The sequence below is a fragment of the Empidonax traillii genome, unplaced genomic scaffold (assembly GCF_003031625.1).
Source record: "Empidonax traillii isolate 1590-97213 ecotype Southwest subspecies unplaced genomic scaffold, ASM303162v1 scaffold6:size4315531, whole genome shotgun sequence".
NCBI classification, from domain to species: Eukaryota; Metazoa; Chordata; class Aves; order Passeriformes; family Tyrannidae; genus Empidonax; species Empidonax traillii.
Genome location: NW_020955199.1, coordinates 2,328,483 through 2,472,661, shown reverse-complemented (window position 1 = coordinate 2,472,661; position 144,179 = coordinate 2,328,483). Strand labels below are relative to the sequence as shown.

Sequence of the window (144,179 nt, the reverse complement as noted above, 5' to 3'; positions counted from 1 at the left end):
GAATCAGAGTCAACTTAGCGGTTGGAGTGTTGTGAAAGGGGACATACCACAAGCTGACATCAACACTGCCAGGAGAAGCAGGCAGTCTTCATGGTGAAGGTGTTCTGACTCTGCCTCCACAGACAGAAGTCAGCAACATCTGATATTATTCCTCAGATACTTATCAGCATGATATAAAATTGAAAACACGTGGAAACATCAAGTACATGAAGTAATAGACATGCATCTAAATATTAGTTAACGTGTGCCTTTGTATCAGAATTGAATAGCTTCTTGGCATAAAATGATATATAAATACACCTGTGTCTATTTGATTTCCTATTACTTTTGGAGGAAGATGTGAAAAGTATACTATTTTGTATTGTACTAGATATGACTGTTGTTAAAGCACTGGTTGCCAAACATAATTCTTCTTTTCAGTTATTGAGCACCTTTGCTCCTATTTCAGAAGTAAAACAAAGGCAAACTACCTAAACTTGGTGTTATCCAATAACAAAAGAAAACACAAAACCCCACCAGTCTTTAATAAATGAGCAGTTGTTCATGAATTAGTTTGAGAACTAAGTTGGACTGAGCAGTCAGCCGCAGAGAGGCAGCCTTGTGACTGCAATCACAAGATGGGGGATCAGAGAACCAGGATGGGGCTGGCAGGCATCCCACCAGTCTCGTGGCAGCCAGACTGCCTGTGCTGCTGCCCTGGCAGCCCAGCACTGTGAGGAGCTGATCCCAGTGGGAGCTCACCCTTCCCTGAGAAAGCAAGATGGCAGAAATGCAGGTGTTCTTTGAAATGTAGGATCAAATGTGTCTCTGAGCATTGGTATCAAAAATTGTTATTTAATTCTTTTTCCAACAAAGCAAAAACACAGGGAGTTCTGCTGTTTTTTTAATAAAGTGAAGTGATATTTCTGGAAAAGTCAGGCTAAACTTTTCTTCATCTAGAAAATGAAAGCTAATTAGAACAAGAAAGAGCTCTTAGTTTACATGGATTATAATATACAGTTAGAGTAATTGTGAGAAAAGGGTGGTTGGTGCCTGTGGAACAGGAGGTTTAAGAAGAGAAAAGATTACATAATCATTAACTTCTGTAGGACTGCGAAGGTTAAAGTATCTATTTTCCAGAAATATCCAAGGCCCAAAGAAGGGTTATAGAGAGAATAAAATGAACACAGAGGATCTGGACACAGTTACCCAGAATCCCTGAAGTTCTGAAGAGTCAATCCCTACTATTCAGGCTTCATGTCATCATGAACAATGCTCACAAATCCCCCCACAAATTCATTGCTACTGAAAACATCTTCAGTTTTTGTTCCTAGCTTTCTGCAAATACAGACATGGTTTCAGAAAACAGAAAAGTAAAAACCTCAAACCAATCATGTGTCCTGATTTTAATACTATGTGGAGATAGTATTTCCCACTGATGTCTGCCCTGAGGAGGTTGATCTCACCTGATGCAATGATTTGCATCATGGTTTTGCAGGATTCCGTTCATCAGCAGCCGAGCAACCTGGTTTCTGGTAGCAGCTTTTGTAGTTCTGACCACTGCAATCAGTGAATTGAGTTTGATGAGCCAGTTTGCAGAGGGTGTTGGCTGAGACAGCCATGTACTCCCACGTCAATAAACAGAGTTTGTCCTAAGAATTCTTGTCAGCAGCAGAGCAGATTACCTGGTGAATATTTTACTACTTTTGAAGAGATACCTCCATGAAGGAGATAATACACCTGCTCAATTACCCGATCAGCTCTGCTCCAGCTGAATGTGCAAGGCCAGCCTAATCCCAGCCAAGAGCATGACCGTTCATGATGTCTCATCTGTCTCATTGATTCAGCATGACACTCCAATGCACTGTTGGCACATGCCTGGGAAAAAAGGAGGTCAGCTTCTCTACACGCCCAGCTGCTGTGGCACTGGCCAACTCATCACGTGCTGTGAGGAACATAACGCTGAGACATTGTACCAGGTGATGCACCATCTGGGTTTGGCCCTTTTGATTGCCAGGTTTCCTGTTTTTTTCCCGCATGGACAATTTTCTCCCTTTTAACGACGCAGCGTGATTTATTGTTCCAGCACAGGAAGAGAAAAAGGATACTGCATGAAATGAAAAGAAAGCAGGGAGGATAATTGAAAAGGGGCCATACAGGTAAATGTAGATGTGAAATTTAAACTTGGTAAAAGAACAAGAAGAGGGATGTTTACCTTTTAGCTCTGTTGAAGCTACACTGGGAGAAAACAAAGTGAAAGGGGAACGCTTGCCTTCTCTCAGATATACACACACAGCTGCTAATCAGCTGCAAGGCCTCTGGCAGGTGGCCTCAGTGCTTTTGGTCTTCTTCCTCTCCCACTCTTCAGCCCTGTGTTAGTTTAGATTAAAAACCCAGTGGGGAGGGAGTTTCTTTTGCACTTGGTTTGCAAAATGCCTAAAAAAGGGGACTATAAAGTTTGTTGAATGTCTGGAAATACTGCAACTGAAATAACACTTCATAACTATTCCTGATGGGCATCCTGTGACCACAAGTTTGCTTCTAAAATGCTCTATTATACTGTGAGAGAAATTTGATCAAATCTCGTAACAGCACTGAATCAGAAAACACAGGCCGCCTTCAATTCTTCCTGTGACTAGCACGCAACAAATAGCAAAAAGACAGCAGGATTTATTCTTAACCTTTCAGAATTGGAATTTCAATATAAACAGAGAGAGAAGTTCGTTTCAACTACAGGAGAGTATTATCACAAATCTGCAAAAGTCAATGCAATTTCACAACATAGCAGATATTTTCAGAATGTATTTCCTGATCCAAAAGAAAGGCCTGCTGTCAGCTAGTGCTTCATGCTTGAATAAGGAAAGCAATACTGCTAAACATGGCTGAGCAGAAGGAATTTTAAGACGGCTATTGAGAAGAACTTGCATTCACAATTCTTGCATTGCTGTGCTATTGCGGCAAAAGATTGTGCTCTATGTTTAGTCATACACATATCTAACAAAACTGGATACTTGCAGACCCAGCAATGAACTGCTGGGAGAGCTTTGTGGGCAGCCCTACATACGTTTTTCTTTGGTCATAAATTGACATATTACAGAGATACGTTTCAAGATACACTTTCTTTGTAAGTGGGAAAACCCACCTTGGCAGCTCTGGAGGCACCTCATTTGACCTTTGTATTCTAAGCAGAAGCAATAGTGTTCCAAGATGTGCTACAGCCCCAAGGAGTTCTCAATATCCCATTTCAGCATAAACTTCTCAGACAAGTTGGTTTGAGTGTCTAACAGTCCAGAATTTATTTTAAACAGTTGTATGTCATGGCATGCATGCTGTGCAGTAAACTTTCACTTGTAATTTAAAAAAAAAAAAAATCAACTTACTTATTAGACTATTTCCATTTTGGTTCCTGAGACTGCAATTTTCCCTAATAGAGGCATAAAGTAGTAGCTGTAACAGCTTTAGAGGGCCCTCGGTGGAACTCCAGGAGAGCACAGCTGAACCATTATCACCCAGGGGAAACACACAAAGAACTTCGAAAGACAAAGTTAATTCCAGATGAATGTTCAAAGTGTTACTAAGCATATGAACAACTCTTACCAGTCTGGAAAATCACCTCTCCCTTGCTCAGATCTCAGGCCAACCACAAGCTTTACCTGGAGGCCCTCACAAAGCCATCCTTACCCAGAGTAGCCTTCTGAAGATGGGTGGGGAGGGGAATAGCTCACCCTCTGACCTTGTTCTATCTTTGACGACTTCTTCCCAAACCAGGGCTACAGAAGGTACCAGGTATCAGAGCTGCAGCACCACACCCAGTAACTCACATTGTTACTTTTACAATACATTTCCCAGCAACACTTTATTGAGAAAGGCAACGGGTTTCACTCAGAAGTAGATTTTGGATCTCCTGGAGGTGATGAGAACTGTTAGTGACCAAAACAATGAAAAAGCATTGTAAGAAAGAACCCAGTAAGTGTTTTACAAATGCCCATATTCGTGGTTTCTTTGCTCCTTTGTGCCCAAAGGTTGGCAATAGCTCTACTGCAAATAACAGGCATGATGGAAACAAAACCTGTTGCAGAAATCCTATTTTAAAGCACTAGGAAACATATCTTCATGCAAATCAGCTTGGAAAAAAAATAAAGCAATCAAGTTCTCTGGGAACACAAGTAAAGGTGGCTTCTTCTGAGGATCCTAATCTATCTAAACTAATCAATCCATGGATCAGGTCTCCACCATGTGGTCTACTCTCCTCCTCTCCAACGTGAAGTTTCGGACTCGGCTCCCTGTCTGTTTTCAGATGAGCCTTACTGAGTATCATCTAGGTTCAGTTTTGTGAATTGTGAATGAAATTTTGTGTCTGTGTTCTTCCAGATGCTTTAGGTGCCCCTGTGCTTATCTGAAATTTTAGTACTGATTCAATAAAGCTGTGTTTAGAGAATGAGAGAAAAACAGCCCCATCAGTGATTTAAACAATTATTTCTTCAAAACAGTATTTTAGCTAAGTCAGCATTTCCTGTTATGAACTTTCAACAAAAAGACTAAAGGGTATTGGATAGACTGCAATTAAAAATAGCCTTTCAGTCTGTCATATACTTTGATAAAGTCCAGAAGGAGCTAGGCAGCAGAAGCATCAGTTTACACTATGACAGTCAGCAGGGTATGCTCAATTCCTTGATTAATAGCCAGAAACTGCAGTCAATCTCTAATATGTAAAAACTGGTTAATTGGCATTAAGCTTAAGAGATACATGACAGGATTTTTAATCTGATCAAGGAGATTAATTAAAGAGAAAACACTGCATAACTGATGTTCAGAAGCTAGTTTTTGTATTGTTTTTTTGAAGTGGGTATTCCCATTTTTGAGTGCTGTTATGCAGATCACCAGTTAATCATTCACCACAGTAAATCTTCACTGATACAAATTATCACATTTGCCTTCCTTGTAAGGTTTTCACAGTGTGAAATGACAAATATTTTGTCACCATAGTCCTTTGAATTATTTTGAAAATTACTTTGCTGCATGGATTGTGCAGCAGAATAATAAATTTATTTGTTCCACTCTTAATGTATGGAAATCGATTTAACATTAGCAAAGATGAAAACGAATGAACATTAAAAAAACTACCAGAATTCCATTCTACTTAGCAGTCACAGATAGGACGAGAAATTGACTGTTTTTAAGGGAAAAGAGTTTCCTACATAATAGTTAAATTCATGTCTCACCATAGTTCAAAGAACTTCATGTGTGAGTTAAATAATTTAATTTCAGGGCTTTCCTTGCCTCAAGAGCAGTCTTTAAAAACTCGCAGTCTTTAAAAACTCACAGTCTTTAAAAACTGTGAATACATTCAACAGTCAGATCATAAAAGCTGCTAAGAGACCTTTGGGACAAAAACAGTCTAAGAAGCATCAGCACATGGAAACAAAATGCAAAACTTTTTTTCTTCCCACATTTAAATAAAACTGCTCATTTGCACAGTTAAACTGCTAGAAAACAATGACTGCAGAGCTTTATCACTGTACAGAACTGCCATCTGCCATGCATGAAACATAGTGCTCAGCTCCCATATTTAGATAGGCATTAAGACCCCATTAACAACAAGTAGCTGTAATTTACACAGGTCCTAAACAGGGCAGTAGAGATAGGATTTTTTCTGATAACACATGTGCACTAGTATCTTTAAAAATAATACATCTTGTAATAAATACAACTTCAGGTATTTGTAGGAATATAAAAACTGAAGAATACCTTGAAAAAAAATACTGGAACAGTAATCAAAAGCTTTAATTACCCATAGCTTTTCGGGAAGAACTCAGAAGCTCTCTATGTCCACACAGTAACATGCATTTGCTGTATTTTCAGAAAGGAACAACTTTAAAAGAGAGATGACACTTTCCCTTATAAGACATATGGGACTATGGAATAATTTGCTACTTTATAACAGTACACGTGAAGTAAATTGAACAGCTTTACAGAAGATAGGACCATTGCAATGAAATCACAAAACCAAACTTAAGGTCGTTCTTCAAATGTAACAGGTTTTAAATTTCTACCAGTGTGCTTAACTACAACTTATACAGAATTTTATTGTTTACAGTGTCAAGTAAGGCAATTCAGGGTGAAGCTGTTATTTAAGACAACTGTGTAAATATTAAGCGATCTACATGACCTGACTTACCCTGTTCCTTTCTTGATTATTCCACTCCAGAGAGGATAGTCAGCCAGAATAGTCAGCAAGTTTTAATCCATGCAAACAAATGCATTATCAGATTTTTTTTTTTCTAAAAGAGGCTGATGCCTCTTTTGTGAGCTACATGCCCATTCATGTGCATGTGCTTTGGAAAGTTGTTTCCTTTTCATTTCCCATCTATTTATAAAAATATCTTGTTTTCCCAGCAGCTTTTTTTAACCTTGGCTTTTGTAACCAAACACCTTTCCTGCTGCCCACTTTTTTCAGGACCTCAAGTCCAAGCTCCGGGAACAGTATATACTGTTCTATACTGGTCTCACCCTTGTTTCATTTAACGTAAAAACAGGTCTGTCCATCTCCCATTCTGGGGCAGCAAGAATAGGGTTTATTCAGTCACTTCTCTGGCAGCATTTTCTGCCATTTTTTCTCCTGCCTCCCATCTTGAACATACAGACCATCGCTGTTTTCTTCTGAATATCAGCCTTTATAGGACCACCTGTAGAGCTCCACATTATTTCCTCCGTAGCTTCCCCAAGCAGTGTGGATGCTCCTCATAACAGGCTTAGCAAGTCAGCTTAATAGCTACATTCTAACCAGTATTTCTGCTCTGTGGCTTGTTAAATAGCCACCAGGCTGAGTGAGGCTCTTCTTAAAAAACAAAACCAAACTTGTAGGGAAACTCAGGTTGAAATAATTCATCTATAAGCAGCATACGAACAACTCACAATTATAATTGCTATGGATAACTCATCTTGTTTTTCTCTTTAAAAAGAAGTTTATTAAATGCAACCTTAAGACTTATAATACCGACAATAAGGAAATTCATCTTCCACAACTTGTGCTCTAAATGTTCCCTTGTCTGCATGGCTATCAGATTCTGAAGAGATACTGTACATAAAAACCTACTGGCCCATAAACTTAAAACTGGTGCTAGTTACACTGCAGAACCTGCCTCCTTTGCCTACAGCCCAAAAGCAAGAGGGGATGCCTGCACCCAAAACCCAAGGTATGTCTTTCTCACTCTGCTGTTTTTGGTATTACCAGTTCACCATCCTTTGCTGAAACCACTGGTACCCAAAACATACGTAGCAGTAGTATATAACAGCTGGTACTTACGTTTCAGCAGCAGAGATAACCTGCAGAGGAGAAAAGGAGGTACAGGGTATAGCATAAGATACTTCAGGTAAGTCAGCCAGCATATATACAGGTATTAAATAGAGGGGCCCGACTTGACTTTCCTCAGGGACATAGACGAGATGTGGGGGAGAAACTTTCTCCAGCTGAAGCTGGTAGAGGTGGGAAGACAGTAGTGTTCCGTATCCTTTAAGAAACAAGCTCTTTGAACACTCTAGGCGTGCTTTGTGTGCTCCTGCTCTATCCTATAATGCTCAAAAGGATACAGCCACTCAAACTATAGCAGTGAGGTACTCTGAGGTGCCATTAAGAAAACACTGACAGAATGAAAAGCTAAGTGAAGATCAGATGCTGCATGCAGAAGATGACAAGACTAAAGATCTTTGTTATGAAACACAAAGGACCAGAGAGACACTATTTTTCCACTTCCCATTTTAACTAACCTGTAAGTAATAAATACAACACTCATTTTTATAGCAGCTATGAGCCATTCCCAGTTAGTATTGCATTTTAGTGATGGATGAAGAAAGGCACACATACAGGTTTCAGCTCAGAATACGATCTAGGATGCCTATTCCCAAGTGGAAAAACGACAGACTAAAAAGCCAAGTCATCTGTACACAGCGGAATTTATGTATTTATTTAAAAAGTAAAACTTTGGGCACATTGCAATTTGAAAAAAAAAAAAAAAGGAAAAATACAAAGAATCTGTTTGATTAAGCAGTCAAAAGCCAGCAATATTACAAGCTGTTTACATACCAACATTTACATTAATTTAAATCAAGTGGCATGTCACAAACGTGTAAAATATACTTCAAAAGGTTAAAAAATCAAGTTAAGTTTTGAAAGACACAAGTCTACCACATGTGTGAACATGGGTTTGGTCATTCAATTTAAATCCCCTCTTGTACTGAAATGTTCAGTCTTCAAATTATACAAGTGGATAGCTAGCAGCTGTTGCTATTCCACAGTGGTTCTTCCTGTCCTTGGCCATGTAGATATATCCTTTGTCACCCCACTTCTCACCCCAGCTGAAAACAGAAGCAAAGGGTTACATATTGGTTACATATTCAGAAGATACTTATTTACTGTTCCAGTGTTTAAGCTGAAAACTGCTGCCTTCCACATTTGTGGAGAAAAATCAAGATAGTTGCAGCCAAAACCTAGTGTTTTCCAGCAATTAAATGCGTGTTACAGTAGAGGCACCTCAAGCTCACAGAAATTAAGGACACAGCCATCCTCTCACTAGGTAGTCATATTGATGCGCAAATTTTGCTTACAGGTACTTGAAGCTCAGACACTGCTCCCAGCCAACTTTAATGGAAGTCAGACTGCAAGTAGCATTTGAGGGTGTGCCCCAGTAATACTGAGAAAATGAGACAACCTCATGTGATGTGCCCTTTGGCATTACTTTATTGTTTTCCTCAGCTTAGGAGGTAATCAAGTTCAGGTGTTATCCTATTATTTCAGACAAGTAAAAAGCATTTGGCTTTAAAAAAAAAAAAATCTATTACACCCCCACACAATGGTTTCCTCCTGCTCCCCTCTGCCCTGCTCCTTTAATATCTACAAGTTGCACAGGTTGTTTCAGTATTGAGCCCCCTTAAGTTAACTGAAAAAGCAAAAGACTCAATTTGCTGCTCTGGGCTTACTTTATTAGGCTGCCATCAGCATGAGTTGGATTTGAGCTTTGTTATAGGATACAATCTGAAAACAGCCTCCAGATTTCCCACACACAGATTTTAACCATTTTAAAGGGGGAAGGCAGAGAGACTATAAGGGACGAACTACCTTCCCCTTCTCTCCTGAGTACATGACAGACAGATCTTACCTGTTCTTAACAATCCAGTATTTCTTCCCATCTACATCTTCCCCCTCAAAGCCATAACCTACAACCAGAACACCATGGTCCAAGTCTTCACTGCTGCAATCTGGTTCATAGTAGATACCTGTGAAGGCATAAGTTCACATGCGAACAAGCTCATCAACAGAAAACCCTTTGCCCTCACCAGAAGCTTTGTATATATCCAATTAAATGTTGCACAGCCTCTTGAAAGTTAGAGTAAGGAGTCATAAGCATATCACGGCAGAAACTGAGGGACAAGTACAGAAGTATGTAAGAGAAATGCAAGTTATTAAATCCTCACCTGACTGATAGAACTGGAATGAAGTATGGCCTGCATCAATAGCAACAGACACTGGACCCACAGCTGCAACTGCTTTCATGAGAGCTCTTTCGTGTCCTTGAGGGATGTCAACAAAGCCAGTGTCATTAGCAGCATTGTATTCTGCCTTGTAGCGACAGTCTTCATCATCCTAAATAGAAAAAGCTGTAGGTATTACCAGTTCTCCACTTAACACACAGGTGAGCACAGAACTACCAGGCATTCTGAGACTTTCCTGCCTTGAAACCACGGGACTGAAAAGGATCCAATTGCTTCAGCAGCGCTTTCAAAGGAAAACAGAGGGGGAATATAGAAGCTGCTTCTGAGTTTCTCAGAAGTACAGAAAAATAAAGGACAGCGAAGCCCCCCCACCTCCAAAAAAAGAGCTTTACTGGGTTGCAAAGAACCATAATATTCTGGAACTCTGCCCTCTTTGGTGGGCAGAACATATCTTTCCAGGGAGGAAAGAAGCCCAGAATGCACTAATGGCCAATGGAAGAGGGCCAAGTATTCATTAGTTACAAAGCAATCCCATTACTGTTTGTTGAGCAAGCACTAAAATTGACAATTTTATGCTATCAGAGGTTGAAATACTGTACAGAATGATTCAAATGCTAGTAATTTGTATTACGTGACCTTACATATCAAAAACACATTTGTGTATTTTGTGCTTCTTCACGTTGCCTTTTTTTTTTTTTTTGGTTGGTTTTACAGTAAGCCTGAACTGCTGGTGCAAAATGCACTTACCTCAGGAGAGAGGCGAGGCCTAGTTTGGAAGTCAGGTCATGTGAAACTGAAACCGACTCAAGTAAGCACATCCCTCCCTTACCTTGTAGAGTACTAAAATTGTTTCTCCAACTAGAGGAACAGAGTACAGCTCAGTTGCTTACTTTTTGTACTCAGCAATTTAGGAATTTTCTATAATGAACTAGGATCTCTAGAATAGCCAAGATTAGGAAAAGTTGAGATTTCAGGACACAGATAAACAGGAAACCCAATCCAAAGGCTTCTGTGTTGTTCACAACAAATGGCATTGCTATTGCCCATTCAGACAGCATAAAAGAAGCTGCAAGAATATATCCTCTATTGTGAACATAACTCCTAAGCGGCAAAACCCCCAAACCATGGGCTTTCAAGTGATACCCTGATTTACTCCTGCTCTTCCCTCCTCTTATATCAGTTTAACATTTGATGGATCACTAGAGGTATTTTAAAAGTCTGTCCATGACCTTCATTTATGTGCACTTAGTCCAGAACTTAAAGCATTACCAACAACTGTTACAAAAAAAATGACACTAGCAACAAGAATTAGGTGATCTATAGGTATCAACTCTGGGAATATAGGTCAACTATGGGGAAAAAAAATTCTTTCCCTACAACTAAGTAGCACCACTGACAAGGGCTGGGTTCCTGGTTTGGTGTGGCAACCAAGATAAGGCATGATGTCTGACAGGAGGGCAACAATGAGGGGGAGGAATAAAAATATTTGCTCTAGTTTTTCTAACTGGTCTGGCTAGATTTTGACCACAAAGACCAGCACAGTATGTGATTCCTACTGGGGCTAGCAGTTGTGCTAAGTTATCTTAGCAAAGATGCAACAGGAAGAACAGACTTACTGATCACTATAAAAACATTTTCCTTTTTAGGTATGAGTTTTACAACACAGTTTCTCCACGCGAAAGACATGATACTTGTAATACAAGTTCAGCTATTACACTTACCTTTGCAGTGTATGGGTACGATTCCTCAGAATCAATGCCCCCATTATCCTGCACATACTGGAAAGCCTGGTCCATGAGACCACCATTGCAGCCTTGATTTCCTTCAGGGCGAGAACAGTCCACCAGATTCTGCTCACTCAGTGAAACAAGTTTGCCAGTTTTTCTGAAGTGCTGCCCTTCAAGAGCTCCTGTTGTGCTGAAAGCCCAGCAAGAGCCACACTGACCCTGATGTATAAAGTGAAATCAAAAGTTGCAAACCCAGACAAACTAGGCAATTACATTTCTCTTATCACTTATCTAAGCAAGAAAGACAAAAAAAAAGAAAGATAAATTTGCTTGCACACTCCTAACATGTACAAGTGAAGATACTGCTGAGTTGCGAGACATTTAGTACAGAAGTCCTAAGAAGTCCTAAAGAGGTACAGCAGTTTCAACAAAGTGGTACTTAATCTAGTAAGCTTGTACTAGGCTTCATTAAACAGGTAGACAGTGTTTTTCCTCTATAGAAGCGGATAGAAGCATTCAGGAAACTCGACCTGTAATTGTTTAGAAATCCACCAACAGATAGTACCTGGTCTTTAACTGGAGTTACATATCCCTTCTCTCGCCAGTCTACTGAGCGTGGCACTTCAAGGAAGTTGGGCTCAAGAAACTGGGATCCTCTGTACCTTTTTTCTGACTTCTTGTGTACATAACCATTCATCAGCTGTCTGAACTCCTCAGTTGTCTGAAAAACAATTCAATATATGCATTCACCATCTATTACACATCACTATTTAGAACAATTACATTTCATGCCTCTATACATACCATGTCACCAAACTGATTCATTCCCAACTTGTAGCTGTGTTTTCCTAATGTGTGATCCAGGTTATGGAGTTCAATCATTTTCAGATTCTTCTCCCACACCGCTCTCCTCCAGCTTTCCTCTCTCTGAGGGGCAAAAAGCCATCATATTTCAGAAAGGCAGTTTAAACAAAGCCCACTTCTATGACAACGAGCTTTGTTAAGGCTCCCATACTCAGGCAAATGTAGACTACTCGAATGGGAAGTCTGAACGCTATTTAAGAGGTGGCCTTTTTGCCGCACTCGTAACAAAAACAAGGAGTACAGCGCAGCTGAGTCGATGCACAAGCGCAGGGAAGGGACCTGGGAAGAGGGGGACTGTCCTTCCCACGCGCAGCCCACAGCCGGCGCCGCAACAAAGCAGACATGACTCAGCTGGCGAGCCCAGCTGCGTGTGCTCGGCAATGGCCCAGACGAGACAAGCCCCGGGGCTCACCTCATGGTAGTCCTTGTTGTGCCACGACTTCCACAGCTGCCAGTGCCCGTCCAGATCGGGGTCCAGTCTCGGCGCACCGAGAGCCAGGCCCAAACAGAGGCTGAGCGCGGTCACGAACGGGTTCATGCTGGCAGATCTGCTGGGGACGGAGGAAGGTCGGTCAGGTAGAGCTCCCTGAGCTCCGCAGCCCGGAGCACGGACGGGGTGCCGGACCCGCGGCCGCACCGCGCCCCCGCCACCCGATCGGCGGGGCCGAGCACCAGCGCCCCGCGCCGCGGCTGTAAACAAGCTCGGGCGGCGGGGCCGCGATGCGGGGCGGGGAGCCGGCAGCCTCCCGGGGAGGCGGCTGGAATGGCGGCCTCTTCCAGGCAGGACAAGGCCCCCACCGCGAGACAAGGACACAGCCAAGGCCAGCCTCCTACGCGCCCCTCCCCCGCCTCGCAGCCCCCTCTCACCTCGTTCAACAACGTCCACTACTCTACCGACTGCCCGACCCGACGACGCCCGGTGTCCGCGGCCCCTCTTATCCCCACCGCGGCCGTGCCCGCCCCGCCGCGCCCATTGGCGGCCAGGCCGGGCCGCACCTCCCACCGGGCCCGGGGCGGGGGCTGCCGGGGCTCCCCCCACAGCGCCCCGGAGAGCGGACCATGCGTGGCCGCCCCGGTGGCATCCCGCACCGCCGGAGCCGCTACTTTGGGCAGTGCTTGTCTAAGTATTTATTCCGAGCGCTGTCGGACCGGAGATAGTGGCAGCACGCTAAGCCTGCTGAAATTTAACCCTGGGGAACTTAAAGCGGGCAGCTGGCAGTGCAAAGGAAAAACAAAGTCTGGAGGCAAAGAGACACGAATGGCGGATGCTGGCAGCCCCAGCCCTGTCCCCAGGCTCCCGGTAATGGCTTCTGCTGGGGGAAGGCTGGCGAGGCGGGTCCCGTGCTGCTCTGGCTGAGCCTGGCCCTTGGTTCCTCTGGCACCCGAGCCCCCTCCTCCTCCCTGGCAGAGCTGCTGCCTCTGCAGCTGTGCCGCAGGCCTCGGGCAGCGCGGCTGGCAGGGCCATTCGCTGAGGATGGCATCCCGGAGGTTTGAGGGCACGGTCCCAGTGGCTTGGCGGTGACACTGTAACAGAAACATTTCCAGGAAAGTCCTTTTTATTCCCCCGTGATTTAATATCTGAAAACTGCCTTTATTATTATTATTATTTTATTATTATTATATTTTTTTTTTCCTCTGCCTCTGGATCCAAGCTCCGTAAGAAGTATTTTGCCATATGGCTAATGTTTGTGTGCATAGCGTCCACTAATGCCTGCTGGAATACACTATGACACCAAGAGTTGCAGCACTGGTGAGATATTAAAAGGGTTACACATGGACTTGTGGTAGCAATACACTGCATTGCAGTAAGCAGTAGTGGACAAGTTTTGATGTTTAACAGTCTCTAGTTGTAGAATAACAGTAAGAGCTATGCAAGGTTCATCCTTCAGCTCATGTAAAGCCAGCATTGCTGATGGCTTTAGCTTACAAACTTGAGGGCATGTATTTAGAGTAAGAAACAGGGTCTGTAGGCTGTTGCACAACAGCAAAAAAACATATCATATGATAGGAGCTTCTGCCTTTTCTGATGTCTCAATACACACAGTTGTGTTCCTAAAACAAGCAATACATTTCCTTAGCCAGATTACCTCAGTAGCAGTGTTTGGGCCAAGGAAGCCCCACAAAGTCTCCCTTTTGTTAGTATCTTTCCACCATGAAATTTTTTTACTGCATAATCAATACACATTTAAATACCCCAGGAGAGTTAGATGAACTTCATGTAGTTTGATTAACTCATAATTATGTGGTTTTTTTTTTTTTTTTTTTTTTTTATGGGAGCCCCTGGTGGTCTAGAGGGTAAAGGCGCTGCACTGTCACCGCAGAGGCCCTGGTTCGATTCCCGGTCAGGGCCCCTCCCCGGGCAGATGGAGCTCGTTAACCCTGTAAGGCAATCCATCTACGTCCTGAGGACCTCGCTGCCACCGTCCAAGCTCGCTTGGCCCCAGCGGATGAACCTCAGGATTAAAGGGTGGGCTCAGTTCCGCGCACACTGTGTCTCACCTAAAAAATCCAATGCGCAGGCTGGAAGGTGGAAAGACCTTCCCCAGTTCTTCGTTCGTGAAGACTGGCCATTAATTATGTTTTTTTTTAGGGGTTGTTTTTTTGTGTGGTTGTTTTTTGTTTTGGTTTGGGTTTTTTTTTGAGATGTGTGGCATTTGAAAAGTTTTTACTTAGCTTTTTGCTGACATTTTCTGTTCTCTAAGATTTCTCAGTACTATTTAGGTTAGCTTTGTTTCTGCAACTGTATCTAGCATCAAGTGAGCATTGAGAGGCTACAGGTACATTATCAATGAACTAAGGACAAGGACTTCTAAAAGGACAAGATGTTTAGCTGGCATGACAGGAGGTAAGGTCTAAGTTGCAGAGGGTCTTGCACCATAAGTCACATGTCTGCTGCTCTGTAATGCATCCTAAGATGCACCAAGACAAACTGATGTTCTTCTGGATGGTATGAGGTCCTCTCCGTGGGGAAGTTATCATACAGTCAGCTAGCATGTGATACCACTGTGCTACCTCTCCTAGTGAATACTTTTAGTGCATGTGCACACACACATACACATGCACACACAAGTCCATTTTCACTCTGAAGGTATGTTCACTCTACAAATTTATTTAACAGCTGTACCTAGGGAAATCTTAGTTGAAAATTTGTTGAAATCCTTGAAGGCGACAGGAATACTTTCACCTTCAGCAAGTTTACTTAGGCATGCACTGAGTCATAACTGTTGTGTGGATATATCAGTTCCCCAGGTATTTTCTTAAGGAAGCCTGGGAGGCCAGGTGCAGAACCATGTAAGCATATGCAAGGGAAATCTGCACAGCAACAGCCATGCTCAGAACTTGGTCATCACAAGAGTGCCACTTAGAAACCTACGATAAGAAACTGGCTTAGGACTACCTCCAATTCCTGGATGCACATTTCCTCTAGGAGAATTGTATTATATTGTTATCAACATACAGGCTGCCAGTCATGTTGCAGCAGCTGTTCATTATTTCAGCCAAGGTAAAAATGCTGTTATTACACAGCTATTAGACATCTCCCTGTCACTGTCCCTACTGCTCCTGCCTGTGCACCATGATGTATTCACAAGCCAAACTGCAATTCCAGGGTGATGGTGGTCCGCTGAAGTGCACAGAAGAGGGTCCATTGGCAGCAGTTACAGGTAACTGGGCAGATGCTTCTAGAAATAATCTTCTATCAAACTGTGCAACCTTGTGACAACATGCTGCAGTCACACCAATTGTAGCAGCCTTTGCTGTATAGAAGACATTTCTGTGGGGACTGAGCAATGCACACCTCCCAGGTTAGCAGAGAGAAGAGGTGAAATCAAGAGCTTCTTTAGTTCCTTTGCTTAAAAGCTCAGCTGAAGCCATGGCATCCAGTCCAGAGGAGACCTAGCGAAACCGTGCGATTCACAGTAGTCAGTCTGCAGTAATCTAAGGATCAAAACTTTGAAGCAAGAAGACACTTGCCCATTACTTTAGATCTCTTCCTTTTGGAGGGTAACTTTCCAAGTTGCTTTGAAAACAGCACTCTATATATGCAAACCTCTAGCTGTTTTGCCAAAGGCATACCACTCTTCTAAAACATAGGAACACCACCTTTTTATAACTGATCGTTGCAGCAGCTGAAAGTTTGCCAATTTCCCCGTAGCTATCAGGCCTTTCAAGTTACTAGATAACAGAGGACATGCATTTCTAAACAGTCCCAAGAACTTAGTGTGTTGCCTCTGCAGTTGGAGTTAATTTAGCTTGATCTCCAAGGACACATCACGTCAGTATGAGATGTACCACCGCACGTTGCAGGTGTGCAGCACAATCCTCCCCCTTTGGAACTGCTGTACTTATTAGAATCCAGGATTTTGAAATTTGTTTTGTATGTTTAAATCCTTGCCCTTCTTTGTTGTCCTGGTACAAATGCACAGAGGAGAGGGCCAGTCTGCATATGCCAGAAAATGACCCAGAAATCAGAGCAGTTAAGCTCCTTTGCAATGGCAGTTGACTTGCAAAGCTAGAGGAGGCTGGCAATATGTGAAAAACATCTGAGCAATGTAAACAGAATAAGCTGTGTTACACTCAGCTGTGACAAGTCTGTGTGCACAAGCAGCTGCCACGGACCAGCAATCTCAAGGTAACTCGTGAGCCATGATCCTTAATGAAGTAAAAACAAGGGGTTTGTTTGTATGCCATCTTATCTAAAAAGCAAAGGAAAGACATTTTGTTTAGTCAAACTTGGATTTTTGTATTCTCAAATCTTCGTTCGCGAAGCCTAGCCATGAAGACAAAATTCAGGATTTTTATTGATGGAATTAAAATATTGAACTGGCTTACTTAAAACAAGAGATAACAAGAAATTAGCTCAGTTAGTTAGAACATGGTGCTAATAACCCCATACAGGAACCCCATATGACATGGGCCATTTACCTAAGAGTTGGACTCGATGATCCTTGCAGGTCCCTTCCAGCTCTGAATATTCTGTGAAACAATTGATCTCTGAAAAAGCTATGACTGTGAACATGTTTTTTATACCAGATTAAAGTCCTCTGCCTTAAATCTGGTTTCTGTCATTTAACCTCACTACAGTATAGCTTAAGAATGGACTTCTACAGCAGAATCATCTCAGTCAAGATGCATCTTAAAGTGTTGTCTAGTCCCAAATGCAAATTGCTCTATTTCACAGCAAGCTTTGACTGTGCAACTTCCATTTCCATAAGAAATGCTCCTCATTTTAGTACTTAGTGGCATGTTCAGAAAAGTATTAGGAACTGCAGATATGTTTTTACCTAAATTGATTTGAACGTGTCTTATAAAAAGGCTATGAGTTTCTCTTCTTCCTTGCAGCTCCATGAAAATAAGCAGCCTACCTCCACAACTTAGGTATTTCTCATCAGAGGTCTAATATGGCTTTGGAGTTTATAATGTCCCTCTGGCATTAACCAGGTTCGTTCATAAGTACCTACTTAAGAATCTTTGTTTTGGATTCTCCCGAATGAAATATCAGATTCAAGCCGTGCTTCAGCTGGAGCAGCCGTAATGAAGTTACTTCCATCATTATTAGGTTAGAAAAGGAAGCAGCATTTGTTTGGAGGGAACACAGATAGCATTCTGTGAGTGTTCTGAAAACCTGGGAGATGGTTGGGGAGCAGTGACACAATCCTTCTGAAACACCTCTTTGTTTTTAGGTCTTGTGATCTCCCAGAATAACCATTTCCTCACCCAAGTGCTAGATAAGAAACCGCATTCCAGCTTCTTTGCTGGCCCACGAGGCAAAGACGACTTCGTTTGCATCTCAATATCTTACCTGGTCACAGGAATTGAGGAATGATGCAACGGATTTCTTGCCCTGCAGGAAAGATCGGGTGGGGGTCCTAGCACCACCTCTACTTCGGGGTTAGGATTTCTCAATAGCAGTATTACTTTCCTGTGAGGTTTTCTGATGAAGGTATTTTTTTTTATGCGTGGAAAAGATGAGTTCTTCTGGTTTCTTTTTTTTTTTTTCTTTTACCTTATTTTTTTTAATAGAGCTTTGATGCTGAGTAATATTTGAAGTCAGCTTTGAAGCTTTGACCGTAGTGTAACTCACATACTTAAAATTTTAAACTTCAATTTGATTGATTCCTCATTCATTACTCAGTGTTTCCTCTTGATTTCTGGCAGGTAGTAATTTCTGTGTTTTGGGAGATTTGTGATTTTGAAAGCTAACCAAGGGAAATAGTGGGAGGATGTGGGGAAATATTGTCTTGAAGTGCTGATGTAGAAGCCCACAAATACAGAACAATGTCCACATTGTATTGATGTTTCTCTATAATTTAAAGGACATTGGTGATCTTTTCCTTCTTATACTAAGGAGGATATTTTTTACTTAGAGATAATTTTTACTCCAAAGTGGTTACCATTTCCTGACTCTCCTAATTTAAAATTTTATTGTAACAAGTTGGAAATCTCAAATCTTGTCTGTATTGTAAAGTTCCTCTGACCAAGACTATTTTTTTACTGCCCGTACATACTCTAGAGATCAGAGTGAAGATGTTTTAGCAGATTTCAAAAGTTTCGGGAGGATTTCATATACTGTTTCATATATGAAATCACATTTGGTTTAAACAATGATCCAACATTTCTTTTTTGAAATAGAAGCAGTAGTAAAGTTAGAGAATTATAAATCTTTAAGTGCTCAGGTTAGATGTTCGTGCTTTTGCAAGCCATTGTAAACAGTTGCAGAGCATGAAAGACAAATCTATCTGTCTCCTGTTGTTCTTGGAGCAGTAGTGTCTAAAGGGCAAGCTGACATGCTGGAAAGCATTTCCTATGATAAGGTTAGAGACTAGGAGTGAGGTGAGGAATTATTTTTAAACTTTGAAGTTACAGGCTGGGCTCCATTAACAGATCATGTGAGAGAAGGTTAAACAAAGGTGCTTGCAGAAGAGGAGAGAGGCAATTGAAACAATCAAATATGGGTCTTAAATTTGTTTTCCTGAAAATCAGGTAAGAGGAAAATGAGTGCATGTGCTTTTGGGGTAAGAGCAGTGGTGACTCACAACTGCTGTCATTCCTATTTTGCAAACAGCAGGACTGAGGAAAAAAGGAGCAGTACCATGCTGTTGTGGCCACTGAAATCAAGTGAATGGCCTAGGGAGATTTAACTCCAAGCTCTTCAGCACTGAGATTAGCCATGTTAAATCATAATTACTCTTTTTTCCTATTTCTGCTAATCAAGATAAATGCAAGGATTACCTAGTTTGCAGAATGCAAATACATTATAATGGCCAGTCTCTTCGCAAACGAAGAACCGGGGAAGGTCTTTCCACCTTCCAGCCTGCGCATTGGATTTTTTAGGTGAGACACAGTGTGCGTGGAACTGAGCCCACCCTTTAATCCTGAGGTTCATCTGCCGGGGCCAAGCGAGCTTGGATGGTGGCAGCGAGGTCCTCAGGACGTAGATGGATTGCCTTATGGGCTAACGAGCTCCATCTGCCCGGGAATCGAACCCGGGTCTGAATCGAACCCGGGTCTCTGCAGTGACAGTGCAGTGTATTTTCCCCTGGACCACCGGGGGCTCCCATTATATAAATCAGTGGAAAGCACATCTGCCAGCCTCTGAGATTCAGTTGAAGCATTCTCAGCCCATCGGCCCCCAGGATGCTGGCAACTGCTGTCAGATTTACATAATAATTTCAAATATTTTAATAACTGCTTAGTCACTGTGGCAGGTGACTACAGTTACCCACTACACCAGGTCTTTCTGGCCACCAAGGACCTGCTTGATTTGAATCTTCCCACTATCAATAGAGCAGAGTTTCTTTTGATCTTTTCTTCTTTGATCACCCTCAAGCTGTGAAGCATCCTAAATGTACACCCCAAGCTGCAGGACAGTACAGCGAAGGTAAAGGACTTCTGTGATGGTTCTCCATGAGCCACTGAAAGTGAGTGTGTGCTAGAGGACATTCATCTGGTTGTGAGATGAAGCTGTTTCAGTTAGTGGCCAGCATGAAACAAGATATTTTAGGAAACTGTTTCACATCTCAGCAGTGGTTTGATGATCCCATGACAAGGCCAAAAAATAGTGCAGCAGCTGCAGGGCCAAGAGCTTAATGCTGCTTCTCTGACTTGTCTATGAACAGCTATATATAAGCCTTTGCAATTTCCTCTTGCTCCATAGAGAAACATCCAGAGGGATTTCACTAGAACTTGCCCTTGGGCTTGTAGAAAAGCACAGTGAGTGACTGACACAACAGTCATACGATCACTTCTCGTCTTGTCCCCAGAGTCTTCCACTGTTCTTAACAGACTATCGCTTGGTGTGTGGTTATGCATAATCAGAAAAGTGGGCTGGCATGGAGTGTTCACTGTTGTGCCTACAGCACCATACAGCTGTGCTGGACTGTGGCTCAGCTGCCTAATAGTCGGACCTGCTCAAGCCAAGCCTCACTATTCACATCTCAGAGTCCTTTACTTGCAGATTCCTCCATGCATGAGCTATATCTTACTCAAAGTAAGACTTGGGCATCAGCCAAGTAAGCTATTTTACACGCTGGCTTGCAATCAACACATTACCAACAATATCCATGATTTAGTGCAAAAATTTGGCCTTTGCCCATGGCTGGAAAGGTGTTTGATCAAACCCTTTTGTTCAGAGGCTGTGCGGATGCTGTGTACCCAGGTTGCCTTATGCTCTCCTGCCTCCTGATAGCAGTTCCAAACCCTTCCATTAGCATAAAAGGCAGACAGTTGAGCACACACTGAAATTCAAACATAGCACAGGGTGTTTCCTCTTCCCCAACTGACTTTTTTTAAGGATTTTGTGTTTGACTGTTTAAAGCAGAGGCTATGTTTAAGGGAGAAGAGTTTGGACTCCCTTCAGTTTTTTTTTTTTTAATTGGAAAAAGCTAGGGCAATGCTTCTGGGGTGGTGGGGGGAGGGAGGGCACAGGAGCTGCTGACAAATGTGTCCCTCCTATGCACTATGAGAATTAGTTTGCCAGAGTGAACACAGTCTGCTCCAGCTACCATGTCTGCTGACAGAGGCTTTTCTTGCTGCATGTTTCAGTGTAAATTTTCAGATGCCTTCAGTCCTGACACTTGGATCTGGAGCTAGGTACATTCACAGTCTGTCCTCAAAAAGTTAATCCCCAAATACTATGATGAAGACAGAGAGAAAGGAAGAAAGGGTGGAAGAAATATATAAAACAATCAACACACTAGAAGTCTAGAGTTTACCTGTAAGACCTTATTTTGTGACTATTTTGACTATATGTACAGTGGCAAATATCAATGTAAATATTAAAATATTTTTTATAATTATTCATTTTTCCTAGAAGAAGAGTATTTTTGGAATTGGCTTTGTAGTGTGGGATTTTTTTTGTGTTACCAGGGATTGTTTAATGGAATAATATATCTGTAACTCAAATAGAGGATCACACACATTGTTTCATCTGTTCTTTGACAGACTGAATTTTTACTGTCTTCAACCATTCACAGATTTTAAATTAAAATGCCTAAAAAGAAGGGTAAATTGTTAACGGAAAAATATACTTTAGTGATGTTCTGGATTTAGTATACTATGATCATTTAAATTAAAATGGCCCTTCATAATTGTATGAAAAGTTTCTCCCCTTGAAGCAGAAGTTAAAACTAAAACTACAGAATTCTCTAATCAAATACTGGATTAGACTTGGTTGAGCTGGCTTGTAAGATTCCTAATAATATATAGAAAGCTGTTTTCTCCTCCTCTTCTTCATTCTCACTGAAAGACAAGCAAAGCAGAAGTGGCAAAATCCAGTTGGGACTGGCCCATATTTCTTTCTGTATTTGGCTACAGTCAAAAACTACATATAAAACATTGTCTATTGCCCAGTATTCAAGTCTTGTTTTTCTGAAGAGGACTGGAAACCTTAAATCAGTTTAGAAAACTCTGGCTCAGATAACTGTCTGGCTTTTCATGTTAGTTTTGCAAACTGGAATCGATACAAACATGTTTTTAAATGATAGCAGAACGGCTAGCATGGATGTCTGCATGTTTTAGTTCTGGCTGTAATGTGCCCTTTTCACCTGGACTTGGGGTGAATTTTGTGCCTTGCTGATGATCCTGTCAAATCCAGTGCCACCAAGGTTGTTTGCTTCTCCCATGGTAACCTCGAGAGGTGGAAGTCCATTTCCTCAGCCACAGTCCCCTCTGCTGCCAGTGGTCTTTCTCTTAACCTTCTCTCATATGACAAAGGTTGTGTGCTGATGCCACCTCATGCAGAGTGAAAATGAAGACAAAGGCAGAGTTGCCAGAAGTGACTGGCAGTTTGTTTAAGCAGAATGCATGGGATTTTTTAACATTTTCCCTGACTTTTCTGCCCATCAAATCAGTTCATAGGTCTTTATAATGCACTTTTATGCCTCAAATTCTTCAAAACAAAAAGGAGCAGAAATAATCTCTTCCTCCTTCCTGTCCCCAAGCTTTTACAGCAAGACCAGTCACTCTTTAGAATTTGATTTTATTAAGTGTCATTACCTTATCACTATCTTTTGAGAAAAGTGGAGGTCAGCAGCACCCTAGATATTGTGTTAATGCACATTGTATGTTTTCAACTAGATCTTGATTGAAGATAATAAAAACAAAATAAAAAGGAGATAATAAAATACCTCACTGTAATGGTATCACTACCAAAGGTAATGCTTTGCATTGATTGAATACCTTCCTCTTCCACCAACATTAACTAACGTGCTTTGTTAATTAAGTCCTGTGAGAGAATAAGGGATCAATCGTGAAAATAACTCAGGACTAGTGTCTCTATAAAACCTCCACACAGCAGTCAGGACTGTTTTCTACACATTTTCCTAACTAAAGCCTGGTTACAGAGGCAAATTCCTTGGGCTGACAAATCAGCATATATGTCACTGCAGCACTGCCTAAACTTCAGGGGGAGAAGATGAAAGCCAATTCTCAAGCTGACTTTTTTTTTCCCTCTCTTTTTAAGATAAATTGTTAGTACATTCTTTGAAAAGGCTCTAAACCATTTGTTTTATGCAAAACACTTGAAAGACAACAAGAATTCATCAGCTGGGTTTGTAATTCATTAACTCAGATGTAGTTCTGCATCTTGAATTCACTACAGGCTCAGAGGAGAAAACAACAGTCTGTGGCCCAGTGAGGTCTTGGCTGACTTACTGCTGTTCTCCTCCTCAAGCAGAGGAATTCAAAAGGATGGTGGATGCTGGTTCCTTGTTCTCACATACTAGAGCAAAGGCACATTCACGGAAACTCAGCTGCAGAGTGCGGTTGATTTGGGTTTTTTTCTGATAAGAACTGCAGGTAGTCAGGCTATAGCTCTGTGAATGCTAAGCAGGTGAGATATATCATATGGGAACAGTTTTATCCTCAAGTCCTTGGACAACCTAATCCTTTCCTTCAGTTATATACTGGCAGTTGTCTGTCTGCATAATTCATGCGCCTGTTGCGTGTTGCTTTCCTCTGTGCTTCCATTTTGTTCCTCCATCCCACTGGTTCTGGGAGCCACCAGAATTACTTCACATTTCTCAAACAGCTTTTTGAAGTTAACTCCAGTGTTTTCTCACTAAATTGCTGAGTGTGCCACAAAGCAAGGACTTTTAATAAACAGGCAGTGCAAGCTGCCATATGCAAGAAATTCAGCATAACTACTTTTTTCCATATTCTTGTTATGGAAATTGGAAAATACTCAAGTTTCACATGAATCATAGTGAAGCACACACCACCTTATTGTGCATCCTTTCATAGGCTGAGCTGAAAGTGGGGGAGTAAGAGTTTTGCTAGGTAGGCAATGCAGGATAAGTGGTGAGATTTACACTTGCCCTGCCCCACTCCTTAGTCAGACCATTAGTAGCTTCTCTTTGTTTTTTTTCCCTGAAGAATATGAGACCTAGGACATCACATCATCCAGATGTCTCTTTCCCTCCTATATCTTTTGAGGACATTGGCCATTGCAAGTCAGCTGTGAAAGGAAGAAGTCTCTCTGGAAGGCACCAGTTTGATAGGAGAGAAGAAAACCGAACCAGCTGCTCTGCTAGAGAAAAGCCAGGGAAACCACAGCTGCCACAAAATGTGCTTGGTATCTGCACTGCAGTGTTCCCCCATTTGAGCACCTACAGCTCCAGACTGGTGCAGCTCTCTTTTGCTCAGTGGGGATGGGAAGAGATATGGAAAGAATGAACAGGAGACAAAACAGAGCTCCAACAATAATGAAAATTCATTGGTTCTGCCCTTCCACTATTTTCTGTGCCATCCATGCTGGTCATGTGTCTCCACAGCTGTTTTTCTCATTTGCCTGCAGAAGATCCCACAGCTACCTCTGTGTCTTTGATGTAGTCCGTCAGATTCTGAAAGAATCATCACTAAAGGTCAACATATTGCATGAGGAATCTATTATTTTTTAAAAATAGGACACTTTCCCATTTCCATAGGTACCGTATCTGAAACACTTGGCAGGAACATCCAGCAATCCCAGTTCTGAAGACAGAAACAGTGAAAAACTGTGCCCTGTATTATTATCCACAGAGGTAGTTTCATATAATTCTGAGAATTCACTCACATGAATAAACTACATACATACTTTTACATGTTTGCAGGTCTGAGCCCTAAACACCTAAGCTGGCTGCTTCAGTGGCATGGAAGAATCGATTCTTTCTGCTCAGGGAATACTGATAACACTAAGTCTTCTGTGCACTTATAATGCACTGTGTGAATTTTTTTTTTTTTTTTGAACACTGTAGCACTAAATTTCATAAAGATTAAAAATAAACTAATTATAGGGCACACATATGTGGTCTACTGAATAAAGTGTATTTTGGAGAGTGTTTCATTTAAGACAGTCTTTCTCAGAGGACTAAATGGACAGTAACCTGATATTTTTTGACACATAACTTGAGAAATTAACAACTTTCTAAACGTTGTGTAAGTAAATTGTATGCTGTGGAGGACAAGTGAAACTGCTGAGAAGAAATTTTCTCCCTGCCCCAAAGCTGCTGTGAAAATCACACAGCAGTTTTGGCTGGTGTTACTCTCTTCAGTGAAGAATATAAGGATCATTCATGTTTTGTTTCAACCTGTACAAGTGTTACAGCAATGTTTCATAGTTATGTATATCCAGTGTCCAACAAGTCCAAACTTAGGGCTTGAATATGATGAATATGGTGATAGTGTTGCTGTTTGTGCACAATTGCTTCGTGCTAGAGGGATGCTTCTCATTCTCTTCCAAACCTTCCTGGTTTTCTTCCCTCAGAGATTATTTGCACTGAGGTGTGGAGAAGAATGCTCTGAGCATCACAAGCTGAGCATTTTCTTTAGGCAGAGCTGATGAAGCTACGCCACTCACAGATGAGATTAGCAGTCACTCACATTACTTGTATATGGAAAGAGGTAGGGTGAGGGCAGAAGATCAGAGCTGCTGTTTTACATAGACCTTGTTGCAGCCTGTTTTTCATTTGTCTGGGCCTTGCTTTGTATGCTTGCTTGTCCTACAGCCTCTGGATAGTTTTCTTTTGTCACTGGAATAACTTGATTTCTTCTGAGTTTCCTCAGACTGGAATAGATGTGTTTGTTTTGTTCCACGTCCCCCTCTCCTTTTGAACTAAAAAGTCATCCTCTGCGCTGTAAACATATGTGAAAACTTCTGCTTTTCTTCTTCTCAAGTTGTTGCCCAACTACCTGTCTACACAGAGGAGGTAACTAAAAACATGAGGCAGAAGGTGGTGTGGAGGACATTCTTCATTATGGTGTCTGGTCAGAATGGGGTACATTCACACACCACAAACTTGGGTGGATGTGGCACTCAGTGCTTGACCAAGAAAGGCATTATGGTTTCCCTTTGAAAGATGAAAAAACTCTCAGACTCTTTTTGCTGTGGCAGAAGTAGCATGTGTCTAGACACATTCCCATCCAACCATGCATTTCCAGAGAGGTTTAAATGTGAGGAGCAGGAGCCCCGCTAGCATAGTGACTTCAAATGCATGTGTCCACACATGACTTACTTGGCTAGCAGCTACAGCAATGAAACAAGTTTTGCCAGTAGCTTGGGTCCACATAGTCTTTCCCCCATTAAATAGGTCACAACATTGTTTTTCGATTTGTGCTCTTGTTTACCAGATTCTTACTCTGGCTGACAGATAGCCTGAAGGCAAGGTGTTGCAAACGGACAGTGGGATGGCTGAAGGACCTCTGATGAGATGTATCCCCCCTGTTGCAATACCCTTTGTATCTCTACCGAAGCCCCTGTACAGACTGACAGGAGGCCAGTGAGGGGAGAAGTTGTGGTCAGGGCATTCTGTGTTATGCAGGTTGGTGATTGTGCAATGCCATGTCCCCAGGCAGAGACTTAAGTCAGTGAAGCAGTGCACTCCAGTGTCTCCCTGCACCAGACACCTCCCCTTATTTTACCAGAATGCATCACATACAGGCTATGCAGGAAATTGGATGTAATTAATATCTGGTTATACTGAGAAAAAAAAATGACTGTGTGAAAGAGCTCTCACCTCCTTTCACGGGTGAGTTGTACAGATTGTACCTCCAAAGGTGACAGGGGACAAAACAAGACCATCTCTCTCATCTCCAAACAGCAAGTGTGCTGACAGGAGTCGAGGAAAAATTGTAAACCAGCCAAACAAAGGAAGAATGTTGCAACAGTCATTTTGAAATAAACCTGTTTGTGACAAGCAGTGACTGTGGCAATATTTACGCTATGATTCATTCCAAAGTGCAGCACCTGCAGTTTTAGCCTGAATGGCTTTTGGGATAGAAGCAGCAGCAAATTCTATTCTAACATTTAATGATGAGATTAAGCATTAAGGCTGCTCTTGGCTCTGATTTTGCATTAACCTAAAGTAGGACTTGAGTAAGAGGTATCTGGAAGCATCTTTCCACTGCTAGATGCCTGTTGCTTGTAACTGACTCTCAGCAGCCAGGGGTTCACACAGTTGTCTCTCTCTCTCTCTCTCTGTATGCACTTGCAGTTCCTTTTTTTTTTTTTTTTTTTTTAATGTGACCATTGCAATTACAAGAAACTCTTAGCTGGTATATATCTGACCACATTAGAGCTCTTTGAGGATGTCCTCAGAAAGTCCCTTACACTGCCTTCCACTCCTCCTTGATGACAAGACTGAACTTTCTTATCTGCTAGATTGCCGGCGACAACGTCTGTCTCTGTCTGTAGACTCCAGGCAGCTACTAGCAGCCTCCTTAGAGCAGTCCTTGTAGACAGACATACATGGTATTCTTTCAGCACTACTGATAAACAAACCGCTACAGCCAGGAAGAGGTCAGAGATGGTCACTGCTTTGTATGCCTGGTTGTTGATGTTGGAAGGCAGCTTTTAGAAACTCATCAAATTCCAGTGGCTACCAGTGGGAGCTGCATGTGGTAACACTGCAAAAACAGCTCTTCCTGGGGAATCAAAAAGTCAGGTTCCTGTTACTTTACAGAAACTAGGCTTCACAATATGGGACTGCACTCCCTCTCCTGCCCTAATAATATTGCTAAATGCTTAACTAGTGAAAATGCCTGGCTTACTGGCCATATTACCAGAAGACAACGAGATCAGGAAAGAAAGTGTCTGCAGATTATTTCCTCTGAGAAGATCTTTGCTTCCAATAAAATCTTCAACATTCAGACCTCTCAGTTCAGTGCTCAAAGGTACTTGATGTTTTTTTCCTACAAGTATGTAAAATACTTGAAGGTACAGGGAAGAGTCTTCAAACAGACTGGTTGAATGACTCCTCTGCTTAGCACTACACATGTTCTTTTGTTTTTTCCCTCTACTCAACTACTGGAGTTAGTTTGGAATACTTTAACAAAAACATGTTCAAACACTTAAGGGGGAGAGGGGAATAAGAATAAAACAGTTGTTCAAATATGCAAACGCCTATCCAAAAACCTGGAAGAACTGTTTGGGAAATTTGTTCATTCATGTTTTGCCCTTCTCACCTGTCTTCCACTTGAAGGAATTTTTATTTCTTTTCCTTTCCATTTCAGACAATAAAACTGATTTTCTGCCTTCTAAGGCAATGCAAATGTGTCTCAGTTCCCAACCAGTGTATTTTTTTTAGTGCTGGAAAGGTAAAAGTTGTACTTCCAAAATTGTACTTTGGAGGCAGGAGTGAAAACCAGTGTTATCCACATCTGAAGCAATGACAGATCCCTTATCTGCACTGGACAGCTTCTCCCCACAGCACAGCCCTGCCCTTCCTTCTTATTTTACATTTGCTTTATACGTGAAGAGGAAACAATTCACAAATACAGATTTCCAAAGCCCTGATAAATTAATGGGGTTTTCCATACATAGTAAATAAAAGACAAAACATACAGGTAAACAGAATTACAAATAGCTTTCTGTACTCCCTTTTATTACATCTACTGACTACTTAGAGTGACAAAGACTCTGGAAGTTGTACAAATGAACATCATTTTCCATTCACATGAAGCGTAACTTCCCAATCTGCACATCTTCCCTGCCAGTGCAGAAAACAGTACAGGGAATTGTGAGGATGCTGCATCATTGATAAGTCAGCAGCTGATGCTGTTACACAAGACCTCTTCCTTGCAAGCAGGGTCAAGGGGTGCTGTAATTTCTTTAGGGAGAAAACATGGACCAGACGGAGAAAAGTTCACCCTGATCTATAGTAAGTTTAGCTGTGCTACTGTCTACACTCTGGTATTCAGCTGCAATATCTGGGAAACCCAACATGCAATGCCCTGATCCTTGGTCACACCTGACCTGTTATCAGGGTCTAAGTTGACCTCTGCTCTAGCTCTCAAGAGTGGTGCCTTCTTGGGAAGGTTTGCCCTGGAGCATGGCCCCTGCAGACAACTTGGGCCATGTGTCAGCCACAGCATGGCAGTCCTGCTGCTTTGAGGGTGCAGAGTGAATAGATTAAATGAAGACTGTTCTTCAAAAGCAGGATCACAGGGAACCCTTTAAATTCATAGGATTTGTTAAAATACTAAGGAAAATGCTTTCTGATTCGCTTACAGAAACAGTATGATTTGTTGGCTTGTTTTTTTAATGCTTTCCCAGTCAGAGTGATCTTGATTCAGGTCTTGAAACCACCAGGGGTATTTTGTGCACAAGAAATGGAAAACTGAGCCTTGCTTTGTAAGAGTACTTTGAATTTAAATGAAATTTGCTTATTATTTTGGTTTAGGAAGCAACATTTGCAGCAGCTGCTGCATATCTGTAAAATCAGGCATTTTTTCCCCCTTCTTTTCAAACTGAAAGGAAAGCAACAAATCCAAACGTCAATAGACTAAAAATATCCAATGTGTATAATGAAAGAGATGAAAGGGGTCAGATGACACACAGATGAGTTTTGCTCAAAAATGTTTAATGGTGAGTAATACCGTATTTCTTTTTCATGTTCTGTGCCTTTCCATCCACATTTCCAGCTAGCCTCTCTCCTCCCGATGCTTGTTTTGTTGCAGCATGTTAAGCCTAGGTTCTGTAGAGGTGGGGTGGTATGGTCCACATCTGTCATAGTGCTGCAGGAGCACGTCAGACCCGTAAAGCACTCGGGAGTTTAGCAGAAGTAATGGTCTCTTAAAGGATGAGAGCTCCTGCAGCACTGAGACTTGAACCAGTTTTAGAAACACTCCCTGTGCTGAGCTGCAGCCCAGCCCTCACAGGCCGGGTAGGACTATTATCTGCCTGTACACCAGAGGGTTGGGTCAAGGACGGATTCTGTGACTTCAGCGGTGCCACAGGAATCCTGTAGTGCAGGCAGGAGCACAGCAAACTTCCTTTTCCTTGCTTCAGTCCTAACCCTGTCTTCATCACCAGATGGACCAGAATTAGCTGTACCCAGGGAGCTTGAGAAATGAAGAAAAGGCCTAGGAATATTGCTCCTCCATTTGCTAACTGGAGTAACCCAGTTCTGAAGAGAGAGGGTCCTGAGTCAGGAGAGGTCAATTCCACAGTGGTGCATTTGCCATGCTGCCCTTTCCTCCACAGCAGAGCAGACGTACTTGGTGCTCAGGGCTTGCCTCCGTGGTTAAACATTTGCCAGGGTACAGGCTCTCCCAGCTCACATTTGCCAGTGTGTCTAGGTTTGGGATAGCTGCTGTTTCCCTATAAGCAGGCAGAAGACTGTTTTAGTTTCTGCCAAGGGCTACTGGCACCTAGACAGAGTTTTACCAGAGCTTACGGAAATGCTTTTAGCTAAAACAAATATTGAACTCAAACCTTCACAGAGTTTGAAACTAATTTTGCATGTGGTTTATGAAGCAGTTTAGCTGATTTGAACCAGCATTACTGCTGAAAAAAGACATTCTGACCCTTCCCTCTCCTGTCACTTCTAATTCCTTCTCTAAGTTGTAGAAGCAAGCTCATTGGGGTGCAGACAAAGCCTTCAAAGCCAAGTGACAGGTTCTTGCTGGATTAGTGAGCTGAACTGGCTGAACATGCAGGTACTAGTGTGAGCCCAAAAGGTTGCAAAGCAAAGGTGAAGAGGGCAGGTCTCCCCTCTTTTAGTGCAACATAGCTTTAGATTAGTTAAAGATACTTGGGAAAAATGGACCATCAAAACTTAGTGTTGAGACTAGAGTGCTAACTTGAGGTATGGCAGAAGTTGGTTAAAGACTCTTCTGTGCCAAGCCAAGCAGAGATTCACACCATATGCCTATGCTTACATACACATATATAATCTCTATTTATCTCTCTCCATTTTTGCCAAAATATTCTGGACTAAAGTAAAAACAGAAAAAGTAAAAACATGAGAAATGCAGAAGCTGCAATAGAGTACCAAACTCTGTTAGCTGTCCTGACTGTACTTACAAATATAAATGCACTCTCACACACCAGCTACTCTCCAAATAAGAGTCGTCAGCATTGGTCAGATTTGTTGATCATCTGCCAGCAGTCTCCCAACAAAATACATGGACTAAGGCTTTGAACTGTGGCTATCATCCAGAAGAGCACCTGCTCCTCTCTGCCGCAAACGTGTAATTACGTTAGCTGCTGCATGCTTATTTTTGTTTACTGTTTCCCACTAACCTCTAACCGTGCTTCTTTTACACGAGACCTTAGATAAAGCTGAACACAGCACTTACTAAGCTGGCAAAATTAGACTCCCTCTTGGAATTAATGTAAAGGGACTCTGCCAGAACAGGATGTACAGGGCTCTTCAGGAATCCGTACCAGAACATGGGCTGGCTTTAGAAAGAATGGCTTATCTTATTTTCCATGTGCCTTGTTTACCAGGACTGTGGATGGACCAAGGCCTTCCTCTCCCAAGACCCTGTCTGCATCATGGGGAGTAATGAAGAGGATTTGTCATTGCCTCCAGCTGCCATTTAAAACTGTCTCTGCTCCCTACAGAAAGCAGCGTAGATGTTTTGCAAAGGTGAATGCCATCAATATGTTTTCCAGTCTGGTTATTTCAACACCTAATTATTCTGTTCCCACTCCCCAAGGTGCTTTATTTACTTGGCTTCTTGGAGCTGGCAATCACAAGTAGGCTTCAGGGAGCAGAGGTTAGGAGGAGCACATCTGGCTTCCCTGATTTGAAACTGTTCCTGCAATTTGGCGCCCTGATGGACTAAAAGCTGAAAGGAAGGACTATAGCTGTTTATGATATAGCAAAGCCACACAGCTTGTGAAATTTGTTCCTCATGCAAGAACATCAACATTTTTTTGACCTGAGACTCTAATTTCAGTTCTTGGCATCTGAGCACTGCACCTTTGATCAACAGTTACTAGCGTATAACATCCTCAACCATTCAACCAGGTCAAGAAACCTCTTGTTTCACATATTTCCTTCTTTTTCACATTCCCACTCTATATTCATCACCATCCTCCTTTCATTTAATTAATAGAAATAACAGGAGATGACAGAGAACATTGAATAAAGTTCCTCTCTCACTTATGGCTATGCTGCAGCCCTCCTTTCTCCACAGGGGTGTCCAGGCCAGTCCCTTAGCCATGTCAACTACTGCATCTCTGCCCATCAGGAATAAGACAGTGCCATCCATGGCTAATGATGGGAAATGTGAGGAGACAACATGTCAACATGTCATCTGAACTTGTGTCTACCATAATATTATGGCTGTGGCTTTAAATACTTTTTACTGTATAACGTGATTTGGACAACATCTCTCATCAACAGTGGGACTGATTCAAACACTAATAAGAGGAAGGACATCCTCACAATTAAGCATGTGTCAGATGAAAACTAAATGGCAGAGGTAGTTTAGTAACCTTGCACCACACCCTGCCTGATGTCAACAGAACACTCAAGAAATCCCTGTTGTTGGCCATGCTAATGGAGGCCCTGCCTGAATTACAAATGTGATCTAGTATGTCTCCAGGTGGGATTTTTAAGTGTTGGGAAGCACCCTCTGGCCCACAGCAGGGAGTCTTCTGCTGGGCAGATACAGGAAACACTTCTATCAACAGAGAAAGCAGAAGTCAGACTCTGTGTGAGACAGCTCTTGGACAATGTTTCCAATGAGCAATTCCAGCTGAATTTCTTAATCCTATTTCAGAATATAGCCCAAATCACTTACACTACAAACTTTCTGTACTTCACTACATTTTCTAGATTTGAAAAAGGCTATTGAATTTACTCGGCAGGTAGGTTTTAAAACTGGAAGTTGCAGAAAGAGGATATAAACAGCTTTTTGTCTTGTCAGAAATGACTATATTTGCATGACCTTACTGCTTCCCAAAATTGTCATTAGCATTGTTTGCACACTTTACTTTCTGAGGTTAACCTCAGCTGGATAAACATGTGGAGCTGTGGGCAGATAACAGCAGTAAAAGGATAGGGAGAGAAATTTAAGCCCTTGAGTAGGACTCAGACTAGGTCTGCAGGACAGTTCCTCCAAGTTACAGTGGGAAATTGGCTTCAGCTTACGCAAAATGTGGCTCTGGGCCTGTTGGATATTAAGAATAAGGTTGCAGTGGCATAAGTGGTCCTTGTAGGGCTAACCACTGTACAAGAACCATAAGCTTCATGCTTACTGTGTATGTGTGAATCCACAAGACTCTAAAGACCTGTTTGGGAAGGTAGTCTTCATTCACTTCTATCTGTTATACAAAAGCACACCCAAGTCATGCGTCTGCTGTGGCAGTCACTATGTAGATGTGTAACAGGGAGTTGTGGCTCCAGATTTATAGTGGATTAAAGGAGTTTTTTCCTATCAGGTTTTGAAACTAATTCTTCTAATGACAGAAACAATTTGCACATTATTTCACTTACCAGTCAAAGTGAACAGTTGGCAGCAGTCTCTATTAATAGCTTATAGAAAATTGCTGCCAAATGTTATGTTTCTCCATTGGACAAAACTTTTCTTTTAGAGATTTTACTGAAGCCACATCCTAAAATCAATTTGGATCAGAGATAAACATGATAAATATTTGCTGAAAACAAGTGGCTTCCAGGACTTTTATAGAAATCAGCTTCACTTCTGTGAATGAAAAAATGGAGTACAATGAACACTAAAAGAAGCAGAATGTTCCCTTTACTGCTTAATGAAGTGGTACTGGGCTTTACACAGCTACAAATGAATGTCAAAGCTGAGTTTAGTGAGATCCCTTTGCGCTTATGGAGTCTGTTCCTGAGCTTACTGGTGGAATGTGAAAGATTGCATTAAGTCAATCACACCATGAAGAAAAGTATAAAGCAGTCGCCCCTCTATTCCCTCCAGTGGATGTGGTATTTTGTATTCACAGGTAAAGCCACAGGAAATTCAGAGATCACATCCACATTGCACAGCTGAATTTTGTTGGAGTTGGGACCATGGTTGAACTGATGGTAGAGAGAGGCCCTGAGATCTTTATCTGGCCACTAACAACAGCCACCCCATCCATTTGTTCTTCTTCCGTGCAACCCTTGGCTCACCAGGTGCCATAGACAGCATTTCCCATGAGTGATGAAGCCCTCTTTCCTGCAGCAAGTAATTTAAAGCAGAAAGGTGGGTCCCATAAGGGAATTGTGAAACTGCTGCACCAACACAGAAGAAGACTGTGCTCTGTTTAAAGAACTAAATATCCTTACTGAAGAAGAATGTATAAAACAAGCCAGCATTTCTCACCTGATATGCTCTTCTTTGGTGGCTGCGGGTGTTCCTATAGCGCTTTCCTAGCCATGATGGTAACAAATAGGATAACTGCATGGTTACGACTGTGGAAGTACTTCTTCCTGTAACACTCCTGAAAGATACTCTCCCTATTTTGCTAAGTACAATCCAACACTGGGTCTTGGAGAATGAATGGCAAATGGGGAGTCATGTGGTGACTTTGTATTCTGTCTTTATATCTGTCCTGTACACCCAAATTGACACCAGTAGACTGGGTTTCATATTTTCCCGGGAAGGCAGCAACAAGTGCTTTGCAAAACACTTCTCAGCTGTGTCTTATTACCTGGGGCAAAATGGTATGGAAATCCTTCTTTTCCCAGTAGCACTTGCAAGCTTCTGGGCCTTGATTCAATTCCTGAAACATACATAGAAACTGTGTTAATCCATCAGTTTAAATATTCATACAGCTGCTTTCTAAACCTCTATAATCAGACTGATACTGCAGGTCATGCCTTAAGCTTCCTCCAGAATCTTTACTGGCACTTGACAACCAGGTGTAGCAGCTGCAAGTGATATTTCCTTCTGACCATAAACAACTGAGGAAATTTATCTCATCCTATCTGATGCTAAGTTGGTTATGGTGACTCACCTCCTTCCATGTTTTCCAGGCTAAGTTGCTACAGTATTCTCCAGCTGCCAACACAATCCCAGGGGTCTGTAGAAAATCTTTATTCAAATTGTTCTAGTTGTAGAGGATGGTGGTTAATTCCTTATGTATAACCAAATCAGTGTCTAATCCTAGCTTTCAAAGCCTTTAATGAAAAACGCCTCCAAGGTAATATCTTTCCTACTGCTTCTGCAGATATGTACCTTAGGAATGATGAAATAATCTACACTATATGTTTAGGAAAGCAGGATCTGCTTCTGTCCTGGGCTTGGCACTGGATTTCACATGCACTGACACATTGCCTTTGGCACAAAATTCCAGACCCGTACCCTCTGTTTTTCCAGTAACAGAATCTTTGGCTTAGCAGTAATTGATTACACTCAACACTTCATAGAATATTTTTTCTCACATTTGCAATCAATAGAAAGAACTAAAAAAAATGCTAAATGCTATAAAGTTATAGTTCTTTTTAGATAAATTTAGTGATAGCAGGATTTGCTGCTGACCTTCTCTTTGCACTCCCTTTGCTCAGCTGATTGCTACATACATTTTGAGTTGTAAGCAGTCCTGTGTAGCGGGTGTGCAAGTGAGACTGATTCATCTTTAGGGAGAAACAGACTAATCAAATTATACTTATCTTTATGGCCAGGCAAAAATAGCAGATTTTGCAATGCAATGAGCAGCTTAGCTCAAAAAGTCAAGCATAAGATGACTCAAAGAGTCATACACACACCATTTTTTAACATCAGCAGTCTAACCCTCTTAATGCAAGAGTTCTCCCCTCTTTCCCATATTTCCCTCACAGAAGTTTTGAACACTACAACTTTACCCTCCCCTCCCTGGGCACAACATGCTGGTGTCTCACACAGCATGCAAATTCCAGTCCTCTTCCCCGTTCCTCCCAATCTGCTGAGGTGCAGCAGAGGCATCCTGACTATACTTCCAACACATAACGCCCAGAGCTTCTGCTGGTTTGTTACACTCAGCTGTGACCTTGCCCAAGTCCACAGTGAAGATGCCTCACCAAGCTGCACTCTGGATCCTGTGCAGATACAACAGAATACATATCCATGAGCCTGGACACACAGCCACCAGAAATGTCTTCACCACTGCAGCAGGTGTAACATTTCTGCGGGAGAAGTAAGTGTGGGCCCAGGCTGCCAGCATCTCTTTGCCAAGAAATCCACGTAAGATGCAGCGTGTCCCAGCATTCACTCCTGTTCAAAATTCCTTTATCACCCTGCTCTAGAGTCATCTCAGTCTTCCTCTCTCTCTAGGTAATGCGAGTGCGTAACAGCAGTGTAGGTGTCCTAGGCTTGGTGACAGCAGGACCCAAAGTTTAGACAATATGGTCCAGGTTTGCCCTGTCCCAGGGTAGGCCTGTGATTTTTAGGTTACAACCGACTCAGCAGCATTCTGAAGAACAATCTTTAAATATGCACGTGTTGTATTTGGACCTCACCCGAAGTACTCTGGCTGGTGCAGAAATGCTGGGTCAGTTTGGTTGATGCAAAACTGAACCAGGTCCACAAAGATCTTCATCTGGCTTGAGGCAGCATTAACTACTGGTCCCACTGTTCCTGTAGAGCTTGTTATGATAAATGGTATAGCCACACAGAGGAACACAATCAGTCCTCTTCTATATACAGCTCATATGACTCTTGGAGACCCAAACAATTCTACATGAAAAGTCTGAATGGCTTGGCTGTAAACCTTTTGGAAACCATGTACCTTAGGCACTGTTAGAAATCGAATTTTTTTTGTGACCTGCTGGAATGAGTTTAACAACAAAAAGTCAAATAGAAATAAATTTTCATATTGTGCAGAGCGCTTTCAGGCCACCTTCAAAGAAGGTACTGCACCACTGCACTTCTCTGACTTAAAGAGAGATTTCAGCCAACAGCGTGCTTCATCTACTTTCTTTGGAGTTACGACCTGGGGATTACTCCTCCATTTCAATGGCAAAGCTGAAATAGTGATGTGATTCAAGCTGAGGCATCCATTTTAAACAATGATGTAGCAACACAGCATCTCTGCAATAAAAAGGTTGCCTTAAATTGACTCCTTAGAGTGAGGAATGCACAGAGCAGAGTTTAGGACCGGGAATTGGTTCCAGCACAGCTTCACTGTTGCTCTCTGTAAAGACCTGACCATTTAGGAAATGGTGCTCTGGCACCTTTTTAAGTCTCCTGGCTCTGTCAATCTCTTGACATTTGGGAGTTTCTATATCTCCATAATTTCATAATTCTTTCTCAATCACTTGAATCCCAAAGAATCCTAAAAACTGTGGCTGTCTCCAGTTTACACCCTTCTAAGGTAAAAAGAATCATATATACCTACCTCTACTCACGGCCACCTCTGAATGCCCTTGTCTCACCCTCAAAATCATTTGCCAGTGATCTCTTGTGTCTTTCCAAACTCAGCAGTCTGGCCAACAGCAGAACTCCCAAAGACAGTACAACAAGTAAAACCCAATACAAATAGCAATACATTCCTATCCTGCCGCATGCCAGGGAGAAAAGACCGGAAAACTGATTTGCACCAAAATGCTTGCTCCCTCCCTATCTTCTTCAGAAAATTTCTTCAGAATTTGAGTACAGGTGTCAATAGAATACATTGCTAAAGAGCCCCTGGTGGTCTAGTGGTTAAGGACGTGTTGCTGTCACTGCCGAGGCCCGGGTTCAGTTCCCGCTCGGGGCCCCTCCCCGGGCAGATGGAGCTCGCTAGCCCTGTAAGGCAATCCATCTACGTCCTGAGGACCTCGCTGCCACCGTCCAAGCGTGCTTGGCCCCGGCAGATGAACCTCAGGATTAAAGGGTGGGCTCAGTTCCGCGCACACTGTGTCTCACCTAAAAAATCCAATGCGTAGGCTGGAAGGTGGAAAGACCTTCCCCGGTTCTTCGTTCACGAAGACAGGCCATTAAACTGCAAGACAACCTGTAATGCGCCTTGGCCTTGAGCAGCTGTGTTGTGAGCTTGAGTTTGTCTGTATTATGGATTTTGAAGACAAAATGAAAGTTGGGCCTCATCTGCTGTATTTCAGCAGCTCTGCTCTGAAGCTACAAGGATGATTAGTATTAGCTTCAGTTATTTCACTATCAGGAGCTGAGCTTAGCATCCTTTTTGCTTGAACTATACATTCTGTACATTTATGGCTAAACTTTTTGATTTTGCAAAGACCTGCATTTTCTCCATTTCTGGAGTGAGTCAGGGAGGACACTGTATTTTTTAAACACAGTCCTGGAATGCAGCTCTGCTCCTAGTTGCAATCACATAACTAAACAGAGAATCAATAAAAGTGAAGTAACTGAAGGGATGCCCATTTGTATCACGTTGCCAGCCTTTTTAAATTTTTTTTTAACTGTAATTTAGGAAACAAAATATTATTAGTCAGTGGCACAGGATTTATAAGAAAGCAATCCAAAGCTATCCTATGACTATGACTCACTTTCCTGAGCCAATTACCATGAAAACTGGAAATGATGCAAGAGGCTATTACTGCTAGTCAAAGATCCATCATAGCATCCACTAAGTCATTCATATTCCCAGGGCCGCATTTTACAGTAAATGAAAGCAAAGAACTGTCAGGAACATGTTGTTGGGAGTGGTAAAACAAAACAAAAAAATGTAAAAGAACTAATGAATCAGTGTTGGTAATTCAACCATGCATCTTGAGTGCACATAAAGCATCTGGGGAGGCAGGCAGGGGAGGAAAACTTTTCTGGCTGAAAAGCAGAAAGTTTTATTACATGAAGAAGAACCCACTGCATACCAGAATCCGACAGAAGTACAGAACACATCCACAGCTGGCAGGGGAAGCATGTTGGTGGCCATGAATTGACAGACAAATATGGGCTGCAAAGAGCTGGGCTCTGCCCAGAGCCACTTTAAGCAGCAGTGGGAGATGCTGAATGCAGTTTGTCAGAGGCAGAATATCAAAGCACAGACACCTCAGGGTAGGACTGCTCATTAACCTTACTGAGGACTAGACTTTAAAAAAAAAATTTAACTATGGAGCCCAGTGATACCCAGGGGAGTATTTAATAAAGCAAGGGAAAAATATGCAAAGAAAGGCACTGGGAAACAGCAACTTGCATTTTAAGAAGGGTCCACTTAATTCCTTTGCATCGTACACAGGGCAGAGGTATTGTCAAAGCTCCTTGCATAAAGTGCCATCCTGAGACTGTGCAGCTACCAGAGAGTGATGCTGGGAGTTTAAGTAAGCAGCAACAGCACAGTCTCCTGTGTGATGAGGGGATCTTTAACGTAAAGGACCATTACTGCAGCACAGGCTCTAATGCAGTGTTCTCTCCCTCCGCAGCACAGCATAATCTGGAGGATTCCCAATGACAATGTCGCATCTGCTATTTTAGTTTCCTTTGTAAAAGAAGACAAAGGAAAAGGCTATGTACCAATCTACTCTGCCTTGCCATTTGCCAAAATGAATGCAAATCCCTATGCTGCACAGGGACCACCTCTGCAGTAAACAAATATTCCTGCAGTGTACTAAGATATCCCTTTGAAGTGAAACAGGAGGTTCCCAGAGCTTCAGAAGACAGGCATTGCCTCTCCACAGTCGTGACTCTAAGGAAAAAAGAAGGTTTGGTACTCTTTAGCAACAGAATATGATCAACTAAGATGCAACAAGCAACAGTTTATTTGTAGAAAAATCCTTTAAAATTTTACTACATTGTAAGATTAAGGAAAAAATAGTCTTAATGTATGTACATACAATATATATAAACAAACACATATCGCACCATTAAAATTACATGCTTTTTTATAACAGAGAATGGGTCATTCCCTCATATCAATTTTAAAGTTATCACTGCAAGACATCTTGCTTCCTTTTTTTTTTTATCCCCATCAAAGTTTTCAAGTACAGGAAGTAAGTAATGCAGGATCTAATAGTAGAAAACCTTTGTTATACACATATTACAACTGACAGCTAGACAATATTATTCTGCAGTATCCAACACTTGCATTTTTTTAAACTCTATAATGATATGAACTTTTACCTGAGGTGCATGGAAATAATGAAGCATGATAATTGGCAAGTTTAAGAGATTTTCACATTATGATTTGACTGTAATTGAAATTGATTAGATATCACATGTCTATACCCACAGTACTGGCACAAAAATGCTCTGTGTGAGTCATCACCAATGTCTTAGAAGTGCAGGAAAAATTAAAAGGCAAGCACCACTTGCAATGATAAGCATGCAGACAATTTAAGTGAAACAGAGGTAGCATGTTCTTGTAACTCCAGCAGGGTCATTCAAATCAACTGCACCCTCCCTTCTGCAAAAGGCACTCGCTTTTTCAGCTAAAAACAATGCGCTTAAATTTGGTCAGATTGATCACAAATGGTGGATTTCACTCCTTAAAAATATAAAAAAATGTCAAGCAGAGGACACAGTGGAAAGAAATAAAAGGATGTAAGAAATACACATTTAAGGTAATATGTGCTATTCTTCTCCCCGTACCTTTTATGGGGAGAATTATATAAAACAGTTGCAGTACATAATCCAAAAGTTAAGACTTTCCAGTTGAAATGGCAGTATTAAGCAGCACATTCTGTATCAGGAATAGTTTTAAACCACCAGAAGTATACCAATCTTTTTAATAAAGAGCAACAATTCACAGTTAGGAGCAGAAAGGTTATGCACATAAAAGGTGGCGCTAGAGAAGGATCCTTTGATGTAAAACTCTCATAAATTAGTATGCACTGTAACTCTTATACTGTATCTTTTATCCTTTCAGCAGTTTGAAAGGATGTCCATGCAAAATACTTCCTCTTACCGTGACACTACAGAGCTAATTGAGTTATAAGATGTGCCACTGTTGCAACTCGAAGCATAAGCCTCTTGTCCATTAGCATCTAAATTAATTTTGAATACAGAAGATGCCTTCAGTAAAAAATCTGCTGCATCTCTGCGACCTAATTCCCTCAGCTTAGACATTAGGATACCTACAGTACTCTCAGGTGCATTACTCCATTCTTGCAGAAGGGCATGAACTGGGCTTGAAAGAAAGTAATTTTGTGTTCCATTATTTGTATTGTACTTTGCAACAAGATCAGGGAGGCCCAGGTTCATGGCCAGAAGGCACCAATCTTTGCCCATAGGATCAGGTGGATCCAAAAGTCGACTTAGTTTTCTCCTGGTAAGTAGATTCAGATCAGAAACATGAATATCCATTCCTAGACTTCCCTGGGAGTAGACATCAAGACACCCAAAACACAGTATACTGCTAAAGCTCTCTTTATATCCCCCCATAGTGTTAGTTAGCGATGTCTCCTTTTGACTCTGTGCACGGAAAAAGTCTCTAGGCTGGTAGACCATTACTGGCTCATGATGTTCCCTCAGCTGCTGAGGACTAAGGTAGTATTTCCCAGTGAGAAGACCTGGTAAGGTTGTGGCTATTAAGTTATCAATGGTGCTGCACACAGAATCCAGAAGTAAACAGCACTTGATCTTCTCTGTTTCCAGTCCTCTAACTTGGACCTCTATACCCTGACCATGATTGACCAGCAGCACTAAAAGCTCAGTTCCACGATTCATAATCTTTGATCCGTTTACCCACAAACGTATATCCGCATCTCCTTCTGTGCTCTGCTGATGAATCCACCTGCAGAGATTCACCTGAACTTTATGAAAAATTCCACAAGGAAATGGGGTAAGATGTTCCACAGGAACGATTCTAACACCACCATAAATGAGCACTTCATCCTCCTCATCTGTCCAAGACCTATGGAGACTGTCAGTCTTTATGAGAGCAGGAATATCCACCATTGCTCCACTGCTAAGGTCCCTTGCACAAATATCCATGGCATCCAAAATCTGTATCAGTTCTTCCACGTCACTATCTGTCACCAGACGCTGGATGTCCTCTATAGTATATCGGCCTCTGTAGTGATGGAGGGCTTTTGGGTTCTCCACTGACAGGATTTTTCCAAGGACATTTGAACAGAGCCAGCGAGGATCCAGAAGCACAACATCTTGGACAGTTTCACTCTGCATAATGTTTATCTGTTTATAAATATGAAAGTTACTATTTACATCTGTATTACATACTGTATTACAAGGTGGTAGCCCACATTCTCTCCTTCCTAACATAACCCAATAATTTGATTAACACTGCTCACAGGAGAGAAACAGAGAGAGAAACATTTTAGTATCTGGCAAGTGCTCAGAACAAAAAACAGATTTGGTTTTTGATTTCCACTAGTAATGGAATGATTAGAGTCCAGCAGCTGGAAAGTCTAGTCATACCCTGCAAGCTGTTTATGCAAAGGTGTTATTCTAAGATTCAGTTTCTAATGGACATATATAAATTTCTCATATACACTGAACACTTCATTGAAGGTGATAGCATATGGACCTTTCTGGGCATTTTATATTCTTATAGCTGTAGCTATAAACTGTAATTCTTCCTGTCTCAAAGAGATTATGTTGAATGAAATAGAAGCCAGAAGACAATAATAACAAAAAGCATTAATAGCCAGTCTCTACTTCTTATGATGTCTTAGGAGGGAGAGAAAAAACACCAACTTTAGACATTTGCCTAAACTCCTAAAGCAATGTTTTATCAGAAGAGTACCTTGTTAATGAAGAGATTCAATTAGATAAAAACACTTACCTCTCCTATGCTATGCAGCTGCTGTGCAATATGCCGCAGGTCATTTTCACTTGCTAGGGGATTAAGATGTTCCTGTACATCATACATAAACTGCTGCAAGGACATGAGCTGATTGGGTCCATTAATTTTTCTCCATGAAGGCAGTGTGGAGATTATTTTTTCACAGAGATGAGTCATAGGTGGGCAAGTCTTAAATGAAGCACAGAACACAACCATTTGAGAATAATGGTACTATTGCTTTGGTGCTGGTGGTTTTGTTGTTGTTGTTGTTGATGATGTTGACTTTGGGTTTGGTTTTTTTTATGGTGGTCTAATGCACTCATAATGTATATTTAGATCAAAAGAGTTGCCCTTGTGCTGGACCTTTACTCTATCATCTGGCATTCATTTTCCATAAGATCAATTTACCTCTTCTTAAAAAAGTGAATTCCAGAAACCACTTTTTCAGTGAAATAAGCAAACTTTTCTAATATCACCATGAGTTGCCTTCATGCACTTTTAAGTTAATCTTACTTCTGAAATTATCAAAATTTATTTAAAATCTGTAGCCATAAATACCTGTGCAGGACCAATTTGTTTCAAAAGGTGAGACAGCAGGGTACCAGACAAGAAGCAAAAATGGTACTTTCAGGTACTGACTGTCTTAGACTTCACTGACACCTTCTTCCTACACGCTCGAGCTACAGCATGCACTTCTTATGTATCAAGCCCCTTCAGATTTCAAGCTAGTGATCACAGCTACAATAAGGTTTTTTCAGAGAAGGAAAGACTATTAAATCAAGAGACCATTGGGAATGTAAAATAGGCTGAATTTTGCATAAAACTAAATATTTTGCTCAATCCACAGAATGAACTCCGTAATACATTCACTTTTAATTAACTTTAAAAAATACCTATCAGAAGCAGCTCCAGAAAATCTTGTTGGCCTGTAACGCAACTAAGAAGGGCCTTGGTATGAAGAAATAGAAATCCATTTAGCACAGGCTATATAAAAATTTGACTTGGTTACCCTTAGTATGGAAGTCTCTGTGGATTCATGATGCTAACAGCAAACCATGGTTACTTTACTTTTAGTTTCATATACATATACCTACATATACATATACAACTGCAATATTTTTCATTTTTAAAAGGCAGTTAAAAGTTAATACATATTCATTATCTTTCTAACAGTTGAGGAAAGTGTCCTACTCTGGTGTTTAATTTAAGAACAACATATTTTCCTGAAATATATTTATATAATCTTTTTCTGTTTCTCTGTAATACAATGCTGATTAAAAAAAAAGATCAAAAAGGGCCAATACTGGAATCCACTCACTGCTAATCAAAATACAAAACTATGACTTTAAAATCTCGAATTGTTTTCTTTCAATAAAGAGCATTTTGGTGACCTGCTCAAAACAGCTACAATTTTCAAAATAATGACTGAATCTTTGATGTCAGGAGTTTGTTTACCACCAGACCTGTCAAGTACGCTGCTAAAAATACTGGAAGAGCACTTATTTCTAGATGCTTCATAATGTAACTTCGAAATTTACAGTAAATTATTAAACATGACGTTCACATTTTGGATGATCCAACACAGGACATAGGACATTACTTACAGAAATTATTTGGCTTCTTATTTCTTGCAAGTGGTTTCGGAGAAGCTTCATATCTTTAGACCCCGATGCTCCAGCATCCAAGACAAATAACTTTTCTGAAATTTGCAAATCATTTCCAAATCTAAAAGACAAAAATTATTGTTTACTTAGTCCCAAATCCAGTTTATTTCTTAATACAGTTATACTTCACTCTTAAATTACCCAAGAGATATTTTTCTTCAAGGAATGATAATAATTGTGCTAAGATATTTTATAATCAGAGACAGCATAGCTGCTCTCTAATTGTCTTGAAAATAAGCAGATACTGAGAGAAAATTGTTTTCTCTCATGATGATGGCTGAAGATGTGGAAGAAATAACTGCATCACATGATTTGGAATTAAAAACCAAAACATTTTACTAGAGAAGGGATTATAGGAATTAATTAATTTTAAGGTCTTAGTTTTTGTTGCTTTCTTTCCTCCTACTTTAAATAGTCCAGTTGTCATTGCTGTTGACACCAGCTCTCCTTCTCACTTGCTTTTGACTTTTCAACCACACAAATCTGTTTTCTGAGCTCTGGAGAGATTTGCATTTTAAAAAATTCCAATGCCAAAGACTACACACAGGTACTTTCTATCAGTTTATTTCAAAAGATCAAGATACTGCTCTACCCGTATTATGCTGGAATTCCTACATCTGTTTCTTGTACAGTCCAGACAAGTGTCTGTGCTCGCAGGTATGAATGGTTTCTCGTGGCATGTGCTATCCACTTATGTGCTCACTGTGAGCACAAGTTATTGTTACTTTAAACAACAGCATGTTTATGAAGAATTCCCTATTTCCATCTACCATTAGCATGTGCTCCAGATATTTGCTGAAGAATACTAGAAGTTTCCCTAACTTCTAGGTACCTCTTGGATGACCTTGTCACTTGTGTGACTCTACAATGTCCAGCTTTTTGTCTGTAGTGAGTACCTCCAGGCCTCCTTTAGGTTTTTTTCATACCTATCCCTAAATCACTTCAGAGCAAAGTGTGGTTCTCTTGAAAAGTTGCCTCTTTTGCATCCAGAATTTTTAGCTGAGAACTGCCCACTTTTCTAAGACTGTGCAAAACCTGAACACTAGCACATTAGAAAGAAAGCTGAAACGGGCCTTTGGATGCACCCTAGTGTTTACATGGTGAGATTTCCTAAGCCATAATTCATTTTGACAACACTTGGCTCATTTTAGCAGTAAATATATCAATTTTAGCACAATACAGGCTTCCTGAATATATTCAAAATATCATAATATCATAGTCTTAAGCCATATAAAAACCTTTTACATATGCATTTTGGTATTTTTTCTTTCCAATTAACATGTTTAATAAACACTACATTTAAATACACTCCCCACTTACCTGTTTCTGATTTCTTTCAACAATGACATGTCTTTGTCGTACCAGAACTCTCCTCCAACAGGCCGAGGAAGATTCACTATGTCAGCATGTGTGGCAACCAAAACAACATGGAGGGGACTTTTCAGCTTTCCACCAAATGCTAGAAGAGAAACAAGAGGACTTCCTCACTGTGAGACATGCCTATAGAGATGGTTGTCTTACTGAGCCAGAAAAGTAGAAATACATTTTATATTCTTCATATCAAGCCACTTTTATGGTGGATTTACCAATTCTAAGCACAGTCATTAATAGTGTAACCACTGGTGCTTTGGCTATTATCTGCTTATAGGACTGTCTATATATTAATAGCTAGACTATTTGAATAACATCAGATACAGTTATATTACATTAGTTTATTTTTTTTTTTTTCACAAAACCAGTAATCAATAACACTAATGATACATCTATTAACTACAAACTATGATAGTGTGAGGAAAAAATAATTAGAAATAACAGCCTCTCGAAAGGGTTTTGCATAATCTTTGGATGGTCCTTAATACTACAGGTTGTAAAGTAGAGGACTGTAAGTAGAACACAAAATGTCTACAACATTCATATGTTGATATGAATGCTACTTTGCAGTACTTACACAAACAATGACCTCTCACTTACGTGAGAGTTAAGTAGGAAAGTCTGGCAGAAACCATGAAAAAGAATGAGAAAGAAAGAAAGATACAAATGGCATGAATGAGGTGACAGTACGGAACACAGAGTTTTCAATCTTTTCTCAAACTGATTTTCCAGAGAAGAGATCATGAGACTATTTTTAAAAGAGACTATACACACAATCCTGCTATTTTAGCCTGAAATAAACTTCACATGGGAGAAATATGTTTACATTACTGCTCAGTTCTCATCAATTACAAGCCACATAATCTTGATTGTTTCTTAAAAAGCCACATTTCCCCAAATCTCTGCATAGCACTTCCAGGTGAGTATTTTGTAATTATCTATTTTTTTTTTTTTTTGGCAGTTAAAGGACTTAGACAAAATAACAAGAAAATAATTCCAAAGGTTATTACTTTTCTGCTAACATCAGTTAATAGATATTACTTGAGAGATCTGTAACAGATATTACTTGAGAGATCTGTAACAATACAAAGCTGCATGGGTACCCAAATTGAGCTTATCAGTATGAACACAGATTTAAGCAAAGCATCTAAATAATCCTGATAATCAGATCAGCAAGAAGAAAAAATTAACTGAAATTCTGACTCTGAAGAACTAAGTTTCCTTTCTAGACTGAGGAGCCATGAAAAACTTTCAGTAACTGCAAATTAACTGCTTGCAGCTTTGACACTTTTCTGCAAATTTCTCAGCTTTTACTTCCAGAGTCAACTGATTGCTATTTAGATCCAAATGCTCATACTGTGAACCTTGGATTTGATCTAAAAGAGAAAATAAAAGAATACAGTGCCTGACCTGAAAACTGAAGGTTGAGCTTGGCTCATTATCATTACCTGGCTGTGATGATGCACACAGCTTTGAGCAGAACACAGAAAGAGAGAGGAAATACTCTTTGCACTGTGTAAGCATTTAATACACTTGTCTGGTGAATCCCTAGCAGTCTTACAAATGTCCATGATGCTGAGTTAGATCCACTGTCTGGAATAATCTTTCAGATTCTGCTGACCCATACTCAGCTACAAATAAGTTACATAGTATATACATACCTAGACTAACAGATGTTTTAAGAAAAAAGTTAATTGGTTTGCCTGTCAAGTGATGTGTTAGAAAGTCTGAATATAAACCAAGTAAAATTACTTAAACCCTCTGCAAAATTGGAGAATAGGTGAAGTTGAAATTTACAAGAAATACCTATTTCTGTACACCTGGATGCACCAAGAAGTTATCATATTTGAAGTCCAAATACAATTCAAGTAAACACACTAAAGTTGCACATACTGAGGGGTAATGCTATTCCACAATGCTGTTCTGTCCTGTTCTCACTGACAAGAGTCATGAATTTATGCTGAAAACACCTTTAAGTGGGACCAGACATAAGCAGAATTTAAGTAATGGTCTAAACATTGCTTGAAATGGTTCCAACCCTCTGAAACACTCTTCCGTACATCTTATCTGATATAAAACTTCATCCACTATGTACAGGTCTAAATCCCAGTGCCACAAGAGGTTGCACTGTACCTAATGACCCTTTATAATTGGACTAAGTGGGGTGTACAACTCTTCCAGCTTCTTCCACGGGTAAAATTAGTTTTTTGTAAGAAACCTTGGGTGAAGTTTGTTTGAATACATAGGGGTGAAGATACATAAGAGCAACTCAACATGGATGATGTGTAAAGTTGCAGAGAAATACAAGAAGCTTTATTCCACAGTCATTTAATACTTCATTAGCAGGCAGAAGAACATACCTATCGGCTCCTCAACTGGGACCAATGATTTCAGGAAATTGAGCCAAAAGGTCACTTGGTTTAACTGGATTTCATAAGGCTCCTCAAGGCTGAAAAGCACAATGTGAATTGCAGTGTGATCATTTGCAGCAAAATAATCGTAACAGCAGAAGTACACAGGGTTCCCAGAGAATTCCCAGATGCTGAAATCACCAACTCCTGAAAAACAGACACACAGATAAAGAGATGACACTTCATCAACAAGAAACATCTTCTAGACAGGGAAAGACAAACAAAAGAGTTAATCTGATTTAAACTTTCACAAAGATAAACCGTATGCACGTGAGAAAACAAGACTGCAAAAGCAATCATGAACAAAGGGAGTAGAGTTTCAGAGGCTTAGAATTTGGGTCCTCACAATCTGTTCCTCTCTCACATTCACTTTTCTAGGACATTCAGCTGGATGCCACATGGAAGCACCTGTGTAACATGCTTGCAGTCTTATGCATTAAATTGGTCTTTGCCTTGCACAACAGCAACAGATGTTGTAATTGCCTTGAAAACCAAGAATAACAGCTCCCATTCTTTTCCTGCTCACCCTCAAAAAGCTTAATATTTTTAATAATTTTTCTTCTTAACATGCTACTGCTGATGTTAAAAACAGCTGAAGCATGTTCTCAGAGAAGCCACTTTGCTTTACAGAATTGTACAATTCTCAGTGCATTGGTAAATCAGGACTGAAGAATCACCATGTTAAAAATCCCAAAAGCCTCATGCCTCTTTTTGCCATTTCCTTTAGTTTCAGGTGATAGAAGTATTAGTGTCTTCCACTCTATGGCACTTCCCAGATACACTTGACATCATGGTGAAGTCTGATGCACTTGTACTACCTCTAGTTAAATAAATGGTCATTAAGATGTGCCTCAAACCTCTAGAAGGAAAGAAGCTGCCTTCAGAATGTGCTGTTATGAGTACAGATATTCAGAATTCACCCCATGTGTACTCTTCTGTTCTATATCAAGATAGCACGGAGAAAGATACAAGAAACCCCTTCCCACAGTCTGTATCACAATTCTGCTTCCCTGCAGAATTTGGCATGGTTTAAATTTATAACAAAAGAAGAAATTAGCCTGGACAAAGAACAAGCTTTAGCTACAAGACAAACTCTTCAGCATCTAGGATAAATGTTTTGTCACTGCATTTGTTACTGTGCATATACTGTATTCACAAACAGGTTTCTCTCTCCAAAATAAAAATCTTGATTAATACTAACTCAGCCTCAAAATTATAGCTGCTATGACACGCAAAACATTTTCCTTAGGATGAAGAGATCCTACTGGGAGAGATATTAGCACCTATATAAATAACAATTGGTATGGCTGGTGGAGGATAAGCATCCTTTGTGTGGTCAGAGTCCAAAGCCATGTAAGTACTGATGACAACTTCTTTGATTGATCTTTCTTTAGTTGAAACCTGCTAACTGGTTTCAACTGCAAAGCAGTTAGCTTCCTTGGGAAAAAAGAAATGAAATCAGAAGCTCCACTCACCATGATTGATGAGCTTCAGGGCTCACCAAACATGTTCCAGCCCTGTCACGGGGGTGAGAACAGTAGATCCTTTGTATAGCTGGTAACCACTTCAATGGTGAGGACACTTGGCTTTATGGGACCAGATTAAATCTGATAAAATTCCCAAAGGACATAGAGGCAAAGAAGCCTTCAAATTAGTAGTCACTTTGCCAACCTGCTCCTGTTATACCAAATCGCTCCTTTCTTCTCCCCCACTTACTCATCTCAGAAATGTTTCTATATGATACTATAAATATATGACACGAATGATTACTAACTATATTAGAGCTACAGAATTTCAGGCAGATTTACTTTCTCCTTAAACAAATCAAATCCTTACAGTGTTGGATTGTCAAACACTACTATACCAGGCCAGATTTTTTTTCCCATTTTTTTTTAAAACAAGCAAAATGGCATATTTTGCTATTCTGCAGCATTAAGGCACCCCAGCCCAGGACTCTGCTTACCATGCAAGCATGCATTTTGAATGTCAATGGCCTTGGTGGACTGGTCATCAGCAGAGAAGTGAGAGTGATGAGCAGGTGAAACGAAAGTTCCTAATACTCCTTTGGTCAGGCCTGGCTCAAACATCATACTACGGCTTCTCACGCTGACATTTTCACAACCAGGATAAAGATTCGTAATACTTACTGAAACTGGGTCAGGGAAAAGAAAATGAGATTACAAACCATGTGAAAATCACAACCAGATCACTTCAAAACAAGTATGCAAGACATAAAAGCAGATTAAAAACCCCAAAGTGATCTTCAAAGAAAGGAGATGACTGTGAAGCTGTGAACATACACAACTACATCCTTATTCTGAATGATTAAAAGGAAAATATTAGAATGATCCCATACAGCATTTATGCCCATTAGCAGATATACCACTGAGTGGGAAGGATAGAAAAACCTGAACTATATGTGTATGAAAGGTTTCAATAGTTAAAGTTCTATGTTGCAAAGATATGCTGGTGGGGTTTTTTTAGCTAAGGGCTGCAATTCTATAGCATGGGCTATTATTATTGACACGGAAATTTATACATTCATATAGTTGATTTCTGTAAGTAATGATAAAAAATATCACTGTGTTAACAACTGTTTCTGGGGAGGTGAAAGAGAAAAGCAGGCCCCTAACCAAAATTATTTTACTAATAAGCAATATTTTTAGTTCATGCTTAGTTCAGAATCCCACAGTGTAAATGAGAAGTGAAAGGGCTTTTTAACTGACCTGCACCATCTAGTGGATAAGGTAAAGATTTCTTTCCTCCACTAGATGGCAAATTCTAATATTTGGGTTTTACTATAGAAAGAAATTACCTGTTAGCAGTAAAACTATACTTTCATGTTTGATCTCCTACTGTAATATTTAAAATATTTTGGCTCTTGTAAATAAATACACGGTGAATTCACGCACTTATTTTTACAGAATTTGAACAAACACATAAATAAATAATGTGATCAACTATAGACCAAGCTGCGCTGACTTAAATATTTATCTGATTATGTCATTCAAAATATAACATCATTTACATGTTATGTAATTATTTACATCCAAAAAGAACATCTACTGTAAAAAGCAAAAAAGAAACCTCCAAATGTTAAAATAACACCACAGTAGATTTGTTTGTATAGAACTGCTCAACCTTCTGGCTTTGTATCCAGGTAAGCTATTTTCAAGTCCATGCTTAAAACTGACCATTATTTCTACACTGATTTGCCAAAGTGACTGGCAGCCTTTTGGATTTTATAATGGTGTGAGCACACACCACCTCCCCTTTGGTGCTGTTACCAATCAACATTAAAAAAAAAAAAAAATCTTCAGTCAAAATCTTCCTGCAAGTTCTTTATTCTGCTGTCACAGATGTGAGCCCCTTGTGTTAAGTGAACACCAAGTGCAATAACAATCTCTGTGCCAAAGATCTTGTCTTGTTAAGTCACTCTGTGAGTGCCTTATAGCTTCCTTAGGTGACTAGAAAGCAAGCAGAAATGAAATCTACTGCTACCACTTTTCTAACATGACTTAAAAATGATGAATGAAACCAAACTTACAAGTATTGTCCACAAGTTTTGTTTTCTTTTTTAAAGGCAACTAAACTAACACTTATCTAATAAGACTACTTCTAAACATCAGTTTAAATATGAGCTCCTCGACACGCTTAGCTTGTATACATTGCACAGCCTCTCAGATTAAAAAAGGAACCTGGACAAATAGTTCACTGCTCTTTCCACTGCCTTATGTGGGTTTTTCCAAAGCTGGGTACATGCTTAAGTGTAAACCCAGCTAGTTCCTCCTCATCTTATATGTCTCACCACTTACCACAGGCCAACTGGTGCTACACAGGTAATATATTTCCTAATATTTGCATTTATTTCAGTTCAGAAAATGTTCATCTTCACCTGATTTGGAGATAACTTTAGACACCTCTAACCAGGTTTATGCAAAAGCACTTCATAACCAGGCTTATGGAAAAGCACCCCAAAGCATCAGAGGCAGTTCTGAATCCTCTTATTACTAAGAAATCACAAAGATGCAACAATTGTTTCAATTTTGCACAGCATTTATTGAAGCTCCTCCAGAAAAAAGGAATCTGGTTATGACACGGGCGGCTGCAGCCTGAGACTTTCTGTGAAAAATAAACACCATGTTTACAAGTCCTGCCCTCCACTCTCCAAGGTCACTTACGCAGCACGTAAGCAAACAAAACCTTAACTGCTCATGTATCCTACACTCTTGTCCTCTCCTTCTTATTTTAGGTACAAGCGTATGCACAGAGAAGTCTGTCCCCTCTCTACTTTGTTTCGGTTTCTTACATATTTAGGCTGTCCTGTCTTTTGCAGTGCAGCCAACAGTTCCTCCTGAGGAGCTACAAAAGACAAAGGAAAATGTTTTCTCATGCAAATGTTTTCACATCAAAACCATACCTGAAGGTTTGGAAGACAAAGGAGATGGCGGGAACCTGCTTGAGCTTGTGGAGGAAAGCCTTGGCCTACGTCTTCGGAAAAAGCTTCGTATCAGGCCGCACTTGAGAGACTCCACAAGAGTGGTTTTCCCAGCACCAGAATGTCCAAACAACTTCAGTTTGATTCGAGGTTGTGGATTCTGTGTGTGCCTCAACTGCTGGATAAAAAGCCCCCGGTGTGTATCCTAAAATTTAACACAGAGAAGAAATCAGAACATGTGGCAGGGAACTTCTGCCTCCCACCATACTCAAAACACAGGGTTTAGATACTTTCTTGCCAGACTGATGTTCATCTGGTTCATTATGCAAGCAATCAGTTACTGGTAGAAGGGCAACGACAGGTAGACAAGACACAGCTTAATGATCTCTCTCAAGAGCTACCTTGAGGTTTCATGAAAATCACATGTCTTCAGGCTCAACATCATTGAATGGGATCACTTTGACCTCTCACGGAGAGGTCAAAGCTAACGCAAACTAAATGCAAATACTGCAAAGCGAATACTGTACCCTCAAAGCTAATACTGAATCCTCCACAAGAGCCACTATGACAGTAGGTTCCTCATGTGTGTGCTAGTAGAGCCAAAACTCTTCACAAGCACTGAAAATTAAATAAGTGTCAGGTATACTCTGTACTAGACAATATTGACCATTCTGTGTAGTACTATATTTTCAGTGGTTTGATGTAATCCTTTAATTTCAATTGATCAGCCTCTCTGTTGCAAAGTATAGTCTAATGAAGTATATGGTTATCATACATTTTTCCCACATATATATAGACAAGCCTTCAATAATATACTCCACTATAATATAATATAATCTTACCTTATCTTATCAAGAAGAGAATTACAGTTACTAATGTCTCTTTCAAAAGAGATTTAACTGACCTTCTCTCTTTGTTCTAGGTCAGTTTCTAGTATTTCCATATTTACACCAGGACTAAACCACAAATTTATGCCCCTGCAGGTAAGAGTTTGGTGTGAGGATACAACTATGCAAAATGTAGCCTGTTACAACAAACATTTACAGAAGTTATCATTGCAAAGGAAGCCTGAACTTTGCACTTTCTCACATCTTCATGGATATATATTTTACAATCCTATTGAGCATAGATTTGCTGGCAGCCATAAAAGATTCTACTTCCACCTTGGCAATGCCTGGTGCACCACCATCTTCTATTGCTACTCTGAAATGGTCATTTATTTCAGTTTTCCACAGACCTACCAGCATAATTATAATATGATTATTTTGATTGGTCTGGCTCTTGCCTGTAATCTCCAGGCAAGATTTTGATTCTGAACCCTTCCAGCATGAATGATGCCACATATCCAAATAATCAGTGCGTATCAGATGTGGCAGATACACTGCCTGACAACAAGCCCAGGTTAGCTTTCTGTTCTAGTTGTCAGAAGATTTGTATATACTGAAACTGCAGAATTAAAACATGACATTGAGAACTTATGCAACTATTCCATACGGTATTAGAGTTTTCATAAGGGGCACAAACCCTTATGCTTCATAAGCCTAATCTAAGTGCAATGATGATGGTGGGGAAATGGGTCATCTTGTGGGATGTGCTAATTCTTAATAGTTTATTTTCTTCTAAACACCTTAAGACACTTTGCTAGGCGCTGTCAGAGACAAATAGATATAGATCAGTGGTGCAGACTGGCATAGCCACCTTCTTTAATACATACATACACACTTCAATTATTGAAAATATGAAAAGGATTTAAAAAAAAGAAACCATTCCAGTAAGGAATTTTACAATAGCCTTTAAGAATGGCTTTGATGAATATTTATTGTATGATTTCCTATAATTTTCATTAGTATCTTAAAAACATGAAAATCTCGGTTAAAATTCATGCATTCCCAACCTTTTTAAGTCTTGCAAGCAGACTGGCTACATGTTCATGCTGTTCTGCTCTGGCGAGATCTTCTGCTGTTTTCCCATCCTGTTAAAACACAAATTATTAGCAGCAGTTCCTTTCTTTTGCTCACGATAAAAAAGTTATGTACAACATCCTGTAGCTGCTCAACACAATAAGAGAACTGCTGTCAGACGCAGATTAAATAGGGGCAAGAAAAAAAACCCCAATCAACAACCAGTAATGATTAAGCCCCACCAGAACTCCTCACATTTTTTTAATTTATCAAAAAAACCTGGGTGCAATGCAGAATAATAATATTTCTTTTACAGATTGGCATCTGGATGCCACTGTAACAAGATACTCTGAATTCAGAGCCTTGCAGCAAATCAATACTTCTCCCTGTGCATTCTTCTTCTCTGCACACCTGTTACAGAATGATAGTGATTTCTAGATATTACTCACTGAACAATCTAGAAGTTCACAAAGAAGGGACACATCAGCATATTCACTCACACGAACAGCAGGTGAATGTTTTGTTTACCAATGGATAAAGACTGACAGTGCCACATCAGTCACTGGAGGATTCCAGAAAGCAAGAACTTTGCAAGAGACGCAGTTTAACTTGCAACAGCAAATTTAAAAGGAGAAGAAAAGTTGCCTTCAGTATTCTGGTCTTGCCAATTAATTACCTATGTTTCACAGATCAGACATTTAATATTAAGAAGACTGAAAAAAAAATTGTTCACTACCTTGACTCTTACTTATACATTAATGCTATTGTTTTAAATTTTGGTTAGAGGTGAGTAATTTAGGAGCACTTTGCTTATTTCCCTTTCTCAGATAAGAACTCTCAATAATTAAGTAGCATTACTGTAAAATTAAGATTTCTTTTTTTGTTTCCTATCTTTGATTTTACTAATTTTTCTTGCAAAACCTGCACTGTCTTAAGAAGTTCTGAGGTTACTTTAGCTATTATCTCTACATATGAAATAAGTATCTTTGATACCCTCAGAAGTCATTCTCAGAGTTGCATAAAATTTGTTAGGCACTTCAGATAGTGCAGTGAGAATAGGACCAGAGCTTTAGCAAAAAAAATGTCAAAACTGTAGCTGGTGGCATGAACTGACTAAATATGCACCAATATCTTACCCTTAAATTTCTACCATAGTTGATGTGTTATTGCAACTTTAGTAAAGAAATATCTCAACATATTTTTTTAATGAATTAATTTAGCGAAGATGCATCAAAGGGGACGAATCTTTTTGTCTGTGCTGACTCTAACCTCCAAATGCCAGTTAATCCTGAGTGCCTGCTGTATGTGAGGAATAGTGGTATAGTGGTTCGGCATCTCGCCTGCCAGCAGCAGAACTGCTTTAATACTTGTGGTGTTTCCCAAGTTTTCACTCCTGGGCATGTGCCAGGGAATTAAAAACCTTTAAACAGAGGAGAAACCACGGTCCCCTTCTCAGGAATCTGTACAGTAAAAGGATTCAGCCTACACCAACTAAAGTATGAATTTTATCCCAATCCCCAAATTTTTGGCTTCCTCTTAAGAGGAAGTCCCCAAAGCTGGACTATCACAGCCTTGGTATTGCACTCTTCCAGAGTGCAGTAATTCCTGTTGCGACATAAAGTTGGAGAGAGCCTGGCAAACTCCGGCACGAAGCACATATTCAGTGCCAGATCCCTGCATGGGCATTGTCCCTTTAACTCAGATCATATCCCACACCTTCTGATTGGTGCACCACAACTGCCTTGGAATGGCTTGGGTAACTTCACACCCTTGTTTGCTCTGTCTCATTGGTCTATGGGCATTTGTTCTGGCTTCAAACCTGACTTTGGCTAAACGGTTGTACTCTGGTACGTTGCTTGGTTAGCTCAGGCACAGCTATTTGGACACAAATGCAATGCAAGTAACCATCTGGTGGGTATCTGGCAAAGTGTGGGTGGTAGTGGCTCAGCCAGAGCCTGATTGATGAGCAGGGTTATAAAGGGATGGAGGTGACTGCTCCCAAAATTGGAACAATGGCAAAATGAATGGTTCCAATTGCTAAACATCTAAGTAGATGTGTGCACAGACTAAGCCTACCTGTACCAGCAGGATGGTATGGCCATGAGGCAGAGCTCTCTTACACTTTTTAGCAGTATCTGAACTCAAGACCAATCTTGGTTCAGACTGTTGCGAAGGAAGAAAACCTTAAAAGAACACCCCATCAGGGGCTTTCACAAAAGCTTTTGCTTGTAGATTGAGGCTTTTGCCTCTGGTTCTTACCTGAGCAACATTACAGCTATATGCCTGTGTGGCCATGTATCCCTCTGACTGGCACCTAACTTCTGGGTTTGACCTTGAACCTGTCTCTCCACTATGGATTTGCCTGACGAACACTCAAGCTTTGGCTGACCATGGTCACTGAGCCCAATTCCTAACCTTGACTTAACAGCAGACTGCCTCATTGTTATGGACTTGTCTGGTAACCCAGACTCTTTGTTGAGGGTGGCTGTCATCACTGGAACCTCTCTGCTTGCCTTCTTGAGTTCTGTGGGGTGGGAGCCTTACTGGTGAGGTCACTTGCCTTGAGGAAACTTGCCTTATTGTTTACTCCTGGTTCCTAGTTCACCTTCCCTTATGAAACAATACCTTAGCAAGGGCATTGCCTGACAACCATGATTTTTGAAGTACATGGTCAGCAGTCCACACAGTAAACAAGACAGGAAGAAAGGAAAAGAAATTAACAGAATAAAGTTTCTTTATTTTGTCCAGAACTGTGAACAAGATGAGGTTGCCTAATTCCCTGCATGTCTACTGCAGGATGAATGTCCACTACAGAGCACAAGAAGATTTAGAAAATACATCTACAAGCAAAATAACAAGTTATTTTCCTATTCAAGGTTTCCTGAAAAGTATAGATTATCTATGCATTGCAATGGCAATATATAAGCAAAGCTGATATCTAAAAAGGGTTGGTTACAGGATCCATGAAAGCATATTTTACACCCGGTGGTCATATTTCATCACAATTGCTGACTAGTTTCTATGTTGCAAATCAGACAGCTATGCCTGCAAGAGCTGGATCTGACTTCAGTTGTCATTTGCAAGCATCTTCATGGAAAATTAGTAAGCAATCTGATAATTTTAAAACTCCCGTATGGAGAAGCCGAGAACACCGAGCCAGTTAGCAAGTGAGCTTAATTTTTGGGGGCATATGCCAAGAGAGAAAGATGCCCTGCAAGGCCTAACCAGGTGACCAGGGGGTGGAGTTGAGGTCGTTGCCAGGAGATCTAAACTGCTCTAGGGAGCTCAAGTGACCCGGAGCGGGCAAACAGGGGTATGGAATGTCAGTGAGGTCAGTGAGGTTGTGGCATGGCAGTTTGCACAGGCAGGGCGAGCAGGAAGGGCACAGCCACCCTCCCAGCTTGGTGGGTTATGAGGTAGGTGTGTGGCTGTGGCTTTTTTTTGTCATTGTTGTTTTGTTTTGTTTTTATTTTATTTTTTTTTTCCTGCAAGTCAACTAGACCCAGCAATGGTTTCCAAAGAGCAAAAGCTGTTGCTGCTGCTATCAGGAGCAGTGTGCTAACCCAGACAGAAGCCCGCAGGAAGGATGCAGCTGTTCAGGCCACTGCCTGTATGGAGTGTCTGAGCCTCGTGTTAGTACCAGAGCACAGTGAGAGAGACGTCTGTGTACAATGAGAGCAGGTGAATGATTTGCTGTGCTTAGTGGCAGAGCTCAAGGAAGAAGTGGAGAGGCTAAGAATTATTAGGGAGAGTGAAATGGAAATAGACTGGTGGAGTCATACCCTTTAGACCCCAAAAGAAGTCCTGCAGGAGATAGTGAAGCCCTGCTCCTCCTGCCATCAGGCAGATGGAGTAAACCAAGTAGATGGGGGGAATGCAAACAGGTCCCTGTTCGAAGAGGTAAAAGAATTCCCTCTTGACCCCCATCACCTCCCATGGTTCCCTTAAAGAACAGGTATGAGGCCCTGGACTCAGAGAGTCAAGCAGAGGGCAGTCAAGAAAGGGTCTGTCTGGAGGGTTTCCTGGTTGCACCCCGTCTACCAGATGGGTTATAACCACAGCTATGAAAAAAAAAAAAAGGGTAGCTGTAGTCAGTGACTCCCTTCTGACGGGAACTGAGGGCCCTTTGTGCCAACTGGACCCATCCCACAGGGAGGTCTGTTGCTTCTCTGGGGCCTGGGTGAGGGATATTAGCAGGAGACTCCCTGAGCTAATCCAACCCTCTGGTTACTGTCCACTGCTGGTGGTCTTGGCTGGCAGTGATGACAATAATGACAGAGGTGCCAGGGTAATTAACCAGGACTTCAAGGTGCTGGGTTGATTAGTTGGTGGGACAGGAGCATAGGTGGTGTTCGCCTCAGTTCCAGCAGTAGCAGGGATGAATGAGGAAAGGAAGAGGAAAACCCATGTTATCAATAGGTGGCTAAAGGATTGGTGTCATCAGTAGAATTTTTTTTCAACCATGGGGCAAAGTCTATGGTACCAAGACTGCTGGACTCAGATGGGCTTCATCTGTCTAGCAAGGGCAAAAGATCTCTGGCACATAAGTTGTTGGGGCTGATCAGGAGGGCTTTAAACTAGGTTTGAAGGGGGAAGGGGTTGAAACCAGGCTCTCCAGAGATGAGCCTGAGGGTGGGAAGCCCAGGTTAAGAGTGAAACCAGCAGCCCAGCTGAAGTGCATGTACACCAATGCACGCAGGGTGGGTAACAAATAGGAGGAGCTGGAAGCCATTGAGCAGCAGGAAAGCTGTGATGTAGTTGCCATCACAGAAATGTGATGGGATGAGTGGCATGACTGGAATGCTGCCATGGATGGCTACAAGCTTTTCAGAAAGGACAGGCAGGGTAGGAGAGGTGGAGGGATGGTTCTGTATGTTAGAGAGTCTCTTGGCTCTGTAGAACTTGAAGTCAGTAACAATGAGGTTGAGTGCCCGTGGATCAAAATCAGGGGCAAGGCCAACAGGGTGACATCCTGGTGGGAGTCTGTTACAGACCACAACCAGGATGATGAGGGTGATGAATTATTTCATGAGCTGCTGGCAGATGTCTCAAAATCGCCAGCCCTTGTTCTTGTGGGCAACTTCAACCTGCTAGATGTCTGCTGGGAACTCAACACAGCAGAGAAGAGGCAGTCCAGGAGATTCCCAGAGCGTATGGAGGATAATTTCCTGCTCCAGCTGGTAAATGAGCCTATCAGTGGTGGGGCCCTGCTAGACCTGTTGTTCACAAACAGAGAGGGGCTGGTGGGAGATGTGGTGGTTGGAGGCCGTCTGGGGCACAGTGACCATGAAGTAACAGAGTTTTCAATACTCAGGGATACAAGGAAGGCCCTCAATAAAACTTCTATCCTGGACTTCTGGAGGGCAGATTTCAGTGTACTCAGAAGACTGGTTCAGAGAGTATCTTGGGACACAGCCCTTGAAAGCAAAGGGGTCCACAACGGATGGTCTATCTGGACTTCAGCAAAGCCTTTGACACTGTCTCCCATAATATACTCCTGGAAAAGCTGCAGCCCATGGCTTGGACAGGGGCACTCTGTGCTGGGTCAGGAACTGACTGGAGGGTCGGGCCCAGAGAGTGCTGGTGAATGGGGCTGCATCCAGCTGGCGGCCGGTCACCAGTGGTGTCCCCCAGGGATCAGTGCTGGGTCCAGTCCTGTTTATCATCTTCAGTGATGATCTGGATGAGGGGATTGAGTCCATCATCAGCAAATTTGCAGACAACACCAAGTTGGGAGGGAGTGTCAATCTGCTGGAAGGCAGGAGGGCTCTGCAGAGGGATCTGGATAGACTGGAGAGTTGGGCTGATTCCAACAGGATGAGATTCAACAAGGCCAAGTGCCGGGTCCTGCTCTTTGGCCACAACAACCCCCTGCAGCGCTACAGGCTGGGCACAGAGTGGCTGGAGAGCAGCCAGGTGGAAAGGGATCTGGGAGTTTGGATTGACAGGAGGCTGAACATGAGCCAGCAGTGTGCCCAGGTGGCCAAGAAGGCCAATGGCATCCTGGTCTGGATCAGGAACGGTGTGGCCAGCAGGACGTGGGAAGTGATTCTTCCCCTGTACTCAGAGCTGGTGAGGCCACACCTTGAGTATTGTGTTCAGCTCTGGGTCCCTCAGTTCAGGAAGGAGGGAGCTGGGGTTGTTTAGCCTGGAGAAGAGGAGGCTCAGGGGTGACCTCATCACTCTCTAAAACTACCAGAAAGAAGGCTGTTGCCAGGTGGGAGTTGGTCTCTTCTCCCAGGCAACCAGAAGTAGGACAAGAGGGCACAATCTTAAGCTCTGCCAGGGGAGGTTTAGGTTGGATTTTAGGAAGAAATTTTTTACAGAGAGGGTAATTGGGCATTGGAATGGGCTGCCCAGGGAGGTGGTAGATTCACTATTCCTGGAGGTTTTTAAGATGGGACTGGATGTGGCACTTGGCCTGGTAACCACGGCAGTGTTGGATCAAGGGCTGGACTTGATGATCTTGGAGGTCTTTTCCAACTTGGTTGATTGTAGGATTGTATGATTCCATGATTTTCTAAGGTCACTTGACAATGTTCATGCAACCAAATTCAAAATCAAAGTAGTCCCAAAATAGGCCTGAGCCTAGGAAGGAGGCAGGGAATTCATAATACAGCTGAATTACTTAACAGTGCTGGAAAAATGAACTCTTGAGAAATGGTACACTGAGAGAAGAAAAAGGTAATTAATTCTACTGCACTGGCTGAGAAAGAGTTGTTAGTAAGCTTTCCAGAACAGTTTAACATCCACCTAGCAAACTTATGCAAAACTGAAATCTTAAAATCATAACATGCAAGTTCCTCCCATTCTCTCTTTCTTTTGCTTTCTCTCTGCCACCACGCTCCTGGAATAATGCATCGTTATGTATATTCTGTCTGCTTCTCCTGCTAGATTTAGTATCAGCAATATTTACTTTGTAATCTCCTTCAAGCTGATCTAATCTAAAGACATAAAAAGTATTTTTATCTTGGCAGAGATACAGGCAATTTTACCAAACCAACACAGCCGTCATGACATAAATGAAGTGCAACAGCTCAAGAATTCCCCCATCACCTTTTTATCTCATCCCTACAGTATGTAGTAGTGAAAATACATACACACAATGGTCCAAAACAAACAAACAAACAAGACAAAAACAGGTGACAAAGGAAATCTGTAGAACATCTCACCAAGTCCACTGCATGCACATTTCATTACTATCGATTAATAGGTGACATGGCAATTACAATCCAGTAGTTATCAAAAAGTAATTAGGTGCTAAACTTGTTTAAGCCACAATTCCAAGTGCACTGATATTCTCCTGCTAGGTAAGATACATGCTTAGAGGAAAAAGACTGCAGTGCAAAATCTAGAGGAAAACAAAAAAAATCTTGTATTTTCTACCAAATGATACAGAAGTTGTCTCCTTTTTCACCTCCATCACAGCTGTCTCAGGAATAATTTGCTAGAAAAAGAACTTTGAAAATGTTGGACTCAACTAAAATCTAATGACAACATGTTTTCAACATATACAGCAAAAGTTATTTCTGAGCAGAATACATCAGTTACGGTGAGTAGCAATGTAATGTGATCCAATGGATCTGAAAATAAAATAAGGCTACTTTGTTCAAAACAGACATAATGTACGATGTCTATAATGTATCATGCATTTATTACGTAGGCATGATGAAGGACACTTCATTCCTACTGTGGATATGTCAGTTAAGAGGGCGTTTCTCACCTTACTGAGAATCAAAAATACCTTCAGTGACACTAATTGGAAGCAGTGGTACTGGATGATCTGATATGAACTATTTGTTTCACAAGGATACTTGCAGGCTAGTTAACTTATCCATGCAACCACACATCTTCCATCATAAAAATAGATCTTTTTAAGCGCATGAAAGAAAGGATAATATTTAGGATTCATACAATGCATTTGTACATATTTTAAATATGATGTGAAATGATGTACATATTGATGGCAGTGGCCCACTGCACTTACAGAAAACACGATACATAAAAGTTATTCTTAAGTGAAGAAATTATGTGTAGACAAAGTAGTAGCTGTACTGTACCATAATCAGTTCCAAATTCAGTTGTAAGAAAGGAAAAAGTAGACAATAGAGATATAACATATCCTACTCATGTTGTATGACGTTCAAAAGACTTTTTTTTCATTTCTAAATGTATTATCCTTTTCCTACACCTCTCTATTAGTTCATTTCCTACAACCATGCATAAAAAAGTAAGAATAACAACAACGCTCAATACTTACAGAAGTTAATGCTTCTACATTGGCACCAGTAACACAAAGGAACCGGACAACATCAAGAATGCCATTGTTTGCTGACAGATGTAAAGGTGTTCTTCCATACTAACATGGGGAAAGAAGTGTCATTACATTAGTTAAAGAACTTCATTTAAATTTTATTACTAATACTCAAAGATATTATACAATTGTACGTACTGATACACAGCAAAGGTCTTGCAAAACTGCAAGAAAAAGTACTTTTGATTACAGCTTAAGATAACTGCGTAAAATGCAATTAAAAACAAAGGAACAACTTTATAGCTAAATCCCTCACAACTGTGGAGAAATCCTTTAGAGTTTTTTGGCTATATTTGAGACTGTCTTTTTAATTCAAGAAAATTTAATTGCATATTTCTTAATTAAATATTAACCACTTAAACAACCCTAATTCCTTAACCTTTAAAACTCTAGGTTCTGTTTCAGTCGAAGTATTACTGAAGACTACATATCTGCAGTCTCTCCCTTCCATTCAAAGGAATAAAAAGAATGAATGAAAGCAGCCTGAAAAGTTATGGGTTTTTTGGTAACACAGGGAGAGTGCTGTAAAGTATTGCTTTCCCTATTTTTTTTTTTTTTTCATTAATTTCTTCACTGACAGCAGGTCCTCACAACATCCACTTCTGGTTTTAACTTTTTTCATTTGATTTTAATTATTAAAACTGAAAGTGACTGCACTGGACAATCATCAAGCCAAAAGCCTTATTACTCTTTTTACCTGGCTAATAAAGTGCCAGTGCTTTGGAAATAAATAGAAGTGTTAACAGCAAAGTATTATTGTCAGAATATGTACTTTTCCAGATAGCAACATAAAGATTCCTACAAGTAACTTTTGAACTTTGAAGCACACACAAAATTTAAAGAGGGCAGAGAAAGACATTTAGACCTAAATATCAAGCCCTAAGCACCACAGCCTGTCAGCAGAGCTCAGTGGCTGACCCTGACCTATTCAAACTAAAGTTTCCTGAAATAGCTTACTTTTCGCTTAAAGATCTCTAGAAGAAAAGTCACAATGTTAAACCTGTAAAGCATCAGATTTAGTTAATCCCATACCCTGCAGCATGAGCACAACAGTAGCAGCAAACAAGGCACTAGTGTCTCAAAGTTAAGGGGCAGGTAATTAAACATTCTTTTTGGGAAGCGTTACAACAATTATGGATTGCTTGCACTTCTAGCTGGCAGTGTGACCAATAATCTCTGCAATCAATATTTTTAGACTTCCAACATTTGGCGGATTTTTCATAAAAATTTACCAGTCTTCAATTTTGTGTATAAATTACTGTTACATATGAAATCAAGACCAGCAGCAATGCATTTCATCATCCGTTCTTCAGCACCTAGATACAATCTGCATAAAGCAAAGTTATACAGCTAGGGAAGAAGGTTGGCATATCCTTCAGTGCTAAGAGTTGAGTGGCAAGATATACTGTGATAATTCACCTGGGTTCTTTCTTCGTGGATCTTTAATAATTTATTCAACTGAAAAAACTTGTGAGACAAGTCATTTAATGCTCTGCATTTGGCCATTTCAAGAGACAGAAAAACCAAACTAAAGACTTTTTCATACTAGAGAACTTTAAAAGGTCATCTATTGTAATACATGAGCTATTAAACAATGTAGTACAGCACCCATATTCCACTTACCTTATTAGTGACATCCAAACCGCAATTTGCTTCACAGAGTGCCATCACAATAGGCACGTTCCCATCTTTGCAGGCCACATGCAAGGGAGTGTTGCCATGTCTGTCCTGGAAATCTACAAAACATCCTTGACTGATGAGAGTTTTAACTACTTCTGTTTGACATCTTCTCACAGCAAGATGCAGGGCTATATGACCATCCTGAAATCACAACACAGCTTGTAAGTGAAATCTAATAATGCTAAAAATCAAAGTAATTTAGTAAACTGCAAATCAATCTCATGTCACTGGATGCATCACCTTGCCTCAAGAAATACAATGTTTTTAATTTGAAGGTGAAGGCAGGGAGATCAGATACAGTATCTGTCGGAACAAATAAGCCATGCGATAAATAAAAGCAAATTTCTATTAAGCCACTGGGCTTTGCAGTGGAATGGATGAAATGCAAATACACATTCTTTACCAACAGCTTTTCTAGGAGATAGTGACCAACTGTAACAACTAGCTGAATATTGTAAATTCTATTGAAAACTCTAGTGTTTACTGATAGAAGTTAGTGATGCAAAAGTCATGCAATCTGCTTAGTAATAAGTAAATTTAGAGACAGACAACTGTGTGACAACTTAAAGAGACAATGTAACTGGAAAAAACAATTTAACTGTTTTAGAAGCAAAAATTTTTTTCTGAACTTACTTTAATAACTATGGAGTTAACATTAGCAATAAAGGTAGCCAAAATGACAACCATACCAAAAATATAAGCAATGAAATTTGAAATTTATTTGTTGGGATTATACCATGAAAGACAAAAACTTATTCTGTATCAAATGAAGTCATATTTTTAAATACTTCCTATTAGAAATGGGTATGATCTGTCCAATCCATAGGAATCAAAGGCAACCAGCAAATCCATCTCTTTTAAGTTGATAGTTTGTTGCCAATTACAGAACTCAATGTTCCCACCGTTTTTCAAAGAGTGTAACTCATGAAGTGGTAACTGATAAAGAGCTAATGAATCACTGTAGTGGGCTGACCCTGTCTAGAAGCCACGTACCCAGGTAATAAAGCTGCTCTCTCACTCTCCCTCAGCAAATGGACAGAGGAGAGAGAAAAAACAGCTAAGGATTCATGAGTTAACAGCTGGGAGAGGTCACTTACTGATTACCTTCACGGGCAAAACAGATCAAAGTAAGGATAGTACTTAAATTTATTACTAACAGGATAAGAGCCAAAGAGTGAGAAATAAAACAATCTTAAAAACACTTTCCCCCTCCTCTCCTTCCTTCAGTGTTCTCCCTCCTCCCCCCCAGCAGTGCAGGAGGATGGGGAATGGGGGTTACAATCAGTTGTTGTTTCAGTTGCTGCTCAGAGGAGTCCTTCCCTTGCTCCTGTGGGGTCCCTCCACAGGAGACAGTCCTTGATGGACCTCTCCAGCATGAGTCCATTCCTCAGGTAGCAGTTCTTCCCAAACTGCTGTCCTGTGGGTCACTTCTCCATGGGGTGCAGTCCTTCAGGACTGCTCTACTGTGAGTTCCCCACAGGGGCCACAAGTCCTACCCAGGGAAAACCTGAAACCTGCTCCAGAGTGGGCTGCTTTCTCCATGGGCTGCAGGGCCCCATCTTAGGCCTGCCATGGGATCACAGCCTCCTTCATGCATCCACCTGCTCCAGGATGGCCTCCTCCATGGGCTGCAGGGGGGTCTCTGCACCCCGATGGTCCTCCATGGGCTGCAGGGGCACAGCTGCCCCACCAAGGTCTGCACCACGGGCTGCAGGAGCCTCAGCTCTGGTGGCTGGAGCACCTCCTGCCCCTCCTTCTGCACCGACCTTGGTATCTGCATTGTTGTTCACATGTTCTCACTCTGCTCTTCCCTGGCTGGAATTCTTTCTGTGCCACAACCTTGTTCTTAAATATGTTATCACAGAGGTGTTATTGTTACTCCTCAATGGCTCAGCCTTGGCCAGCAGCAGGAAGTCCGTCCTGGAGCCGGCTGGCATTGGCTCCATTGGACAGGGGAAGCTTCTAGCAGCTTCTAACAGAAGCCACCCCTGTAGCCCCTCGCTACCAAATCCCAAGCACAGAAACCCTTACAATCTGCAAAAACTGAAGCACAGAAAAATAATCAGTGGGCAACCATAAAAACTACTGCAGTCATCAACAGTCTCTGTGTGAACTACTAAGAAAGAAAATTCACGTCACAGAAACAATGCTGACTGGCAGCACTCGAAGCAATTCAGAGATATGTCTGTCTCTGTGACACCTGTGACCTTGGACGTAACTAACCTTGTCTGTTGCATGAAGGTCAGCCCTGTGTTCTGCCAAGCATTCCACAATATCATGGTAGCCCCTAGCAGATGCTGTCAAGAGTGGAGTCTCCCCTTCTTTGTTTTTAATGTTTACATTGCAACCTGCTTCACAGAGTGCTTTGGCAACAGAGTAGTAGCCGTGCCAAGCAGCACAATGCAGTGGGGTTTCCTCCTCCTGCCAACACAGAAAATTAAAAAAAAAACAAAGCTGAACCAAACTAGAGGGAGAACAATTCCCAACTTTAAAATACAGAAAGATGACAGGAAAAAAAAGACAGTCTGCTAAGTAAGCCTTATAAAAAGATGTTGTAATTTCCAATATTGACATTCTCAAAGCAAGAATAACTTCAGCTGACATACCAAGTGATTATGATACCTTCCATGTCAGTAAACTTTAAATGTATCCATGGTCCTGAAGCTGTCTTGGTCTCTCACTTGAAAACTGATCCTAATTCACAAGCAACTTCTACATCCTGTGTGCTGAGAGTAATCCAGTATTTAAAACAGACCAATCACTAAGGAGATGCAAATCCCACCAGACTTGCAGTTTGAGGTAGATCACCTTGCTTACCGTATTCAGAAAGCATATCCCAATGATTTAGGAACGCAGGTACTTGGAAACCTGAGTTCTTTAAACACACATCGCGACAACCCTTTAAAATGTCTGCCTTTTGAGTTCAGTTGTGACTGAAGTACTATTTTGCTTTTTGCTTTAACACAGGAAATTTCAAAATGTTCACGTGCAATCTCACTGTACATCAGAACAGCTAGGTGGAACCATTAAGAAACTCAAATATTTCACAAAAAATATGCTAAAAGCAGCCCACTGAAAAGCAGGGAGGATTAAAACCCACAAAAGAAGTATTTGGATCAAATTTTAAGAAGTGGGGTCTCCTTTCTCTACCTGGCAAGTACCAATAAGGAGACAATCGATGCTGATAATAGCAGAGGACTTGGACTGTACTCAACGTTTCTGCAAAAATCTGAGGATAAAGAAATAGACAAAGAGCATGGGCCTTTGGCCTAGGGCTGCTTGAAAAATAAAGGTAGTTCTAGAGGATGCAGCACTTGGGGAGGCTTGTGGAACTCACACAGTTAAATGTGGGTCAAGTGGATTTTCTTTTTCTATTAAGCTTCTTCATTCTTGCTTTTTTGACAACAGTTCAGAGCTTCAAAGAAACTCTACCAAGCCTTCCCCTCATTTTCAAAAATGAGCTTGACACTGCAGAAAAATCCCATGGCAGCTAAAACCAGGCAGAAATTAAGGCGAAAACTAATAAAAATCTCTAGCTGAACTGACAGAGCACACACCACTCTCTATTCCTTTGTGATACTGAGTTTCTCCACCTTTAAGCTTTCATTTTTTAGAGAACCTGTTTCATAACAGTAGTAGCTTCTCACAGTTTTTTTGCATAGTCTTTATCTAATAGGAGCTATCAAAACCTCCATAATTCTGTTAATTTTTTTTTTCAAGTGCAAACATGCCAGAGGCTACAAGGCAAGACTCAGAGTTCTGACCACTCATATAAAGCCTTATTTGTTGAAAAAACCCAAACAGTGTTCATGACTCACCTTGTCTTGAAAGTCTGGATTGGATCCAATGCTACAGAGAAACTGAACCACATCCACATGCCCATACCGAGCTGCAACATGGAGAGCGGTCTCCCCAGACTGCAATTACAGAACATGCCAGTGTAATTTCATATGTCACCCCTAGATATACACTGCCTGTACACCGTGCACAGCCTGAGTGCCTGTGTGCTGCATGGGATATTCCTCCCCCTCCACAACCCAGATGCGCAGCTCTGGTCAGCAGAGCTTACAAACCAATTGTACATGACAGATATACCACCACCTGACAAGTAGTTATTTCTTCAAAGGCTTTCTTTTTTCAGAACCAATTTTCCTACATTATTTGTTCCAAATCACAGCCACAATGGGATTTCTGAGCAATATGAGGAAGCTGTGTGTGCAAATGTTGTTGAAACAGATGTCCTATTTCTATTCATACTATTTCCATATGCAACCCCACCCACTCCTGCATATTCAAATGTAAGGAACTGGCCTAACAAACCTGGGTATATCCTGGTGCATTTTGGTCATTATGTCTAATTATTTACAACACTTTTTTGAAATTATATGAAAAAGAAATGGTATTTTTATTAAGAGAGTAACCTCTTTCATAGTAGCCCTATCAGGAGTCACACCAATTTTTGTAATGTACCTTGCCTTGCACTAGTTTCCTCAAAAAAGCAAACTGTGTTTCACAAGTAAAACTGCCTCTGTACTGGAGCTTTGGCTAGTATAAAAACATTGTCATGGTATCAGACTAACAGCAACTAGTTTCTAGGGCAAATGTTGCTCAAATAACACTGCTGAAGACAAGGTAAGTGCTCATCAGCTATAAATTGTTAGGCTTCCTTATACTCAACTTAATAACAGTCAAATTTACTTGTCAGACAAAAGTGATTTTCAATCAAAAGGAGTGAAAAACAGAATCACGATTTCACCCTTAGTTCCAATGAGAAATCTAGTCTTCAAGTGAAAATTAATTTAGATTTGTACTTCCCCACCTACCCATCATGTACTCACCACATTTGACATGCACGCTTGGCTAACATTTGTCAGGAAAATAATAAGTACATCCAGCTCCTGTAAAGCTCTGTTATCACAGCCCTCTATGTCAGCTCAGAAAACCACACTCAAAAAGCCAGTCACATTCTTGGAATTACGACCCAGCTGAAAATCATTCCAACTGAAAAACTTCTCTCTTTGCTAAGATAAAATTAGAGAAGAAGGCTTACCTTATCCTTAACATCCAAAGGACATTCATTATCATTGAGAAATTTCAGCATTTCTACATGACCATGTCGAGAAGCCCAATAGATTGCATTAGATCCAGCCTGCCAAAAATATTTGATTTGAAAAGTTATTAATCAATTTAGAATCCCAATTCTAGATGTTCAGCAGAGGTATACATGCATGTAGATGTATACAGATACACTGAAAAGCTATTCAAGCTTATATGAACACATTCACTTCTGAAAAAAAATTTTAAATTGGTTTAACAACCCCACATACTGACAGTGACAACAAAAACCTCTATGCAAGGATGATTAACAGGATTACTAACTGTTAGCAAGGATAATCCTCTTCTCCCTTGTTAGGGAATTTTTTAGAACAAACAGTCATGAGATAAAAACCTTTCTTCTGCTTACTTTGCCATCTACTAGATGGAGAAGCAGACAGTTGTTCAAGTTTGCTTTAAATAAAAACTAGGATGTTACAGCACATTTTGAAAAAAAAGCTTGTTGCAAAGCATATCCTCCATCAAATATGAGTTTTAGTTGCGATATTCTCCATGGCTAAAGAGTGTATTTATCATTTCATATTAAATAGAGTTCACATCTGTATTTTAGGGCAATCACTAATTTGAACTAATTGAGGCAGTTTTGTAAGCATGAACTACATTTTAAGATTAGTATTATTCGAATTACTTCAGCTAATAAAGTGATTAAAATCAGAGGATATGCACTCATAACAAACGACATTACTAAAGATTTGTTTTTGCTGTGGAAGACAGAAAACAGGATCTACAGCTCAGATTTTTTAATTTCCAATACAACTTGGTCTGAACTGCTTGTCTCCTGCTAACTGTACTGAAAATCTTATAAAGAACAGTTGACAAAGCAGAACTCCAACCTTATCTTGAACATCAATACGAGATCCACGCTTTAAAAGCAACTGAAGCATCTGAATGTTTCCACAGCCAGCAGCAATCAGTAGTGGAGGGGTTCCATGCTAATAACAAAATACAAGCAAGAATGACATAATTAATTTTTGAAGGATTAAGGAAAGAGCGTAAGAGAAGCCAGGCATTGAATGTTATCTCTGGATTTCCACTTTCAAATTAAGTCTTCAGGAAATACTGTATGAGAATAATTATACCTTTATTAAAAAAAAAAATATTGCACAGCAATTTTCCATATTTTTGAACTGAGTTCACACTATACGACGTATCACACACTAAATGTATGCTTTTCAAATTAGGACTATCAATGTTAACACTAGTTTGGCAAGAACACTCACTTTGCATCTTTGTAGCTACCACACCACTTCAAAGCCACCAGCAACATCTAGGAAAGTTAAATGGGACTGCACCATTAAAACAAAAAATACAGTGATTTCTTATATGGTTCAAGACCATATCATAATAAAATAACAGACACTTTACTTCTATATTGCTCTTCATGAATATTTCTCAAAGTAATTTGTAATGAAGGTCAGTGTAACCATTAAAAAAAGTGAAAATTAGAGCAGAGATGATTTCTCCAAGGTTAAACAGCTGAGCCAGCACAAGAAATTTGGCCTCGTGGCCTCAGCTCCAAGACTACTGTTAGTGCAGCAGCAGTGCACTGAAATACTGTAGTGGGCAAGCAATTTCTTTACTGAAAATGAACACCACCATCTAACATTAGGTTCACATAACCTTTTTCTGCAGTTTAGAACTTCTGTTTCTAACAACTCTTTGCAAAATCAATTTTGGCAGTCTAGTTATTCCTATATATTCTGCCATCTTCATCTGCCACAAGAAACAGCAACTGCAGAAAAAAGCAAAGCTGATATCTGATATACTACAATTCTTGACAATAGATTTAAGTAAAACCTTTCAAAGGCCTAGGCAAAACGTCCCATTTTAGGCTCCATTTTAATGTAGCTTAAGAAGATTGAACACAAAGCAGGTTAAATTTCTCCTAAAAAAAAGGCAGAATTATTTTCCATCCCCTGGTCTTTTCAGTTCAGGTGTTACATTTCTATTTTACAACCATGTTGCTCTATCCAACAGGATTATAGCTAGTCCCCCACGCACCTCAACACAGACCCACACTACCTTGTTGGGTTGATTGACATCGTAATTTGTCAGAGATCCCAGAAGGTGCTGCAATCCAGGTACATTGTCATCATTGATGGCATGAATAATAGCTTTCATCACAAAAGAATCTTCTTCATCCTTGCAATTAAATGAGAAAGAAGAAAAATTATTAGCTTCAAGAAAAAATCCCTATCTCAACAGTTGCCAAGACATCTAAAAAAATTAAAACCTAAAATTTTCAAAGTATTTTTTTATAAAAGAGTGCTTCAGCTGCAAGTTGTAATCCTTCATGAAACATATGGCTAACATGTACATATGTTATTTGAAAACCCACACTAAAAACCCCCACACTTCTTCTAGTACAATTTGCTTCCCTCTTTTTCACACAAATCCCCATTACTCACTGAAATTCCAAATAGGTTCTTTTATTAGGTGTATTCTTTTTTCCTCCTAGGACTTTCAATAAATGGAATACTTGCATGACAGGAAACTAATTCCATGCATATATGTGAACATTAAAAAAACCAAAAGGTACACAAATACCAACTGAAGCATCGGGTTTTGTGCCATCCACAAATATGACACAGGAGAGGTACTCTGGACCAAACTTTCATCTATTCCAAGGAATCAGTTAAAAATCTAGAATGTAGATACCTCTGCAGGTTTAACTTTGTTTTTCTCCTATACACTAAAAGAACTGAAATTCAGAGAGCCCATTATTTGGATTGCTCTTACCTCCTCTCTCCTGAGGTTTCAGATTTTTTTAGGACACTAACATTAGGCTACAATCCTTTCTGCTGGAACACAGGAGTGAAATGCTGATCCAGTGTTAAAAGACATACAGATAGCTGAGGTGGGGGAGAGGGTGGGGAAAGGAAGGCAAGAAGATAGAACAAAGAGTACAGAAGCAGAAAGAGAAGGAAAAGTGGAAACATGAACACCAAGTTGCACAGAAGGGACACAGGGAAGATAATATGCATAAAAGGGGCTCTGCAGAATTTTTGGAGTTTGATCCTATTAATGCACAGAAAAGATGATATTACCCAGATCTAAACGTATTGATGCACATTCTTTTCTGATGACAGGAAATTTATGAAGTATGTATTAGAACTTGTGAAGCAAGCTAAAAAGAATGCTTTTGGATTTACAAGCATTTGCGATCGCAAAACATACAGCAATTGTTCTCAACTACTCAACACTAGTATCCATATATAAAACCAGAAACTGAATACTGGCCAACTTTAAAATTTCCTCCTTAAATAACTACTTGTTGTGATACTGCTGTCTAGCATTCAGTGGATTTAAGAGGGACTCGATGATTTTGAATATTCAGTTTAAAAAAAAAGGAAATATAAGGAATATTATTTTACTGTACACAACGAGTAAATTCAAATGCCACTTTTTCACATTACAGTTGCTACAGTACAAAAAATCCTCCTGAATCAAATTTCAAAACCAAGACAGATGAAGTTTCGACACTACCTATCAGCCTCAGTCTGGTAATTAATGAGGTAAATTTCAAGGTTTGTGCTATGCAGAAGATCAAACTATGGGTAAATGACCTCTGTAGCCTTAAAACCGATTTCTTCCTGCATATGAGATTAATTTATTATTTACACTTTCAATAGCCCAATATTTCTACTAATTGGAAACTTGTAATTTTCATCTGCAGTAAAATGTTCTAAACATATAAGAACACACTTACCAGAGTATCATCACTTCTAGCGACACTCATGTTACTTCTGGACAAAAAAGATCTTGATAATCTTTGGCACAAGGATATTAAGCGCACTGATTGCTTTGTAGTAACAATAAGAAAAAAAAGTATGTAAAAAAATTAAAACAGATACTGGTGATAAAATGCTATTGCAGAGATTTTAAAGGACTTAGCAAAACAAACTGAAGTTTGATTTCAAAACCCCCATCTGCTTTGTATATTGCATTTGAAACTTCAACTTCTTTTGGCATTTATAATCCAAACAGAAGCACAAAACAAACAATCCACATGCACACAAGCATTTGTATGCAGATCATTTACAGAGAAGCCTTCTCCCATACCACCATGCTCAAACAATTTATTCCAAATGACAGAGGAATGTGCTTCTTCTTCCTTCTTCTCTAGTCCTACATGCACTATGTTTCCCTGGAGCAGGCAATGCTACTGCATTTGTATGTGCAACATTTTGATGCATTATTGAATGACTTACTTTCCATTTTCGTCGTGCTGCAAACTTTTTGAACTTCTCCATATTCACTGCAGAAGCTTTTCTGCTACGTGCTTGCTGGGTGTCTTTAGGCTATGAGCAAAAGAAAAATGAAGCTGTTCTAAAATATCCCATATTTTCTGTATGTAAGGCTGTCCTTCAGTGATGGTTTCCACTCATATTATAATAGTACCCTAATCATACTATAATAATAAAGTAATTGTAATTTTAACATCCACAGTATAGTGTGGCATACAGATAGAATTTCTTGAGAAAATACCTGAAAGGAAATCCAGACCTAAAAATATTTTATGCAAATGTGTTTTGTTCATTTTAAATACATAATGTTTTTGTTCACTTTAAATACAACAAAGAAACACCCATCAGAACATTCAGCTTTGTTCTTCATCTCCTTCTCTGATGGAGGTATTTGATTTCTAAGATAAATCTGGGAAGGTTTCCTGGCTGATTTTAAATTTAGTCAAACTTTGTTACAGTTTCAGTTCAATGACCTGGATGCTGCTGAACAACTCCCCCCAGTAAAACAACAACAAAAATCCATCGACCAGTGCAGCAAGCTCTAGGGCTGCATCCTTTGAACTTTCTGATGGTTAATACTAAGAACCAATGACTAATGGAGCGTACAAAATTTTCCATTTTATGATCCCATATTTGATGTCATTTTTATGGGGAAATCCTGGAAAGGCTTGGGTTGGAATGGACCTTAAAGATCATCTAGTTTTAACCTCCCCTGCCACAGAAATGCAGGTAAAGATAGCGATGGGAAAGGGGAAACAGATGATAAGACCAGTGGGGTGGGAACAGAATGCTTGGAAAGTTAAGGTATAAAGCAAAATAACAGAGTACAAAACAACCTGTCTCTTTGCAGGAGTGTGGGCCTTGGTCCCTGAGAGACAAACCTAGACAATTCCTGCTGCCGTGGTTCAAAATATCATTTCAGTATGTTCAACACATTTCAACTATTTAAGATTACCTAAACAAAAATTCAGAAAAGTGTAGTGTTTGGCATACTGCTGTAGAAATGTCTGCCCTAGGATACTGTACTGTGAACTGGAGCAGCTGTGACACAGATAAATATTCTGCTAACTGGTTCTCTAGGAAGTGGAATAGGGTCAAATACCCACTGTGGATCTCCAAGACTTGGGAAAGGGGTTTACTACCTGAAGGGGTTTACTACTCACAATCAGAGTGGGATACAGAATTAAAAAATTAACTGCCAGGTTAACCCTTGAAAAGGGTGATGGGTGCCATTTTCTCCCTCTCAGCCAGTAGCACCACATCAACTTGCTCCAAACCAAATACTGAAACACTGAAGAAGTGGGCCACCAACCTGCATCAACTGCATTCTTTAGGAAAGGACAAAAGAGAGATTGCTCTTTTTTCCCCAAGATAAATAAGAGGTTTAGAAGATGAAAAATTAGAGGAAATTACACTGGATTCAGAGAATGTATCTTTGTCAGTGCAATGTCCTCTGAAGGTTAGCTTCTCTGCCTGAGCATGTTTTTAAACTCAGTGGTGGACTGTTATTGCAAAGTTACATAGAGCATATATTAATGAAGTCCACATTCTGCATGTGTTAGTTTTCATACAGACAGCTTTCCAAAACAGTAAGTTATATTAAATAATTATGCCAATTCTCCTTGTTAAGGAACTTGAAAAGTGAACACATAGTATGAAATGAGGAATGATTAAAAACACGACACAGAGAATGAATTACATGCTAACCTTGATCCAAGGATGCAGCAAACTGTCTTGAATAGTCATTCTCTTCCTTTAAGACAATAAAAGACAGAACTGCTCAGATACCAAAAAATATATACTGCCTTATATTCATTAAATTAACATCTCAAAATATCATGTAATTTAAAATACTAGATATATATGCTGCAACAGTGCATACACATGTAAAACAACTCACTTTGGATCCTTGACTAGAAGTCTTCGTATGAAATCTTTAGCTAGGGCACTGGTATTACTGAAGAATTCTTCTTCAAATTCATAATTCACAGCAGACACATTTGCTAATGTTTCCTGTTTGGTTTCTCCAAGAAATGGAGATGCACCACTTAGACTGCAAGACAGGCAGAACATTTCTCTCATTATGTGTTGTAGCATTGCTGCTTCAGCCCTCCGAGATCAAATAATAGCAGGAAGTGAACATTTCTATTTTCCACTTTAAGGCTGCAAACATGCTTTCAGGAAGATGTGATCTAGCAGGGCAAAAACTTTGCTGTTATTTCAAAGAATACTGGTCAAGATAAAGATGTAGGACAGTTACCTACAGATTTGAGGAGTTTTCAATGCTATCTGATCAGTGGTAATTCTTTCAATAATTACACTATTGCTTTTATCATCACACAACTTGAATCAGGATGTGCAATCAAAATGGCTTGACTTGTAAAGACACCACCAAAACCCCAGATAATAGAATCAGAATTAAAAAATAACAGCATTTGCAAGAACCACCCATAGATTTTGGTACTTACAGAATATAAGTTATTACACCAATGCTCCTGGATTGAAGGAAAAACAAACAAAAAAAGGATGAGGGAGAGGAGAAAGAAACAGATGAGAGAGAGAGGAGAGAAAAAAAAGAGGTTAGAACATAAGAATAACCATGAGAGACTTATTTCAGGTAAGGTCCAATAACTTACCACATATCTGCTTCAAGACCAAGAGGTTCATAATTTACTATTTCAGGAGCTAAAGGAAAAAGCAGGAAGATCAGTACCTAGTCAAAGAACAGATCTAGGTCTGACTCTGAGCCTGTGTATGTCAGAGCTAATAAGCTAAGATGCTGATAGATAAACACCTTAATGCAAGTCTAAGTTGAAACCAAATTCTGCAAATTGCTTATTTAAATTTCAAAATGTCATGAATTACTTAAAAATTACATAATCTGTAAATCAGTAAACCAAGCTAAGCCAAAAATTCTGCTTCAGAGACTGAGAAAGAATAGTTTGAAGAAAAAACAGTTTCTCACCAACAAACTCCGGTGTTCCGAAGATATTTTTGAATTCATTCCCAAAGTCAATTTTGTGGGCTAAGCCAAAGTCAATAATCTTGATTCAAGGCTTTGGTACATTCCTGTCCAACAACATTATATTTTCAGGCTTTGAGGAGGAGGAAGGAAGAAAGAAAGAGAGATTACACACAGGTATCAGTATTTGTCAGCACCGAATGCTTCTCTTTACCTCCTTTAGACTCCCAGAAAAATCCTGTCTTTTCCTATTATGATCTAACATATGCTAAAAATTACTATGGTAAAATAGGGTTTCATGTTGATGCTGGAGTGCTATGATTTCTACAGAGCCATGACCTTACTTCTTGTAGATACCACAGTTGCAGTTTCCATGTGGACTGACCCTAAGTGAAATACATAGCCTTCAGTAAAGACCACAGCCCCTGTACTACAGCCCTTCCAGCAGTGCTGGGAGCTTGCAAGAAACAAAGACCTAGTTACCAGGCTAGGTTTATATTAGTTCCTGAAAGAGGTTTCTTTCACACACATAAGCAATCAGCGAGGTACATCTTGTTGCCTTTGGATCTCTCAGGGAAACTTTTGCAGTGGTCTGACTCCCAGATTTTAAGGCTCAATATACTTTCAAAAAAAGGAAAAAGAGCAGGATGTCCTGTCTTTCCTACCTTATTTTGAAATATGTAAAACCAGAACAAAGAAGACAAAACATCGAGATTATCAGCAATGGAGCCTGCTTCTACACTGCCTCACTTTAACTACCATACAGAACCAGCTATTTAATCTCCATATCCTGTCATGTCCATAAAGTGGTGTACTCCAAAGAGGTCCTGGAGCTACATCCATCCTGTTCACATTTTTAAGAGATTCTGAAGTTAATAAGGACAGCTCTTCCTCATCACTCTTCTTTTACCTCTCTGTCCCAAACACAGAAGCAGATATGTGCAAATGCAATTTTCTTCATTTCCTCCTTGTATTTCTATTGCATACTTTTATTGTTCTGCACATTTTAATTTTTGCTGCCTCTTTTAATTTACAAATTTTTGGTATCCAGTGTAAGGATGACTTGTTTCGTTACAAACACCTTGGCAAAAATTCACATTTCACACTGTAAGAAATACATTCCTTACAATTCTTTTCTCTTGCTGTCACACAAAGACCAAATACATTACTGAGGTAATGTAGAGGAAACTGGAAAAGGTGTGCTTACCATAAAATCCATTCTTTTCCCTACCTCACCCCCAAAACACTGCAAACCTTTCAGAACTATACTGCAATGTAATATTATCACTCCTTTTCCTATTATAGATATAACTGTCAATTTCAGCAGACTTCAGGGAAAGTTTAGTTGCCTACATCTGGAAGAGATCTCACAGAGAGAAAGATTCTAAACTTTAAAAAGCAGCAGTTGAGTTTAGATAAGAAAAGCTCTGCTTTCGTTACCAAAATGATGCATTTAACAGCTTTTCTGAAACAAACATAAAAGCCCCAAAAAGAAAAAAACAGAAGAGGAAATTATTTGCTGTCTTCTCCACAAAAATCTTTGTACTTAACTTTGTACAGTTTTAATTTAGTGACTATAAATAATATTCATGTGAACATAAATGTCCACAAGAACAGCAAAACAACAAACCCATCAGTTAAAACGCTGTTCAGAACGCTTCCTCCAGATCCCATTGTCATTAAAAAAAAAAAAAAAAAAATCAAACCCCCCAAAAAACATAGTTCTCATTTTTATTTCAGGCTTGTTTTCTCAGAATAGTTTAACTTCGTGAGAAGCCGCCATTTCCCCTGAAGAATCTTACATTAAAAACAGACAGGAACTATTTACAGTTCAGTAACTTCTTTCCAATGGCTGAGCTTTCCCCTGTCTACATAAAAGCTAACTAAACAAAGCTACACCCAAGATCTGCATGATGGCTGATTTGCAGCTAGCATTACAAAGGATTTTAACCCGTGTTGCTTACAGTTGTTGAAGTTCATATCAACTCAACATACCTTAAGATCAAAGTGGGCGATTTGCAGAGAGTGGAGATATTGAACGCCATTAAGTATCTGTTTGAGAAATTCTGTGGCTTCTTCCTCCGTGAGAGATTCTTTCTCAGCTAAGAAGTCAAAGAGCTCTCCCCCTGCAACCCTTAGAGAGCAGAAGCAGAGTTATTGACAAGCTTGTTTTAACTAAAGGGTTCCCTTTAGCATGACTGTTCTCAAACTAGCCTTGAAAAAGGATCCATATACTTTAAAGGCTGCCAATACCAGAAAAAATGATGAAAATTACTTAATTCAATAATCAAAATAGTTAGTAATTCCCCTTCCTCTCCCTGAAAAGAATACATTAAAAAGAGTTTTATTTTCAGACAAAAAAAGTTTAAAACCCACAATGGCTGACAGTATCTAAATTCAAATTAAGTAAGCCCCTCCTCTCTGTATGCACATTTAAAAGAATAAAATCAAATGCGAAGTAAGTATACTCAAAATATACTAATGTAATGGGACATTATCTAGAAAATAAAACATGAATTGGTTCATATCAGTAAAACATCGCATTTCCACACCCTCGTTCAATTCAAAATACAAAATTTAGAGCTTACTTTGAAATAATTACTGGCAGCTGTTCTACTATTCAGTTTCTAAACTCCTCAAAGCATTTAAATCTTTGAAAATATATTCTGTTCTTTGAAATAGTGTATTACATTCAGTACCTATGTTGCATTTGTACTCCAACATTACCACAGCTTTTCTACAAGGAAAAGCCCTTAAGACTATTTCCAGCATGTGTACTAGCTGCACAGACAGAAAGAGAAGAGGTAAGAGAGGGTACATAAGCACATCTAGATTTTGCATGTGAGAAAGAGAGGAATAAACTGCAGATGACCCTCTTCTCAGCTCAGTCAAGCAGCTGTTGACTCATTCAACAGCATGAGAAATACTGAAGTGACAGGAAACAGGAAGTATAGCTATTCTTAAATAACAGACAATAACCTTGTTTAAGGACATAGAAGAAGATGACTTCCCACTGTGGGAAACTATTTTCCCTATCTATAAAAGCAGCACTATTATCTAGAAATGTGTTAGAGACTGCAAAGATGATCATAATACCCCCTATATTTTGCATTTTATTGATATTAAAACAAATTCAGAAAATGCACCCTAAATCACATTGTTTTTCTCTAGGGAAAAATAATTTCACAACTTAAAGTTTAAAATTTTTAAATTTAAATTTTTTTAAACTTTAAAATAAGTTCACAATTTAAAACTCTGATTATGAAACATGACGGGATTCACATGTGACAACAGCTAAACAGCTGGGGTAGATTTCTGGAAACACATTTGACTTCTTTATCATGTCTACTTTTTAAGAGACTTAATCTGCATTATTGTAATGCAAATTGCATGAAAAGTGCATTTTAATGAGTTCTTGGAGCTTTCATTGAACTGCCTAGACAATAATGAGAGTATTGTTTTGGGTATTATTTGTGTTGTAATATTTTCTGCATGAAAGCAATTATTGAAATGAAGTGTCATTAAAATATAAGAATTATAGACTGGAAGGATGAAGGGTCATTTCAATAACTTTTTTTCTTCTTGTAGAGACATTAAAATGGAATTCCTAATGACTAAATACAACTTGTTATTTTAGAGAGGCTGGTCAGAAGCATCTTAGAAATGGACACATTTTCTCATGCATATTTTCTCATTCTTTGCTTTTGACTGAAAAAAATAAAAAAATGATTTCAGGCTAAGGCCTGTATCTCTGCAGCACTTCATGATGATGAACACAGCACTGGATGGTGACACAGTGCTGGCATTTCTCTTCCTTTCCAATTATTGTACAGAGGATTTACGCATTATGTGAAACTTGCTTCCACATGTTTACAAGTGGATGCTTGCTGCAGATGCCAGGAGGATGTAAACCGGAGCACAGCCATACCAGATGGAGCAGGCAGACTCACTGTGGCTACTGCCCCAGCCGCAGGCACCAGCACCTTTATGCACTCAGCATGGCTTGGCACTGAGCTAGCCACCATAGCCTGGGAAACCAGCAAAGCTGGATCCTCAGCCAAGGAAAAGCCTGGAAGACTGCACCAAAAGACTGCATCCAGATCACTTTTCACATAGACTGCCCACTTATTAAACAGCAAAAGTGCCTAAAACAGCTGATGCCTAAAGCCTTCATCAGCCATTACAGAACAAGAGAAGTACTCAGGACAGGCATTTGCAGCAATGCCAACTTGAAGCACCATGCTGTCCACTCTGCAGCCTCAGACTGTGACAGGGTCACGCAGGTATTGACACGTTTTATGGCTGGTCAAGATTGCTCTTACTCCTGTTGGTATTTTAAAGATATGCAGCCTGTGAAACTTATTAGTCACCTATGAACAGTAGCACTGATTATACACATTCCTTTTAGACCCCAAAAGAAAGACATAATTACCAAGGTTTATAGCTTTTCAAGATAGCTAGTAAAAGAAACTTAACTGCATTTTTGCAAAATGTGAAAAGCCTCTTCATCTTCAGCTTCTTCATATCTGCAATTATTCAGATTTGTGCAATTTCATACCCTAAAAGTTTGCATGACATTACAAGTTTGATGTACATGCATTTTTACACTTTTCAAAGACATGACATTTGTGAAGGTAATTGCATCAGATGACATATAGCTTTTCTTCAGCACTGCTGAATATTATCCTTCTGTCTTTACCACAGGTTAGTTGTTGTGACATTTCTTTAATAATTATATCATAAGCCTTATAATAGCATGAAATAAAATGTTATCTGTATTTCACAGGTAATATACCTAGTACTTGCAAATCTTGAAGCTGAAGTCAGAGAAGCTAAAAGGCTTGAAATGCCTTTTTTTTTTTTTCTTAAAACTGGAAGTTCATTAGTAAAAGCAGCAAATTTTTCCAAAATGTTGTGTGCTTTAGATGCCTGAGCACTGTCGCCCTAAGTGACTGGGCAGCCCTTGCTTAATGAGTAGGTGAGTAAGGAGGGACTGCCCGTAAGCCTTTAAAGCTTTGTTCCAGAAGCACCTGCACCTCAGGTCTACAGGACTTTGGCGTGCCCCATCCTGTTACGCATCTCGCCCTTAACATCCCAGTTGAGATTCTGTGCAGGCTGACCTCAGAGAGTGAGAGCCATTGTGAATTCTCCTGCTGGTAACTCCTGAACTAGGGTGCGGGGCAAGTTCAGTAACCTGTGTTCTCCCTCTGGGTGCTGCCATTGCTGGCAAGCACAGTGCACATGCATCTGTGCCTGCTGCTTACTTCTACTGGTAGGGACATAACGCATAAGAGAAAAGGGTTTCTATAGCAATGATGACTAAAATGTTAAACTAACATGCATGAGAAGCTTCACCTGGAAGCTCAGAAAAGCCTAGCTTCTCAGAAAGGTCCCTCTGCTCCAGGCAACCTCCCTTTCTCACCATGTAGGGGCTGCGACCCACATCCCCATGGGAGCTCAGTAATGGTGATTGTGTTTCTTAGCTTGCTCTTCACACTCATCAAGAGATTGCTTATTCCCTACCCTTTTGCTGACTCTGGCAGGTCTGATATTAAGCTGTACTATCACAGATACACAGAAAACCATAGTATCACTGCAAGGCAATTACTTCAAATGAGTCACGGAGTGTTAATACAGATCCACACTCCACATATGTCACGAGTTTAACTTCCAGAATTAATTCACCGAATTACAGTGTTCTCAGATTCATCAACAGAGCCTCGTTTCAGAGATTTCCTAATCAGATTATATATCTAGAATAACTAAATGATCTTGACTGGACTTCCAGATATTGCAGATCAAAAATGGGTTATAAGAAGCCAGTAAAGACACTGGCTATGTAAGTTATTGCAGTCTTCACAAACCTCCTAAAATGCTCTTGGGTTTTCAAGTCTAGTCCTGTGCCTCAGCCAGGGCAACGCAGTCCCAAACTACATATGAACTCTGCACATTTTATTAACCCTTAGGCACCTTCAGAAGAGGAGCCAGAAGCCAAGCAGAGAGTCCCATTCCACCACCGGACCTGTGTATACCCCATCTCACACACAGAAGCAGGGTCAATCTAAAGAAGGTGGCAGAGACAACAGCCCCTTTCACGGATCTTTTTGAATGTCATCTTCTCCCAAGAAGTACACTGTTTCCACCTCCATTACAATGAAGTCTTCTTTCTAAGTTATCTTTGGGGTTGCAGGTGCACAAATACCCTGCTGAAATCTAACTGAAACCAGACCAGTCCACGAGTTTTCTGAGCCACAGAAACTTGCTCCTAGCCTGCTCTCGGTGCTCTACAGAGGGGCACATGCAGCCAGCATCTTAAAGACTGTTGCCCCAACCACTGGCTGGATAAAGATGGCTTCCTGGAGGGAGTAGAGGCAAGAGGTTCACCAAGCACTACGGTTTCATCCTGTAGAGCACTTCGGAGTATCTATACCTGGTATCCTCCAGAAGCACAGAGCTCCTCTCTGTTCAATGTCTCTGTGTGCTGGTAGGAATTACCAAACAGTTTCCCAATCTCTTCTTCTGTGCCCTAAGGTGATGGACAACAACCTATACCTCTTCAGATTAACATAGAAGCTTGATTACAAGCCAAGTCACAGCTAAATTCCTGCATCTGTTCACCTTTATGTACTGTTTTCCTTTAAAGTGTTATTTTTTAAATGTTCCTGTATAAAACCTTTCTGTTTACGTTTAAATTAAGTAATAGTTTTGCAGTCATAATAGGTTGTTCAAATATCTAGCTCAATAAAATATGAATTTGTCCTTTATGACAGTCACATCTTAATCCTAAAGGACATGTTACATTACTGACCGTGTTATAACAGAGAAAGTCAGAAGGGCTAAGTAAATCTATTTTCATGTTTATAACATGACTACCTCTTATATTGTTTTCAAGTAGCAGAGCACATGTTTTTAGAAATATTTTGTATAAACATTTCCACTAAGAGCAAAGCTGGTATGTGTTGTTTCACTTGTCCTTCTAGGCAGAAGTGCTAGTTTTCCTGAAAGTAAATTAAAGCTTTCGGTCAACTACATTCTTTTTTAAAAAATGCAATAGTGGTAAAAGCATTTCCCAGCCTTCCCAAAAGGAAGGATGACAGATGTGATTGCAACCCACATATCTCCCTCTGGGAAAGAAAATACATCACACTCGCAGAAAAACAATTTCTGGACAGTGCTTTTGCAAGCTGCCAGGTTTTCTTAACTATGAAACAGAACTGATCACCAGATCTCAGAGGAAGTCATTATGGAAACCTGCTCAGGGAACTTAGAAACAATTAACCTTCAAAGTTAGCATGGTCACCTCGTAATGACTCAGTCACATGCTATGATCACACTGCTTTTATGTAATAGCACCTTAAATTATAATTAATGATTATCTAAGGATTTCTAATGAATTGAAAAATCCACAAACAAGCCCTAAAATCTAGGCCCAAACCCCTTGAAGAAACATTTATCTTGCTTAAGATTTCAAGACAACATAAACTAAGTTAAAGAAAAATTCCATCAGTTTTTTCCATTTTTAAAGCAGATTCAATTTGATAAACTATCCACATTTTTCTCTAGAACAAGCATTTCTTCTGTCAACTTGTAAAAGAAATGTCTTCCCCATAGATTCTGAGATCAAATGTGTCTTGTATGACTCCTTGTATTATTTTGAAATGGAGGTTGTCAGGCCAAGACTAGACTCATACATTACTATTACTGTTTTATGTAAGGTAAGGGGTTTTACATGCACTTCATTTCACTTCATGAATTGTGCAGTTATCAACCCACTCCTCAGAAGTACAAAGTGTACCAAATGTTTTGAAAGAGCACAATAAGGGTTGCTTTTTTATATTACCTACTGGCTGAAAAACATTGCACTTCAATTTTTCTTTATCCAGGCACCAGAAAAATGAAGGCAAAGAAGGAATACTAAAGCATCACTACACCTTGTCATTTTCATTTGTCCAGCGTCTATTAGAGACACTGTCATTAAATCCTCTCTTTAGTGGGCCTATATTCTTCAATCATAGTGCATAAGCAACATGGCTAGCCAGAACATAGGCACCAAAACCTGAACTATGATTTAAGCACTTAAATCCCTCTAAGGGGGAGACTGATTATCCTGTAAATATTTCCCGCACCAAACACAACTGGTATTTCGGTTTCCATCACTGAAGTTCCTTTAGTACCCTTAACCTGGATAAAGCACATGGTTTACCGACACTTTGGCCCAGCTGAGTGCCTTAGTATTTTGATGCCATCCACAACATTTAAATTTAATGTATGAAGAGCATTCAGGTTTAGTAAACAAGAGCCTTTTGCACAGGGACTGCAGAGCATAGAAACCAATTCTCTCCTCTCTGTGCTCAGTGTGTGGCATAGTCATACCGGCTCTTTTCAGCCCTGCAAAGCCTTTGTTTTTATCTTTCTACATGTCCCCTGAGCATCTGCCTGTGGGCTTGGAATTTAGAATTTTGAAATCTAATGGTGACACAAGATCTACAAGATCTACAAATTAAGTGTCACAGTTTGCTAATCTGCTGATACATCCCAGAAAGCAACAAATATTTAATCCTCCTCTCAAATGTTAGTGCAAAACCACTTGAAAACATCTTTCTTATTTACTTAGAGGTAAAATTAACAAAAATCTAAGAACTATTTCTATCAAAAGACAACTAAAAATTAAAGAAACACTGTGAAGACTTCAAGCTTCTGTGGAAAACAAGTTATTACTGTCCTCCAGAGTGTAAGTGTATCAGGTTAATTTAACACCCCAGTAAGACAGAGGAGGAATTCAGAGTTCATAATTATTTGCTTTTATTTACTCTTTACTCAACGAGAAACTCATGATTTTGTCATAATTTTTATACAGGGATCTATCATCCTCTCCTTGCACTGTTCTGTTTTACCTAATAATACGAAGGTACCAATGAAATGGAAACACTCTCTGAGACACTGCAATGCACAGGACTAAGTTTTAAAGAAAGTTAATGTTTTTAAATAAAGCATAAATCCCAGTATTTAATGCACAATCACTTGTAAGTTAATGTTATTCCTCTCTTTCTGAGCTAATGTTTTCAAAGGTTTCTACTTTTTTTTTACTTTTAAATACTCATCACTCAAAACCATGCTACAAGAGCTAACCACCTTAAATTAAGATTTCAAATTCAGAAACAAAGGTATGTTTTTCGCAGAGAAAAATATGAATACCTAACTCCATCCACAGCATCTAAGTGAAAGGAGTCAGCTATTGCTATCAAGCCATTTTAAAAGGTGAGAAAACCTGTATCGCTTTTGCACATTCTAAGGAATTACTATGTAATTTAGAATGAAAGAATTTTTTCTTTGTGTTGTACCAAGAAACTATAATGAAGGTTCTACAAGGCACCACCAACTGAGTATATTTTGCAGGTCTGCAGTCTAAATAAAGACATAATAAAGTGGAAGGGAACACAAAAACTGAAGAGAGAAATTATGCATCTACGGCCAGGAAAAGGGGAACCAAGTAGGTGCAAAACATGCCTAAGGAAAGAAAGTAATTATCACTGTTCAGAGACATCTGTTTTCTAGTCCGTGAAGACTGATAAAATGACGGTTTCAGCAGAGCTCACTAGAAATAGCTTAGTATTGCTAGCATATAACAGGCTCTTAATTGCTGCAGCCAGATAGAAAAAGGTACTACTAATTCATTTATTTGTGTGATAAAACAGAAAAAAAGAAAACTATTAAGGTTTTAGGTTAGATGACGAAAAGACAGTGTCTTCCAGTTTGTAGGTAACATGCACAACATTCCTTTCAAGATGATGAAATAGTCCACAGAGTGGGAATTTCAAAGGTTATTTCTAAATCACAGAATTATTAAAACATCCCTGACTATTCTAAATATACCAAAAGACTGAAGTAAAGTAAGGTCCTTGATATCTCATTCTTGTGTGGGACTGCTGAATATTTTAAGGAAGGATTTGATTTTAAAAGTTTCAGAAATTAATTTTTTTTTTTTTGGTAGATCAGTTTCCTGACATAACGTAGTTGAAAGAAAAACCTTCAAACACCTATGGGGATAAAGTTTTTGATATGCAACTCTGCTTCGCATTCAGTGTTGTGAGGACCTACCTTGCCACTGCAATAATTAACTAACTGCCCACATATTTCTGCAAGTAAATCATGACCTTGAACACAATCACAGAATAGCCTGTTGGCTATAGGGTTGGAAGGGACCTTCAAGATCATCTAGCTCCAAACCCCCTGCCACTGGCAGGAACACCTTCTACTAGACTAGGTTGCTCAAAGCCCCATTCAGCTTGGCCTTGAACACTTCCAGGGTTGGGGAATCCATAGCTCTCTGGGCAAGCTGTTCTAGCGCCTCACCACCCTCACAGTGAAGTATTTCTTTCTATTATCCAATCTGAATCTACTCTCTATCACTTTGAAGCCATTCCCCCTTGTCCAGTCAGTTGCTCACCTTTGAGAAACAGCAGATTAATAAGGTAGAACAAATTTTTGAATGCTGTATGCAATGCAGCAAACCTTTTGCTGAAGTAGGAAATTAAAACCAGTAGTGAATAGCTCACAGACCCTGCTGTCCTGGGACCGTGCGTGTAGACATCTGGCAAGAAAAGGGCAGCTGCAGTGACTCAGTTACACTAAATGGTGTCTATGTGGTATACTGCTTCAATATTGTAGTCAGAAAGGAACACAATTCCCAAAAATATCCTATGTTCTAATAAGAAGGAGAAATGGACACTGAGGATGGATTCTTAGAATAGCAAAACAGGTTATTCAATGAGCTTTGAGCTTTATTTCTGTTTGTATGAAATTCTTCTGTAAGAACAAAGACTGTCAGGAGGGTAGATCCCTAAGCAAAATACAAATTTAGAGTATCAGAGAAAAGGGATTACATATTTAAGTGTCTAAACCTGAGATTAAAATGACAATCCTGTCTTTTCAATAGCTTTACATAGTATCACAGTGATTTTGAGAGCTACAAAACTTTGTAGCAATTAGTATGTTTGGTTTACAAAAGGTTTGCTAACCTCATCTTTTCCTCTTCAACCCTCTAAACAAATGAATGTATTACCCTTGTGAAATCCAAAATAGCACTTCTTCAACTTGAAAGACTCACAAAGCAGTTTGGAAACGTGGAAAAAAATCTCCAAACTGAAACGATACAGGGATTGTTAACTAGGCAAAATAATTAGCTAAATTGTAATGTAAATGGATTGCTGAGCTTTATGCTATCAAGCTCATGAAATACTAACACAGGATGTCAGAAGAAATATCTTCTATTTAATAGACAGTAGTGACACTGACAGACACAGCAATCTTGCTGCCAAAAGTGGTCCTATTCCACGTACAAAGTGGGGAGGGTGGAACAGCTCCATTACTCTTTCCACTGTCCACGATTACCAAGTCTTCCTCATGGCTTTAAAGTACAGGCACTGGCCTGATATCATATGGACAGATTACAGAGTGAAAAGTGCTGCAGAACAATACACTGACAATGAGGGTATAGACCAAAAGAATGAGAGAGTATCAGCTGCGGGGAGGAAGAAGCATCACGTTAATTTTGCTGTGTATGCACGACACACTTAAAGGAGTTCTGAACAAATACCAAAAGTAGCAAGAATGTAAAAAATTTCTACTTTATACAGGATAATTTAGCTTTTAAAAAAGTAATTTTAAGAATTCAAATTGGACAAACTAATGGAATCGTATACTTCTGGAACTAGAAAAACCAATCCAGACTCCAAGTATTACAACAAACCATCATGTGCTGAACTAGAAGTGCAAAAATATGTTTATATAAACATAAAAAAGCATATGGATGTGTATACCATAGAAAAGAAGAACATACCAGTTTTATTTTTAAATCTATACTGCAAATCTACACATGCTACTGAAAGCACGCAACACTGAAGTATCTTTATAAGGTAAGTAGAAATACCATTTACCAAAGCTAATAAACAGGAAAACATAACCTACATAACAAAAACCCACATGAACAAGGAAAAGACACAAGTTCTGCCCAAGACTCTGGTACAAAATATTTTGCTTGCACAAAATACTTACTCTCAACCATACTTAACTGATACAGGGCAAGCATGGCAATAATACAGTGTCAGGCATTCAACCTATGCAAAGAGATGCACATGCCACCAGCAGGCATTCATAAACTCTTAAAGGTGAATAATGCTTGGGTCTACACTCGCAGTCTGTGAGAAACCGGAAACCAGAAAAAAATGCAGAAATAGTCCCTCCAGACATATTTACCTCAATCTAGCAATGACATTGGATGAAAAATCGGGAACTAAGACAATACAAAACAGTGTGAAAGTGCAGTTCACATTTCAACAAGACAGAACTGGAAAAATTCTGTTCCGTTTTATGTAGGTTAAAAAAAAGAGAAAAAACATTCACTGAGGCCACTCTATACCAACATGAAACACAGCAAAATTTGCGAAACTAATCTCCATTTAGAATCTCTATTTCCTTCTGATCTTACCTTCAAATTAGTTTATTTAGTTCCAGGGTATTCTTCTGGATCCGTAACATCAACAATGATTAAAGTAACAAGCAGAGTAAAATCCTAAATACATAGATTTTTCTTTTTTAAACCTTGTAGTGCATTTAGAGTGAAAAATATGTGTAGAAATCAGGAGGCTACAACACTGACTTAGAAATAAAGAGTTCTAAGGTTATCTAAACCTATCTTCTTTTGGGGGGATGAGGAACTTCCATTAAATCACTCATTTTTCAAAGTATCTGTTTTTAAAAAAAAAAACAAACAAAGAAACAAATATGCTGCTATGTCTCCACAGGTCTCTAGAGCTACTTACAGTTCCAGAATAAGAATGACATCTGTTTTGTTCTCATAAACATCATGAAGCATAATCACATTAGGATGTCGAATCTCTTTTAGTATGCCAACTTCTCGCTCAATGTCTTCACGGCTTACTCCACGCCGGCTGGATTTCGTTCTCCTTTTCTTGATGAATTTTGCTGCAAACTGCTGACCAGTGCTTTTCTCACGGCATTTTTTCACTACAGCAAACTGCCCACTAAAATAGAAAAAAATATAAAAAATGGATACTTGGTAAAGAAAATTCAGAGTTAAGAGCAGCCTCTGTTTACTATGGAGGGGAAAACTAGCTGTTAACTCTGCTTGGTCAAAGTATATTACTGCTTTTTATGCAATCTAGAGTAATACTTAAAACCCTTAGAAGAGGTAGAAAAGTTAAGTTATGGCTTTTGTATCACACAAATGTACACATTTCAGCATGTCTGCAAGTAAAAGAATATCTGTAAGGATCACTGGATTTTCGACAAATGTTTGCACTGGGAACTACTGGGCAAAAGAATGTTTTCTGGATTTCTCCTTCCATATGCATGTTGAGGTTTTTTTGTGTGCTGCATGTCAGACAGTTCTTACTTTCTTACAATTTTAGTTTCTTACAATATGATCTGTCAATATCCATTTTATTCTATCCTCAAGTTTGTTTTTTAAAAAGATTTTAAAACAACATTGCATTTCAGGACACTGCTTTGGTTTTTAGTTTCAAAAGCACTGACTAAATACAGTAATATCAATAATTACAGTTATTGTATCATGTTAAGGACAATGAGTTTGAAGATAAGAAAAATACCAAGACGCTGAGAAGCAAAAACCTACGTTTCTATTACAAACCAGAAGAAACTCAAGGAAGCTTCTAACTCCAGCTTGTTATCATTGATGCCTAGGCCTACTGTTGCTAAACGTACACGCTGATTTAGATCAGAAATCTCCAGGAATCTAATGTTGAACTAAAGCCAGAATAGGATTTCTAATACCGCTGAGTTTTCATCTTATGTTTCCCTAATCCCTTGCTGAAGATTCTCTAGAAATTCTGTTCTTGGTTTTTTCACCATACAAAGAAATGGTACAATTACTGAATTATACTAATGACAAAATTTTCTTAGATTAGCCTACCCTGTTAACTGAGGAAGTGCTGTTCTCTAAAGCAGATTTAGAACAGCAGCTAAGTCAAAGTTGACCCTAGTAGGCTTTACTACCTGAACAGCTGTATAACATTTAGGCATGCATAATTGCAACTTACATCTGGAAGAGAAGGTAAGCTGTATTAGTGGTTAACTAATTACAGTTGTCAGAGAGTTTTCTAGGAAGATGCACACCACACAAAAAGGGCATCCCATAATGACGAAGTGCCAAGTGGACATCACTCAGAGCTACACATTTCATGACATCATTACTATGCTGACCCCTATGAATTCCTAGAAAGGGACTCTAGAGTAGCCACTACCAGTTGAGAAATCCTTGAATGCAGCCGTGGGAAGTAAAATCAAAGAGAAGCAGTCAACAGTCTTAAGGTGAGGTTTGGTTTTATTTCAATGTTAACATCAACATTCAAGTTTCATTATTCATTATTTAATAAAATCAGTTCATGAACCTGAGATGATGTTATATTGCATAATAAAAATCCTTGCCTTAAATTCCACCCTCCAGCAATTCTGCAAAAAGTTGTCAAGGGTCAGATTTACCATACAGGATCTACACATTACTACAAACCGCAGTGGACAGAGCATGCTTTAGACCACACTGTATTCTCTTCTCTATCACATATAGGCTGGAATACCTGCTTCACTTGCCCAGACTTGGTCTGCTAGTGTTATTAGAGATGCTCTTAGACACCTAAGACATTCATAGGTGACTGGCAGAGATGGCATAGATTTCTGGAATACCTGTGTCATCCTGAACTGGCAGCAAAGAGCTGATGTATCTTAGATAACCAAAGATACATCAGCCTTCTCTGCTTGGTTCAGTTCAACTTCACAAAAAATCTGAAACTCTGAAATTTCACAAAAAATCTTCCTGCAACAGCACTTCTGGGTTTTATCTCCAAGGTCTGAGCAATTTTGCACTGTGGGATAGTCAGTCAGAATAGAGGTATTTGTTTGCACTGCTGCTCAAGTGAAAACACAGTCTTTTTGGCCCTTGCTTACTGTGAGAAAGCAGTGGTTCTCTCACACTCTTCCCCACAGTAGGTGCACCTCCAGAGAGATATAAAGCTTTACTTAAAAAGCAGCCAGCTCTGTAGAAAGTTCACAGTTTCAGAAAAACAACAAAGCTGGGCAGTAGACAGACACAGGCATCATCACAACTTTGAACTGCTACTGAAGCTCATAGACCACAAGGAAGAAAAAAGCTGCTGTTTATCTTTTGACCACCTGACAAGCTTTTAGCCTAGAAGTCTAAACCACCTGATAGAGGAAGAAAAATATTTATGCTCATCGATAGGCTTGAATGCTGAATGGCTAATTACCTTCTTATCAATGCTTATCCTGTAAGTTTAGCAAAAGCCACTGCCTCATTATGAAAAATCAACCAAAAAAACCCAAAACAAAAAAGAACAACCCCCCCAACACAAAATCAAAAACCTCCCTGCCCCTAAAAACCCCAAATCCCCAAAATGCAAATTAAACAAATCCAGAAGCCACAAACCCCAAAATATTAAACCCGAAATTAATTCTAACATTAGCTCTGGAGTAAAAAAGTAAAAAGATAACTCTGAACTACACAAACATATAACATATTTTGATATCCAAGAAGATTTAATTATAAAAGTTGGTGGGGATTAAGAGTTGTCCGTGTTTCACTGACATGATGATTTTTCCACAGTATTATTCATATTTGAATTACATCATTCCCCAAAGCCACTTCATGCTTTCAAAGCCTTTAAGGCTAAGGCTGTTTAATCTTATTTTGGCAATGGGTCAACTATGATGTTACAGCATGAGGCTGACCTACTGAAACAAAGGGGACCACATAAGACAAGCAGATCTCTTTCCATTTCTGAGCTATGTAATTTATTTTTCAGTCTTTTACTTTTTTTCTCCATCCACAACACAACGTTTGAAGGATGTCCTGATCTATCACAATTCAACATAGAAGTATTATCAGAGGACCAATACATTATGTAAAAGCACATGACTTTATAGATTGGTCTCATCCACCATTTATAGGATGAGAGGCTCCAAAAATTTTTGACACTGCTCAAGACTGTAAGAAAATGATCAACTAACAACTGTCTAGAGTAAGTGCCAGTTATACACCAAATAACCTTCTTATTGTTGTTGTTGTGGTATTCAGCACATAATTGCACAATTAGTTGTTTGTTATTAAATGCTGTACACACAGATCACACTTAAGCTGCAGTCAAAGGGGCTATTTCATGTCTAGGATCCCTAAGCCACACCATTTTACAACTCTCTCTAAATTCCTGTTTTAAAGCAGAGGGGATGTGGAAATCAAAGGTATTTACCGGGCTTTCCCTGTAGAACTGCAGTGACAAGCTGTTATAAGTCAGCTCTGTATGGTCTAACACTCATCGAATATCCAGTAATATCTTCCCACAGATCCTATAGTTTCAGATTCAGCATTCATTCACACAGCATCTTCAAAGCCAGAAAAGCCCTTTAGTTTTTTAAGTTCCTTTGCTTTTGTAAGTTTGATTTAAAGTGTATAGAGTAAAAAAATGATTACTGTTTTAGGAGACAATAACCCCCAACCTCTCTGCAGCCTCCACAACCTTCCCCTCCCCCAAAGTAAATTACAAATTCACATTTCATAAAGTATTATCTGACATCATTTTTTCCCACATGGCAGAATCAGGTTAAGCAGCAAAGCAAGACGACAGTTTGACATGAGAACAAATACTTCTGCTAATAACAGTAATTTGTTTTGTGATCTTGTAATTCTTACTCAAATAGCATTTAATTACTATCCTAAACCCACTCTTTTTAGGACATTTGGCATACCTCCACATCCACATTCAGACCCGCTTCAGAACAAGTACTAACCCATTACCTAACCACGACATTTCTGCATCCTTTTTAACACCATAAGATTACACACACTGCCCCTTACAAAACATATATGTATATGCAGAAGTTATGCAGTTAGGGGATGGTAGCATCAACAAAGCCCATATATGTCTACCGTTATTGGTCCCGGCTTAGTGGTATCACAAAATAACTACTCATTAGCATGAATTAAGGAGAGTTTTAAGTAAGGAAAGTTGTTTCAGAATCAAAGGGAAAACACAAAAAAGTCCTTTCATTTTTTCCACAAGGATGATCACAGTGACTGGGGGTGGCAGACCTGTATTCCTTCCCAGTCTCAGCCATCTGTTCCAGCTCTTCCCAACTAGTTCCTTCTGTGAGGAGTAAAACTCTTGCCCCAAGAACCCTCTGAACGAGGTCCAACCTGGACGAAGAGGTGCTCAAGTAGTCCCCAAGGACAAATTTTCTAGTATTTATTGCCAGAGTAGGTCAAGAATGGGGTAATTTTCCATGCCATCTTCTAAGGACTGCACTCCAAAGACAAAGTTTAATAGAACCAGGAAATAGGAATAAAGAAAAGCCATTATCAGAGTAGTAAGATGTGTTGGTATTTTTCTGACACCATTTTTTTCTATTTTAAAAATTTGGTATTCACTACACGACTCTGAAAATACAGATCCAACTGCTTTCACTATTTCTTTGACTACTTTTCTTTTTAAAATTACACTAATCCAAAAGAGAGAGATTTACATAATACTATTAGATTAGCCTGTGAAAGAAATTGCAACTCAACCATAGAGTGATTTGTTTCCTCCAGTAGAACACTTACTAGCATACTGTGGACACTTTTGTCTTTCCTCAGAGATCTGCTGCAGGGAAGGCCAACCAGGCAGGGGATTTCCAGCCCCAGCAGCATCCCAGCCTCAGTCAGCTCTACAGTCCCCCACTGCTATCCATGTACTGCCTCCAAGGCAAAATGTACAGTCATTTTATGGCAAATGTTATGAGCTACTTCTACTAATAAGGTTAACTTTCACAAAACTTGCTGGTGAGGCAGCAGTATCCAAGTCTTATCCAAAGAAAAGGAAGGCTTCTCCACAAACCGTGAAGGGTCATAGCTATATTAAGTCCCTCTCTATCTTTTAAACCAAGCAAAACAGCATTTTCAGTTCAGCTGCAATGCCAAACTGGGGACAAACTTTTCCCCCTCTTTCCTCTATCTTTATGGTCTTGCAAAAGTGGGGTAAGTCTTGGTTAACAGGCTAATAGAGTACTCCATGCAATGCAACTGGGAACCAATTACATTTCATGCAGAACACACTCAAAAAGACAATCTGTTTCATGGAATAGCAGCTTTAGTGCTGGTTACCAGGATTACTCCTGAAAGAAATGAACTTTCATTTATCTTGACAGATAAAGAAACCTAAAACAAGGTATCTCGTCAGGTAGTTTCTCTAAGTGTGTATGCACATCTCTTCTTTTCCCCACAGAGGACATGTTAGGGAATATAAGGGCTCTTTTCCCAAATCAGATTTTTTAATTTTGCAGCCAACTTCACAGTACAGGAAGATAGGGAATGAATGCAGGACTGACTGATAAGCTCCCACCATATTTGTTTAGGCTCTGAAAGTTTGGAAGTCAGAGTACAGTGCTCACCATTTTTGTGCTCCTCCCCTTGCCCTGCAACGTTTAATTCTCTAGTATGGAAGCTGAGGGAATGCCGAAAGAATTCTTTAGCTGCCAGCTCTTCAAGTACTGAAGAGCTTTGGCAAGAAATGGCAAAGAACATGAAGATTAGAACATCACAGCTGTATCTGAAAGATACATGGATGCTGAACAGATGATTAGTCTATTTATATACATATTTTTCTTTCAATGTAAGCAACAATTTCACCCTTTCAGTGCTGACACAGACATATAGACATACAACTTTCAGTTGCTAGTGCAACTGTCTGCTTTGTGTTCATGGTGGACAAATGCTTTTTTTACAGTCTGCAGTGAGTACAAGTGGCAGCACTCAAAGTACTTGACCCCTTGGTAATATAAAGGAACAGCAAGGATATTTCTGGTAGAAGATAGAGCTGCAAGCACCTAAAACTTATAGATGACCATAAACTTGTTTCAGCTGCACATAAAATCTTGTTACAGGCTGGGCGTAGTGGCCATAGCATAACAATACTTAGCAACTTTGGGAGACACATGAAAAATGCAGTCCTGAAGAAAAAGAGGCAAAAAAGGAGTTAAACATGATACAGCATTTAAGCTAAAGGGGAAATAGTCCTCAAATGATGTATGAGTGATTAAGCAGGAGAATAAGCCAGCTGAAATCTGATGGTGTACCACAGAGCTCACTGTTAGATACTAAGAAGAAAACTAACTCTACCACAGCTGAAAACAGACACACTGAAGCAGGGAATTTGTCCAATGTGTTCTTTTCTCCAGCATTTTATAAGCTTGTGCCTCATACTTTTGTGTTTTGGTTACTCATCATGCCTTTTAGCGATGTATTTATCTCCTGCAGAAATTCCCTTGTGCTGTCAACCTCTGCACATAACACTGATGAAACTGGAGGTCTCTGTTGCTCTGCTGACTTCTGCCATTTCATTAGGCTGCTAATAGACTTCTCTAGATGTTTACTAGCTCGCAGAAAAGTGATTTTCTTCACTGTTTTCCTAGAAACCTAGAGGAGCCACTAGCCCTAAGGAAGGATGTAAGAGCATCATAAAAAAATTTATGACAGATCTAAGTAAGGTATCTCAGAAAGATACACACTGTTTACTGTTTATTTTTACTTCTCAATGCTTCATATTACCACACGTAGTGTATGAAAAATTTTAGGGAAATATATTGCGGGAGGTGGGGGGCAGGTCGGAGAAGGAAATAGAGAGATGAAAAGACAGAAGACTACTACTTCATCTGTGTACAGATATGCATGTGTATCCAACACTGAGTGGAAGACTATGCTACAAAGTGTTTTCATATTTATTATAGAATTAAGCCACTTTCTGGGCCGCAGATTTAAAAAGACAAGTGACAGCCACTACCCAGACCAACTGCACAGACCATTTATCCATTTACAGATTGGGTCAAGAACACATCTCATTGAACACAGCTCCCCAGTACACTAATTACTGTTAACCATGAGCATATTAATCAGATGGCTCTGGCTGGATCATGGAAAAGAGGATGAAGAAAGACAACTAAGGTATTGTGCCTGTATGTTTTAAATAAGACCAAGCACACCTGTACTCCTTTCCCTGTACCTTCTGCAACACCCTCACCTAAAGGAAAGGGGCTGATCTGCTTGGGATTTTCTTATTCTACTCAGAGAACCACAATAAAGTGTTTCCAACATAGCTAATGTCAAACAAGTTAAACTGTTGAAGTGTGAGCACATGCACACACCTATGCATACATTAGCTGAGGTGAAAAGCACTTATTAACTAGTACAGTCCACCATGCAGAGATGATGGGAAGTGGATCATATGTATCAGCAATTCGGCAATAAACATCCACAGCAGACAACTGAAGAACTGTTCGCATTTAGAAATAAGAAGCTTAGAAAAAATGTAATCTCATGATGATTAGACTGAATTTCATGAAGTGGAATACAGGACAAGTTTCAGCTATCTCTGTGTACATACAAATATGTACAGTATCTCTCTATACATTGCTATGAGTGTTGTAAAAACAGGATAAGCAAATACATAATATTTTGTTTTTAGTTTATTTTATACAAACTATATTTTATCATAAGCGGTGAGTTTCTGTCCTTCAAAAGGGTTTTAATTAGAAACATAGCACCTTGAAAAAGAAATTAAGAGTCAAAAAACTTACAATATTTGCATTCTGCTGATGTACTTTGTCTGAAGGCTAATGCATAGCCCTTGTCAAGTACAGCTGCTGTGTAACCAGATGAGAGTGCAGTCCTCTCTTTTATCCAACAAGAGCACCTTCAAATTTTTTCCCTTTAAGGATGGTTTTGTTTCAGTTCAGGGCTCGAAACTGAACAGGATTTCAGTCAAGTGTGTTCTGACTGGGTTACACCTATTATCTCCATGGAGCTGCAAATAGTTCTGCTCCGTGTGACTCCTAAGACTTGGTGTATGATCTTGGAGTGGGGAGAAGAGTGGAAGGAATTATGAAAAGTTAGAGATACTTTAATATGTAACTCAGTGTGAAAACAGTTATGAAAACCCTTGAACAAACAGTGGCATAAGTTTTGTTTGAAATAGAGGCCATTTGTGTAATTTGTATTTTCCTTATGTAAGTCCATATGTTTCATATTTGATCAGACATGACTGAACTGTGGTTTGCTTCACCACTTTAAAGGCATGTTTAGATAAGTACTTGAGTAACAATGCACCACACATTAATAGAATCATGGAATGGTTTGGGTTGGAAGGGAGCTTACAGATCACATAGTTCCAATCCCCCCTACCATGGGCAGGGACATCTTCTACCAGACCAGGTTTGCTCAAAGTCCCATCCAACCTGGCCTTGAACACTTCCAGTGGGAGGCATCCACAGCTTCTCTGGAAAACCTGTTCCAGTGCTTCACCACCCTCACAATAAAGAATTTCTTCCTGATATCTAATCTAAACCTATCTTCTTTCAGCTTAAAGCCATTCCTCTTGTCCTTCATTACATGACCTTGTCCCTCTCCAGCCTTCCTGTAGGCCCCCTTCAGGTACCGAAAGGCTGTTAAAGGTCCCTCCAGGGCCTTCTCTTCACCCTGAACAGCTCCAACTTTCTCAGTCTGCCAGTATACAGTACAGTATATTACTTCAGCCTGCCATTACAGTATAGGAACAAGTAAATGTTGTTCAACCACAACATAAAAAAGACATTGGGCTGTTAGGGAGCACCCAAAGGAGGGCCTCGAGAATGGTGAAGAGTGTGGAGGGGAAGCCTTAAGAAGAGCAGCTGAAGTCACTTAGTTTGTTCAGCCTGGAGAAGACTGAGGAGAGATCTCATTGCAGTCTACAGCTTCCTTATGAGGGAAAGCTGAGGGACAAATACCAATCTCTTCACTCTTGTGACCAGTGATAGGACTCAAGGAAACAGCATGAAGCTGACTTCGGGGAGATTTAGTTTGCATATTTGTGGTGGTTTTGACCCTGGCCAGACTTCAAATACCCACCAAAAGCTGCTACATTGATTCCCCCCGGCCCCTCTGCTCCACAGAGGAGGTAAAAATAAAAACAGCTAAAGAATTTCTGAGTAGAGATAAGAACTGGAAGACAGTCATTTGCTGACAGGCAAAACAGACTCAACGTAGAGAATAGAATTTCAATTTATTGCTAACAGGATAAAAGCTAAACAGCAAGAAATAAAACAGTCTTAGAACACCTTCCCCCCCACACCTCTCTCTTGCATGTCCTCCCTCCTCCCCTCCTCCATCAGCGGTGCAGGGGGATGGGGAAGGGGATCAGTTGCTGTTTTCCATGGACTGCAGGGGCTCTCTGCACTCTGATGGTCCTCTGTGGGCTGCAAAGAGACAACTTGCTTCACCATGGTCTTCACCACGGGCTACAAGGGGGCCACAGCCCTGAGTCCTTCCCCTGCTTCTGTGGGGTCCCTTCCCACAGGAGACAGTCCTTGATGGACCTCTCCAGTGTGAGTCCATCCCTTGAGCAACAGTTCTTCCCAAACTGCAGTGCCATGGGTCACTCCTTCAAGGGATTGCAGCCCTTCATGGGCTGAGTTGTAGTGACGTGGGTCCCCCCTCCGTGGCCACAAGTCCTACCCAGGACAACTTGTTCCAGCATGGGTTTTTCTCTCCATGGGCCACAGGTCTCCTGCAGGACCCCGCTCCATCTTGGGCCTCCCACCAGGGGTCACAGCCTCCTTTATACATCCACCTGCTCCAGCATGGGCTGCAGGGGGAGTCTCTGCACCCCAGTAGTCTTCCACAGTGGCAGGGGCCTCAGCTCTCAGTCTTACCCCTGCTGGAGGGGAAGAGGGGGGCCCCTGGGCCCCCTCCCCCCCCCCCCCCCCCCCCCCCCCCCCCCCCCCCCCCCCCCCCCCCCCCCCCCCCCCCCCCCCCCCCCCCCGCCCCCTGCTGCACTGATCTTGGAGTCTGCTTGTTAACCCATATTCTCCTCTGCTCTTCTCTGGGCTGGAATTTCTTCTGCACACTTCATTGGCTCTCCCTTGGCCAGCAGCAGGAAATCTCTCCTGGAGCTGGCTATCATTGGCTCCTCATAGGACAGTAGAAGCTTCTAGCAGCTTCTAAAAGAAGCCACCTCTCTGTAGCCTCCCCCTGCTATCAAAACTCAGCCACATAAAACCATTAAAATATTATGGAAGAAGTTCCTCACCCAGAGGGTGGTTGGGCACTGTAACAGGCTCCCCAGAGAAGTGGTCATAGCAAGCAAGCCTGACAGATCTCAAGAAGCATTTGGACAATGTTCTCGGGCACATGGAGTGATTCTTGGGATGCTCTGTGCAGGGCTAGGAGTTGGACTTTGTGATCTGGTTCGGTGCCTTCCAACTCAGCATATTCTGTGATTCTATGAACATTATTAATGTTCAAGGCCATTTTAATTGCCGAAATAAAGGTAAAGAGAATAAATTACAACCAAGCATTAAACCAGAAATATGTATCACAAATGTAATATAAACAAATCACACGAAGAATATAACCTCTGATGACTTTATCTGCATTGAACTCAAATTTATCTCTCCTTAAAGATACTATTGTTCAAAATAATGAGGAAGAAGAACATGGGAGTTGCAGCAAAGAATAAAAAGCTCTGTACAAACCAAATAAGGATCTTTGTATATACATTAGTTCAACAAATATTTATTACCTAAACTGAGCTGCCACACAAAGCATGTAATTGTGATACAGTCAAGGCTCATGAAGGCATTTCATAATTGTTTAAAAATACTAAACAATTAAGTTTACCTCAGACTTTAAAGAAGAGTTAATATCCATAAACTCAAATTGGCAGATGACTCAATAATGTAACAGAAATTTCACTAAGCCCTTCGGAAGCTGCCTGCTCAGAAGAAAATGCTTTGCAAGAAAGATACATCTTAAGGCCTCTGCACAGTCCTCAAGCTCAACCTCAGATGCTGTCTAAATCATATGTTTCTATATAATAAATTACTTAGTCTTAAATTCAGCTTAACATTTTTATTGATTTTTTATCTTTTCTAAGAGCAATAAAAACTTCTGATGGCTCAATTGCCTTTAATTTAGATAACTGTAAAGTGAATTTAAGTTCTGTTCTCCCAAACTGTCTTCAAATTTCTTATGACATTAAAAATAACCCTTACAATTTTCTTTTTCATAGCCAATAAAAGAGGGATCTATACAACTTATGTGAGAAATAAATGAAAAAAAAACCCACACATAAAATCATTACTTTATGATCAAGACACGACACAACAATCTCACACAAAATGTCATATAAATGTCTAAGACTTAATGCTAATGGATACAATAGAAGATTTAAGCAATCATTCAGAAGTCTTCAAACCATTTCTCTGGGTAGATTTCTCTTTTCACACCAATATAACGGAATTATTTTGGAAAGCACTTGAAGATTCACGGAAATAGTTCCCATCTGTTAAACGTAATACTGTATCTGCTTTCCAATGAAGATCTTTGAATAAAGTATTTTATCACTTTAAATATACAGCTGCAACCATGTGATGAGTTTACTGTACCTCTTGATTAGAATAATGGCAGGGGCAATAAACCTGGCAAGTCCAAGAGTTTGGAGCATGCCACCTTCTACTACTCACTCTCGCTCCAGTGGTGACTGGTTTTCCTGGTTACAGGATACTGGATACACTAGTTCTCTCTCACCTGGTGGCCTACTGTAACAAAATGATGAGATAGAGTGAAATATGCACCTTTTTTTTTTTTTTTTGGTATAGTTAATAGTCTCTCTTGGTCAAAGTTCTGTAATACTAATGAAACACCACTCATTTGTCTTTCACCTTTTTTTTTAAACACTAACTTTTGAATAAGCTGCATGGTTTCATAGGCTGTTTACCTGTGGTGTTTACCACCTTCAGCCCTCTTCATCCTATTCACTGCGCTCTTTTAATACAACTGAAAGGTTTCCTTCTCGTGATTTTCAGCACTGTCAGTCCAGTGCATTTATTTCCCTCACTCAGCCCTCTTAATTCCAGATTTTTATGATCTCCACCTCTACCTCCAGCCTCAGCACTTGCAAGACTCTTGTACCTAAATATAGGCATTTAAGCCATTGTGTCCAAAACTCACAAAAAATTACAAATTTCTCCTCACTACTTCCACCTCGCTCTCTTCTTTACTGCTCTTTCCCATCCTCACACATTCACCTGACTCCAATGGGATAGCCAGGTATTCAGAGCTAAAGAAACTAATCAGTACTCCCCACAAAGTCTCCCTAGGATAAATGCTTCTCCAAATCACTCTCTTTCTGCCTGAGCATGACACTTCGTTTCCTTCCAACATACCTAGCTAACTTTCACAATAAAATGGCGAAGTACATTAGAAACATAACTTGAAAAAAACCTCCAAACCACCCTGACAATTATGCTTCTGATCTGGATTAATCAGACTATTGCACCTCAAAAATGACGCTGACACCTACCCAGCATCTTTAAGGCTCAGTAGAGTTAATTCATTACGTAGACATAAACAATTCTTCAGAATCTATTAAGTTCTCGACTGTGGACGTATGGATTCATACCATGTCCTAGCTAATACACCCAGTCTTACACACTTTTTACTATAATCTACGAAAAAGGAATAAACGGTAAACTAAGTTAATAATTTGAAGCTTCTACATATCTCATTAAAAATATAAACCTACTACTTTCTAAGTTATTTATTCTTTTTTATTTAGATAGCTGAAGGACACTTAGAGCAAGTCCTTTAAGGAATAAATAAAAAGTAAAAAAATACATGCATGAAAGAACACTAAGTTTAACTTAGCAGTTAAGTGGCAGATGGCACATCATACAGTTACCCATCAATCTGGAACACTGACAAAAGGATTAATCTACAAATCTTGCTGTATAACCAGCATCAATATAGAAACTATCTGCCTTTCCCTCCCCCAAGTCCTCCCCATCTCACATGTATATTAAAAAAATAATTCTGTTCCTTAGGCAATAGTATTTCAGTAGGAAATTCCTGGACATTTACCTACCCATTTGCATTTGGGTCCAGGCATTTTAAGCACTGCCCCATTTAAAGTACAAACCATCTGAAGTTCCTGTATTTGCCAACAGAAATTCTACTGTGTATAAAGTTTCACATCTCTTCTCTAATAATAATCCACTATTCAATAATCCAAGATGTAAATATAATTCCTTTAGGTTTGCTTTAGATTTTTTACCTCTTCTCTCTCCTGCACCAAATTATTCTATTGGTATCAACAGTCTCACCACAACTGAATTAAAAGGAAAAAATTATTCAAAAACACAGTAAAATAATTTTTCTTTGGCTTTCTGCATGCACGTAGCTCTAACTTGGAGCATTTAAATTTTTTTTAAAAGCTACTCCAAAGATAGAGAGGGCTGTAGCATTCGTACACTCTCCAATCTGAGAGCACAGTACAGATTTAAAAGCTGGAGGAAGGAAAAGACAGTGATAAGCATTTTAATTTTTCTTTTTATAAAACCAATTTCTACCCAAATTCCTCTAACTCTCTAACATAACTCTCTAACTTCCTTCCTTACAGGGGAAATAGAGCCTGTGACATAGCAATTAAATCTATGAATCTTTATCTTAAAATATGCTGAACTGAACATGTCTGCTTGTTATTACTTTGATATTGGTTTTGTCTAACACAAATACAACAAATATGTTGTACTAGAACTTCATGCTACAACAACAATCACACTGTACTTGTGAAAGTAATGGATAAAAATCACCGATGACAAAAACAGCTCACTTCATTAAAAACAGTGTTCTCTTCCTCTAGTAGGATTTGAAAGTGTTATTGTATGGCACTAGAGACAGCAAATTTGGAGCATGACTTCTGAATAATTACATGGGCTCAGGTTACGCATGCATTTTATTTGCATAAGTGCTCCTTGTGGAACACAAATGAGATTTCCAGTTAGATTTCCAGATGGAATTTCAGAAGAGGAGACACATCAAGTTTTTGGAGGGCTGATTAGCTAACTTTTTCAGAACTTAAATAAGAAGTAAGAACAGATCATTAAAAAGCTTGTATCAAATTAATATGAGAAATAGGTGCAACACCAACTTATTCATCTACTGGATCTCTTTCATTACTTGAAATAAAATAGCAACACTACCACCAATCTCTCGGGATTCCATTCATTAGTGTTCCAGATTCTTAGTGGGACGTACCTTCTCTCAAAAATCATCAAATTTTCCTTGCATGGTTTTTAACATGTTTTCTGCCTATAAGCACTTACTTTGATCCATCATGAAAAAGCCAGCAATAGACAATCCGCAAGACTAGGTTTAGGACTTGAACCAGTTCCAGAAGGCAGGAAACCATGCCAGAACCAAGGAGTCAAGAGCAGAACATAGTAAGAAAGAAACTGGTGCCTGGGACCAGGGGTTGCTTTATGACCTCCAAAGCAATTCGAAAGGTGGTGTACAGTGGGTGGAAAGTGGGGTGGAATAGGTGAGATAATCCTTGAATCTGTAATTAGAGTTGTATAAAGTTATGAAATCTGTGTGATTCTGGGTGCATTCTCTGAGATTTTTTTCAGTGCACCCAGCACTGACATAAATGTGTGTGTTTTTTGGTTTTCTATACACAAAACGAGTATAGAGAGTTTCTTCTCCGACTTTTTGGCATCAGCTATAGAGAAAATACCATTAACCTTTTTTTTATACTTATAGGTAGCCGAGTTGATTTTCTTTTAAAGCAGAGAAACGGATTAAGTAATTTCTAGAGGTGTCATGTTCTAGCTTATTACTTTGTATAAACCACTTCACTTCTGCAACTGGATGCTGTGCACAGAAATCCTCTCCTGTGTGTAAGCTTTGACCTAATGCCACCTTGATTTCTGACTTCAGAAGTCAGTATTTTGAAGCAGTCCAAAGTCCACATGCCTACTTCAATGATTTCTATGAAAGCTATGAAAACAATTACATTGATGGAATGGTTACATTGATGTAACAGGATGGACTGTTACAACCAATGCAGATACTTTTAATGCAAGCAAGATGCTCAATAAATATTAACAGCGATAACAGATACAACTAAAAAAAGGAAAAAAATTAGTTACAAGTCCGTATCAGCATTGCTAAAACGAGTAGTTTCCTAAAATTCTGCTTCTGTGTCAAAACAGAGGGATTTTTTCTAAGTTTGGTTTTGACTAAAGTCCATGCATTTTTATTCTGATGTGGACATCAGCTTAACAGTCACTGCAAACTGCAACTGAAATTCTTTCTTCCTATTACAAGGGTTGAGAAAAAAGCAGTGTACAAAGTACAGGAATCTCTTTGGAAATTACAGTTTTAATCAAGGGGCACTTCTGTAGACTTTTGCACTGCAGAATTGGAACTGTCTTACATAACCTGGCCTTGGCACTCTCCACCCTTTTGCTTTATATATTATGGCTATGTAACTACACCAGAGATAAAACAAGTGAGGTAACTTGGGGACACATGGTGGAGAAATGAAGTGTCTCAACACATGTCCAAAATAAGCAACCATTTCTGAACTCATAAATTACTTTCTAAATGGAGCTTCAACAAGTGTATTTTTCCAGAAAGCTGGTATTTTCATTACAGTTGTCAAACAAGAACACAGTATCTCTCCAGAGAGCAGTATAGAAGCCCATCCCTCAACTGTGCTCTGCTCTTGAGAGTTATATATAAGCAAGGAGGAGATCTGAGCTTCTTCCCCATTGCTTCCATCCCCACTGAGTCTCTAAATTCAGTTCCTCATCTTGCCTCTACTTAGAACCTCCCTAGCAAAGGACCTCCAAACTGAAGATGAGCAGGGCCCTGGAAACAAAAAAAGCAGAACCAGTCACTCAGAGGCATATTTACAATGAACCTTCTCTGCACATCAGTTCCCTCTCCATCCTTCAAGAGATATTTTATTGCACCCTCTTTGCTGCCATGACTTCCTCAAAAAATAACCAGAAATTCACTTCCTAAAAGCATTAACTCTTTTTGTAACAGATGTCATGGGCTTAGGCATGAGGACTCTTGACATGCTGGAAGGGTACAAAGGACTTTTGGTTGATTTTAACTCTGCATTGAAGATGGTTTTGGAAAGGTTTGGGCAGGCATTTCTGTATTATATAGTATTCCAACAAAAAAAACTTGCCCACAATTGACAGTCTGCCTTATGGAAGATATATTTGTTGTAGTAGTTACTACATACTTTTGCACACAGAAATAAGTGAAAGACAATTCTGAAATATTTCACTTCATAAGCCACAGCCTACTTTGGTCTTTGACTTTCTAGATACAGACTTTTCAAGTCTGCATAAACACCATAAATTCCTTAAATTTTCTTGTATCTTTTGCCTTCTTGATAAAGGAAACAGATAGAAATGACTCAGCTCCAGCAGTGCAAGCACAGGTGTAACTAATTTTTGCTGCATTTTTTCTTACAAATCCAGTTCACAAAGGCACTTTATTTTTGCCTAAAGAACACAAATGTCTCTCACGCATTTCTTTCCCTTTTTCCTGTCATAAAGTACCATTTATCTGCATAAGTTATATTACTTCAAATAATACCTGAAGCAAGGTTTCTCTTAGCAGGGACTGCTATTGCTTCTTTCACAGAAGCACGAATCTCTAATAAAAACACTATCAGATGACCATATGCCTCTTAAGTGCTTTCTGCATGGACCTTCTCTGCCTGTGAAACTGTAAGAAGCCTGCCTTTCCTATTGTCAGCCACCAGCTTTTCAGGCTAATGCAAATTGTCTCAGGGAGGCCAGCACAATGTGCTTCTCCCCCAGCCACATGCTTCATTTTGTTCTTTTTTCATGTTAAAATGTCAGACAAAGAAAAATTGCTCTGACGTGGTCTTTTCTTGGCTCTTCACACAGGGAAATGTCAATGAGGAACTACAATAGAGAAAGAGACCTGTGTGGCAATGCATTTGCTATAAATGACCTTGCAAAATAGTTGCAATGATGAAGAACAGCAAATTTTAATGTCCTTTTTTGTTCTAGGGAAAGAGGTCTTAAAAAAAAAGGTTTATTATCCCAGGTAAGAAAACCTGTGCTGCCAGAGTGGGACAAGTAGCATTTTCTTGTTTTACCTCCCATAAAGGTGTCATACCGAGTCACAGAAGGCAGCAGTAGCTGCTCTTTAGGAAGTCAACACTCAAACATGGCTCCATGAAGCATTGGGTGTTTTTCAGGAGGGTTATCTCCCTGTTAAAAATGTCTCAGTAACTTGCTTCAAGTCCATTATGTATTTCTGCTTCTCTGTTGTTCAGCAAGCAAAAGTCAAACCAGACTCCTGCTATCCCTCTACCCTACTGTGTTTTGGAAACCATTTTAGTTGCTCAGTCAATTTCACCAAGTTCTGAAACACTAGATGCCAGAAATCATTGTTTCTTTCCTGCACTCATGAGGAGCTGGTGAAGCCTCCTTACAGACCACCCCTGACAGACTTGGGAGCCTTGAGGGAAGCCCCTCTGCTAATAGAAGGGAGACAACTTGCAGATGGGGTCAGTACCACCTCTGGATCACTCCCTCCTGCTGGGGCAACTGCTGAGAGTCCAGCATGCACCAAGGAATGCAACAAAGCATTTGGCCAGCAAGAGCCAAGTGTCCAGCAGGGCAGCACTCCACAGGTACTGCCACCCTATTGAGACCATGGCCCTTGGTGCCAGGTGGCACCTCCCAGAGCAGGGGCAATGTCTTTATTGCTATGTAGTTTTAGAATACAGAGCCAAAAACCAAATCCCCTTTGCCCAAAGAAAGATCAGGCTTCCAGAATGTCTTGGTTTCTTACACTGCCCTTGATTGCCTTGCACTTGGAAGTGAAGCTCCTCACAACATGTTAGGAAGGCAAATGTGCTGGTGTGCAAACAGCATTCAGGATGGACTGGCTGTCACAGCAGGAAAGACAGTTTTTTATGGCAACCTATAGAGTACAACATTCTGACCAGGTGTGAGCAACCGTGTAGTAGTCCTTGGTAGTCACAAAAAACCTGATGAAAGACACTCATGATCTTAGTAGCCTGTCCAGAAAATGTGGCAGCAACCAAGTTTGCACCTGCAGAGCAACAGTCACATGTCAAAGTCCCCCTTCCCTCACAGGTCAGATGTTTCTCATATTCACAGCAAGAGCTGCTTTGTCCTCTCAGCTTCACCATGGCTGAATGCTGACAAAGTAGCAGAAGGAAAATGAGTTTTGAGGCATAACAAAAAAAAATTGCTCTCTTCCTGTTTCCTAGAGTGACACCAGTGAATTTTTTCTAGCAATTAATGAGTTTGCACAGGTGTTACTCAAGTGTAACCATAACACTGTCTAGCTGGTAGAAGTGATGGTGTGTTGGTGGTGACAGAAAAAGGAAGTTGAGCTCAGCTGCTGCAGATGCAGAGTAACTGCTGCAGGGTTGGCAGTCACAAGTCAGCTTGTAGGCTTGACATAAAAATGTGTCAAATGGATCAGGGAATCCCTCAACATCTTCCTGTCCGAAGCTGTACAGTCACACCCAAAGAGTCACAAAAGCTTCTGAATCAATTTTCATTATCTTGGTTACAACAACAGTGAGCCTCAGCTCTTTTATAAACAGCTTTCAGGTTTAAATTCACTTCCATTCTCAGTGCACTCACTAGGTACAACTGAAGATATTTATTGCTCTTTTTGAAAGCTTTCTCAAAGCATGAAATTAAAAAAAACCAAACCAAACAAAAAACTTCAGCATCAGAGAAAGTTTTTTTCAAGCTTTGCATCAAATAACTTCAGAGTAAACAAGGTAAATCCCAATATGTGTGTAGGTCCAGGTTTCTTCTTGAGAATGAGCAGGGTAAGTACAGGCATTGCTGCAAAGAGTCAAACACAACCTTTGTCAGGAATGCAAATACAAACTGACTTCACAGTGAATATAAACTCCACTCAGCAAAGTTTCCTCAGCAATCTAGTCCCTCTGGAAGATGCAACATGTGGGAAAAGAGAAGTTACCATGCAGCTGCAGACCACCCCCGCACACAACCATTTCACCATGGTGCTAAAGGAAGAGAGTTTATGGGAACTAATATGATCAAACTAGGTGACAGAAGGCCTTGAAGCAGCACCAACGTGAACAATAACATGCCCTGCTCAGACTGTAGGTGCCAAATACTCGCACTACCTAAGCACAAATGCAGCGTTCTCATGACTGTAAGTACAGGGACACTGCAATTACATGAGCATAAGTCACACTAAAGACTCTCGGATGCATCTCATCAGGTCCTATAGCCTTTTGTACATGCAGGTTCCTCAGGTGGTCCAGAATCTGATCTTTACTTACAGTGGGGGGTACTTTGCTCCCTCATCCTTCATCATGCTGTTCATCTACTTGAGAGGTTTAGGAAGAATGGTTGCCATTGAAGATTGAGGCAAAAAACCTGTTGAGTAACTCAGCCTTCTCCTCATTCATTGTTACCAGTTTTCCAGCATGGTTTATCAGGGAGGGCACACCTTGGCCTTCCTTACCCTATCCCTACACAACCAAACTTCATCTCTATGCCTTTCCCAGGTCAACCATTTGTTTGACCAGCTTAGTTTGACCAGCATGTCCCTACTCAGCCAGTCTGTCTCTTGGCTTCCTTGTCTGATTTTCTAGCTCTTGTGCTCTCTGTAAGATTTCCTTAAAGATCTACCGGCTCTGTTCCACTCCCCTGCTCCTGAGGGTGGTCTCTCACAGGATGCCACAGACCATCTCCCTGAATAAAGGGCAGTTTGCTTTCCTGAAGTTCAGGGTCCTAATTTTACTCCTTACCTGACCCATATCCCTGGGACTGCAAACTCTACCAGTGCATGATCACTTCAGCCCTGGCTGCCTCCAATCTTATACAGCATAATTTTCTGAACATTCAATTCCTTTAAGATTTCCACCAAAGACAAAGATAAGGCTATTTGCCATGCATTACAGTGTAACTGAGGAGAGATTTACTAGGACATACCTGGGGGTACTTTTCCACAGTGCTCAGTTTCTTCCAATCTCAGAAAATTAATTACTTCAGGTTAAGAAATAAAACTGAAATAAATTACAGCTACTTGCTACATCTGGGGTACTATTTAGGAAACATTAAATTTAATTTTTATATAGGGCAGTTACAGAGATGGATCACCTAAACTTAAATATAAGCTCACTGATTTAAGACAGAGAGAATATGCAAAACAAGTCAGAAAATTTCCTCCCTGAATTATGAAGTTGAGAAGACAGAATTGAAAAGATTACACTTTGTTACACTACTTTCCAGAAGAAATACCAAACCATCTATATTAAAAAGTGCAAAGTTAACTCCAAATATTTTCATCAGCTTTCACTGCTGACAAGTTACGCTTAAATTCCACAGAAAACAAGCAAAAGAGCCACCTTGCAATGGTTATAGAGGCCATTTCAAGTGAGCAGAATGGTCAAAACCCACAACTGTCCCTGTAGCTTACAATCCAATAGAAAGGCATAATGGAATAAAGATGCTCCTTTACTATGTCATCATTATCCCAGGAAAGTACTGATGTGCAGCTTGGATGGTTGGGAATTTCCACAGGAAGGTTTGTACAGACAACAATGAAGTTGTATGAAAGACGAACTTTGGTGTCTCCAAACAAAAAAACGATTAACTCAACTGTTGTTTCATTATGAACAGATAAAAAGGACACTTTATAGCCCCATTTCTGAAATAGTTCTTCATTCAGGTTCAGAGTTTGTAACCTCCTTTAACGTAAATGAGAAATGGAATGCTCATCCTAAACAGCTAAAGCTACACTGGTTAAAAGCAATGCAATTACTGCAAAAGGCAAGGAAGAGACAGTACACTAACCTTTAAAAACCTCTCAAAAGCATATGCATGTGAAAAATCTTGATATTTAAACTAATTCTTTCCTGAATATCTTGCTACTCTATGTAAAAAAAGTTACCTTCCAATTTTCAGAATGAAAATTCTAAATGGCTACTGAGAAATTAAATTTTCCATCACAGTTACATATGAATAACGAAGATGAATATTAATAATCAGCAATGTTTAAATTAATACAGATATAAGAATTCACTGTGAGATGTCTTCTGATTCTAACAATCCCAGCTTCACTATTGTTTTGTGACTGATTTGAAAGATGAATTTTCTTGGGTTTTTGTTTGTGTTTGTTTTTTTGTTTGTTTGTTTTGTTTTTAAATTTTTTTTTAATTTTTTTTTTTACAAATATTACAAATAACTTTTGGGTGAAAACATTTATGACTGCTTTTAGAAAAAAGCAACCACAAAAGTCAACTGACAAGAATTCACAGTGTATCAAAGTGAGCTTGTTACCACAGAAGACAACTTTCTGAGGCAGATAATACAGCCAGGATGCTGGACAAAGACAGCCTAAAAGCATATCACAGGAAAAGGAGATGCTTTCAGGCTAAAATACTGAAGAGGTTTCCAATCTTTCATAACTATAAGCATCCTGAAAAATCCCAGCTTCTGTCTGTGTTTTGAGTGATTAATGACAGCATGGTGCATTTTGACACTTGGAGATAAAGTCAAGGAAAATATCCAACAGGCAGCAGGAAGTGAATATTGTGTTGAGATTGAATAGCTGCCAAAGTGTAAAGGACAAAAAGCAAATATAAGCAAAGACAACATCCAAGACAGACCAGAAGGCAGTGATGTATTTCTTCTGGTGGCATACAGAAACAACTGATACTTAGTACAAGGAGGAAGAAAGAAAAAGGAGAACAATGGGTAGAACACAATTGATTTAAACAAAGCTACACATATAAGCAAGCTGTCAAATGTACTCAACAACCTGGTCTGAGCTTTACAAAGATTAACCAGTCTCACCCTGTGCAAACCTGAAATATGGGGAAGCTATTGAAAAGGTAAGGTGAAGACCAGAACCCCAGGCAGCACCTGAAACTTGTAGCTCTTCTTCACTTTTGCTGAACTAAGCACCCTGTTCCACACGGCACAAGGAGAAAGCCATTACAAATGTATATTGTAAAACTAGAGTAAACCTACTCTTATGCCACCACAAGGCTACATGGTGCATCTGATAAGTGTGCATTAACTACCATCTCTATGCAGGTACCTGCAACCCACTCACACACACTTTATAACCACCAACAGGGTGATAGTAACCATATTCATACAGCTTATCCTTTCCCCCAAAGCATAGATTCAGTTCTCAGTTCAATAAGCATCACATTATGTTATCTTGATTTTTGAAGTGCTTCAGGTCAAGCTGGAAACTGTTTCAAAAAAACCTCTTTTTCTCTGTGTCAGCTGTTTAACAGAATGTATGAAGGACCACCAGAACATAAGCATTATTAAAGAAAACATTACTTAGTAGACAGAAGAAAGTTGTTTTAAAATGAAACATCTTAAAAGTCTTAAAAATTCATAGTCACCCCTCAAATGAACAAGAGAATTGAGTGAAGGAACAGAACTTTATTATTAAGTAATTTAATGCAGCTGACTAATCACTAGACCTCTCAAAACATGTCAATTACAGCACAGTCCATGGGGTAAAAATGGAAGAAAAAAAACAAGCACAGAAACACAAAACCCATACATCCTGTATGCCTCCACAAATGGGCACAGTCTTTTTCCTCTTCCCCTCCACCCTTATTTTTAAGAAAAGAAGTGAGTAAGCTCCCTCTAAATTATATTCTCATTACCTCTAAAACACCTGCTACAGGAGTACTTTAGGTTACATGGTCAAGGGTTGTGGGCCGTAAAACTGTACAGCACAAATTACAGACTAAAAGAATGGCGTAAAGTGAATAATATTAATTTGAAAAGATAATCTTGACAACACATGGTACGGAGTACACATATGACACTCAAAAATGCAGTCACCTTCTCATCTCTAACTTTAAGGAAGTTACACAAAAAGATAGAAAAATTGGCTAATACTGGAACTCACAAGCAAAAAAATCAGTGTATTTTCCATACTAATTTTCAACTGAAAGTGACAGTCAGAAGAGTTCTCCCACCTCAACTTTCTTTTTCTCAGCAAAACACAGGCATGATGACAGGATAAAGGATAGTGCTAAGTGCTAAATTCAAATACAATTCAATACAATTTAAAGCTCCTTCTTTGAATTCAGGAGGATTTCCACAACGATGGAGAAATTTCCCACATAGGTAAAATCATTGCCTAGGAAAAATAAAAAATTAATGACTTACAATTATTTTATCTAGCTAATGAAACCAAAAGAAGCTAGGAAAAAACAATGTTCTTCATTTTACCGTACTTTGCAGGTCATCAACTTCAATAATCCTTAAACACTTCAATTTGACAGTGAAGGTCTTGTTTTAGCAAAATAATTTTCCTGTCATTAGGCTACTCCATAAGCTTGAAAAAGTCCTGTGCCCCCACTTAATCTGGGACTTGTTTTAGTACAGATAGACATATATAAGGAACTCGAAAGTAATTTCCATCTGCTTTACAAAGGAGCCAGAGAAAACATTTTTTTTCACTTGACTCTCATTTATGTTACTATTACACACAGCTTAAACCAGATGAGAGTCTTCACAGTGTAGCTCCACATTCATGACTGTAATGAACAACAGTAGGTAACACAGGTGAAGGATTCACTTTGCACCAGCATACAGCTTCAGTTTTTTTAGAGATGGCTCTGATAGATTAGTAGGAAAGTACCACCAGTATTGAAATAGTGCCTGAAGGTTTGTAGCACGGTGCAGGTAAGGAGGGCACTGCTGGCATAAGCCAATCACATTTCCCCCACACTTGCTTCCTGCGGTGCTTTGAAGATTTTTAGAACTAGGGGGCTAACAGCTGTCATTGTGTCTCCTGCTTTATTTTGTCTTCCAGTCTCTTATTAGTTACCTGCTTCCAAATCAGAGCATTTCAAATGTACACTACCCCTGAACATAAGCCTTCTAAGGAATGATGTGCAGAAACACTCACCTAGGTAAATTTTATTTGGGGAAGGTATGGATTCATGATTCAATCAAGCACAGATTCAAGAGCTGTCTTTCTGAAGTGCTGTGAAGCATGAAGGATATGGGTTTTCAAGAAGAAAAGGTAGCACTGACAAAGGTTTTTCAGATAACGAAAGAAAAAGAAAGGAGAAGTCTTGCAGCAGCTAAATCCTCCACAGACAGCACCAGCACACAGCCCTCCCTCCTGTCAATGCGGTCTTCTTTCAAAGGAGCACATGACTTTAAAGAAGTTATGACCACAGGGTTATCAGACAAAATATGAGATTTCTCCATGATCATACTCTGCTAAGCAATTAGGTCAAACTGTGCTCTTGAAAACTAGTTTAGCACAACTGAAGGTCAAGAAATGAAAGCATGTGGGGCAGGAGATGAAGCAGAAAAGAAGTAAAAGGATTTAACTCTCAAGCAGAGAGTTAAAACCCTTACCAGAAAGAGGAGTTGCACTGCTGTTAGAACTTTAGTGTATGAAAGGAACATTCTTGGCACTGAAAAACTGGCATCTGTGTACAAAAAGTGTTGTTCCAAATTACAAGCTGTATACAGAAACAAAAAGGAACCCCTTCACATCAATGTGTTCACCAGTACTGTCTTGTTGATTCTAAATTACACTTTTGTCAACAGATTGATGTGGCTTAGACGTCAGGTAAATAAGTATATTTTCATTACTGTTAACCAGAACAAAGAGATTACATGCTTTTGCAGAGTTCTGTAATTCTTTTTTTAAGAACGGATTCTCTTGCATAAGCTGGAATTCTGATGTCAGATTCTTTTTCTTATAGTCACATTGGGGTTTTGGAATGCAAATTTTAATGAGGAAAGTACTCTGGGTCTATGTTGGCAGCAGATGTTCAGAAAAAAAGGCACACTGAAAAAGCTGGAAGCATTCCTGAAGGTTTGATGATTCCGTCCTCCTGGAAACCCATGAATTACCGCAGATACAAAACAGAGGCATACTAAGAGCTTTACAGATTGCTATAAGAAGTTGACTGAATTATTTTCCTGAACGTAGCCCAACAAAGACTAAATTCTCTTTCCTGCTTTTTCTAGTGCTTTGAATGGTTAGAATAGGTGGGTGAGAGGCAAACACTGACAGGCATAGACAAAACCTGCCCTGCTTCCTGCATGTACATAAACAATTCAGCTCTGTCTTCAGTTTCATATTATCTAGCCAGCACTACTCTTGTACAGTCTGGGTAACACCAGACATGCATGCTTGTCACCGTGCCAGCAGACAAGACATGAAATGCAAGTTATCAACATCACTGAAACTTTATACAAAAGACTGAGCATTGGTCAGACACTATTTTTCTGCTCTCCAATCCAGCTATTGCCTAGCAGGAACAGCAATTACATTAACAGGGAAAAATGAAAGAATCAAATTGCTGGCTATTCCTCTGTAAGCAAAAGCATAATAACTAAATACTGTGACTTCTGCATTTTAGGAGCTGTAAAACTTCTCACTGCTGAGGAAATAAAATATTTTTCACGGTTCCTTATTGAGAATTCATTTTACCATATGATTATGTTTCACTCTTAAAATTTGTCTAATATAGTTCAATGTCAGAGAAATGCACAGCTATCATACAGACAGATTGAAAACTTGAGAGTTTTTAAACAGTCTTCTCCGTGGTATGTTCAGATTTTTTTTAATTTTTCTTTTTGTATGAGATTAAGCCATACTGCAAAGCTCAAGAGCTCTTAGCTTCCTAATGTGCCAACAGTAGCTGTGCTAAACCACATTTTCACATCCACACTGTCTCTCTCACAGTTCACAAAAAGAAATGTAGCGTTAGATTGACTGAATCTTGATACTTTGTGGTTCTCTCTCAATGGACACTAACCTTTGACATGTGCATCATTAAAAGGCAAAAATAACTGACCTGTTATAGAAGATTTAGAAGCTGCTCCTTTGCAGTAACAGTGAGAACAAAAATAATTCACTGAATATGATGACATGACAAATACAAGATGAGCACAACCAGTATGAGAGTGAACTCAGTCTAAACACACATGTATGATTCTGGTAAAATTTGGGGATGGTAAACACCACAAAAAAAGTGAAAATGTGAGATGGTCTCATGCCTCAAATGCCTTAACTACAAGCACTTAAGCGATTATCAAACCACAGAATGCAAAGAGCTAAACAGTGCTCTGGAAAATACTTCTGACAGAAATCTACACGTAGACACGGTAGTTTAAAATACCAATGTGAAGTAGTGGTATTTAATGTATTAGCTGGGGGAATGTGTATGGCTGTAAAACTTCGAAGGCAGTTGGATGTCAGCCATTTCCTATTAACAATGCCTGGGCTAGAGCTTGTAGAAACCCCTTTGTTCTAAATACATGTACATCTGCTAAAGCCTTTTCAGAAATAATCTTATAATACGAAAATCAGAGTATTTGCACTTGTAAACAGCAAAAGCACCACACTTACTGCCGTGTATAGTATTAAAAAGTACATGTACACATACAGGTACTTAAAGAATCAATGCCTAAGTACATATCCATATAAATAAAGGACATGATATATAAGTATTTATCATCACCTCCCTAAGATTGTGCTTTATGGGGAACTTGCCACTGGCTGCCGCAAGAGAGGAGGCCCGAAGAGGAGATACAAGGACTGCCTGAAACAGTCCCTCAGCCTTGGCCATATTGATCACCACCATTGGTCTACCCTGGCCTCCAATCGGGAGGCCTGGAGACACACCATCTATAACGCTGCTGCTGCTTTTGAGAACACACGCAGGATCACTCTCGAGGAAAAAAGACAATGCAGAAAGAATCGTGTCCTGTCAATATCACCTGGAGAGTCTTTCTGCTGTGCCTTCTGCAACCGGACTTGTCTATCTCGCATTGGCCTTTTTAGCCATCAGCACGCTTGTAGCAAGCGTGGGTAGAGCCCCTCTCAAATCTTCGTTTGTGAAGCCCAGCCATGATGATGACCAGAGGTAGAGCCTTAATGCTTCTATTGCTCTTTAGTAATTAATTTTTCCCTTCTTCTGGACTTTTCATGAAATTTTTAAACCAGTTCAGCAATTTACATTAAATCATAAGCTAATCTAGCTAAATGTTAAAAGACACATGTGACGTAAATCTGACTCAAAATTGAATATAAAAGCTCAGTCATCACTTGCTCAGAAGATCTTAACCAGGAGCCTGGGGTGAAAACTAAAACATATGAGCAGAACAAACATTTGATTTTGGTGATGCTAAAGATTATTCTTGCTGCTATTTCATAAACAGTGTTTTGAGTTTCATGCTTCTCGTTTTAGCAATGGGTTCTGAAGCATGTCTGAGTGGGTATTTGTCCTTCAGCTTGGGGAGGAAGACTCTAGTGACAATGCTTATCAGCTCTCACTTACACAATCCACTTTTTTATCATAATGAAAAGATGATTATTTCACCCTTTCAGAAACTCCCTGTTTTATAGCACATGACCTATGATCTTAACAAGCAATAACATTATGTCTATAAGCAGCATTCCTATGCAGATTTTGACTCTAGAAGATATCTACGTTGAATAGCCACATATAAAAACACACAAATGCATGACATTTGCAGCACAGCTGCACCTGTTAGATACATTAAACAATGTTAACGTAAGAAAATGCTGCTTTTTTCTGTATACTTGAAAAATCATTTAATGCTTTAAGTCATAGGGTATGTAACATTCAAACACTTGCCAGAAAAAAGGGTGAAACCTAATCACTGAAAACAGAAGTAAGGATGGACTGCAAAGCCCCAAACAGATTATGGCTCAGCTTTCCCAAGAAATGATACAAATTAAAGGTGTGGAACAGATTTCACAGTATGTCATTACTTTCTATCTCTTCCATGTATGAAGAATCACTGTAAAATTCACAGGTATTACTAACCCTTCAGTATAAGTGCACAAGTAGAAACAAACAACCTCAAACTTATGCTCCACAGAAGATGGTGGAATAATTTTTTGGGTAGAAAAATTCTAGGTTTTCTCCTTCAATTATTAATTCAATGTTAGCTAAATACATAAGAAACTCACCATGCTATAAGCACATCATTTAAACCAGTGATGAAAATACTGCTTTTTCTTGACTTTAAGGCCACTTTTTAAGATGACACAGCATTACAAACAAAGCAGTTTTTGTCACAAACACAAATCTCATACCAAGTGCCTTAGTAACTGTCCATATACATTTTATGAGCTGCTATTTAAAGCCAAATTGTCTGCTTCTGCAGATCTTCAGCTTTCATTCACAACTATTCACTCCCACATACAAGCTTGGGCACTTAGTTGTTCCTGTGATAGCTGTGCAAAGGAGTGCTTGTCTGACTACCCTACGGCTGCTGCCACAGGAAAACATACTCAGACTGTGCTGTAACCAGTCTTGTTGTCCAGGGTTAATCACTGTCAGGTTTTGCTTCCCATTTCAGAGCGGCTCTTCCATGGGGTCTCAGCCAGTCACACCTGCATGGCACTGAGGTAGAGCATACAGTATGCTTCAGCAGGCTGAGCCAGCATCTGTCCCAAACAAAGGCTTCCCCATCCCGCTGGCTGTGCACTCTTATACTGGCAGCTGGCACTGAGCCTTGCCTGACATGCCCATGGTGACCCAATTCAGAGAGCTCAATCTGTAATCTCCTCCTACTTCCAGGCTGCACTCAGGATGGTGCCAGCACTAGCAGTGGAGAAGCAGCAAGAGAATGCAGCTCAGCAGGTGAGGAACAGGACCATCCCACTCACTGACCCTTGCATTAGGCTGGCTTAGCCACCCTAAAAACAGCCAGGTGGGCTAGCAGGCAGCTAGGGCAGCACTGACCAGGAACTAACACACCCTTGGAAGAAACAGTAATGTAAAGGTTTCTTTCTAGAGGGACAAAAGGGGCAGCAGAATTAGACCACTTTTGTAAGATAGAGTCTGGAACGATTTGTTTTTCAGTTAATGTTATAAATGTCAACAAAACCAGAAAAAGAGATCCTTCTCTTAGACAAGAATGTGAATTAAATAGTATCAGAAGGCCCCCTCAAATAAAAAGCAAGGAGAAAAGGTGATGCATAAGGAACTAAGCTATTCCCTGATGTGCTTTTGTATCCCATGGAATCAATGGCAATTCTATTCAGATAGCCCTGCTCATGGAGATGAGAAAATACTGCCAGACAGACAATATACCAACAGAGTTCAAACTCCCACACCAAAGTGTTTGAAGTCTACGAACGAAGGGGAAAAAAAACCATAACAAAACACCTCCCCACCATATAAAAAAGGAACCCAAAACAACAACAACAAACAAACAAACAAAAAACCAACAAACTCAACCCCAAACCAAAATAAAACTCTCAAAAGATAAAGAAAGCTGAAGGAGACAAATTGAAATATCTGTCTCTGGGATTACATCTGCATCACCCTCATTAAAGGTAACAGGAACCAAGTGTCCCAATAAAGGAGTCTGCGTCAGCAAGAAGAAAGGTATTGAAAGAAAGTTAAAATTTGCTACAATTCAAGACTCCCATGAACTTTTTTTTTCTTATAAAATAATAAACTGCCAGTTTTGTTGATGAAGTTATTCTAAGTTCTGAGTTCTCAGCCTCAAAGTTGTTGGACCCAAGTAAGATACCCACTAGTATTATATATTCCCCTGTGGATAAAGGGGAAAATCTACACCTCAAAATGCATTACACTTGGCAGAATAACTTAATCGTAAATCATGCCAGGGTAGAATATAACATTGTCAATTAACATAAAAGTTAGCTCCACCCAATTATAACCATATAGGTGGGCAAAGTAAGCAGGGTACCAAATAACAGACACAACTTAAGTTTTAAGCATTGGCCCTCTTAGTCTCATTTAAAAATACAGGATTACAAAGTACTATCTCAGCAATGAAGTCCAATGCTCTTAAGCTACAGACAGCTCTTCAATAGTCAATGAGTCTAAAAACATCAGAAAAAGATAGGAAAGAAGAGATGAGAGGATCCATAGCACTTCTCTATAATCATAAGACAGTGAAAAGCCACCAGATTTTAGAAAATGAGTAGCTTTTCTCTGTCATGTAACAGTAACAACTTCAGAACACCATAGGGCCAACAGACTATGTGACCTGGTCTCTCTGCTTATCAGTTCTCATAGCTCATAAGCAGGTAGTTTAAGTGAACACTTCTAGAGGCACAACCACCCAGTACCCCAAGTCTTAAAGGAACCACTTACTGATGCTTTAGAGAAGACTGAGGAAAGGTACAAGAGTGCAGAAGCCAATTTACATCCCAGACAGAAAGCAAGGTTCCTCAAGGAACTTGTGAAAACTTAGAAACATAGTATTAATTGCTCACAAATAAGGACACAGTGGAAATAAAATATTTTCAGCACACCAGTTCAGTTACAGGCTTTTAGCAGCAAGAATTGCACAGAAAGAATGCTACTGGCCCAAGCAATTTTATTCCTTTCCAAAAGCTCACTCCTATGCATAATTCAGCAAAAAATTCACTTAATGTACAGTTATAATTTACACTGACTGTGGATTCTCCAAAGTTTTGGATACATCCTCTTATGTTTGTGACCATCCAGTAGGATATTTTTCCTTCAGGCTATTTTCTTTCACTTAAAAACAAGCAAGACCATCTAAGCTTCATAACAAAAAGATTTGCACCTGCAAGCAGATGGTATTGGAGAAGACTTGCTCTAGTAAAGTGGCCCACCACAATGCAAGGACCCTGCTGCTGGTCAAGGTCTACACATCATTGCAGCCATGCAATGATGCTTCCTCCTCAGTAGTATTGCTTCTTGAAGGGGAAATTGTCTGGCACATTAGCTTGCTCAAACATGAGGGAATAATGGAAAAGAAATAAAACACCTCAAACCAAAAGAATAAGGTTGCAGATCATCATGTGGATTAATCAGTGTAGTGTTTTTCAGCAATCTAAAACAATGTGAACTATTCTGGATTTGGATGAAAAGCACCTATCACAAGACATTCACCCCAACATCAGTGTGCCACAACCAAAAAAACCCACCAAGCTCCAACACACCAGAAGTATAGCACTTTCAGTACAACAGGACATCTTCAAGGACTACAATATGCCTGGAAACTCTGAAAGAGTTAAAACTGATTCAAGATATCCACAATGACTGTATCCTTATCAGCTTTCTCCTTCTCCAGAACAGTATCATGCAGTTCTTCCCTCTAACTTTACAAACTCAATACAGTTTAGGTTTCCCATTCACACTGATTTTATTTCAACAAGTGCTGAAGGTCACTAACCCTGAATCTCCTTGAGGCAAGCAGCCTTTCGATTTCCAGCCTGCAGAACCTTCTGTGAACACTTGTAATGGGGTGAGCCTGGCCGGACACCGGCTACCCACTCAAGCCACTCTCTCACTGTCCCTCTGCAACTGGACAGAGGAGAGAGAAAAAACAGCTAAGGATTCATGAGTTGAGATAACAGCCAAGGGAGGTCACCTTCACGGTGATTACCTTCATGAGCAAAACAGACTCAAAATGGGGATAGTACTTAAATTTATTACTAACAGGATAAAAGCCAAAGAGTGAGAAATAAAACAGTCTTAAAAATACCTTCCCCCCCAACCCCTCCCACCTTCCATGTTCTCCCTCCTCCCCCCCCAGCAGTGCAGGAGTATGGGGAAAGGGGGTTGTTTCTGCCACTGGTCAGGGAGAGGAGTCCTTCCCCTGCTCCTGTGGGGTCCCTCCCACAGGAGACAGTCCTTGATGGACCTCTCCAGCATGAGTCCATCCCTCAGGCAGCAGTTCTTCCCAAACTGTTGTCCCATGGGGTCACTCCTCCATGGGGTGCAGTCCTTCAGGAATGAGCTGCTCTACTGTGGGTCGCCCACAGGGCCCACAAGTTCTACCCAGGAGAAACCTTCTCCAGTGTGGGCTTCCCTCTCCATGGGCTGCAGGTCTCCAGTAGGACCCTGCTCCATCCTGAGCTTCCCACAGGCTCACAGCCTCCTTCATGCATCCACCTGCTCCAGGACGGAGCTGCAGGGGGGTCTCTGCACCCTGATGGTCCTCCATGGGCTGCAGGGGCACAGCTGCCCCACCATGGTCTGCACCACGGGCTGCAGGAGCCTCAGCTCTGGTGGCTGGAGCACCTCCTGCCCCTCCTGCACCGACCTTGGTATCTGCATTGTTGTTCACTTGTTCTCACTCTGCTCTTCCCTGGCTGGAATTCTTTCTGTGCCACAGCCTTCTGTTCTTAAATGTGTTATCACAGAGGTGTTATTGTTACTCCTCAATGGCTCAGCCTTGGCCAGCAGCAGGAAGTCCGTCCTGGAGCCGGCTGGCATTGGCTCCATTGGACAGGAGAAGCTTCTAGCAGCTTCTAACAGAAGCCACCCTTGTAGTCCCCCCACTACCAAAACCCAGCCACAGAAATGCACTACAACACTGTAAATACACATCTAGTTTATAAAGTTTCTTTGTTTCACCAACCATTTTAATTCTTCCAGTGTGTTTAAAAAATCATACCACTCCAAGCTTAGTGGTGCAAGGCTAAATGTACTGAAGTCTTAAGTCTTCTTTCTTAGGAAGTTTCTCCCCACAGTTTTACCATCTTATTAGCCTTCTTCACTTTAAAATGGAACAGCAGCAATGGAGAGACAAGAGATGCAAGCCTCACGTAAAGGAGGATGCAGCAAGATTTGCATCAGGATATGGGAAGATACCTGCTCCTACAATTCATCTCTGGCTGTCAATTCATAATCTGTCCCATAACTGCACCAAAACTAACAGGATCATCAACGAGCAATTGACCAAAATATGCAGGCTCTGCTCTTACTGGACCACCTCCTAGATGATATCACAGTTTAACAACATCAACTGCATTAGACTCCTTGGCACAGGCCTCTGTACCCACTTCTGCTAAACTTCACATCATTTATGTTATGCCAAAGTTCACTGCATAAGGAAGACATGCAACAAAACAGTTCAGGCTTGAAGATCTTTAGGTTTTGTCCATACTTTTCTCAGTTGTCAGCTGTCTTAGCCATGAACTCATGATGGTTAAGTAAGATTTAATATATTCCATGGCCAGTCAATCAATGTTTTCAGGTTTGGTGGATAATCCTCCTTTGTATCACCTACCTTCCTGCGTGGGGGTCAAAATACAGTTTGAGAAATAACAGCTTTATTTGAGACAGAGCTCCTGCACAAGCCACCACCATCCAGCAAACAAGCTACTGAGCCACCACTTTAACTGTCAACTTTTCTTCAGGTTGCACAGGTTTGCTAACCAAGCCAGTTAAAACCAAAAAGGCACCTGGATGTTAAGCTAGTCTTGCAAGATACATGCAATCTCCTTCAAAAACTTGGTACACATTTGAATACCTCTGACTAATTGCAAAAACCATTCGTGAAGATTACAGAACTATTGCACCACCCATAGTTCTCCTAATTTCCAGCTTAAACTTCCTTGTTGTCGGTTTATGTTCTTCTACCTTTGTAGTAAGGTGACTCCTTATGTCTGTCCCTCCTGCAATATTTAACTTGAGGTAGATTTATGGAGGCAATCACAACTACAAGCAGGCTGAGATTTCACATTGGTTTCAGCTGATCTCAGAGTGTACTGCTGCCATAAATTAGATATAAGGTAGGTTTTTTCTTCCCTTTGACAGCAGCAGTACATCAAAAAAACCCAACCTACACAGAAACACAGAGGAGAGGAAAGTGATACTGGTCTTTTCAGCCACTGACAGTGCTGCCTGAGCTTGGCACAAAGCTCTCATGAAAGCACAGTGTCAGCCTCCCTTTCCCTAGGCTAAAGAGGCCAACTTCTGTTCGGTATGTACAGCTCCAGCAGAGAAACTAACATACTCAAATATCGTAAAGGAAGATAATAGGGAGGGAAAAAACCAAACACCAAAAAAACCCCATGAACACAAAATAATAAAAAAGGAAAGCCTGAAAAGACTGAATCAAAGTTTCAACATACCCCTAACATTCCTACTCTGGTAGTGATCACTGAGCCTGGCCAGAAGAAAAATCAGACAAGCATTTTTATCTGCTTCCTGATGAGTTTAGATTTACAAAGATTTGTGCATTTAAATGGAAAGCACAGAATAATCAGCAAGCTGTAGTTTTTATTACACCGTGTTTTAAAAGACGTACAAAGCAGTCATTATTCTCTCTCAGAGTGAGAAATAAAGTAAGCAGGACCAAGTTATACCCAAAAAAGCATCAGCACTTCTTATGCTTTTCATGAAGCAAGTCTCTTGACACATTTTATAAGGCAGCAATTGTCACCACTGGCACTGTATGGTGAGCAGTCTATTGCAGCCTGCACCATCACCAGCTTTTAGGTTATCATGCATTTTTGAAAAGAAGGCATTTTGAGGGAGGTAAAGTGACTTGAGATGCCTCTTTTTTCCCACATGCTTTCCAGCTAAGAAACCTTCCTTTTCAGTACCCATGCAACCACCAAGGTCAGGAATTGCACAAGACAAGCACAGACCAACCAACTTCTCCCCTGAGAGTTAACAAGACTGATAAAACATGTATGTGGTTCACAAACAGTACAGTAATTTGAATGTATTATTTGATGTAATTTGAATTTCACAATTTTCAATTCTCCAAATACAAACAAAAGAGCACACAAGGACACCAACCAACCATGTTTCCCAGTCAAACGGCAGCTTTGTGGCCAACATCTTTAGGGTTCCTTTCCAGGTCTTTGTCCCTGAAAAACTCATTTAATTAATTATCATGTTCTACTGGAATTTGCACAAAGTAGTTATAAAAACAGTGAATCACACACTTGCAGTATTTATCACTGTGTCTGTATGAATAACACAGGAAATGGTACCGCAAAGGTCTGCACCTTCTGCTTCTACAGAACTTAACCATTCTACTGCTGTATGAGAAGGAAGGTTAATACATGCCTTTTAAAGGAGTAATGGAAATAAGGTTATAGCAAGAATATCTAAGGAAACTGAAACTGGAAATTCCAGTGTACCACAGTTAAAATTTTTATAGCTTACATAAAATACTTTTAGCCTTATGAAACCATCTTTCACATTTCTCCTTCCCTCCATATTACTTTCTAATCTGATAATTTGTAGTAAAAAATGTTATACTATAACATTAGTAAAGATAGTTGTCCCGGGTTTCAAATGTGACCACTTTAAAAGGAAGTATCACCTCAAAGGAGTTTAACATTCTGTACATCTCACAACAGAGCCTGACAATACTCACATAATTTTAGTACATTGGCTAGTTAGCAAGATTAATTCAGGCTGTCAAGCCTGAAAAGTGCCATGAAGGTCAAATTCTAGTTGTCATTCAATTTGTTTGGTTCCCTCTCCCCCGATGTTTTTACTTTCCTCCCAATTATGAATCGCAATGTAGTTAAGGTTACAGTGTTTGAGTAGATGACGGACAGCCTCCATAGTTGTAAAAAGCACTGTTACTGAGAACTGGTATGTGAAGAATTAAAAATAATACATGCATAAACATAGATGGGTGTATATATATGCTAATAAGTATGCATGTTCAACATACATGCTCCCTGCTTACTATGGGAATAATTTTACAGCATTTAGGAAAAAAAATTAAAAAAATAAATCCCTTTTCACTCAACTCTGAAACATAAAAGAACATTTTCCAGAATGTAAACAAACATTTGCACAAAGCTTTGTTCTCTCTTATCAACATATTCAGCAACACCTTCTTTGCATTTTTCTCTCATAACTGATAAAGCAACTAGGTCCATTAGATAGCAGGGTTAACTCACTGTTTAGTAAGGTACCCAAGCAGAAATGAAGCAGTCTCCAAAAATGGCAAGAATCATTATAGCTTTCATTTCACAAGTTGCGTTTCCCCAGTGAGTCCAACAGGTCCAAGCAAGCTTGACCTTCAAGACTGTTAGATACCTCTTCCTGCTTTCTCAGTCAACATGAATCTAAAATTTACAAATCACAGTGAAAGGCAAATACCATCCTTCAATTACAAAACTTAATGTCAACAGTCTGCACCTCTTTTAGAAAGCACATGAAAGTTTAAAAGAAAATGTGGTGGCAAGGGGTGAAGAAAGAAGGAGCTGTCTGTAAAAACAGGAACTAAACCCTTTCAATCCACATAAACAAACACTGTATATATTTATACCATAGCTTTGATTGGGTACCTCTCCCTAAAATTATTTAAGCAACACCACATTTCTCACAATACTGTATGAATTCTCAAGACCAGTTCACAGGAAATTAAAAAAAACATATTTTGAATAGTTTGGTGTGGTTTCAAGATCTTTACCTGCTTTCTCACCATGGTGAGGTTATTAAAACTGATCAACTTAAACTCCTGCCTTTTGGGCAGAATGAAGTGAAAGCACTGCAGCAGGGTATTTAAAATGCACAGTCACTCCACCTGCAACCGCAGGCAGAATTAAAATGACAAAATAGCTTTATTAATTTTTTTGCCTTTCCATGATAACATTTATCACTGCTTGAAATTTCATAGTTAGATGATTACATAACACATCTGTAAATAGCCTGCATCTGACCAATCCAAGCAATAATTTCAAATTAATAAGATGAAAAAAAAAAAAAAAGTGTATGCAATGTACCATACACTGATCAAGAGTACAATTTTCTTACATGTTCTAAAGACAGCACTGGATCCGTAAGTCTCACAAGACTGCTTTTGTACAAAAGTTTAAGATAAACCAACCTGAACAGCCACAAACATGCTGGAAAAAAATCCCATATGGGCAAGAAAAATAAATAAGGGCGATCCTGTCAGCATTCACCATCCCAAGTTTCTTTTTTCTTACTCTCCCCAGGCATAAATGAAAACAAACCAAAGAATGGAATTAAACGGTTTGGTAAAAGGACAAGGATTGTTTATTACTTCTTCTGCAAAAGTACTGCAAAATACCAAAAAAGTAGAAGATGTTTTTATAGCCCAGACACATCATCATCTCTTCTCCTTGTTTCCAACAACTCTAGATTTTATGCTAAGTGATACTTAAACCTCCTTTACAACTTTCAATCAAAAGTTTCACTTACATAACCCATTTGCTTTCTTCAAAACACCTTTCTTATTCAAATTTTTTTTATTCTATGTAAGAAGTATTAAAATGTAACAAAGACTTGAAAAATTTACAAGGGAAAAGAGTGAAAATTATTAAAATATCTGAGTATTTGCATCTTCACTGAGCTCTCTCAAAAGGCAGAGTGGCCTAGGAACTTCAGGATCCTTTTATTTGAACGCAACTTTGTCAATAAAAAGTCACCTGTTAATTTATTCACCTTGTTTGCTGCATGCCTGCAGCTAAGTAAGAGGAAAATAAAAGAATTCTTCCATAAGAAGGGGAAAATAGCTTGATTTTGCAAAATGGATCTTTCATCATTGCTTAGCTCAAGCATTAAATTACAATTTGGGTTCCCAAGTGAATACAGGAAATTTTAAAGTCAAAGGTGTTTTTAATATTCACTGCTTTCTAAGTTTTGAGTGTAAGGGCAACTACATTTATATGCAAATCTAACAGTCAAAAACCTACCTAAGGTATAAAGGAGGAATGGAAAATGACAGATTTACAAACAAGTATTTAGTGCAACTCTAGAAATTTATGTTCAAAAAGAAGTTAAAAACAGTGGAATAGTCCTGGTCTCCTAAAATGATGTTGAAGTGAAAGTTTTGGCCCTTTTAAATTATTGTATTCCATTTTTAAAGCAAAAGCCCTCTCAAACATTTCACAATGTTTTGCCATCTACTGGTATTTTCTCACAAAAGTAGATAAAATTGACGAGGTTCTTAGATTTCTTTACTCTTTTGCAAGTAAAAACTAGAGTAGACTTTAACACTCTTTAAAAGTTGTAAAATATTACATGTTTAGACTGCATGCCCAGCTTAAATAGCATTAGGATGAATGATTAGTGCTGTAACACCCTGTCTGTATCATACTAATATACCAGTTTTAAAGTGAGCACCATTACCTAATACTCTACCAATCTGAAACACTCTGTGTGTTTTGTTTTTTTGTTTTTCTTTTACTACCTAATATTTTCAGTGTTTGCAACTCACATACTGTAAAAATGAAATGCCTGGTCTCCAGTGTGTGTTCCAGAGCTAACACGTGACTTCCAAAGCACATCTGTTTGGAAAAAAACTCCACAAATTTAAACATTTCTTTTGTAATTGGCCTAAGGGTAATTGTTCTGTGTCATAAATATGTACTGAGGACGAAACTCTGCATTGATGCTTTCTCTTTAAAATAAATACAAGAGAAGTATATATTTTTTTTACACTTTCTAAACTTGAATAGTGACATTGTCTTTTCCCTGAAGAACCTTAAAAACCCACAATAAATCTGTGTCTTTATTTTCTTCTATAAATTAGTACCTGTAAGCACAACAATGGTTTTATTTCTAAGAGTCTAAAAACCTAAACCTGAATTTTGGAACACTATGTGTTCTTATAAAAAAGACTGGAAGGCAAATAAAACAATTTTAGGTGCCCCCACAAAAAAATGTTTAGACCACACAACATAAATTTATGCTTTAGCATCATAACACATCCATCAAGTTATCCAGTAAGTTAATACGACTTCACTGTCCAACATAGCCTGTTATTCTAGATATATGAATATGTCAACCCAGAACACTACAGTGAAAATAAAAGTACACACTCATCAAGTCACATCAACAAGTTTGCACAAAAATGAGACAAAGTTTATTTTAATTACAGTCCAATTAACTTTCTTACAATGTGAGGGGTTTTTTGGTTGGTTGTGGTCTTGGTGGGGCTGGGATTTGGGGGGTGGGGGATTTGGGTTGGATTTTTGAGGGTTTTTTGGGAGTTGAGAAATAGTGATGTATTTTAAAGTTCCTGCCTATTAAAGTACCTTGTTCACACCATTTGCTAGGACTGGACCCTTCACTGGAAAGATACGAACAGAAGACATGGGAGCATGTGCCCCGTGTGCACTGAGTGCCCTATGTTAATTAAACACTGATCCTGAGCTTGGAAATCACCAAGGTGAACACTAGAGAAGGATTCTGCCATACTGGTGTGCTAGAACTTCACTGGATTCCCTCTTAGAGATGGGGGAATGAAGATGAAAAGAACTCGCATGTAACACAATTCAGTGTTAAAGTAATAGTTTAAAACACGGAAAGCACCGAAAAACACAAGGCACGACTAACAGTGTGAGCTCGGAGGAGCTCACAGCCACACAGCATTCAAGAATCAAGGTTCAAGCAGGCAGCTCTGCATCTGCGGCGCTCTGCTACATCCCGTGATCTGACTTCTAGCTCCAATAGTGATGCCCAGATAGTGGTCTTTGCCACAGTACTATCGATGAAATACAGAGCTTCTCTCACTTCTTTAATCCTGTTATTAAAGCAAAACCAAACATGCAATACACACGGCGTCCTTCACACTACTAACAATGCAAACTTCCCTCCTTCAAACCCAACGTGTTTCCAATCCCCTGCCTGTACAGCAGCAAAGCTCGCACTGCCACGGCTGCCCGGCGGCAGCACGGACGCCCAGACGTGCCGCACAGCACCCGGGCGGGCATCAAGCTTAGAAGGCACCGGTTAGGAAGCGTCCAGGTCCAAAAATCTCATCAGACCCGTATTAAAAAAGCAAACACGCGGTAACTTCAAATCCCACTCCCTTTCGCGTTTTCAGGCACCTTAGCAGCACCTCAGGAGACGTGGAGGCAATGCAGGGGCGCGCCCACCCTCGCCCCTCGCCCGGCCGCGCTCAGCGGCCACGGCTCTCCCGTCCGCACCCACCTGCCGAGGTCCTCGCCCGTCTCGTAGTGCTCCTCCAGGTTTTCCTGCCGGAACACCGTCATGGTCGCCGCCCGCCGCCGGCTTCAGCCTCTGCTCGGCGCCCTCATCACCAGCGCCCCGGAGCCGCCCCGCGCTCGGCTGCGCGCCCTGCGGAGCAGCGCGGAGGTGAACGCCCTGCCCGCGGAGCCTCCTGGCACTGAAGGCGCTCCCCGCCCTCCCTACCCCCGGAGGAAGCGGCACTCGCGGGCCGGAGGGCGCCTCCCCTGCCCCTGCCCGAGCGCCAGGAGAAGAAAGCGGTCCCCTCGCCCCCGCCCCTTCCCCGGTAGCGGTGGCCGCCCAGCTGCTGCGGCGGCCGCCGGCGCCCAGCCGCCCGCCCGCCGGCCGCATTCCTCCGTGGCTCCGTTGCCCGGTCAACCGGGACGTGCCGCGGGGCCTGCAGGGGAAGTCCACCCCTCCGAGTATCCCCGCACCTGACAGTCGGTGAGGTGGGGGATCCCCTGGGCGCCCCCGGGCTAGGACTGGCGACACCGGCTCCCCCCTCCCGAGGCGCCTCCCGCTCACCCTCTCGCCGCTCCTGCCGCGGCTCCCGCCGCTCCGCCACCTGGGAAGCGGCGACAGCGCCGCAGCCGCTGCCGGCCGGCGCGCAGGCACCTCGCGGCTCCGAGCGCGGCCAATGAGGGAGCCGCCCCCGCCCCTCGCCGCGGCCTCCCGGCCCTGCCCCGCCGCCGCCAGGAGCCCCGGCCAGGTGTGCCCGCCCCGCTGCCCGGCGCCCGTCCCGCCCGGCACGGCCTGGGGGGCCTGCGGCGGCGAGACCCGCCCAGCGCGGCTCTGAGGGCGGCTCCCGACACGGCCATTGTGTGCGCGCCCGCCGGCCGCGCCCTCCCGCAGCCCGAGGCACCCGGGGGCAGCCGCGGGGCTGGCGGCCGCTGCCATCCGCCCTCCCGCTGCCGGCACTACGCTCTACCGAAAGAGCGCTCCCGCCTCCCGCCCCGTCCGGAGCCCCCGGGCCGCCGCCAGCAGTAGCGAGCTCAGTAGGGCAGCGCAGCCTGGCACAGGCGCTCGCCCAGGGCACACCGAGCGGCCCGGCCGCTGCCGCCGCTCGGGCACCTCAGAAAGCGAACGCTTACCTGCCGTTTGCAGGTATTGGCTTACCAGGCCACAATAATGAGCCTTTTTTTTTTTTTTTTTTTTTTAAGATACATTTTTTTTTTTTTTTTTACAAGATACATTCAACTCTCCTACGGAGTGTTACGCCTTATATTTGGCTTTTGTTAATGTTTCCTGCCCTCGCATGTGCTGCTACTGCTGCTCTGGCTCAGCTTTCTCAGTGCATGATGTTTTCTGTAGTGTAGTGAATCCATGCCAAGTTGTAGCTTTGAGTACTGATTACATTCTGGAGACAAGTTTTTTCCTAGTTGCTCTATTTCCCTCCCATCCATTTTGTTCAGTCTCGAAAGAGTACATGATGTCAGGTAACTGGGCAGCTTTTAAATTCCACCTGAACTCTTTTGAGTCTCTCAGAAAAAGGAATTGCTCATCTGAGGTGAAAAGTTGGATGAACTTATATGACTTTACACTTACTTGACTTAGCACTTCAGAGAACCTGGCCTTCTGCAGGTACAGGGCAACAAGCACAGAATCCCCAGTATTTTCTGAATGAGTCACAGTATGACCTTGGGCAAGCATCAACATTTTTTTTTTGCCTCCACTGAGGTCATCTGTAAAATGGAAAGTATTTGGGTGGATTGCTAGATGTGAAGTTACATAAAGCCACCTGCAAAGAGGGAAGTACAGTGGCATCTCCACAGGCTGATTTTAGATAAAGAATTATACACCCCTCTTTCATTTATGGCCAGACACACAGGAGTATGATACTCTGCCTTTCCTTTGGCCCATCTTCTACATTTTTATTTCTAACAGGTTTTTAAACTCATGACTTACACACTTTAGGCTGTCAGATTTTCAACACAGCTCGAGGCTTTTAACAAACACTGGATACACGTTCGGAAGTTCATTTTGGTTTTGGAGATTGTTCCTTTGTTGAAAATGAGGACAACCACTGTAGCCAGTCCATGGAATTTGCAGCACTCCAGCCTTGCTTGATCTTCACATGTTTCTCACTTTGTTTTGGTATGTTTTATGGGAGTCCTGACCTCATACAAGATTAAAACTTTCTTTACCTTGTATGTATTTTGCATTGCAAGATTGCTCATACGTGCAATTCAGTATTACTCCTTATGTCCCAGGCCTGCTTCTGAAGCAACTGAAGCAACTGAAATTTTGCTATTGATTCAAGTAAAGCAGTTGCACATTGGAATCAGTATACTGTAACTGAGATAATTACCAAGATGCAAAGGAACAACAGAAAAACGAATTGCTTAAAATGTTTCTCTTTTCCCTTTTATTTAATAACCATATCTGGAGGGGGAAATCTTGCAGCTGTCACCTGTCCATCTAGGTCTGGGATGCCTGAATTCTGTTGTTCAGGCCCCTGAGTGGATCTGAGAGTTATGTTCGAATACTCTTATGGCAGCAGCAACAGGACACACCACCATTATGTATGCATGAGGAGGAGTCATGGCCCACTCCAATAAAGACAGCCAGAATGGCATGTCCATGCCATGGTACACACAGGTACAAAAGCAGAGATTTGCCAGATGAAGCACTGTTCCTGTTTCTTCAGAGGATTACTCAGCTCACTGTGCATGATTTTGAAGTGCTTGCTGATTCCTGTTAGCACTCATCTTGCAGTCTGAGAACACTTAGCTGAGGTGAAAACTCAGCGCTATTGCTATGCCTTCAAAATGCTTATCAACTTTCATGAGAATTATACTGGATTATACATGTAGTAAATGGGATAAATAATTTTAAATTTCTGTCCAATGTAATACAGCGATTGTGGTTGTGGTTTACTCTTACATCTTTAATAGCACAATGGATGAAATGCAACCCTAATAAACTCAGTAGCAAAATCTCCATGATTTCATGGTTCCAGGATTTCAAGCTCATGTGTATTTTTTGCTTATTGTAATAGAACAGAAATAATAAAAGTGAGATTAACTTCTTACATCATTGTAAATCAAGAGTGATACTGATTATTTCAGTGTGAAAGAGGCTCAGGAGCAAGACTAATAACAACAAATCTGTTTTCAAAGGAGTGATTTATGCCTGTCAGCTTACAATGCCAAGTGGTTCATACACATTTTTCTGTGTAGAAAAGCATTTTGTTCATTAGTAAATATTACAAAAAATTCAAATCTGCAGAGAGTATCTGTATCCTCAACCAGTGTTAAGTGAAAGAAAGCTACATTATTTCTTCAAGTCAAGTGATTTGTAGCACACTTCATCCACTTTTCTCCTGAGTCTTCACAGCCTTTTCTACCTGAAGTTAACAGACAAGGAAGAATACTAAGGGTATTGTTTCAGGATAAATCTTTTCAAAATCATTCTCTGATTAGTTTCTGACATCCAGGTAAGATGTCTCTCCTGATAATGTAAGACCTTAATATGACAACAAATATAAATTACTTAGGTTGGCTATTATTTCTTCTGTGTATAGTTTTCTCTTTAAGGGACCAGCATTTGTTTTCTATGTGACTATAGAAGCAGTTTCCTGGGTTCTGTGTGATGTTCTCTGTGCTGATTCGTAGGTTTTTCATCCCTATTTTAATTTCTCACAATGCAGTCTAGTTACTGCCCCTTAGTTGCTCTTCCTTATCCATCAGAGACACCAGAGATGACATCAGAATTGGAAGGTGACTGTTAGTGTCACAGAGCCATTCAGTTTTGGCAAACTCAAAGCACGTTTCCTACAAAAGGAGCTCCAGATGTGCCGGTGACTTCTGTGATCAGGTCTGGCATCCCTCAGAAAGTAGACTGAATACATCAGTTCTCTCACAAAGACCTGAAGCTACTGAAAAGGCAGGACCTGTGGCTTCACAAGGCAATACTTTTGCCACTGTAACTAGACTCAATTAAGTGGTGGAGAGTAAATTTTGCAGGCTAGGAAAATAATTTCCTAGCCTTTCAATCAATAAACAAAACATTTATTTGTTTAAAATTGCAAAAACTCATTTGATTGCTGTATTTTGGAAGACACATAAAGGTCAAGTTCATAGAAAATTATCAACATCACTCTTATGAAAACATCTCAGAATAATTAGTGCTTTTTTTCTCTAGGTATTTATGTCAGTTCATCACTAAAAAAAATTAAAAAGAAAATAAAAAAGAAAAGAAAAGGAAAAGAGAAAATAATAGAAAAGAAAAGAGAAAAGAAAAGAAAAAAAAAAGAAAAGAAAGAAAAGAGAAAAGAAGGTGTTTCATCTCCCACAAAACTGACAGCTAATCTAGGATCTGTCAGTTAATTTGTTTATTGTACAGGGACCCCATGTACATAACCCAGTGAAGCCTGTATTTGGCAAGTCAGTTAACTGAATGCTTATCTTGGACCAGTGAATAGTAGATTAATTACTTGACTGCTTAAATGCATGTGTTCAAGCATCTTTCTGAAACTAAGCCCAAGTCTGGAGTAATGGGCAAAAACACTTACAGACTTCGGGTTACGCAGATGTATGCCATTCCTTCTTGGATGCTGCCTCCACAGGGAAGCTCTTCTCCACTGGAACATGCAAGTTGTCAGTGGAAAAGGGAAGACTCAAATCTACAGTGGATGGGTCTTTTCCTGAAGCCAAACTATGATTATGAAAGCCTCTGACAAATGACTCAAGAATAATCACTAAAGAAAATCAGGGCTAAATAGCAATTACATTCATTTGACTTATAATAATTCTCCCATGTAGATTTGGTCTTTGTGTTATTGTATGTTTATTTAATAGAAAACAAACTGCAAATGATTACATTTTTGGCAGAACTGTTTCCTTCTGAAAAGAAGGTTTACTTCAAGTCAAAACATTTTGACAAATATTGTGTTAATGTGTAATTTCAGTAAGGTAAATGTATATTTTGTTACATTTAGTTAAAATATTACTTTTAATAGTATATCTTTTTGTTGCATATAGGATTACATATTCTGTGAGGCAAAAATATATGTTCTAAAGTACCAACAGTAAGTTCTTTGGGTTTTTTGCTTTTTAATTCTGAGCTCAAAGAGTTTGTTTTCATACAAAAACAAAACCAATCAAATATGTAACTGCCTGTTTGGTAAATTTTCTTCAGTCAAACCAGAGAATATTCTACGCCCGTATTAGAAAGAAATCAAGAAAGTTCTTGCTGGAAATCCTTCATAATTCCCATGCTACTTCAAGAATTTTACAGGGAGATTGAAGGACATATTTGTACAGTATATTGCACTATAAACCTTGAACTTGATTGACATCTCAGTATTGTGATATGCATGTATAATAATGTTTTATAACATTTGCTATGATAAAACAATAAGCTTTGCATTAGCTTTTGCGCAATATGCACTGTATTTCCTGCCACTCAGCTTTGAAATGCAGAGGTTCATCAGATCTATCAGTAATATATGATACAACAAAAACATATTTAATCAGATCAGTAGGTATCCAGCGATAAGGGATGACAGCATGGGGTAGCACTTGCTGTCCTATCTTTAAGCCTTTTTTTTTCTTTTAATTTTTCTAAGGAAGGCTCTACTGTCCCAGTCATAAGGCAAACAAAACTATCAAAGTATATATATACAGAAGAAAAAAGTTAAGAAAGGTAATTAAATTTATTTAATGACTCTCCCGAATGCTTTGCTAACATTGTTTCCTTTAATTATCCTTTGCTACACCTCTGTAACAGTGAGGTGTTAAGTAATTATGCTAGTAGATACTGAACAAGTACTCAGTGCTCTCATCAGAGATGAGAACCAGCTTTAGAGAAAGCCACGCGGAAGGCAGAGAAGGTTGGTAGCATAATGCCTGTGGCAGTATCTTTTGGTGCTGTCAGCCAAACCTCTCTCACCACTTTCCTGCTAATGTTAGTTGTTAGAAGCAAAATGTGCTTGCTGACACTTGGCCTTGGTTCACTGCCTGCCAAAGCCACCTGTGGGTTCAAATTCCTTTGGCATAGTGTGCTAATATGGTTGTTATAACCTTATCCTGAGAAACAAATGCTGAGTAGTATTTAATCATTTTACAGCTAAGGCATTGGAAATGCAGGCTGCATATGAGGTTTAACTCCAAAACCATGGACAATATTTAATGGTAGGAAGTATTTTTGCTTTCCATGTCAGCCAAATGTGACTAAAGTGTACATGCATGTCTGTAGGATTTGTCTAATTTGCACAGTATTGGACTCAAAATAAGTGATGATGACTGAAAAAAGATGTTATCCTAGCACTTAACTTCTTATTCCAATTAGACTCTAGGAGTGCCTCTGTCAGCTTCTATGAGCCAAGACACCTACATGGTGATGTTTCTTTTCTTTGCGAATGCACTGTGAAAATCTGGATGTAAAGCCATTAATGCTTTTAATTAAATTAATGCTTTTAATGCCGCCTCAGATTTTTCTTGTCTCAGGAGGTGTGGCATGACAGATATACTGCTGTGGAGTCCACATTAAATACCTCGTTACTACAGCTAGCATTATTATGTCTTCTGTTTTTAAAGAACATTTGCCAAGGGAATCTCTAAATCTGTACACAGATCCAAAACTCTGTCTTCACACTGTGCCTGTGTGTCCCTGTCACAATTTTTGTTGGAGAATAGCTCATAATGTAAGACTTAACAGAACAGATATAGCAGGTGATATTTAAAAGTAAAAATAATGTGGGAGATTTCTTTAATTGGAGTATATGATCCAGGTTCCTCAGTATACTGGGGAACCAAGGGCAGCTGTTTAAAAATCATGAAATGGGCTGAATGTATCAGCTGCCTGGCACCCTGACTAGCTACAGGTGGAGTGTTAAAGAGTGGCACTCTCCATCTATTCATGAAATGCCTATGTGTGAAATAAGTGGCATATAAAAAAAAGGTGTATATTTAACTGTTTTGCAGTGTTTGCTCAGTGTATTTGGGCATTTCTGAAAACAAAATAACTATAAGCTTGAATCTACAACAAACAGGAGTTGCACGGAATTGTCATTTAGATGTTAGGCGGATAAAGTAATCATGTTTGGCATGCTTCATGCCCATACATTCCATCTGCCTATCTGGCTTACAGCAGGTAATGAAGCAATTGTGCTGTAATTTCTGATGAGAGAAATTGAAAGTTTGCACTCAGTTTCCTTTGTGTGTGATTACTTTGCCAAGATACTGCCCACGACACACTCTGATCCTGCAGAATGCTTGTGTGTGTGTGTGTGCCATGCAGACAGCTAGGCAGAAGCACAACAAAACTTTTTTAAACTGGTGGATTCATCAAGCAAAAGGATATTTAAAAAAAAATGTAAATCTTATGTAAATGACACATAACCTTGGTGAGCTGATTAAGAGAGGCTGCATATTGCTTAAGTACTGTAATCCAGTCAGTTAAGTTACCTATGGTATAAAAAAAATCTATCCTAATAAAATTCCAATTTCTGAGTTTGATCTCTATGTGGCACTAAGAGTGCTGGCTGTGATGCTCAGCCATCACCTCCTGCATTTTGTTTCCCTGGCCCTCCCCATCCACTTTATTTCCCCTAGCTGCACTGTTAGCTGAAGGTAACACAAGCTAAGTATGTCTGACCTTGCTATGAATGGCTACAACAACCTGCGCAGGATCAGTGGGTCATGACAGTTTACCTGGCAGCACCTCTTTGCTAGGCGTAAGCTGGGAGTGAAAACAGTAGAGGCAGCACTCTGGCACAAAACAATAATTTCTAAAGTAAGACAGAGTGCAATGTGGTCAATAGTGAGCGCTTCCATGTCATGTAATTCAGGTGTGTTAAAAGGAGGGCAGAAACCATTTTTCTCAGTTTAATTAATCCTTCCCAGCACTCTTCAATAAATTCAGTGTTCTATCCCTTAAACTGATTTATTGTTGTCTCACAGATAAAGCTGAACAAGTGGCTTAATGAGTTCAGCTTCTAGGATGATGGGTTATTTGTTCTATGTATTAGTGACTATTTTCTTTCTGTGCAATTTTCAAAGGAAAAGCAGGGGTCATATACCTACACACTCAGCTGTCCCTGTAGGATTTTACATCCTGAGTCAAAGACCTTCCTTCTCCAAATACCCTAGAGGCTTGTGAGCTATAAACAGAACAAGTGTGACAAGTGCGGCTACTGATGTATTGCAAAAAACAATATATTGTTTATTTCTGATTGCCACAGTCTCCCTTTAGGAGGGAAACTTCCTTCAGGAAAATATAGTTGAGATTCACCAAGCAGATGTGGAGGTCTAGGTGCTAGACATAACATCGTAAACTCCTAATCTGGTGGAGTAAACCACTGCTTACAGGCTGGAGAGTTAGCAACCACTCTGCTGGGTGAGCATCCGAGCAAGCAGCATCCTGACAAATGATGGGTGAAATTCTTACTTATATGTTTAAATAACGTTCAAATCCAGACTTGTGACTTCAAGACATAGGGAGCAGCATGGGCCCACCATTAAAATACAGAATGTTATTCTACTATTCTCAGACATGTTTCATTCCTAATCACATTTCAAAAATCATACTTTATTTATATGCATATTGCTTAAATAGATATCATTCTATCTACAGGGAATTACTAAATGGGAAATAGGCATTTAAAATATCTTATTCCTGAATTAACAAAGACATGCATTAACAATGATGTATCTTATACCTGAAACTATATTTAGTAACTAATTTTACTGACAGGCAAGGAGCGAGTTCTGTCATGCAGTTGTTTTTTTTTTTTTTTTGACCTTCAGCTATCATGCTGTTGTAAAGGCCTAAAGCATAATACTATACAAAGCACTTTCAAAGCACTTTTTTTTTTTTTTTTTTTTAGCAGTACAAAACAAAAGTATTTTACAAGCTGTCCAATGAGAGAAAAATATAGTCAGGATACATGAAAGAAACAACAAAGACATACCAGAAATTCAGATTAAATATAAGAAATTACTATTAAAATCTGGTGAATATTGCTCGAGGGGAGAGGCAGTCCTGAATCCAAGTTAGGGAGGTGGGTGGATTGGTGGCTCAGCTATATATCCAGGACCTCTGACTCTGGAGTAAAAACAGTGGTAATGGAAAAGGACTGAAATTGGAGGAGGAGGAAGGAGAAAACTCATCTCCCTTCAATGCTCTTGGTAAATCTGCAGCTGCATTGCTTTTTATGAGTAGTGAAAACATGAAGAAATGCTAGAGAGCACTAACCTCTATTTCAAATGAATTGAAAACTATTCTGTAATATTAATGTCAGAAAGTTATCCAGAGCTAGTTCTTCAACTGGTGTGTATCAATATGATAAACTGGTTTGGTCCCCCAAAAGTAATGGAATCAGGGCACCTTAAACAAGGTCAGTATTTAACATGAATTAATTCTTTACCTCTTACTATACTTGGGGATTTAGTGTTAAAAAAGCATATGTGAATCCAACCTTGGAGAAATATCCATTAAGCTAAATGCAGGGCTAAATACTTATTGTGAGAGTGATAACTGCACATTCTTTCAGAATAATTGCATGGAAGCCAGGATTTATTATTTCCCCCATCCCGGTACAAGCCTGTTAAGTTAGATTACATTGTGTTCCAGTGTTCAGACTGTGGTGTGTGTTCTGTAAGCTCTGCTTGGCCTGCTGATTTGCTATGGAGTTGCTGTGGTGCAAGGGAGAGGTGACACACTGAGTTAATGCAATAGCACTTTACTTAAGAAAATCAGGGTTCTACTTCAAATGTGACATTCCTTTGGCAGGGCTAGGCTAGCGTAGGTTCTTGTTCCCACCCCTCCAAGCAGACACAGTGCAGTGCTGTAGAGCTGACATCAGCAGTTAGTGCCTGTGCAGAAGAGATGGGAACTGCAGATGGAAGGGTGCTCACAGGCATTGTCAGAGGGGACCGGACTGGAAACATTTCAGGCAGCACATCCTGTGCTTCCTCAGCACACTGAGAATTCACTTGGCTTCTCTACACCTGTCAAAACAATAACTATTACATCCTCCACCCCAAAACATGCAGATGAATAGAGGCTGGGGGTGGGGAGGTTTTGCTGATTATTGACTGTAATGAACGAGAGTGGGTGGTGATTGCACATAGCAGAAACCTAGAAGAAAGGCAGTATGATATAATTTCACCCTGGGAATCTATTGCTATGGCAACAACGGAGATATTTTTCTTTCGTTCTTTTTTTTTTTTTTTTTTTTTAAATAGGGTTCAATACAAAATTATCACAAAAGCAGAAATCAGATTTCTAACAAACCTTTTCTTGTCTTTGCTTGTATTTTATTCAAGTGTACTGTTACTGAAATATTCGTGAGCATGAAAAATAAATGTTTGTGGCCACTGACATTTTTCCTAAATGAGATAAAATACTGTTGTGTTAGCTTTATTGACTTGGTGTGAAGTCCCAGTAAAAACCTTGTTCAGGCTACAGACCACTTGCAGTTTACATTTCTTTTACAGCCATTGAAGCGCTCCTTCAGATTTAACAAAATGTACCTGAGGTCAGGATTGGGCCTGCACCATTTTCTATTTTATATAGATGAAGGTTGGAACAATTACTTTTGCTTAAAGCTACTGAAGTAGCTTTTGATGGTCATTACAAGACACTGGCAGCAGCATTTCACTTCAGGAATTGCAGCACCTTGGGCTGGTGAATAGGTGCTTGGGGAGGCAATTTTCTACATTTTCTGTATGAGAAATGTTAAAGCTTTGCAGTAACATTAAATGAAGAAGCAGTGGTAATCAACCCTCTACAGGAAGAAGTAAAGCCTTTTGTCAGAAGGCCAGATGAATGCATGGCTCTGTGCCGGAATTGCCTGCCAAAACCCTGGGATCACCACTCTGTGTCTGCTGGAGACAAGCTGCTGGTACAAGGAAGAGTGACCAGTTCTTTCCCTCTTCTGGGTTTGAATGAGCATTGTGAGCAACTAGCTAGATGAGCCAAGGATTATCCTGTACTGGAGATCTGCTCCTTGTTTCCCCTTGAAGACATCTTCATTTCATGATTTTAGGCTTCATCCCATCATTTTCCTAATGTCTGCACTACGGGAATCACATTTGCTGTTTCTTTGTTCAGATATGATGTTAATTTCCATTGCACACTCATGTTTAGACTACTTTAGCGCTACACCAGGCATAATTATATTTTTTCATTATATTGATTATATATTGATATGAAAATTATCTTTTTCCACATCTTTTTTCTTACATACAACTTGAAAAAGAGGTATCTGCTGTTGTGAGATACCCTGAACTCCATGCACAAAAACATCCGGGAACATCAATAATATTGATAGTTCAAAATACAAATTTAGTGAAGAAAGGCAGCATGCCCACAGCAAGAAACATTGAATCAAACAAAGCAATTTCTCTCTGTGTGACTAGTTTGTACAAAACACAAAATCAAAACAAGAAACAGAAAAGAAACAAATGAGAAGCAGGGACTCAATCTGAGAGAAGACAAAGTTAAACACAGCAATGGGATGCTAAGGGCTTTTTCCTCCAGTGTGCCAATAGGAAAGGAAAGGATGGTGTTCTGTTTAAAATTCAGTTTAGAAGCACTTACCAGGCTGTGATGTGCTGAAATACCGATGTACCATATCTTCACTATATTTACCTTTCATATATAGCATATCAAATTGCCAGTCACCGCTCACCTTTGGACCACTTTGGAAAGCTGGCTGGGGACCTGTGTTGTATATACGAAGCTGTAGTTGGCATTGACCTTACTCAGATGGCTATGGAGCACCCATGCCCTCATCTTTGTTCTCAGAAAAGGCTGCAAACAAACCGTAGCATGTGTGGGGTGTCCTGAGATTAGAAGATAGGACAAAGAGGGAAGTCTTCTTAGGGCGTATTGAGTTCTGGCAGTCTTTGGCCGGAAAAACCATCGGTAAGGGTCAGTGCTGCTGAGAAATTTTTCTGAGACCAATTTTTACTCTCTCTTCAAGTGTCTTACCTCTAAATTATGAATTTTCAATCACAGGACTCTGTCCAGCAGACAAAGATTCCGCCACATAATTAATGCTCACAGTAGTTGCAACTGTTTTATCTGGATGGAGAGTGACTGAATTACATTTCCATGACACAGAAGAAATGTATATTGGTCTCAGAGTTCTTGCTGCACAAAGAACAGGGACAGCCTCATGTGCTTTGTGGCCTGGTATCTGCTTTTAAAATTTATTTGCTCTTCTTGTTCTCACAACATCACTACCAGTTTTTCTGCTGGCAGGCCCTCTGGCATGAGCCCTGGACCCCTCTGACTCGAGGAAGCCTTGGTACTGCTGCTAGTGTCAAGTGGAGTATCAGCTTCTATCCCTTTGTGTTGCTAATGGAGCTTAAAATGGGCATGGCTTTCCTGTGTGTTTGTACATTAACTTCACACTGGTTTTTTTCAGAGTTGTCTTTTTTTTTCTTCTTCTTTTTTTTTTGTAATACTAACCAAGGCTGATAGTTATTAGAGAGACCTCTATGAATACCATGGAGTACTTTCAGGTTGCTGTTAGTTAAGCCTAACTTATAATGATATTTCTTTGAAACCAGCTGTGTTTAGTATGAACTGATTTTTGTTGAGTATCAAATGCTTGGAATTTATGCAGAAGAGACCTCCCACTTTACATGTAACAGAACAGTAGCAATTTTACTTCCTGTTAAACAATATAGATTTACTCTGCCTTGTATCTGTGTAGGCTGCAGTAAAGGCACAGGTTTTTCTGTGGAAAAGTCTTATTGAATTGAACAAGTAAAAAAATCAGTAAGATTCCATAGGAATGTAGCATCTAATAGCTATGAATGGAGAATTACATCCCTGTTGTAGTGCTCTCTGGGTTGTTCTAAGCATTCTATAGAAAGGTTGTCCTTACCTATTAAACTCCATAGGAATTTCCCCTAAATGCTGGACTGGAGGCAGACTCTAAACATGAGGAAGCACCATCATTTTATTGGACTATTAGAAATTATCATTTAGTTTACCTTACATAAGTGTCATTTTTCTGGCACCACAAAACAATCCAAAACCTGAATTATGGTTGTGCACTCACCCAGCAGCACCACTGTAATGGGGAGGGGGAAGGTTGGGAAGGAGTGGGTGGGTGTGTCATTATGGCTTTACCCTGGTAGAAAGAAGAGAAATGGGATGGATGTTCACTCTAATCTTTAACTCCAAATCAGTGGTATGACCCACACTATAAGGTGCAGCTATACTACTTCAGCACTGACTTTGTTCAAGGTTCAGCAAATGAACATACTGTTAGATTGGTGAGTTTGAATAAATATGGTGTGAGTGCTGGAAATGTGTCTACCTGTGGGCTGCAGAAATAAACCTTAGTGTACATTCAGGCGTTGCACTCCCAAGAATGACCAGCGTCTATGAGATTCTAGTATCACAGCAACATCTGTGAGTGACGATCTTTGTTTCTGAGACTGGTTTATATAAAAAACCACTGCTAGTGGTTTCTTCACCACAGTGAAAAGAAAGACTGCAGAAGTGTTCCCACCAGCTTCAGTAAGAGCCATGGGGCAGTTCTTTGTGGTGGGAACCACTTTGTGCTCAGTGTCTGTACAGCCATTAGCACCCACAGAGTTTTAATAATGAAAAGGCTTAGTTTTGCAATGGTACAGAAAATAAAGAAATACTCTTAAAACAGTACTTCCCAAATGTGCTCTTCTAAGAATGTGAAGGAATTTAAGGAGTTATTGTGTTTGCACACAGTAATGCTACGTGGCTAGTCTTCCTCTTTGTGCTCACCAAGTCACACTGCATTCACCGCTTAGGAGAATGTAATCTAGGAGAAGGTAAATTCTTTCAGCACCTGACAGTGAGCTATTTGCTTTGTTTATGCTCATGTCTTGCTTCTCAGGTTGGAGAAAGGAACCTCACTCACTTCTACAAACTCCTCACTGAGCTTCACTTCCTCCCTCCCACGTGCAGTAGGATTAGAGAACAGAGACAAGACTTTAAATCAGTACTACCAAGCAAGCAAAGGGGTGATATTGGAATAGTGAGGCTTTTCTTACTCTCTCTTTAGCAGGTAAACACAGAGAAGGTGATGCTGGAATTTGGTCTTATGTAGGAACACAGGAAGACAATGCTGTATAGAAGAATAATTGTAGTGCCCCCTGTAGAGTTCTTGGTCTTAAAACTTTCGGTCAACCAGCTGTTTCCATTTGGCCCTGAAACTTCTGTACAAGAGAAAATGCTTTCATTAACAAGTCACTATGAAACAATGATCTACCACAATATCAAGTATTTCATGGAGAGGACACCAAGCAGGGTAGCCATAAATTTCTATTTATTTTATTTCTCTGCTGTCACTGGTATTAGTTCATGCTTTTGTTCAAAGTGTAAAATAACCACCTGTTGTGGTTCAGGGATACTACTCTCTAATATAGTACCCCCATGAAGACTGTTCCAAACCAGAAGCTGCTCACTCACTCCCATGCAGTCCCCCTCTCCCTTCCTGATCTAGGGATGAAGTTAGGACTTGGAGGCACAAAATGGTGAAAATCATGGATTGAGATAAGAACAATTTACTGGAAACAACAATTAACTGGAAACAGTAATGTAGCTTGGCCACACCCCATCCTGCTGATCTGGGCCAGAACCAGGACAACAGTTCTCAAAGCCACTGTGTTTAGACAGTATTGGCCTGGAAAGCAAGAACATACATTAAAATCCTTGAGTTCTGTGTAGGGCAATAAACACATACTGACTTTTGGAAAATAAAACCTTTGTTAAATAAAACTTTGTAAAATGAAACTTTTGTAAATATTTTGTAAAATAAAAGATAATGTTTTATTTTGTAAAAAAAAAAACAACCATTAAATACCTTACAAATTTTCATGAGAGAGTAGAGCCTTTTAAAATTGAAGTTACTGATTCTGACATGTGGCAACATAGATGCTACTGCAAAGACAAAGCCAGTGGTAACCTAAAAGCTTCTAACCTCACCAGGCAAAAGGTGCTGTAGATACAAAAAAGTCTCAGGATCTGGATGAAGAATGTTTTGTATTTGCCAGGAGCCTGAATCTTTGAAATCTTG

General features: G+C 40.0%; 2 protein-coding genes and 2 long non-coding RNA genes across 6 annotated transcripts; 2 read left to right on the top strand and 2 right to left on the bottom strand.

Moving 5' to 3' along the window:
* Positions 1–7,913: 7,913 nt before the first annotated feature.
* On the bottom strand, positions 7,914–12,878 carry CTSL (cathepsin L). The gene is made up of 7 exons (XM_027880819.1): positions 12,472–12,878; positions 12,000–12,122; positions 11,761–11,916; positions 11,190–11,414; positions 9,451–9,619; positions 9,135–9,252; positions 7,914–8,334 (listed from the first exon to the last, which is right to left on the bottom strand). Exons 1-7 carry the CDS (start codon positions 12,595–12,597, stop codon positions 8,235–8,237), a joined length of 1,017 nt encoding a protein of 338 aa, XP_027736620.1. The 5' UTR covers positions 12,598–12,878; the 3' UTR covers positions 7,914–8,234.
* Positions 12,879–13,736: 858 nt separating this feature from the next.
* Positions 13,737–18,835, top strand: LOC114055713. The gene is made up of 3 exons (XR_003570807.1): positions 13,737–13,809; positions 17,400–17,498; positions 17,741–18,835. It is a non-coding gene; the product is annotated as an uncharacterized LOC114055713 (long non-coding RNA).
* Positions 18,836–29,558: 10,723 nt separating this feature from the next.
* On the top strand, positions 29,559–31,407 carry LOC114055737. The gene is made up of 3 exons (XR_003570813.1): positions 29,559–29,695; positions 29,845–30,025; positions 31,264–31,407. It is a non-coding gene; the product is annotated as an uncharacterized LOC114055737 (long non-coding RNA).
* Positions 31,408–39,375: 7,968 nt separating this feature from the next.
* Positions 39,376–129,763, bottom strand: DAPK1 (death associated protein kinase 1). Of its 3 annotated transcripts, XM_027880787.1 has the most exons (26): positions 129,683–129,763; positions 129,122–129,268; positions 89,315–89,536; positions 78,489–78,627; positions 76,497–76,626; positions 76,168–76,216; positions 76,000–76,026; positions 75,432–75,584; positions 75,239–75,284; positions 73,496–73,585; positions 72,994–73,086; positions 71,307–71,426; positions 70,118–70,216; positions 69,220–69,318; positions 67,988–68,086; positions 66,393–66,590; positions 64,113–64,310; positions 62,436–62,534; positions 54,169–54,246; positions 52,257–52,479; positions 49,800–49,988; positions 47,786–47,983; positions 45,375–45,513; positions 43,995–44,115; positions 42,391–42,579; positions 39,376–41,780 (listed from the first exon to the last, which is right to left on the bottom strand). In XM_027880787.1, exons 6-26 carry the CDS (start codon positions 76,170–76,172, stop codon positions 40,548–40,550), a joined length of 3,696 nt encoding a protein of 1,231 aa, XP_027736588.1. In that variant the 5' UTR covers positions 76,173–76,216; positions 76,497–76,626; positions 78,489–78,627; positions 89,315–89,536; positions 129,122–129,268; positions 129,683–129,763; the 3' UTR covers positions 39,376–40,547. The 3 variants fall into 3 exon arrangements, with proteins under 3 accessions (XP_027736588.1, XP_027736606.1, XP_027736597.1); XM_027880805.1 differs by lacking the exons at positions 73,496–73,585; positions 75,239–75,284; positions 75,432–75,584; ... (5 more) ...; positions 129,122–129,268; positions 129,683–129,763 and having other exon boundaries at positions 72,024–73,086; XM_027880796.1 differs by lacking the exons at positions 73,496–73,585; positions 75,239–75,284; positions 75,432–75,584; ... (5 more) ...; positions 129,122–129,268; positions 129,683–129,763 and having other exon boundaries at positions 71,307–72,136; positions 72,994–73,055.
* Between the last annotated feature and the right edge of the window lie 14,416 nt (positions 129,764–144,179).

Bases quoted from the DNA above. Each gene is read 5' to 3' on its own strand.
- CTSL (XM_027880819.1), bottom strand. From the start codon at position 12,597: ATGAACCCGTTCGTGACCGCGCTCAGCCTCTGTTTGGGCCTGGCTCTC. The intron at 11,917-11,999 runs GTATGTATAGAG...ATTGTTTTTCAG, and splicing joins TGAATCAGTTTGGTGACATG to ACAACTGAGGAGTTCAGACA. The intron at 8,335-9,134 runs GTAAGATCTGTC...TTCTGTTTTCAG, and splicing joins TACTGGATTGTTAAGAACAG to CTGGGGTGAGAAGTGGGGTG.
- DAPK1 (XM_027880787.1), bottom strand. The intron at 73,087-73,495 runs GTAAGTCATTCA...GTTACTACAAAG, and splicing joins CAGCACGACGAAAATGGAAA to CAATCAGTGCGCTTAATATC. The intron at 49,989-52,256 runs GTATGGTTTTGA...TCCCTGACCCAG, and splicing joins TTTGTCTTCCAAACCTTCAG to TTTCAGTAAGTATTACGAAT.